General features: G+C 38.9%; 4 protein-coding genes, 1 non-coding gene and 1 pseudogene across 5 annotated transcripts in view; 5 read left to right on the forward strand and 1 right to left on the reverse strand.

Annotated features, from left to right (window-relative positions):
* LOC148873530 (Late embryogenesis abundant protein, group 2) overlaps nucleotides 1-3,292 on the forward strand; it is a 6,477-nt gene extending 3,185 nt beyond the window's left edge. Inside the window, exon 3 of the mRNA XM_088962662.1 lies at nucleotides 3,007-3,292. Within this exon, the coding sequence (XP_088818788.1) occupies nucleotides 3,007-3,012 (6 nt within the window). The 3' untranslated portion in view covers nucleotides 3,013-3,292. The remainder of the gene's footprint in view (nucleotides 1-3,006) is intronic.
* Nucleotides 3,293-28,085: 24,793 nt separating this feature from the next.
* LOC148873531 (cation/H(+) antiporter 15-like) lies at nucleotides 28,086-29,699 on the forward strand. Its single transcript, XM_088983878.1, has 3 exons — nucleotides 28,086-28,605; nucleotides 28,750-29,066; nucleotides 29,589-29,699. Exons 1-3 carry the CDS (start codon nucleotides 28,086-28,088, stop codon nucleotides 29,697-29,699), a joined length of 948 nt encoding a protein of 315 aa, XP_088840004.1.
* A 40-nt stretch (nucleotides 29,700-29,739) lies between these two features.
* LOC148873532 (cation/H(+) antiporter 15-like) lies at nucleotides 29,740-32,390 on the forward strand. The gene has a single exon (XM_088966097.1). It carries the CDS (start codon nucleotides 29,830-29,832, stop codon nucleotides 30,997-30,999), a length of 1,170 nt encoding a protein of 389 aa, XP_088822223.1. The 5' UTR covers nucleotides 29,740-29,829; the 3' UTR covers nucleotides 31,000-32,390.
* Nucleotides 32,391-46,296: 13,906 nt separating this feature from the next.
* Nucleotides 46,297-46,403, forward strand: LOC148873533 (small nucleolar RNA R71). Its single transcript, XR_016106356.1, has one exon. It is a non-coding gene; the product is annotated as a small nucleolar RNA R71 (small nucleolar RNA).
* Nucleotides 46,404-65,791: 19,388 nt separating this feature from the next.
* On the reverse strand, nucleotides 65,792-69,002 carry LOC148873534 (cation/H(+) antiporter 15-like). The gene is made up of 3 exons (XM_088942098.1): nucleotides 68,625-69,002; nucleotides 67,471-68,463; nucleotides 65,792-67,332 (listed from the first exon to the last, which is right to left on the reverse strand). Exons 1-3 carry the CDS (start codon nucleotides 68,862-68,864, stop codon nucleotides 66,094-66,096), a joined length of 2,472 nt encoding a protein of 823 aa, XP_088798224.1. The 5' UTR covers nucleotides 68,865-69,002; the 3' UTR covers nucleotides 65,792-66,093.
* A 769-nt stretch (nucleotides 69,003-69,771) lies between these two features.
* On the forward strand, nucleotides 69,772-86,128 carry LOC148873535 (RAP domain-containing protein, chloroplastic-like; annotated as a pseudogene).
* The last annotated feature ends 58,051 nt before the right edge of the window (nucleotides 86,129-144,179 follow it).

Raw genomic sequence — 144,179 nt, forward strand, 5'->3', positions numbered from 1 at the left:
CCATTTGTTTTGATTTGTCCCTTTCTTTGAATTAGCTAATGATATTTGTGTTGTGCTATCTCTTTTTACTAGTCCTATAATTACCCTCACATTCTCTCAAGAAAATTTTTGTGATGGTACTTGCTCAAATTGCTAATTCTTTGCAGGTTCTGGGTGTAGGAAATTCATGGTAGTGATGAACTTACATAAGCCACCATTTAAACTTCTAAGTTCTTTTGGAAATGGTTAAAGAGTAGTTGTAAATTGTAATTCATTTCCCATAATTCCCACCTTGACCATCATTTTATTGGATAATAGTGTTGTATTAAATTATAATGGAAAGAATATACAATATGTACAGACTTGAGGAATGAGCTTGGAAAAAAAATGAAATAGTCTAGAATCCAATGATCCCAAACCAAGTCAAAACTATATGCAAAGGAAACCCAACATTAAATCCTTTCCAAGCAAAGAAACCAATGCTCCAAGTGAGATGCGCCACAAACCCCATTATTCCATCTACCTCATGTCTGCCAAGGACACCTAAACCTCCTCTCACAGCATGGAACTTATTTCTATGGACTTGATGTGGTACTACTACCTGCATCAATCTTTCCCTTTCCCTCTCATAGCATCTCCTTTTCCTCTTCCTTTCCCCCTTTTCTTGTTGCCCTTTTCAATTGAATCATCCAATTTCTCCCATTTAAGAGCCACCAATAACACAGATACTCTTCGTCCAAAGATTGTGCTATGTATCCAGAGAGATGAAGGCATGCTTCATGGTCTCTATCCTCAAACATCTGAGATATTTGTCAGCCATCCATACTCCTAGTAAGAGAACTTCTAATCTTCTATCTAGAGCCATCCTCTAACCAATAATCTTAGCACGCTCCTCCACCAATACAACTCTTTTTCTTCTGTGTAACTCATTGAGCTCTTCATTCTGATATGGAATTGGATTTGACCACCATGGAAACCTCCGAGCATGAGGGCTAGAACTGTATCATCCTCAACCACCTTTTCCCACCTCCCTCACCCTCCTTTTCAATCACTTCATTCCCTTTGAGCACTACGCCTTGGGGTAAATCCTCATCCATGGAAGTCCCGTCATCAGAATCCACAGTGCATGAAGTCTCATTCATACCATACTATGGAGCAAAGTCTTTTATTATGGTTTATTTGAGTTAACATAAGAGGTTGTATTTAATATAATATAGTCAATCAATTGTTCATTGCAACTCAAGATTTTTTGAACAACTGAAGTCTAATGCCTATATTGTTTTTGGCATCAATTAATGCCTGTATGTCTGTGTGTCCATTGTAATAATGATTTAGTTTTATGTTCTGGTGAATTATCAATTGTCTTTAGTCTTTACACCTTAAGTTTCGTGCTCATAGTGTATCCTCCATAGAAGTGTACTTCTATGGCAAATAGAACTCATGTTAGGAGTTAACTGATAGAGGCATAGAGCGTGCTTTTTCCATTGTCTTAACTTTTTCCACTAAGCAGACATGGTAAGAAGTTATTTCAAGGTCATACTAAAAACACATGTTAAATTACGTATAAAATCAATATCATCAATGCGTTCAGGTGATGCTTAGTCATTTTGGCCTCTTTAGTCAATTCAATTACTAGTCAGTGCTTTGGTGTTGACTATTCAATCAAAAAAATATATTTTTAAATTTAATATATTAATGCAATCTCATGAAAAAGTTAATACAGACTGCAAATAAAGAAAAAGGGCAGCCAAGTGCACGGGGCTCCTTCCAATGTAGGGTCTGGGGAAGGATAGATGTACGCAGCCTTACCCCTGCACATGCAGAGAGGCTGTTTCCAAGATTTGAACCCTGGTCACCCAGGTCGCAATGGAGCAACCCATCCATTGCGCCAAGACCCACTTAATAAAGACTGCAAATAAGCAATAAAAAAAATGATATTAAACATTTACTTTACAATCCTTGTTTTGCAAACATAAAATGTCGGGCTGGATAGGCTAAAATAGAGGAATTACAACCTTTGTTTTCTAAAAAGAAGAATTAAACCTTAGCCATTCAATTTGCCCTTTATTTGTGGAAAGTCTGTATCAGCAAACCAGAAGCCTTAAGGGAACTCCTCGACTGCATTTATTTTATGCATTTTTTCTATTTTATATACCGTCAATCAATCATGTTCTTTCACAAATATTTAAAGCAATAGAATGAATATAATATATAACCAAAAAAATACATTCTGTGATTCATAAAAAAAAAATATACTCTGTGTCAAATAATAAGAGATGCATGCAAATACAAACAAAACTTTAAAATATACATTTGTGGTTGACTAGGCTTAGTAGTTGATAATCTGCTGGTCAACATAGTTGATGCTTACTCATCTTAAGCGGCCACATCATGAGTGTATCAACTGGCTAGTTGGTTATGCAGTCAGTCTGGCCCTCAGCTGACTAGTTGGTGTCTAGTTGGTACTTTGGTAACACTGTATAAAACTATAACATCTTTCTTGAAAATGTCAAATGTATACAAGTATTGTTGAATGTGGATATAAGCAGGAATCTGATAAATATTGACATTGAACATTATAAGACTTCATAAGATGTGGTTTGAACAGTGGTTCTAGTTCTTGATCTCTCGTCCATGGTTGAAAGCCTTAAAAGAGCTTCTAGAAGAGGAGCAATTTGTAGTTTGCTGCCTTTAATATTCTGGTGTGTTTGGTAGCTGAATGGAATTAAGGTTAATTTACTGATAACAACAATGTAAATGACAATGATAATAAAAATATAACCAAACCCTTATCCAGCTATTTGTCATTATATATTTGTAATTTGTGTGTTATTACCAAATCTGTTCTGTGGATTTATCCATGTCTCCATCTTATTGTATCCTTGGTATCATCTGAAGTAAATACCTACAATGATTTATTTATTCTTGTCATGAGCGATGAGCGTTAGAGCAATGCAAGTATTTCAGTTAAATGGGTTTTTTCTACTTGCACCCAAACTAACCTTTCCTTTTCCTTAAACCATGCAGGAATAGAGAAGGCTCTTGCCAGCATCTCATATTAGTAGCTGTTGTTTTGTGGTTTAACAGTTCTAGACTTATAGTATTAGAAAGCGCAGGGTATTTGTTTGCAGCTTCAACTCCGTAGTGCACTATTGTCTTTGTATTCCATGTAAGGAGAAAGTTTTATATGTCTATTATTGTCAACCTTAGCAACCGCAACTGAGCTTTGCCTGGAAGCACTGATCACCCACTTCAAACATTAAAAAACTGTACCAGTTTTCTTATAGAATGATGTGTTTGGACATAAAATAAATGTGTTCTACCTGAATATGCTGAAGGCTCCTCCATAAACTACTGCAATTTCTTATCAAATGTCTAAGTTTGACATGATCAGATATTGAATGTCCATATCAAAAGGTATTGGATGGAATTTATGGATCTTTCCTGAGGAAAACATTGTGTTTTCCAACGTGAATTGTTTTTCTTGTTGCCAGTTCTAAGAACAATTATAAACCATCTGATTTGAAAATAGATTCCTCAAAACAAAAACAAACAAACAAACACGTTCAATTTCTTTTTGTTTTAGAAAACATAATTTTGATGGTTATTGTGTTTTTGGAAACAAAACCATCTTTTTTTCACTTACAAAATCAGTGAACATGTTTCTGTTTCTTTGTTGATATGACAATTCTGAACAAGTGAAAATAAAAGCATTCATATTGTCGAACACCCCCTAACTGGACAGATTGAATTTTGAAAATCTAGATAAATTTTGAGGAACACTTCCAGATTATTCTTCTTGAGTAGCTTGTTATCTACTTGTTCTTGAAGGTATAATAAGCATCTATATTTTTTCTAATAATAGTAAGGAAAAATTATAGGTGCATTGTGCTTCGGGGGAGGGGGGTAGTGACACTTATGGGCCTCAACTTTTTTACTTGGCAACGAGGTGCCCATACTTTCAGAAATCTACACTTAAGTCCAAGTCCATTAACTGATGTTACTGTGAGTGGTAAATTCAGCAAAATGCCCATTCATGGTTTGCGTAGCTGAGAGAATAAGATTGCAGAATGATAGAAATGGATATGGTTAATGCATAAAGAAAATGGAAAATAAAGGGTTAAATGGTCTCATAAATATACAAAGGATATTTTGGAAAATTTCAAATATTTCAAATTGCACGAGATCAACCACTCGAGGTAATTGATGGAACGCTGATGACTAGACTTGAGTGTTTTGATTTTTTGAAAGTACAATATGCCTAATTAATAGTATTTTCCGTTATGCTTGGTTTGAAGGAAAATGTAAGGAAAGGAAGGGAAAGGTAGGGATACCTTTACAATCCTTGTATTGGTTTTCCTGTCTTTCCCTTCCTTTCCCTATCTTTTCCTTCAAACCAAACATAACCTAATAGTAAAGGGGAAGAGAAAAAGTTGTATTAAAGTCTAAACAGAGTGCAAGAAAAAGAGAAACAAGGATAAAAAGAATAGACTTTATACATCCGTTGTCATGATAAACCAAATCACCAAACACAGTCGAGTTAGGTCCAAGTGTCCCACTCCAGAAGCCATCAAACTAGGGTTATGATCAGAGATGTGGGCACTCTTTTGCAAGTCAGTCAGCTGGGGGGTGGCCTTCTTTGTTGTGTCAAAATGTATGTGAAGATCCCGCTAGGAAAAAGAGACTTGCATTCTTTAATTATATTTACTTTTCAGGGAGTTTCTTTTGAACAAGTGAGGACTAGTTTGAATCATTGTTGGAAGACTTTGACTCGATTGGACAGTCAAAATCGTGAAAGCTGGGTGATGGAGGTAGATTTGGCCCAACCCCTTGGCTGTGCGACACGTAGAAACAATCGGGTATGACCTGACAGGAGCGTCAGCTCAGCACAACGACATAGCCATATCCCAAAAAGAAGCCCGAGCTCCCCAAGGAGAGGCCCCAAGCTCCCCGAAAGGAACCCGTGCTTCCCAGGAGATGGAACCCGAGTTCTCCCTAGAAGTCCCGAGCCTTGCAAGGAACCCCGCAAAGGGCAAAGCCCAGACTAACCCACCTCGGGTCAGTCCGGGCCACACCCTAACACCTTGGAACAGTCCGGGCCACACTCCTATCCAGACTCAAGACTCATCTCGTGCACCACTCTGGAACCTCGGCTCCAGGTCGCGTGACTAAATAATCGTACCTGACAAAGAAGCTCGTACTCTGAGGCGGTGCGCCTGACTGATAAGGGATTTGACAAATGACAACTGCACTCCAACGACCACCTGCTACCGCCATCTCAGTTGTAGAGATGACCCTGACAGAGAAGACAGTGGTGGTTATGCCTGCCCCCCACAAAGGCGGTTATACTTGATCAGGCAGAGGCTTGGGAGTGAGTGCACCAGGGTGGTTATAAAAGGCCCTCTTCCCCCAAGGTAAAGGTAGGTGATATTTTGTGCCTTCTGGTCTCAGAGTCTCTCATTCTCCTTGCCTTCTCAAGAGTACTAACTTGAGCATTGGAGCATTCCCACTGGGTTCCTCCCCTAGAATCTCTTGTTTCCTCCCTGTTTCAGGCATCTCCTGCTCCGTCAGAGGCAAGGCTGCCGGCAGCTAGGACCAACCAGATCGTGCATCATCACTAGGAATCAGCAACCATTTTGGTTTTTAGAACCTTGTTTTTCAATTTTTTGAAAAACCAGTAGACCTGTCCAAAATTGTTGAGAACCGTTAAAAACTATTCAGGTTTCAATGACCTACCCTTTTTTCCCTTTTAGCTTCATAGGGCAACACAACAGGGGTAACCCGTCTCTCCCAGACTCACAATCCAACCTCCCCAACTCTGGTTACAACAGGATTTGATCCCATGTCTTCGTTACAACCAGTAACAGACCTTACCAACTGAGGGTCACTGATTTATAACACACTTCCATTAATTTGTTACACTATTTATGTTTCTTTTTTTTCTCTTAATATTTGTATGGGTAAATTGCATATTAATACCCTGTACTTTGAGATTAGTCTAACTTTAGTACCCAAACCAAAAAACTGCCAGTTTAGTCCATCTTAATAGTCTATCAGTTATCTGTATCACATGATGACATGTAAGACTAATTATTTTTAAATGCCAAAACTACTTTTCATAAGAAGAAGACACTGTTCACCATCTTCTTCTTTGAGACTGAAGCAGTGATCTTTTCCAGCTTTTTGGCATTTCAAAGAGTGACGATGAAGAAGGCGATGATAAAACAGGATGGTAAGTTGTAGATGGTGAGATGCATGAAATCAGAGAGAATCAAAACCTTCTTTGCATTCAAAATCATTCTGCTCTTGAAGTTCATGCCAAGAATTTGGTTCCTGCTTGTTAATAGCTTGCTTTCCATTCCTCTATCCTTGCAGGGACCAAACCAAATCATCCACTAACCTTATGGCTCAGTTTGAAAAGAGTACAAATGCAAATATATACAATGTAAATACATACAAAATAATATAAAATATAAGGTTTTGCACTCTACATATTTGCATTTCTACTCCTCCCAAACTAAGCCTATATGCCAAATGGAAGTATTGCTTCTCGATTAAGAGATCACATCCCTAGAAAGCTAGCTTTGGACTGGTCAAGCTGAAAGAGGATAGCACTAGGGACTGCAAGAGGGCTATTGCCTATTGTATTTGCATGAATAGTGTGACCCAAAAATTATTCACCGTGATGTAAAGGCAACTGTCATTCGGCTTGATGAAAACTTTGAAGCAATTGTTAGAGATCTTGGGTTGGTAAAGCTCTTGGATCACTAGGATTCTCACGTTACCACCTTAAATTGGACCCGTCCAGACCAAAATTAATTTGCTCGGATTGGATGGACCAACAAGACATTGAATTGGATCACTCTAGACTTAATGGTCCAAAGTATTTATTGGATTGGATTGGACCTGGTCTATCTGTAATAAATTTATATTGAATTGGGTTGGATTGAAGGAAGGGGAAATCCATCATATGGATAGCCAAACCATGCTAGATGGCTGGGCGACATTTCAAAAATTTCTTGCAACTTTCTGGGAATCGTATTCATAGTTTTAGAAAACTGCATTTTCTAGGATCGTTCTTACACTGAAACCAGGCCAGATTTGAAACCAAAAGAAAGGGAGAAGTATACCTGATACAGATTCCACAAATGTAGCTCTCAAAGTGGTAGTTCACGCCCAAAGAGAGTTCCAAAACCAGCTTCCACTGAAGATGGCGCAGATTGAACTGAAGCCGATTCAGCAACATAGTTTTCCACAAAATTGTGATCCAACACTTTGGATGGGAGGTGAGCATGAATTGGTTATGATATTTTCTTACAAAAATCAAAAGTCAGAACTGATCAAGGCCAATCCAAGAACTGGAGGTCGAATTAGGGTTTCTAGGGCAACAAGAACAGAGAGAGAATTGAGAGCAAAGTGATTTGGAGCATATTCGATCTCCTCTTTTTTTAGCCTTAAGGATCACCACTCCTAATCGAATTAGGAGGTTCCTAATCCAAATCTTTATTTGGATTTGGACTCTTAAAGTGGATGATCCAGACCCTTATCCAAACCCATATTCGCCCAAGTCACATGGCTATTAAATATGTAATGACACTTAATTAATCCAATTAATCATCGGCTTTAGGCCCATTAAGAAAGTGGCTCACATCCCTATATAGTTGTTAACCCATTTGGTTCACTTTGTATGGCGTGAGACCCCAACAATGACTCTAGATAAACCCATATGGGTTTGGTCTAACCTCTGTGAAAAGGCTTGGCCGAATTCACTATCAAGCACGGTGAACCCTTGAGTCCATCAGTATGGGTCTTAATGGGCCCAACATTTATGTTAAATGATCATTGACTCTAGTTATCCTATAAAGGCCCAAGGATAATGGACTTAAGTAAGTTATAACCCATCAGGTAAATAGCCCTAAATTGTCTCTTGTACTTAACCTCTCAGCCCATAATGATCAACCACTACCTGATAAGGAAGGACCTCTCCCCTGGCTGTAAGGTGTAGTGTTGCACTCTCTACTCAGATGGGTCTCGAGAATTATATCATATAAATATATTTTGCAAAACAAATCTCCAACACAGTTGAAATCGACTACCGACAATTTTGGTTTACATTAGAGAGAGTGCAATCCTGATCATTCACTTTGTCCGACAAAGAGGCTGATCCTGTCACTATGATCATCCACTTGAATGAATTCTCAGACTATCCCAAAATACCCAGGTTTTGACCCCCAAAGGATCTCACTGATTGGCATATCAAAGATAACCCAATCCGACATCCAATACAGTACCATAATCAAGTCTAGGGGTTATGTGTAACTTTTTAGTTTTGCCCACCAGTCTCCAAGGTATAGGATATAATAAAAAAATGGTTCGGGTTCAGTGTTTCAAACAAACACACACTACATGTGCTTTGGATCCAACCCTGACAGTTGAGATAAGCTGCCGCAACCTTCTTGATAGCATAGCAGTGTCAGCCTTGGTAGGATAAACTTTTCCAAGTCTATCCAATGGCTGAAAACATTCTACACTAACACAAGTCTCAAAGTGTCCATTTTAAGGGTAATTACACAAAAACACACCAATTATAACATGAAACAATTATGTATTTTTACTCATTACAATAAATGTATCAGTACATCAATTTGATTGGAGGTAAGGGCATACACTATCTAACAACTGCCACTTGCACTTAGGTCTAATCTGGAACAAGCCTCAGTCCCATAATGTCTATGTGTTTCTCAAACACTTTTTGTGTTAATGGCTTAGTCAATGGATCTGCCACATTCTCTACTAATGCTACCTTTTGAATCTAGACGTCCCCTCTACCAACAATCACTCGTAGATCCAGTGTTGTCACGCAACAATGGAATGGGTGATATGATAGGATTTCAAATTCCAAGATGAATAACTTTATTCATTAGGTAGCTTCACTTACGACAATGTGCTTGGCCTGGGTCGTGGACTATCTTTCTTACTACCTAGGACCCCATCGCGAATATGTAACCAGATGTAGACTTTCTATCATCTGAGTCTGATTGGAAGTCGGCATCAGTATACCCGACCATTTGTAGTGAACTACCATTGAAGACAAGGTAATGCTCTTTAGTCTTTTGAAGGTATTTGATTATGTTTTTCATGACAGTTCAGTGCTCTTGTCTTGGGTTTCACTGGCATCTACTTAGTATACTCACAACCTGAGAAATGTTTGGCCGAGTGCATAGCATGGCATAAATGATGCTCCCTACGGTAGAGGCATAGGGAACCTCTCTCATGCCCTCAATCTCTTGGGAGACATACCCTTGGAGAAAGTAATTTCATGTATGAATGGGACAAATCCTTTCTTGGAGTTCTCATGTTGTATCTATTGATAATCTTGTCAATGCAACTAGATTGGGATAATCCTATTATCCTCTTTTATTTATCTCTATAGAGTTAAAGTCCTAAGATGTAGGAGGCTTCTCCAAGATCTTTCATGGATAATTGCTGTGAAAGCCATACCTTCACCATTGTCAACATTCCTACATCATTCCCAATGAGCAGAATGTCGTCTACATACAAAATAAGGTATGCAACCTTATCTCCCACTGATTTCTTGTAAACACAACACAGGGTTCATCCGGGTTCTGCTCAAAGTCAAATTGTTTGACCATAAAGCCAAATTAGATCTTCTAACTTCTGAAAGCTTGGTTTAATCCATAAATAGATCTGTTTAGTTTACACACCATATATTCCTGACCAGATGCAATGAAGCCTTGCGGCTGCTCCATATAGATATTTTCAGTAAGATCTCCATTCAGGAACACAATTTTGACATTAATATGCTAAATCTCATAATCATAGTGTGTTGCTATAGCTAGTAGAATCCGTATGGATTTAAGCATGGCCACAGGTGAAAAGGTTTCCTCATAATCGACTCCCTCTTTCTGAGTGTACCATTTCGCTACAATATGAGATTTATAGGTCTCAACCTTTCTATCAAGGCCCTTCTTCCTCTTGTAGATTCATTTGCAACCAATTGCTTTCACCCCATGGGGTGGGTCTACGAGAGTCCAGACTCCTTTGGTTTTCATTGAGTCTATCTCGACTTTCATGGCATCTATCCACTTCAAGGAATCTATGTCCAACATAGCTTCCACATCAGTCATGGGATATTCCTCATTGATCATAGCTTCCATCAAGTAACTTTCTTGGTCATAGTTGTAACGAATTGGAGGCCTAGACACCTAGGTAGATCTGCTAAGTTGGGTATTATTTGGAACCTATGGTACATCTCCCACTACTCCTGATCTCTTCTCATCAAGAACAATTTCCTAACGATGATCATTCAATATATAATCTTCTTCAAAGAAATAGGCATTTCGACTACAAAACACTTTTTGCTCTCTTGGGTTATAGAAGATGTATCCTATAGAGCCTTTAAGGTAGCATACAAATAGGCAACAACTTGTCTTGGATTCTAATTTGTCAGCATTTATTCTTTTAACATGTGTTGGACAACCCCAAAGTGTCTTACACTTGGTTTCTTATCGGTTCATAGCTCATAAGGAGTCTTAGGAATAGATTTGGTTGGAATTCGGTCCAGCACGTATAAAGTAGTCTCCAATGCATGTCCCCAAAAGGATATAGATAGTTCTGAATGGACGAGAAGTGGTTGGACCATATCTAATAAAGTTTGGTTTCTCCTCTCCAACATACTGTTTAATTGTGGTGTAGCAGGAGGAGTCAATTTTGATACAATTCCATTATCTTTAGGGTAGTCTCTGAATTCGTCGGAGAGATATTCACCTCCTCAATTTGATCAAAGGGTTTTGATGTGTCTCCCCAACTGTTTCTTGGCTTCTTATCTAAACTCTTTAAACTTTTCAAAGGATTCATACTTATGCCTTATTAGGTACACGTAATCATACCAAGAATATTCATTGGTAAAAGTTATGAAATAACAATGTTGGTTTCATGTATAACATTCATGAGACCACATATATCAGTATGTATCAGGTCAAGTGTGCCCATAACTCTTTCAAGCTTTCTCGTAAATGGCCATTTAGTCATCTTACTCTAAAGGCAAGGCTCACAGTTGGAAGATCTTCTACAGTTAGAATATCCAAAGGACCATCATTTACCAATCTTGTGATACGTTCTATATTGGTATGGCCAAGTTGGTAATGCCATAGGCATGTGGGTTTAACCGTATCACGTGTTCTTTTCTTGGGGATAGGTTCCGATATAGTTTCAGTTATATTCATTTCCAATAAAAGACGGAGGACATAGAGACCAATCTCAAGTTCTCCATAGATAAGGAATTTTTTATTCAATTTAATAGTAATTTTATCACTAAATAAAAGAGAATAACCATCCTTACACAATTTTGAAACTGAAATCAAATGTCTTCTTAGTAAGGATAAAGACAATATTTAAGAGTTACAATTCATTGTCTGAAAATTAAATCTACAGTTCCTATAACTGTAGCTACAACTATTGCAAAAATCCCCAAATAAAGTATCATCTCGTCATCATTCAACTTTTTTTCTTTTTTTGAACCCTTATAATGTATTACATGCATGAGTAGAAGCCCCGGAGTCAATACACCAGGATGCAGAAGTGACCAATATATTGGTCTCTATGATAAGAGATTCGAAATTACCTTATTTATACTTGATTCCAGATATTGATGGCAGTTTCTCTTCTAGTGTTCAGTTTGCTTGATTTGCCACTTTCGACAAGCACGACTACTACATTGTCCTTCTTAATCAGTTCTTCAGCCCTCTACAACATATTGCTAAGTTCCTAAAGGCTAACCTTTAGCTTGTTCATGTTATAATTCATGACAAACTGATTGAAGGAAGACGACAGAGAATTTAGGATGACATCAGTCTTGGTGTCATCATCGAGCTGGGATCCAAGAGCCTCAAGTTCATTAATATACCCCATCATCCACATGACGTGGTCATGGACCGGCTGGCTCTCGATCATCCTTGAGGTCATCAATAACTTGATGACCTTCTGTTTAGCAGAACGGTTCTGCTCCTCATACATAGTCTTTAGATTATTGATAACTCTGCATTTTGATGCCTTAACGACATCAATTCAGGGATATTTTTGGCTTTAGAATAGTCAAGATGTGCCATTTTCCCAGTTAAATGCAATGTTGTGGTCTCTAAGGGTCTCTGTGCAAATTCTAGGGAAAACTGGGAAGTTTTCATGGTTGAAATGCAGATTTTGGGAAGCTGGTGTGAAGTTCAGCTGTGGGAGGGGGTGTTTTTATGAAAAACTGAAAGTAGGAGGGCACCTCCTAGCTACTAAACCCAGTTTGGCGCCCCTCCTACTGTATTAGCATGCTCCCCACACCTTAGCAAACCCTAGAGCGCCTTTTAACCCATTCTTTTCAATCATAACAAACCCTAGCCACCCCTAACTACTAAATCCTCACCTTCCATCTCTTCTAATCTCCACCATCCATTCTAGGGCACTATATTTTTAGCATTCTAACCCTAGGAGCCACCTAACCTCTAATCTTCACCATTCAGCCTTTAGCCATTAAATCTCAACCTTACATAATATTGGGTGCCTTCTCCTTTTATTCTTAGACTTAGGATCACCCTAGAACCATCCTAACCCTTCATTCTAAACCCTAGGGCAACACATATTTTTGCTAAAATCCAGCTGCCACCCCCTTTTTCTCTCTATTCCCAGTTGTGTCTTCCCTTCTCTATAAAAAGGACCCCATGGGCCCTATATAAGGGGTTGGTCAATTCACCCAGGTAAAAAGGAAGGTTGATCTTGAGAAGGATGCCCAGACAAGAGGAGGGGTTCCTACTTGCAGTTCGCCAACACCACTACTACCACCCCTGGATTTGAACCCCAACCATTTTTTTTTTCAGTTTTAGAATTACTTTTTGTTCTTTAATTTCAGTTTATTTTTCCTTCATGCAAATTTACTTTTATTAGATTTAATTTGTATTTTAATTCTCTTTTGCAGATCTTAAATCCAGCCAGGTAAGACGGAAGGCCTAGCTCGAGAAGTTCGAGTGTGGAAGGAGAGATCCGGAAACTACTACCTCTGTTCGGATTACATATTTTTATTTGTTTCATTCGTTTATTTATTTCTGTATTTATTTATGTTTATGCACATTTAACTTTTAGTACTATTCGAATTCTATATTTTCCTTTGTTTAATTGATTAATTTTTATATTTCTACAACTCACCTTTGTATTCTCTTGTCCGGATCTAAGAAAATATTAATTTTTCCCTCGCTTCCCTATGGATACGAACCATTCTCACCCAGTTACTACGTTAGTAGTCGTTTGAGAATCGGAATAAAATTATAAATGTTTAAACTGGTGTTCCGAATTGTTTAACGACCCACTTTCGAACACACCAAGTTTTTGGCGCCATTGTCGGGGAAGAACGGAGAAAAATTTTTAATTGCTTGGTCCGGATCTGTTTCATTATTTTTTCTTTTTTGTTTTATTACTTGATTCATTATCTCAGTTTAATTCTTGTTTCTCTTTGATTCTGCAGGACGGAATAGTGAAAGGTGGGGTATCGAAGCATTACGGGACTGCGAGACGAAAGAGAAGAGAAGAGAAATTGGATTGCGTTTCAGGTGTAGTCGTTCCCTTATTTTTATTTTCTAATTTTTTTATAGAATAGTTATTTTTGAATTTTTTAATTAATTTCTTTTTTTCAAGATCTGATTTATTTTTTAGTATTATTTTTCTTTGCTTTTGTTTCTAGATCTATTCTTCTTTCTTTATTTTAATTTCTTGTTCGATTTTTTTTTGCTTTATTAGGTTTATGTTTTTCTTTTATTTCAGATGTAAAAAAAAACAAAAAGAAATCATTTATTTTATTTTATTTCTTGTAACGTAATTTTCATTTGTTTATTTTATTTTATTTTTGGTTTAAATTTTAGATTCAATTTTTTCTTTTATTTCAGATAAAAAAACAATAAAAAACCAATAAAAAAAATAAAAAATTTCGTTTATTTTATTTCATTGTATTTTATTTTTGCAGCATATTTTTATTTTCATATTAATTTTTAGATTTGTGGTTTTCTTTTATTAAAAAAACTAAAAATATAAAAAAAAAAATTTCAGTATTTTTTTTTCTTTTGTTTATTTTATTTTCGGTTTAACTTTTTATTCTTTTTCTTTTATTTTATCTATTTCTTGGATAATTTTCTTTTTTATCGCTTTATTTTCAGTTTAATTTTTAGATTAGCAATTAGTTTGTTAGAATATATTTTTGGTAGTTGTTAATTCTGTTTAGCACAATTAATTGTTGTTTTATTTTCTGTTTGCAATTATTATTTGTTGTTTTATTTAATTTCTTTTCTTTTAGTTGTTTAATTGAATAATTAATTGCTAAATATGAAATTGTTGAAATTTTCGAATTTGAGTTTAAATTTCAAATCTGAATTTATATTTAAATTTTAATTCGAATCTGAATTTGAATTTGAATTTCAAATTTTGAAATTTAAATTTTAAAGTTTCGAATTTTAAAAATATTGAAAAAAATTCAAATTTAAATTTTAGAAATTTAAATCTCAAAATTTAATTTTGAATTTAAACTCCCAAAAATTTAAATTTTGAATTAAAGAAAAATCAAAAAGAATTTGAATATTTCTCTTGCATTTTCATTCCATTATTTAGGGTTTGATATTCTGGAGCATGCATCATATCGGTTTATTTAATTGCTAAAATTATCTTGTTAGTTGTGAATGTGTTAGGTTTTCTTTTTTTTATTATTTTAATTGCTTCTCTTGCTTAATTTATTTTATTCTTTTATGATTTTGTTGAATTGCATTTTAAAAATTGTTGTTCATGCATTGTAGTTAGTTGCATTTTGCCTTTCCGTTAATTCATTTTAGGGCATCCAACCTAAATAATATAAGGTGGGGATTTCATCACCCTTCATTGGCCCAAAAATCACCACCCTTCACGTGCGGTTCACCCTAACCTAATTTTAAATTTGGATAGAAAGATCCTTTAAGCCTCACATTTGGTTCAAAGGTGTGTTGAATTTTAAGAGAGCTTGAAATTATTTTCCATAACCGGCGGTTGGTGTGTAAGGAATGAGGTTAAACAGTTAAGCCTAAGCGGGTTTTGTGGTTATTTAATTAGGTCCTTGCGAGAGTAAGGGGAGCTTTCCACATCCCCACCTCTTACCTAACTAACCCAAGGAAGTGGTGTAATTCCATGTGAACCTAAAAGGATTCACATTGGTTGAACCACTACTTTGGGAAACCCTAGGTCATGTGGTTGATTTGCTTGCATTTTTTTAAATTTAAAAACTCAAATTTTAATTTAAATTAAAAAAATAAAAAATAATAATATAATAAAATAATAATAATAATAATAATTTAAATTTCGAATTAAAAAAAATTAAAAAATCAAATTTGAGTTTAAATTCCAAGATCTAAATTTGAAATTTAAATTCCAAGATCTAAATTTGAAATTTAAATTCAAAATTTAAATTTCAAATTCCAAAACAAAAAGAAAAACGGGGTTTGTGGAATGAGAAATTACTTCTAACCTGAGCCACAAATAGAGTGGAACCACGTGTCTCGACAACTGGACAAGATTAATGGTATGGCCCAAAGACTTGACGAAGTCCTTGCATGTTGTTAACAAAGTGGCCCATACCCAACCTTGTCATCATATCCATCATGTTCCATATGTGCAAGCCCGACCCATCATGTCAGCTAGTGCCCTGCGATGGGCCCATGTCAACCAGTTGTTCCAAGCCATGTACATGTGGTCAATAGATTTTTCTAACCCAATGCTAACCCATTATCTAGTCCATATAACCCTGGGTGGGAAAATCAACCCAACTTCAATTATAGGGCCCAAGTCCAAGAAAACCCCTTGCCAGATATGCACTCTCAATGGTCTGAAGCCCAGACTTGTTGGGAGTACAATGATTACCCTGGGATTTAAACAACTTAACCATGTCAAACCTATACACAGTCCCAACAACAATACCACCCATCTAATTCAATGGTCCAAAATTTTTAGAGGACGCAAGTACAAAGTTCATTCTAGTAGGTGTACCCTAGAAACCAACAGGTTCAACCGTATCAGGCTTACCCACAACCTCCTCAAACCCGTACCGTCAATGACCAATTCATGAAGGTTCAGCAGCTGATCCTAAATCAATAGCAGTCCATCGATAGATTAGAAAGTCGAATAGGACAGCTAGCCGGAGCCAAGAAGAGGAGAGGAGTAGGGCAATTACCAAGTCAACCGGTTGTGAGTCCTAGAAATTAGCCTTCCTCCACAACAAGTTCAACCACTTCCTAAGAACCCTCAACCTGAAAATACCAAGGCTATTACAACCTTAAGGAGTTAGAGGATTTTAGATAACCTGTGTGAGAAAAAGAAAGTTAGTGAAAAGGAGCAAGAAGACCCTAAGTTAGGGGGAAAAGAAGAAGAAAAGGAAACATTAGAAGAAGAGCCCATAGTGAACCAACCTGTAGTCACTTTTTCAACTGCACTCATAGTTGGGTTGGTGCAAAAGAAGAAAGAGACCCACAATGAGGAGAGCAAGGAGGTCCATATTAACTTCCCTCTCATTGACGCGATCCAACATATCCCGGCCTATGCCAAGTTCTTAAAAGAGTTGTGTACTCAAATGATGGAGCCACGATCGACCCCACATAAAATGATGCTCTCCTAAACCAACTTCCCCAAAAAATGAAAGATCCTGATGCTCCTCTCATAAGTTGTGTCATCTCTGGAATCACCTTCGATCGGGCTCTATTGGATCTTGGGTCAGTATAAATATGCTTTTGTCCATTGATGATAAGTTTAAGATCGACGAGTTAAAACCTACCCCGGTAATTCTACAACTCGCTGATTGGTCGGTCAAGACTCCTCGAAGTGTTATTGAGGATGTCATTGTTAGAGTAGAGGGTTGTCACTTCCCATTGGATTTCATCATCCCAGACATGACCCTAATCGAGGAGCTGAACCATATTCCGATAATCCTAAGATGTTCATTTCTAGCAATGGCCAATATAAACATCAATCGTAAATCGGGAGAAATGAACACTTCATTAGGGAAGCAGAAAGTCTAGTTAAACGTTTGTAGTGCCCCTAAGTATCCAAACCTAGGGGAAGATGAGTTCAAGGTAGATATAGTGGATAACTTTTTGAATGACCTATTTACCCCTTGGTTAGCCCAGTTTGAGCCCTATCTGTCAGAAGGTGAAAGTGAGTTGGGGAGTATAGATGGGAACAATGCGTGAATGTGTCCGGTTGAAGACGTTAAACTTAGCGTTGGTTGGGAGGCAACCCAACGTAATTTTTAGTTACTTTTAAGATTAGAGTTTTTTTTTTTTCTTGATTCAAGACTAGGTGGCATACCTTGAACCCCTCAAGAAAACCCTACTTGTTGTCCCCTTTGGCCCAAATCTTGTTTGCATCATTTTAGTCATGCCATTAGGGGCAATGGCATTTAAGTTGGGGAGTGAGGAAAGAGAGAAAAAAATTGAAAAAAAATTGATTGAAAAGCTAAGCCTTTAAATATGTACAATTAAAATTTCACTAAAAAATTTTTAATTCTTTTCCATTAAAAGAGATTTCCAAACAGAAAAAGTTAAGGAAACTAATAAAAGAATATTGAATTCTATAGAAATTGGAAGCAAGTGATAGGAGTCAAAATTGGTCTTGTTTGAATATTGTCAAAACTGTTTAAAAATTAGAAAATACTCCAAAGTTTGCCCCTGCCAAGATAAGAAGAGAAAGATTGAGAATTTAGGAAATAGTGGGCTACCCTGAACAATGTTTGCAAAATAAAAAAAAAAGAATAAAAAGTCAATGGACGCCCTAGACTTAGTAACTGAGTCTCTTCACCTAAGTCAAGTGTTGAGATTCACGTCAAATGGAGAAGGAAATGCCAAAGACACTCACCTAACACTTAGTAACTGGGTCTCTTCACCTAAGGCAACTGTCGATATTCGCGTCAAACGGTGGAAGGTAGCAATAAAAAAAAGTGTGCAAATCAAATTGAGGGGTAGAAATCCACTATCAAGAATGATAAGAATAATACATGTTTGATCAATCTCAACTTATCAAGATAGTTTGCAAATGGAAGGGTAAATAAGATTTTTAAGCCAAGTTTCTGTAATATTCAAAACAAGGTGATTTTACCCCTAAAACCCAATACCCATCTATACAGAGTTTGAGAATGTTGGAATCAGGATGCTTCTAAGGGAGGATCTTGAGATGAGAAAGATCTCTATGATCAATGTAATTTTAAGGCCGCATTGCTAAGGGACTAGCAATGTTTAGGTTGGGAGTGTGATAACTCTGCATTTTGATGCCTTAAGGTCATCAATTCATGAGTATTTTCAGCCTTAGAATAGTCAAGATGTGCCATTTTCCTAATTACATGCAATGTTTTGGTCTCTAAGGGTCTCTATGCAAATTCTAGGGTAAACTAAGAAGTTTTCATGGCTGAAATGCAGATTTTGGGAAGCTAGTGTGAAGTCTAGCTGAGAGAGGGGGCGTTTTTTGTGAAAAACTGAAAGCAAGAGGGCGTCTCCTAGCTGCTAAACCCAGTTCGGCGCCCCTCCTATTGTATTAGCATGCTCCCAACGCCTTAACAAACCTTAGGGTGCCTTTTAACCCATTCTTTTCACTCTTAACAAACTCTAACCACCCCTAACTGCTAAATCCTCACCTTCCATCCCTTCTAATCTCCACCATCCATTCTAGGGCACTCTCTTTTTAGCAATCTCAGCCTTACATAATATTGGGTGCTTTCTCCTTTTCTTCTCAGCCTTAGGATCACCCTAGAACCATCCTAACCCTTCATTCAAAACCCTAAGGCACTCATAATTTTGTTGAAACCCAGCTACCGCTCCCTCTTTCTCTCTATGCCCAATTATGTCCACCATTCTCTATAAAAATGACCCCAGGGGCCCTATAGAAGGGGTTGGTCAATTCACCCAGGTAAGAAGGAAGGCTGATCTTGAGAAGTTCAAGGGTAGAGGAAAAGGAGGATGCCCAGGCAAGAGGAGGGGTTCATACTTGCAGTTCGCCAACACCACTACTGCCACCTCTAGATTTGAACCCCAACCATTTTTTCTTCAGTTTTAGAATTGCTTTCTGTTCTTTAATTTTAGTTTATTTTTCCTTCATGCAAATTTACTTTTATTAGATTTAATTTGTGTTTTAATTCTCTTTTGCATATCTGAAATCCAGCCAAGTAAGACGGAAGGCCTAGCTCGAGAAGTTCTAGGGTGGAAGGAGAGATCTGGAAACTGCTACATTTGATCAGATTACAGATTTTTATTTGTTTCTTTCATTTATTTATTTCTATGTTTATTTATGTTTCTGCACATTTAACTTTCAGTGCTATTTGAATTCTATATTTTCCTTAGTTTAATTAATTAATTTTTATATTTTTGCAACTCCCCTTTGTGCTCTCTTGTCTGGATCTAAGAAAATTTTAATTTTTCCCTCGCTTCCCTATGTATATGGCACTTTCTCACCCAGTTACTACGTTAGTAGTTGTTTGAGAACCAGAATGAAATTATAAATGTTTAAACTGAAGTTCCAAAGTGTTTAACGATGCACTTCTAGATACACCAATTACCCAAAATGTCTTTGCGGACTTTGATCGTATCGAATTATCTTTGGATTGCATTGTCTAAAGATGCTACAATGTAACACCAGGCAAAAGAATTCTTCTCTTCCCATTCCTGATACTCTCCTCCATGCTTTAGAAGCCCTGCCACTCGGGCGTTCTAGAACTGGGTTCTTGGCAACCTTGCCAGCATAGTTAGGTCCCTTCAATTTGTTGTCATCCAACAATTTGGCCAATTGTCTGTGTGCCATTTCTGATAAAAGGCAACAAATATTAGTTTACAACCTAAAATTGTTTCATGTTATCTTAAATAGAATAGTCTTTTATCTATGTTCCATCTCTATTTATTCATCTCCGAGATTTCCCTCCTATCTCAGTGACGGGGACACGGTGCATGTCCCTGAAAATGTGGGAAATCATATAAGTGCATCTAGCCAACTATTTCAGCTGCAAAACCACACCACTTTCTATGAAGGATCAAGTATCTATCCATCCAATGAACTTTCCCTTTGGCTTCCATCAAACAAGGTTCATTGCAATTTTAGGTTAAACCTTTCTATCTAGTAAGTGCTGATCCGTCATATCGTGGACTCCAAGGTACCGTGAAAGAGTCTTCCATTTTAGGATAGGCCTCTCCCACCTCGGTCTATGACGTTCCTATCATCTCAATAAGCAATCCATTCAATTGGACTAGCAAAATGGATAACCCAATTTTCTAGTGCATCTCCACCCATTGATTCAACCTGTTTTCATGCTAATAACGGAAGGCCTTTAGAGAATTCAGTATATCATATTCCCTATTTCTTGCACTTGTATTAATCCAGAGGCAACAAACAAAACAATCCATAGGTCTGGTTTAGGTCATACCAAAGTGGCTCCCACTGACTTTCATAAAGTCATATTCGAATGGGCCTAAAACGGGCTAGGGTTCCATGTGGTTCCTCTTGGGGAGGAAGCTGATCAGGGGGCCCATTAAAAAGGGAGATCATCCAATGATCTGAGGGCATCATGACAATGATGTGCATTCAGCCATGATGTTTGTAGAGAGATACATACATCGAAACATGGGCCAAGCACTTATGGCCCATGAACGAATTACATTCAGTACATCATAAGCACAAGCATAATCACAAATTGATCCAATCAATCAAAAGGCTTGTAAAACCCTAATTTATTTAAGGTAACACAATCAATCCATTAAAGGCCCAAAAATTATCCAATAATTTCATCTTGGTATATGGGCTAAACTCCAAAAAGCAGTTCAACCCACATAGCAGGTATGCTGAAATGGGATGATGTTGCTTTCACTTAACATAAATTGGGTTTTCAAGGGAGGGCCGAATTGGTCCATGCGATGGGCCATCAAACCCTTGGCCCATAACTGATTTTGAGCCACAAAAAACGTGACCCATGGGGCTGTGATCAGACCCCATCGAACCAGTAGTTTGGTCAAACCTGTTTGGACCAAACTAGGTCAAATCAACCTAGGGTTTGGTGTCCAAAACATGCGACAATTCATGAAAATTTGATTTGAAATATTTAATAGCTAAATATTGATAATTAATCACAGAAAAAATAAATAATCTAGGGCTGCAAGTGTGATGGTCCAATCTGATCCGAACAAATTGCAAACCTGCAAAAAACTGTTGATCATAGATTGCAGATTTTCTGTAAAAATCTTCCTTCTCCACGCACTCCATCAAGTCTTCCAGTGTAAAAAAATAAGGAAAAAAAACATAATTTTCTATTAATTGCATCAGAATAAATCCTAATATATTTTTTTAAATAAAAAATTATTTACAAACCAATAATCAAATAAATAATTTCTCGGGTGCGCAGATCTTGGCGCTAGTAAAGAATTTAATCTCCATCACACAAACAACCCAAGAACCAAAGAAATAATAATAGAACAATTCTAAAATTATATCAGAATATAATAACATTAATTTCAGATCAAATCGCCCAAAATCTGAGAATCGATTTCTTAGAAAACTAGTAACTATTCAAATCGGTCAGAACGGTTCTACTGATTTTAGTTCTGTTTCAGATCTGGTTTATTTCAGTTCAATATTGAACCTGACTCTAATACCACTGAAGGAAGGGGAAATCCATCATATGGATGGCCGAACGATGTTAGATGATTGGGCAAAATTTCAAAAATTTCTTGCAACCTTCTAGGAATCATATTCCTAGTTTTAGAAAAACTACATTTTCTAGGACTGTTCTTGCACCAAAATCGGACCAGATTTGAAACCAAAAGAAAGAGAGAAGTATACTTGATACGGATTCCACAAATGCAGTTCCCAAAGTGGTAGTTCACGCCCAAAGAGAGTTCCAAAACCAGCTTCTTCTAAAGATGGTGCAACTTTAATTGAAGCCAGTTTAGCAATACTGTTTTTACCAAAATTGTGATCCAACATCTTGGATCAAACAAGGGAGGTGAGCATGAATTGGTTATGATATTTTCTTGCAAAAGTCAGAGGTTAGAACTGAACAAGATCAATCCAAGAACTAGAGATCGAATTAGGGTTTTTGGGGTGGCTAGAACAAAGAGAGAAAACTGAGAGCAAAGTGATCTGGAGTAGATTCGATCTCTTCTTTTCTTAGCCTTAAGGATCACCACTCCTAATCAAATTAGGAGGTTCCTAATCCAAATATTTATTTGGATTTGGACTCTCAAAGTTGATAAGACTTATCCTCTTATCTTAATGGCTGATTCAGACCCTTATCAAAACCCATATTCGCCCAACTCACATGGCTGCTTAAGCTATGATGTGACCACTTGATTAATCCGATTAATCATGGGCTTTAAGCCCATTGAGCAAGTGGGTCGCGTCCCTAGGTAATTGTTGTCCCATTTGGTTCACTTTGTATGGCGTGGGACCCCAACAATGACCCTACATAAGCCCATATGGGTTCGACCCATATTCTATGAATAGGCTTGGCCGAATTTACTGTCAAGCACACTGAACCCTTTAGTCCATCAATATGGGCTCTTAATGGGCCCAATATTTATATTAAATAATCATTGACTCCAACCATCCTATGAAGGCCCAAGGATAATCGATTTAAGTAAGATATAGCCCATCAAGTAAATAACTCTAAATGGTTTCTTACACTTAACCTCTCAACCCATAATAATCAACCAATGCCCGGTAGGGAATGACCTCTCCCCTAGCTGCAATGTCCAGTGTTGCACTCTCTACTCGAATGGGTTCTGGGAGTTAAAACCTTTTGCAAATATTTTTCTTAAAATATAATATATATTATCATATAATATATTTAGAAAACAAATCTCAAATACGGTTAAATCGACTGGCGGTAGTTTTGATTTACATTAGAGAGAGTGCAGTCCCGATCGTTCACTTTGTCTAACAAAGGGGCTGATTTTGTCACTATGGTCACCCACTCAAGTGAATTCTCTGACTTCCCCAACATACCCAAGTTTTGACCCTCAAAGGATCTCATTGGTTGGCATATCAAAGACAACCCAATTCGTCACCCAGTACAGTACCATAATCAAATCCAAGGGCTATGTGTAACTTCCTAGTTTTTCCCATCAGTCTCTAACGTCTAGGGCATAACTAGAAAATGGTTTGGGTTTAATGTTTCAAATAAATACACCTACATGTTCTTTAGGTCCAACCATGGCAGCTGAGACCAACTACCCCAACATCTAGGCCATAACTAGAAAATGGTTTGGGTTTAGTGTTTCAAACAAATACACACTACATGTTCTTTAGGTCCAATCGTGGCAGTTGAGACCAATTACCCCAACCTTCTTGGCAACATATCAGTGTTTGTATTGGCAAGATAAATTCCCCAAGTCTATCCAACGACTGAGAACATTGTAAACTAACACAAGTCTCATAAATGTCCAATTTAAAGGTAATTACACAAAAACACACCAATTATAACATGAAAAAATTATGTACTTTTACTCGTTTACAATAAATGTATTAGTACATCAATTTGATTCGACCTAAGGGCATACACTGTCTAATAGAATTGAGCCAATATCTAGTCAATTGATGGATTTGGATTGAAAACAATCTAAATTAAAATGAATTTGAACAGATAGGACGATCTAAACATTGAATTGGACCGGACCAAAATGGTCTAAAATATTCAGTGGATTGGTTTAGACCTGGTCCATTTGTAATGGATTCACATTAGACTGGAATTGACACCCCTATCAACAGGCCAGTCATAAAAAGAAAAAAAAAAAAAGAAAACCACCTGTATTGGGTTTTGGCATCTGGCTCCTTGAGCTTGTTACAAGTTAGAAGGCTTTGGATTTTGGATGGTTGGCAAACCAGAAAGGAGTAATGCTTGATTGGGTGAAGAATTTTCATCAAGAGGAAAGTCTTAATTAATCAAATGGTAGATAAGTGTCTAAATAACAATTTTGATAGAGTTAAATTAGAGGAGATGGTTCACATGAAATTCCATCCTTCACAACCTCCAAAAATGTGTGAAGTATCAAGGATCGAGATTCCGATCGTCTGAAACCATGCCTCATAGATACCAGACTTATAGAGGAATATCAATCCTCACAGTAGAAGCAATGGAGTGGGTCTGACGTGACAATGTCAATTTGTAATGAACTCACCCCTTGTGTATCACAAATTGAATTAAGAGTTATCCAAATGCAAATATATGATTGGTGTTCATACCTGTTCTCTATTTTTCTTCCACCTTCAGATTCTCATCCATAGTCTGCTAGATCCCATTTATACCCTCCAACAATTGCTTGTAATTTTGGCCATCTATCTAAGTGCTCTCTTCGATTCAAGAGTGAATGGGTTTTGAAGCACCACCTTTTTCAGAATTAAAAGAAAGAGGATTCAAGAGTGAAAAAAATAACAATAAAGAAAGGAAAACAAATAAAGAAGACAATAAGCCGCAGCAGCAGCAATGCAACTACATGAGAGATGGCCATGGATCAATTACCATAAATATCAATGACCATAAATCTAATTATCAGTAGGTTTTCAACTGACAACTGTGAGGAGGCATCTTGTGCACTAAAATTCGATCCACAAAGCTTGGTTTGAAAGAGAAGTAAACGAAAGGAAGGGAAATTAGGGTAGGGAATTTCCCTACCTTTAAGGCATCTTTTGCACTAAAACTCTCTTTCCCTACCTTTATTCTTTCAAACCAAACACAGTCTAAGAGAATTTCATATTTTCCTTGGCACTCTTCTTAGAAGGATGCAATATGCAAGTTATTCTACCAACAAGAGACTAGGAAAGTACAAAATCATGGCTTGGGGTAAGTTATTCTTAGAGGATCGATGCATGTAACAGCTTATTGAAAAAGTTTTTCAAATTATCTAACATGCATTCTATGATACCATGTTCAAACAAAAACTTGGATATAGTTAGCATTAAATTGATTAAAGTGATTACAAGAGATATAAATACAACATTCAACAAAATTAAAATAAGGATAATCTCACTTTATGATCTAATCCTAACCTTAACCTCCTAAGTTCCTAGCACTTTGATACTCTCCTAACAACTCATATTATTATGAGGGGTTGGACTATGATATGGGAAATATATGATATCTGAAAAACTTCTCATCTATCAACTAGAATCAATAAATATGATAGCCAATCAGGGGTTATTTATCAAAATACATGGGTGGATTTTGATTGGTCAAAACTCTTTCCATATCATGTCTTTCCGCACCTTAGGTTTTCCCTATTATGAGTTCAACAACACTAAAACAAGTGTATACTAACATCTCATATTTTTCGTCTGGGGAAATGTCTATTGACTACGATGTGTGACATACGTGCTAGCTTATTAATGTGGCCCAAGGAGTTTGGGCGATTTCAGGACACGGCAGCAATCACGTGGCAGCTTCGACAAGCCAGGGTCATGTGGCCCTAGCTAACAGGTATATACTTTAAGATGCCTTTGAGGGGTTAGAGACCTTGCTTTTAATCTCTACTTGAGCGTCAACTGGAGTTAATTTCCATCGCCATTGCTAATGCCTAGACAGTCATTGATCGGACGGTAATATTGGAGGGTGAATATCACTCCATGCTCAATGGTGAATGAACCCGACCCCACCATGGCTGGATTTGGCATTCCTAATTATTTTAAGGACTTATCTCTTTTTCACAGTTAAAAATTCAGTGTTCATAAGGATTTCCAAATGCAGCCTATATCTGCTATAAAATGAACTATAGAAGGTAAGATGGGAGGGGGGGCAGAGCAATGAGCTGGTTCTCCTCACTATGGTTTGAAGGAAAAGATAGGGAAAGGAAGGGAAAGAGAGGAAAACCTATTTAAAGTTTGTAAAGATTTTCCTACCTTTCCTTTCCTTACTTTTTTCCTTCAAACCAAATACACTATAAGGGAAGAAGAAGGCAAAGAGGAGAAGGGAGGATTCAGAGCTGTCAATGGTGGTGGTATTTTCGGTGATGGGTTGGTACCAACTATGGTGGTTTACTCTTTGTTGGTTACAGTGGTGATTGAGAGGAATGGTCAGAGCGCCCTCTCTCTCTCTCCTTGTTTACTCTGAGAATTCACGCACTGTACGAAATTGGGTATCTGAGAGGAAAAAGTGCAAATGCCAATGGCTAAGACTCCCAGTGTGTATTGGAAACATCTCTGGATGATAATATCAGAAATGATGATATCATTATTGGATTAAGATGTTCCCAATACACAGCGAGATGTACTGTGGGACGCTGTGGGGCGCCCCCTTATAGGGCGCAGATCTGAACTCCTGCTTATGTTCTGTTCAATTGGAAGACCTCATGGTTTCAGGTTCAGCACATGCAAGATTCTTTCTCCTGTGATGGCATAGGTGGTAAGCAATAGTGTTCAAGTGTTGTTGGGAGAATTCTTGGGAGCAGTCTTTTCAACCCGTCATTGACCTGCCGGTCCGACCATTCAACCCATGACACAGTCACGATTCCAGTCTGGCATCTGGATTAAATTAAAATCCAAAAAACAGATAAAAACCATCGACTTGATCAGCAGCCCATGATTGAACTCTGAGCCACTTGGCCCAGTCAACAGGAATTCACATCTCCACCCCACAAAGAGCTGTCCCACAACGCCCCACAGAACATCTCCGTTGTGTATTGAGAACATCTCCCATGATAACATCATGAGGACTGGTATATCGTCGGGGGTGATGTTCCCAATTTGACTTGGTGGAGAATATATCCGGACTCAATTTCCTAACTAATAAGCTTAATCTTAATCCAATATTTGGAGTCGATATTAGTGCCCTAGTTCCTACTAAAGAATATGACCAAGAACTTGATCCCATCACCGAAAGTATTGGCAGCTTGGTGGCTTTTTTCCTTAAAAAGAAAAGAAAAGTATTGGTGGAATACCACATTTGGTGCTCATAACTTATTATCCAATAAATATCGAAGCTTGTTTACATGTCATCTTCCTAAACCGGCAAAAGAAATCACATCCACAACTTGAAGAAAGATCTTAAATGCATTAATTCTCTCATCCATGCATTCTTTCTTCTTTCTCATTACGATTAATATGTTGTTAGAGAAGCGTGGAAGGAGAGGAGAGAGGAGAGAAAAGAAGAAAGAAAAAAAAAAAAAAAAACGAGGAGAAGAGGATTTAAAACTTCTGATAGTGATGGTAATTTTTTGGTTATGGTTATTGCCATTTGCCACCAACAGCTCTGATTCATTAATTTCTTTGTTAACTGGTGATCAAGAAGAATAGTCCGAGTTCTATCTCCCCTTATTTTCCCTGAGACTTCACCCTTTTCTTTGCATGTTTGAAGTTGGGTAATGGAGAAGAAAAGTGCAAATAACAATGGCCAAAGACTCCCTGTTTTGTTTTTTCCTTCTTTTCTGTTCAAAGACCTCATGGTTTCTCGTTCAGCACATGTGAGATTCTTTCACCTATAATGGGAGCTGTGGTGTTGTTGCGGCAGAGTTGTTGAGAGCAGATACGGATGACTCAAGTTCCTAATTTATCAACAAGTTTAACCTTCATCCAACACATCCAAATTGAATAAGTTGATATTATTACATTAGTTAGTTCCAACGTTGGAACTGGAACATCAAATTGGCCGGGTACTCAAATTTAACTCGGTTACATTTCATCTTCCCAAATTAAGCAGAAAAAAAAAAAAAAACAACTGAATGTATTCTGTCATCCATGGGAGAGGGAACGGAGACAAGTACTTCATATAGTGCAATAGTATGTCATTTCCAGCTCAAAGCAATCACCTCTAGAAGCATATGGTATGGAGATCATCCTCTGGAATGCAGCTTACCCATCTTGATGTTTCAAGTAATGTTGTTCACCATCTTGTCCCGCTCCCTTCAATCAATCCTAAGGCCTCTCAGACAACCCAAGTTTGTCTGTAACATCATTGTAAGTAATATTTAAGCTTTTAACTAACTTCAATTAATCAATTAAGATGCATGTTATATATATTCTAGTACATTTGATAATTAATCTTTTAGTTTGCTCTCTTTTTGATGATCACAAAGGGTGGTATAATCATGGGTCCCTCCGTTTTAGGACGCAACCAAATATTCATGGAAAAGGTATTTCCAAGGGGAGAAATGCTCATTGTGAATATACTTGCTACGTTGGCAGCAATCTACTTTATATTCCTGGTTCCTGTGAAAATGAACAGAAATCTACTACGATGGCCGTCCAAGAATGCAAGGAAAGTTGGTATCACAAGCTTCTTAATTCCTTTCATAGTCATCAATTCCATGGGTCTGTGTGTAGACAAGTTCAGGAGCAGGCATTGCCAAGGACCTTTCTTTGTGTTTGTGGCTGCATCTCTGTCCATCAATGTCTTCCCTGTTCTTGCTTATACCATAAGTGAATACAATCTACTGAATTCCGAGATGGGGAGGCTTGCATTATCGTCTGCAGTGGTTAATGACATGCTCGGATACTTCTTCATGGCACTCTACATCATTATACGTCAAACCACCATAAGGAACTCATTTCTCACACTCATGTTGTTGATTGTCGTGGGGATTTTTGTAGTCTACGTGTTACGGCCTGGCATATTGTGGATTAACAGGACAAAACCAAAGGGGAAACCAATAAATTAGATTTTCATCGTTCTTATATTGATTGGAGTCTTATTCTTTGCGACATTTGGAGAAATGCTTGGTGGGTCTTCTGTTGATTTTCCTCTTATGATAGGCTTAGCTATACCTGAAGGCTCACCCATTGCCATAGCCCTCGTTGAAACCATTGACACCATGCTCGAGGACTTTCTTCTTCCTTTCTTCTATATCCGACTTGGGCTGAGTATAGATGTTTGCCAAATCACTGACATGGGAAGCTTTTTGGCTCTTCAATCCACTATTATTGTTGGATATATAGCCAAGCTGGTATCCACTATTGTACAAGCGTATTTCTGTGATGTTAGCTTTATCAACTCTTTGTCCCTTGGACTTATGATGAATATCAGAGGTCTAGTTGAGACACTTACCTTCATAAATTGGAAGACAGTTGCGGTACGTAATACAACCTAACCTCTTATTTTAATTTTCTACAGTTTTTCAACAATTATTTCAGTGTTGGATCGACCGATCCTAGCTAGAGCTACATAAATTAAGGGTTTATAGCAGATCCCTTAATATATCATGTAATAAAAAATATTATTTTTATATAATAACTAAAATTGAATAGTTTTTTTGAAAAAGTATCAAGAAAGGCAGTGGACACTGTTGTTCGTCTTCCTCTATTCATGCGAATGGATCATAAGACTCCGGCCAAGTAATAATCGGAAATGCTCTTCACGTCCCAAAAAGCAAACCGGCGGTGGGGCGTCTCCGCCGTGACGTGGAGGAGTCGAATGATGATGAGTTGCTGCTGCAAGTACAACAAGGTAATGAAGATAATGATGGTGGTGGCTGTGAAGATGACCAATGGATGCTATTGCATAAATAGAGCTGTTGGTTTTTCCGGTTGTGTACGTGAGAAAAACCTGGCGAGCCCTCTGCTTATGATCCTCCTGAAAGTATTGCGGACTGCAGAGGTTCTATGTGTCCTTGGAGATGGATACTTGGACACGGCCGTCGGTTTGCTTTCTGGAATACAGAGGCACAGGGGGAAGACGAGCAACAGTGTCCACTGCCCTTTCTTGATATTTTTCCAAAGAAGCTATCCCATTTTAGTTATTATATAAAAATACAAAAAGTTGCCATTATCTAATACAAACCCATAAATTTATATTAATCCCTAGCTAGGTAGCTCAGCTACTATATATGTGTGTGCATGCAGATGATAGACGATCAAACCATGGCGGTTCTATCACTATCAACCATTGCCATTACAGCCATTATGACACCCTTGACAACAATTTTCTGCAAGTCTTCAAAATTCTTTGCTACAAAGACAAAGGGAACGATACACAATTCTAGAATGGATCCAGAATTCAGGATCCTTCCATGCATTCATGGCGATGAAGATGTTCCAGGCATCATCACCCTCCTTGAAGCTTCACACCCAACTAGAGATAACCCTATAAGCGCATATGTGCTGCACTTGGTTGAGCTGGTGGATCGAGTTGTCCCTGTGGTATATCATGCAAATATAAGCAAGCAAGCATCAGATGGAGACAAGTTTGGGCACATTGTGTCTGCCTTCAACAACTACTCAAACAACTCAGATGGGTGTTTCTTCTTTCAACCATGCACCGTGATTGCACCCTACAAGACCATGCACGAGGACATCTGCATGCTTGCACTTGAGAAAAGGGCAGCTCTCATTATCATTCCTTCCCAGAAGAAACACTCCATCACTGGTGAACGGGTGACTAATGCCTCATTGCATAAACTTAATTGGAATGTACTCATCAATGCACCCTGCTCAGTGGGGATCCTTGTCCATCGAAACAATAACAACCGTCGCTTCACAGTGTATGACCATTTCTCTTATAACGTACTTGTGATATTTTTAGGCGGAGCAGATGACCGTGAGGCGCTGGCCTATTGTAGCCGAATGGCAACACACCCTGGTGTGAGTGTCACCGTGGTAAGGTTTTTGTTATGGGAGAAGAACAGAGACAAGAACATTGATAACGAGAGGCGATTAGATGACTTGATTGTGCATGAATTCAAGCACAACAATGTTAAAAATCAACGTGTCATGTACTATGAGAAAGTGGTGGAAGACATGGAGCAAGTGTTTTATGGAATTCGAGCTCTGGACTATGAGAATTGCAACCTTGTGATGGGGGGGCGACAACATAGCACCAATTTGATGAATGACATGACCATGGAAGATTGGTTGGAGAATTCTGAGCTTGGGGTGATTGGTCATATGCTTGAGTCATTAGACATAGCTGCTGGTGTGGATTCTATTTTGGTGGTACAACGATGTATTATGGTAGATGGGGAGCATTTCAATTGTAAATTTGGGAACTCACCTTCTATCCGCTCATGAAGTACTAACCAACATAAGGTTTACATGCCAACAGATATCCAAACTTCAACTAGGTTGTATCTCATGCTTGCTCATACCAATATAACCATTAAAGTAATGTGGTCAGACTAGAGCATGCACCCCTGTTCAGACACATAGCTTCTAGCTTATTATTTCAAGAAATAGCATTTCAGAAGTGATTTTCTCCCATTTTTAAATAAAATTCAAAACACTCTAAAAGGTTGAGAGTGGTTAAGTACTCCACTTTCAAACCATTAATTCTTTCAAAAACAAGGGTAGTTAAATAAAAAACAACTAAATAACCGTCTTTCATCTCTATAAAAATAAAACATAATTTAAGCTGTTAAATTAAATAATAAAAAATGAGTGTTAAACAAAAATAATAAGCATACATGAGTAATAAAATATATCAGAATACTAGCCCGTACTTAGTAGGGGGTCATGCCTAATTAATGAAAATATATACAACAATTTACTCATCAATTGTCTCTTGGTCATGCTCATGGTATCAAAGCACCCTGGACTCACATCATAGTGGCCGAGATCCACAGTGAGAAGTCCTAATCCCAACCGCCTTACATGGAGTTAATATGGTAGGCGATTGAGACTTGAAATCTCCCACTTAATTAGAAGGAGGTTTATGGTTACAAGGGTTTTGATTTTTGAATGGGAATTCAAATTTATAACCAACCCTATATTCGGTTGTGATGATGGGAAGGGTGAGGGAGAGAAAACAGGGGAATAAACCCTACCCATTATGAATCCGGTACTATCATTCAAACAGCCTTGGAAATATCTCTGTATTTGTGTGTTATTCATGGAGAGATATTTCCAATGCAAGGTTGCAAGAGGCTATTCGAATAGTGTGAGCACAGGCTTGTACTGATCGAGGCCAAACTCCCCCATTATGAGTAGTTAGTTCCTTGATAAGAGGAAACCACCCATAACTAAAGTCTATTAGCGGAGGGGCCCTGCATTGCAGCAGGGCCTTGGAGAACTTAAATTATTGTATAGAAAAAAAAAGTTGAGAAGGTATATCTTTAGTGAAAGTATCTTAGAAAAAAATTTACTTAAAATAAATTAAAATTTATATCTAATAATAGTGGTGAGAAACTCATCGAAATGGTTGCAGAAATAGGTTTTTAATTATTTTTTGAGTAAGTTATTTCTGAAATTAAGGTAGAGAGAGAGTTGGCTATAAAAAAATGTCTGTATTTCAGGAAATTAAGGTAAGTTCTTTTTTTTTTCTGAAAATTAAGGTAGAGAGAGAGTAGCTTATAAAAGGGATAAATAGACTGTGTTGCTCTTCAGAAATTTGAATTTATAGCCCCCTCCTAGTCTACTGATAGCCCCCCTGTAAACCACATCCTGCCTGTGGATTCGGCATCTGTGCACCTACAACAAAAGACAGATTGGTTAAATGTCATGGCAAAATACATGCAATAACATGTATTAGTAAATGCACCCTAAATTTTAAATTTTCTTGTCATATTTATTGGCATCTCAATTGTTCACTGTACTGTTTCACCCTTAGAAATGCTCTTCTTTTTCCATTTTTGATATATAAATACACATATAGATGTATATGTAAAAATTTTTCATAGATCCATATTTAATTTAATTCAAAAAAAAAAAGACGTTAGTTGGATTGCACTCCATTTTTAATTCGGCTAAACAGTGAGTTGAATCGACTAACTTCTATAGGACTTTTTTTATTATAATTAATGAATAATTTAATTTGCTCATAAATGCCGGCATTTACAAGAACAAGATATTAACAACCAAAGTTTTTTTTTTAATTTTCCACTGAATTTTAAATTTATAAATAAAGAAGATTCAGAACATCATTAATGAGAATCAGAAAAAAATTATAAAAAAAAAAGAAAAAGAGATGACATTTATTCAGTACGTACCTCTCCACGTTTTCTTCTGTCTGTCTTCTTCATCCAGTCTCCACTGCGTGTGGCTGCAAGTGTTTTACCTTGACCCATCCATCATCCATGCTTACTCTTCTCCTTTTACTGTTTGTAATGCCATTTACTTCTCTTTCTTCTCTCTCTCTCTCTCTGTCTTTGTCTGTCTGTCTTTTGGTTGTTTTGCTCTGGTTTCAAGGAAGAAGAGCAGCGGTGTGTGTGATGTCAGCTACCATCTGCACCCACATCGATCATTCAATAAGGTTCAGATATGGAACTGAAAGTATATTAAAAAAGGCAAATAGTTTGTTGTTCATCAAGTCTCCCACGATCATACAACTTTGAACACAAAATGCCTGCTGCCTGACGAGGAAGTATGCAGTCTCATCTCTCAAGCCTCAACCACCCACCAAATCAGAAGACCCTTTTGGATTCGAAAGAACCCCAGTTCAAATTCGATCCATGAGTTGGTGCTACGAGCTCTTATGGTATTTAATATGGTGACTGGTTGAGCTACCAAATCAACTCACAAAGAGTTGTCCGAAAGAGGCCTGATTTGGTAGATCGAGACTCAGTTCATTAATTGCATTCCAGTCTCCAGTCTACTGATGTTTTAACAATCTCGCGGGTTGAGACTTGAGATTCTTTAAATGGTTGTTCTGAAAGCAGAAAGGAACCCACGGAATCCAAAGTGGAGTAGCCGGTTGGGAGTTGTTTTATTAGTGTTTCTCCTCAGATTCATTCAGAGATGACACAGATGGTGACTACGAAAATGAAGATGATAATGAATTAATGATGATGATGATGATACATGGATGAATGGAAAAACTTACAAAGTGACCAACCTCAAGTATTCAATAAAAATGCAGATTCTTGTATGACCCGGTAAACCCTTTTGTAGTTTGATGGTCCTTCCCTCAATAAAGTTGGGTCCTGTCCAAGCTCAAGAACTGTTTCAGCCCACTCCACCTGATTTAAGATCAATAATTTTAATAAATTGAGAGAGAGAGAGAGAGAGAGAGAGTACTTGAGTTTCTGGACCCATGCTTCAGCTCCTTTGGTTGCACATATGAGATTAAGCTACAATAATCCCATCGAAATGAAGAAAAAACAATGTGAGCAGGAAATTCAAACTATATTAAAATTTGACACCCACAATCCAGTCATGATGTGATTGTAATTAGAAGGTGTTAACTTATCCTATGCATGTTTGAACATTGGTTCACATTGGGGGGTGGGGGTGGGAGGTAAGTGCCAAGTGCCAACTATCGATACAAAGTTTTATGGCTAGAAATACAAATGGGTGGTCCAAAACCCCCTTTCCAAAACTTATCCAACTGAGTAGACACTTAGGTGATGAGAGAGCATACAATACCACGGCGGACCCAAATCGTCGTCGTCCATTGGAACCATTGGACTTACCTGAGAGAGCATACAATACCCAAATTCATCAAAACTCAAAAAGAGAGACCAGAGAATGAATAAGAAGAAGAAGAACCGAATATCCAACAACGCACCATGACTTTCTTTTGCTTGGTCTTTACAACCCCGATAGCGTGTTGTTGATTCTCGATATCCAGCTTGTCCGGTTATAGAAGAACAGAGCATAAAACCCTAGTGTGACCAAAGCTGGGGGAAAAGTAAGCTTAAAATTCCTGAAGTTTTAAAGATTTTCCCAACCTAAGTGCATGTAGAACACATCCAGAAATTCCACCCCTATTAGAGTCCCCATGGCTAATGGGATTCAAGAACCAAAGCAATTACATTCTCATCATGGTCCCTAAAAACTCCTCCAACATCTGAAGCTCCTCATTATTTAATAAATTTCAAGATCTTACCTTCTTGAGGTAAATTTGCTTCCTTTTAATTATTTATTTTCTACCAATTTTTTCACATATATAGGATATTTAAATATGCATTGAATATATAATTTCCATGCATAGAAATGCAGTACATGAGGCCAAGGTCTTAAACTGGACCTTAATTCCTCATGGAAGTGGAACAAATTCATGGATGTTTTTGGATGGAACATTATGCTACTTCTAGCCAATAAACTTTTCCTTTGGCTTCCAAAAGCATCCATGAATTTGTTCCATACCTCTTATTTAGTAGACAGGGATAGATAGCCAAGTCAAGTCCATAGGCAATTCTTTAAAATATGCTGCCTATTGCATGTATACAAAAAAGACATGAGGCATGTATAAGGGGAAGTGCAAATAACTATTGCAAGACAAAATAGTTGGAGACAGATACTTTTAATGTACAATCAATAGCAAGAAACATTTTAATCTCAAGTATATAACTAATAAGAAATGCAGAAGCATAAGCGACTCCACTTACTCAAATGAAAAGAAAATAGAAACAAAAGCCTGCCATGTCTGTATCAAATGTTTCAAATAACTGTACAAGAAGAGACTATCCAAGATAAGAAGGAACCCCATGAAAGACACAATCCGGATATGAGACAACATGGGAACAGATGGAGTCGTTCAAACTCACAATGTACTCAACCCTCTTCTGAGCCAACCGATCCGGTACTACCGTTCCAACAGCCTTGCATTAGAAATATCTCCGTACTTACGTGTTTTATTCATGGGGAGATATTGCTGTTCTAACAGTGTGAGCACAGGCTTGTACTGATCGAAGCCAAACTCACCCATTATGGGTAGTTAGTTCCTTGATAAGAGGAAACCACCCATAACAAAAGTCTATGAGGACCCTTTTTCTCCCAGTACTGACTACCATTCTCTCATTCACCGAACCTCCGATAGCTCGTGTTACTAATACTGTGTAGAGAGAAAAACTGTTGCGACTAAGGGAGAAAAATCAATCCTTTGCTCCACTATACAGTCATCTTGCTAGAGGCCTACATCAAGCCAACAATGATCAATCTGAGAGATGCAAGGAGACTTTCATGCATTGCTGGTATTTGCGGGGAGAATATTGGCGATAAGGACTCCATCAAGAATTGCAATCCTACTGAAACTCACAAAGAGATAAGGGATCTAGAAGATAAGACCTAACAGTCCTAATTTATCTACAAAACTAATTTGTACTAATCTCTAACTCCAATGGTTGTATCCTAATAGAACTAAGACCACTCGTGTATCTATAAATAAGCAAGATTGTTATTGTTTCATTAATGAAAATCAATTCAGAACCTATTCGAGTACTGTTCACGTCCAGCCTTCTTCTTCTCTCCTTCTACTCTTCTGTTCTTCTATTCTAGCAAAACCTTTCATGGTATCAGAGCCATAACATGGCCGATAGCAGTGCTATTGGCGTGAGCTGTAAATGAGGAGAGTATCCCTTAATTCTGGGATAACTCTTATCATAATAATTTGTATGTAACTAGGAAAGGAAGAACAAGACAGTTTGGGTGTAACTAGGAGAGGTGTGTATATAACTTATTCGTTGCAAAGGAAAAAATAAGAAAGAAGAAGAGCTTTTCTTCTTCTACTCGAGTTATCATGGTATCAGAGCGTCACGGTCCGTGACAAACTCGCCTTCTTGATCGTTGCGAAGTCTTGGTCACCGGTGGGTGACCGCTGCTACTACCACTGCAAGTCCGGCGATTGCTCCAACATGTGGTTTGCTTTTCCTCTACCCAGAACTATCAACTCCACCACGGTCGCCGATGGTTGCCCGCTGATATCGCCGCTGCAAATTCTTGCTGAGTGCAACCCGCCTCGTTCTCCTGATCGCTGTGAAATCTTGGACTCGCCTACATCTTCGCAATTTGCAACGACCGAACCGAACATCGCTCTCTAACACTCAGCGTTAGGTGCGATTGTTGACACCCTTCTCGCCATCTCACCGTGGTCGCCGGTGGTTGGCTGTTGCTACTACCGCTGCAAGTCCGGTGGTTGCTCTGCCAGATCTCTCCGTCTCACCGTGGTCGTCGATGGTTGGCCGTTGATATCGCCGCTGCAAATTCTTGCTGAGTGGCAACCCGCCTCGTCCTCCTGATCGCTGCGAAGTTTTAGACTCGCCTGCTTCTTCGCAATCTGCAACGACCGAACCAAACATCACTCTCTAACACTCAGCGTTAGGTGTGATTGTTGACTCCCTTCTACTCCGAGACACCATCGGCAAGAACACCCTTTGGCAGACACAACCATGTCTGATTCGGAAACCTCAGATCCGTTTGGAGAACAACGGCCCAATCCTATCCTCACTAAACCTACCCTCACTGAATTGACCACCAAAATGTCTGAGCTCCTGCACAGACCGACCCCGACTACAAAAACCTCCGCCGCTCTGATCGGCATTAAGTTGGATGGCACCAACTATGCTCTTTGGTCCCAAGTTGTTGAAATGTATATCTCTGGTAGAGACAAATTGGGATATATTAATGGCAAACTTCCTTAGCCTCCACAGACTGACCCAAGCTTTCGAAGGCGGCACACCGACAACGCTATTGTCAAGGGATGGTTAATTAACTCCATGGACGTATCCTTGATTGGTAACTTTATTCGATTCCCTACAACAAAGATGGTGTGAGATTCTGTTGCTACTACGTACTTTGATGGCAGTGATACCTTGCAAGTATACGATCTCCGACGTTGTGTGACCCGCTTGCGCCAGTCTGGAGGGTCTCTTGAAAAGTATTATAATGATCTCCAAGGTTTGTGGCGAGAAATTGATTTTCGCCATCCAAATCCGATGGAGTGTGTGGTGGATATTCAACGGTACAATACTCTTCTTCAAGAAGAGAGAGTGTACATCTTCTTGGATGGCCTTGATGACAGACTAGACAAGATTCGGGCAGATGTACTCCAAATGCATCTGTTTCCCACTATTGAACAAGCATACGCACATGTTCAGAGAGAAGCTATCTGACAAAGGGTTATGATCACCAGTAACAATATGGAAACTTCGGGAGCTGTTTTGGCCTCTAGAGGTGTTCAAACTGGGCAACTTACGCCCTCCTCAACGGGTTCTTTGCCTTCAAGCAACGAAAAATCTGGTACGTCCTCTAAATCTTGAACATCTTCTAGTGGAATGAAGTGTTCCCATTGTGGTAACTCAAAGCATACCCGGGAGAATTGCTTCAAGCTACATGGCTATCCCGACTAGTGGCATGAACTCCAAGCCCGGAAACATCAAGACAAGGCCGAAACTAGTGGTAAAGCTGCAACAGTTACAATAGAATCTCAACTCTCACCACAGGGAGACGTACACCTCTTGGATTCAGGTAACAATCTTCCCAACAAAACTATTGATGCATGGATACTTGACTCAGGGGCTACTGATCACATGACCTATGATGCTACTGATTTTCAAAGACTTCACCACCAAGATGGACTACAATTGCTAATGCCAATGGGGCTATCTCTGAAGTCACAAGAGCAGACACTGTGACCTTGTCACCTACAATATCCTTGAAGAACACCTTGCTTGTTCCCTCTCTCTCCCATAAATTATTGTCTGTTAGCCAAATATCCTCTAATCTAAATTGTGTTGTGCTCATTTATCCTACTTTTTGTCTTCTTCAGGATATTCTCACCAAGGAGATAATTGGGCGTGGTACTAGGAGGGGGGCTCTACTACATGGATGATCTCGGCACGGGTGAAGCACATCATGCACAACATCAAAGTAACACCAGAGAACAACAGATTTGGATGTGGCATCGCCGGTTAGGACATCCATCATTTGGTTACATGAAACACTTATTTCCAAAGTTATTTACAGATATACAGCCTCATGATTTTTAGTCTAACACTTGCATCTTAGCTAAGAGTCATAGAACTATTTATCCCTTAAGTATGAATAAGAGTAGAGTTCCATTTGCTTTGATCCACTCGGATGTGTGGGGGCCATCCCTGGTAACTACAGTGTCTGGATTTCGCTGGTTTGTAATCTTTGTTGATGATTGCACTCGCATGACATGGTTATATCTGCTGAAACATATAAATGAAGTGTTGACCGTATTTCAATCTTTCCATATGATGGTAAGACTCAGTTCACATCATAGATCCAGGTACTTGATGTGTGGCTCATTGTGACACTAGCAAGTGCACTAGCCGTTCAAGTAATAAAGTAGTGAGTGACACAAGGATTTAGGAAACAAGTATCAATACTAAACTGAGTACTTCTTATCTGATTAACAAATAAATCAAAACTTTTAATGAAAGCTAAAAATCCTAAATTAAAATCTATCTAAATCATTGGTCCAATTGCCTTCAAATCAGGTTAGAAGAGTAAACAGTAAATTTCAATCTCAGAATTCAGCAATCTATCAATTTGGATCATTCGAATAAATCGTAATTGAGCCTTGGTTTGGTGAAAACCCCAAGGTCATGAACAGCCTCTCTCAAGCACATGCTCATCCTATGCATGAGTGACAATTCTTCTATCTCTAACAAGAATCTAATCCCCATGCATGCATTTCTTCAAACACTTCTAAGGCATCAATTCAAAACTGAATTGATCACCAACTGAATAGTGCAAGTTATCTCTAATCTCTTATCCATTTCAGTTCTTGAATAGTAGATCTGAATTCCTAGAGTCTCTCTCAAGCACTTTAGGAATTCCAAGCTTTAGATCCATTCGGCCAATCTGAAAATTGCAGATCTGAATTCTCTTTCAAGCAATTCAGATCTTGCAATCTTAGATCTGAGTCAGATCTGAGTTTTGAAGGTTAGTTGGCCGAATTAATCTACAAAAACACCCTTATTCAAGAAACTCCAAGTACAATTCATGACCATTCGAATGAATAAAAAAGAATTAGATTGCTGAACTGAAATTTTACAAGCTGAAATACATCAAGGAAGAATGAAAGAAGGAGAAAGAATAAAGAAAATATAACAAAGAAACATAATTCAAATTAAAGGAGAATGAAACTACAATTGAGTTATTACAAATGATCTTTGAATCACAAACCCCCAATTTCGAACTCACCTTCTCTTCTAGCTTGCTTGTCTTGAACTTCCTTCAGCCCTTCTTCTTCTTCTTCCTTGCGCCTAACCTTCTTCTCTTCTCTTCTCTCAAGGTGGCCGAACCTCTAAGAGTGGGAGAGCCTTCCTCTCAAGCAATTGAACACCCCTCCCCCCTCCTAGAGGCCTCCTTATATAGTTTTTCAAGGGGGCTCTTACCCCTTCTTGAAGCCTCTAGAATGGGGTGTATTACACCCCTTTCTTGAGCTTTCTAGAGCTCTCTTGAAAGTTTCCTAAGGGTTGCTATTTGGGCTGCACTTAGGCTCTCTCTTAGCACATGATAGCTATACATTGAGCTACTCTTTTGGGCTGAGAATGGGCCTTCCTTGCTAGGCCGAATTCTACTCTTATATAGGCTTTCTTTTCTTGGGTTTTCTCAAGGAATCCACTTACTCTTCTTGGGCCGAAGTGCTCTTTTTTGCTTCCACAACCGGGCTAGGCTGGATTTGGTCTTTTTGAACCTTCTTTTCTTGCCTTTTTCCTTCATTTTCTTGGATTAATTACCCCTGAAACTTATTCTTAGAATTAAGCTAAATTAAGGCAAAAATTAATAAAACCGGCATAAAAATCCATGCTAAAGTCCTAAAAAATTATAGATAAATTGTAGGTTCATCAAATACCCCCACACTTAAGCTTTTGCTTGTCCTCAAGCAAAGACATCAGCCATAAACTGAACATCCCCCCCCTTTTGTTCTTACCATTTACCTGGTGAACTTTTTAAGATAGAAATGCATTGAGTAGTCGGGGAACTTTTGTAAGTGCTCAGCTCTTATTCTTGTAAATTACCATTTAACATAAGTATAATATCCAAGAAAAGGAGAATATGAATTTCATCATAGTTTAGCCTTCACTCCTAATTCATATATAAATCAGCTCCTTAATTGTCAAGGTTAATAATCAAATTTCACTATGTTTCACATCTGTAACTAAATCTCAATGAGAGTTCAACTTTAGAGTGCCCCTTTGAACCTCAATTGTCACCACAATTACTTATTTCTAAGGGTGAGTGCATCTTATGCTCCATCTCACCATTTTCTTCTTCTTTTTTCCAGTGTGGGTGCATTTTATGCTCCATCTCACACACTTTTCTCTCTTTTTTTTTTTTTGGTGTGAGTGCATCTTATGCTCCATCTCACACTGGTCACTTACTTGAGGTAGGTAAATAGGACTCATGTTCTGAGCTGCTAGTTTTACTATTCAGCTCAAAATAGCGGAGTCAATTTGGGCTTTTGTCCTTCTTTGCAATTATTGAACCTCAAGAATCAGCACTTCAGATGTGCACTAGCTCTCTTGATCATTAACCATGAAATCAAGTGCTTCCATACACATGAAGATAGTTAGGGCTAGTCATACTGAAAGGCATATTCGGCTCCCCTTTTCTCATGCATATATTAAATTGGGTCATTCACAAGAATAAAAACTTAACAAGTATGACAGTCACCCTCAACTTATTGAAATCCTTCTTAAAAATCATCAAATGGATAGTAATGAACTTGAGGAGTTCCAATCTTTTTTTTTGGTTATGTCATTGCCTACATATGTGTGTTGGGTTGAATGAGGTGCATGGTTTCAGCCCCCATACCCTAGCCTCGGGCTCACTCCCCCACACTTAAGATGAACATTGTCCTCAATGTTCGTAGTGTTAGGGAATCACACTTGCTAGAAAAAACTGAAGAAAATAAATGGATGAACTGAGTCCTTAAAGAATTGGAATTTTGAGAAAAAGAACTTTATTTTACTAACTAATATTCTAAAAAGATAAATGACAAAAAGATGCCTTAACCTGTTCATGAGAAAGCATAAAATATTATTGGTTATCAAGATAAACAGTGGATGGAGGGGGTACAGTACCTCCCATTAAATATGGTTTCAGGCGCTGACCATTTACTTTAAACGTGCCCTGAACCGGGTGGGTGAGTTCTATAGCCCCATGGGGAAAAACCCGTGAAATGGTAAAGGGTCCAGACCACCTGGATTTCAGCTTACCTGGAAACAAGCGGAGACGGGAATTATATAACAATACATGTTGGCCTACATAAAAGTCTCGTCTCAGCAAGTTCTTATCATGCCAGTTTTTTATTCTTTCTTTATAAACTTTGGCATTCTCATAGGCGGCAAGTCTGAATTCATTCAGTTCATTCAATTGCAACCACCTTTTAGCCCCTGTGGCCTGAATGTCAAAATTTAAGAATTTAAGAGCCCAATAGGCCTTGTGTTCTAATTCAACTGGTAAATGGCATGCTTTACCAAAGACCAATCTGTAGGGGGACATGCCAATGGGTGTCTTAAATGCAGTTCTGTATGCCCATAATGCATCATCTAATTTGATGGACCAATCTTTTCTAGCAGATGCTACGGTCTTTTCCAGAATTCTTTTGAGTTCCCTATTAGCCAACTCCACTTGGCCACTAGTTTGAGGGTGATAATGGGTAGCTAATTTATGTGTAATTCCATATTTCTGCATTAACCTTTCAAATTGGCTATTGCAGAAGTGAGTTCCCCTATCACTAATTATAGCTCACGGAGTGCCAAATCGGGAGAATAGCTTCTTTAGGAAGTTTACCACCATTCTTGAGTCATTTGTGGGTAAAGCCATGGCTTCTACCCATTTGGATACATAGTCAACTACAACGAGGATGTATTTATTCCCAAAAGAATTCGGGAAAGGTCCCATCAAATTTATACCCCAAACATCAAAGATTTCACATATCAAAATATTGGAAATGGGCATTTCATTCCGTTGGAAAATGTTTCCCGATCTTTGGCATTTGTCACATGTGGACACATACCTATGGGCATCTTTGAAAAGTGTGGGCCAATAAAAACCTGATTGCAAAACCTTGGCTGCAGTGCGACTAGCTCCAAAATGACCTCCTGCTTCTTTATCATGGAAAAATTGGAGTACCGACTCCATATCCTCCTCAGGGACACATCTCCTTATGATCTGATCTGCACACAATTTATACAAAAAGGGTTCCTCCCACAGATAGTATTTTACATCAGAAAGGAATTTCTTTTTCTGTTGATATGAAAGGTTAGGAGGAAGGACTTGTGCAGCTAGATAATTAGCAAAATCAGCATACCAAGGATATGAGTATTTCTGTATTGAGTACAGCTGCTCATCCAAAAATTCTTCTTGAATGTTGTTGGTTATCTCCTCTTTTGAGCTTACCTTGTCCAACCGGGAGAGATGGTCAGCAGCCAGGTTTGCAGCACCCTTCATGTCTCTAGTCTCAATGTCAAACTCTTGCAATAAAAGGATCCACCTGATCAGTCTTGGTTTTGAGTTTTGCTTGGTAAGAAAGTGCCTTAATGCCGAGTGATCTGTGTAGACAACAACCTTGGATAATATCAGATATGAACAAAACTTGTCAAGTGCAAATATTACTGCTAGCAGCTCCTTTTTTGTGGTGGTGTAATTGAGTTGGGGTCCAGTCAAGGTTCTGCTAGCATAGTAAATTGGCTGAAAATGTTTGTTCATTCTTTGTCCTAAAATAGCTCCTATAGCAGAATCACTCGCATCACACATTAATTCAAATGGGAGGGTCCAATCTGGTGCTACCATGATAGGTGCATGGATCAATTTGTCTTTCAAGATGTTGAAAGCATGAAGGCATTCAGTTGAAAATTCAAAAGTCACTTCTTTTTGAAGCAAGGTAGATAATGGCTTGGCAATTTTTGAGAAATCCTTAATAAACCTCCTATAGAATCCGACATGTCCTAAGAAACTTCTCAAAGAACAAACAGATGTTGGGGGTGGCAGTTTTTCAATTGCCTCCACCTTGGCCTTGTCGACTTCTATACCTCTTTGAGAGATCTTGTGTCCAAGCACTATGCCTTCTTGCACCATAAAATGAAATTTCTCCCAATTCAACACAAGATGTGTTTCTTTGCATCTAGTAAGCACCTGTTCCAGATTATTCAAACATGCATCAAACGAAGAGCCAAAAACTGAAAAATCATCCATAAAGATCTCAATAAAATTTTCAACCATATCAGAAAATATAGACATCATACATCGCTGAAAGGTAGATGGGGCATTGCATAACCCAAAGGGCATCCTTCGGTATGCAAAGGTTCCATATGGGCAAGTAAAAGTGGTCTTTTCTTGATCTTCTGGTGCAATTGGTATCTGGTTATACCCTGAATATCCATCCAAGAAACAATAATACTTATGCCCAGCTAGCCTCTCCAACATTTGGTCCATAAATGGGAGAGGGAAATGATCCTTCTGGGTGGCTTCATTTAATTTTCTATAGTCAATACACACACGCCATCCGGTGACGGTTCTAGTAGGGATGAGTTTATTTTTCTCATTTGATACAACAGTCATACCCCCTTTCTTGGGCACAACTCGCACAGGGCTTACCCAAGAACTATCAGAAATAGGATAAATGATCCCAACATCTAACAACTTAATTATTTCAGCCTTTACCACTTCTTTCATGTTGGGGTTCAGGCGCCTTTGGGGCTGAACGGAAGGCTTGCTGTCCTCTTTCATCAAAATTCTGTGAGTGCAGATTGATGGATTAATGCCTTTGATATCTTCTACCTTCCAAGCTATAGCATTTTTGTGTTCCCGCATCACTCTTAATAATTTTTCTCTTTGTAAGGGATTCAGTGCTGCGGAAATTATCACGGGGAGATCTGATGGTTCCTCAAGGAAAGCATACTCTAAATGGGATGGTAATTGCTTCAGTTCAAGGGTGGGGGATTCTTGGGGTGATGGCTTACTTGATGGTCCAGGCAATTTGCCTAAGTTCTTTAATTTAAGAAACCCCTTTCCCTTGAATTGAGGCTTATCATTCAGGTATGCTATCATGAGGTTTATTTCTTCATTTTCTCCTTCTTCAAGTTCTCCCTGCTGGAGAAAGAGTTCGAGAGGATCAGTTATTCTACTTACCTGGAAGCATTCATCAATTGTCAATTCAATGGCATCAATCATAAAACAAGAATCATCACTAGAGGATGCATGTTTCATAGCATCAGACATTTTAAAAATTATCTCCTCATCTTGTATCCTAAGGCTGAGTTGTCCTTATTGGACATCAATCATTGCTTTCCCAATAGCCAGGAAAGGTCTCCCTAGGATAAGCGGGACCTCCACATCTTCTTGCATGTCTAACACAATGAAATCAACTAGGAAAATGAATTTGTCAACTTTAACTAACACATCTTCTATGATCCCCCTAGGATGTCTAATGGATCTATCAGCCAATTGTAATGCCACTCTAGTGGGTTGGGGTTCATTCAACCCCAATTTCTTGAAGATAGAATATGGCATTAAATTGATGCTAGCTCCCAGGTCACATAAAGCTTTTTCAATTTTTAAACTGCCAATGGTACAAGGAATAGTGAAACTCCCTGGATCTTTGAGTTTATGAGGCAGCTTGTTCAGAAGGATAGCAGAACATTCCTCATTTAAAGCAACTGTAGCCACATCTCCCAGTTTCCTTTTGTTTGCCAATAATTCCTTCAAAAACCTTGCATAGTGTGGCATCTGGGCTAAAGCATCAGTAAAAGGAATATTAATATGTAAACTTTTTAATATTTCAAGAAACTTACCAAATCCCTTTTCCAATTTTTGTTGCTTCAGCCTGTTAGGGAATGGAACTTGTGGCTGCTGGTGCATCCCTTGTTGTACTTCTGGTTGTTTCGTCTTCTGTTGTCCAGTCCCAAGGCTTGTTTCTGCCTTGGGTTCAGCCCAATTCTTCTTTTCTACCTTGGGCAACTCTTTCCCATTCCTTAAGGTAATAGCTTGCACCTGCTCTCGTGGATTCACTTCAGTGTTGCTTGGAAGAGTTCCCGGCAGTCTGGAAGAGATTAATTGTGCCAATTGCCCCACTTGGTTTTCCAGGTTTTTTGTTGAGGCTTCCTGGTTTCTGCACCTGTTATAAATTTTGTCATCAGTTCCTCCAAATTGGACTTTGGTTCAGGCTGATGATAAGTCTGGTGAAACGGCTTGGAAGTATGCTGATTCGGCCAGGACTGGTTTGAATGTCCCCTCCATCTTGGATGAAAAGTATGGTGACTCTGATAACCCTGCTGTCTTGACGATTTGCTGACATAGTCAACTTGTTCAGTAGATGGCCTGAACTGATTGCCAACTTGGCAGTCAGTGCTGATGTGGCCTCCCCCACACAATTCACAATTAAGAGGTTGCACATGCATGGCAGCTATCTGCATTTCATCTATTTTCTTATTGAGTGCTCCTATTTGTGTAGATAGTGTCGTATAAGTATCAACATTATGCAAGCCATGCTGCTTCCTAGTTTGAGTTCTTTCAGAATTCCATTGATAGTTGTTGGCTGCCATTTCCTCAATAAGTGCATGGACAACCTCAGGAGTTTTATTATTTATGGACCCTCCGGCTGTAGCATCTAATATGGTCTTATTTGAGTCAGTAAGACCATTATAGAAAGTCTGCACTTGCAGCCAAATGGGGAGGCCATGGTGAGGAACTCTCCTTAACAGCTCCTTGTATTGTTCCCATGACTTGTATAAAGATTCCCCCTCTTGCTGGAAAAAAGTAGTGATGTCATTCCTCATTTTAGTAGTTTTAGAAGGGGGAAAATATTTAGAGAGAAAACAGCTGGCCATTTCATCCCACGTAGCTATTGATCTTGCCGATAATGAATTCAGCCATGCTTTGGCTTTATCCTTCAAAGAAAATGGGAATAACCTCAACCTAATGGCATCATCACTTACCCCATTGTGTTTGAAGGTGTCACAAATTTCTAAAAAGTTAAAAATGTGTGCATTGGGATCTTCGTGGGCCAATCCACAGAATTGCACCATGTTTTGAATCATTTGTATGATGGCAGGTTTTATCTCAAAGTTGTTAGCAGCAATATTGGGCCTGATAATGCTGGAGGTAGCTCCAGTGAGAGTGGGTTTGGCATAGTCTATCATAGTTCTCTGCTCAACCATTTCTTGAGTCTCTTGAGCTTCTTGAGCTTTCTTGTTGGACTTGTTTGGCTGCTCTTAGTCGGACACGGAGAGTTCTTTCAATCTTCGGGTCGTAGAGGATTTCCTCCAGCTCGACTCTGCTTGTCAGAAACTGCGAAAGTCAAGGCAATAAACAAGCCAATATTCACAAAATAACTAACCTTATTACAACTAAAAATGTATAGTGAAGTATTGGAATATACAAACCTACATCCTAAAACAAATAAATGTAGCTAACTAAAAGCAGATCAACATCTTATTCAAGGTTCCTTTATCTACATCCATCGATTGCAACATTTGAATTTAGATCCAATTTAGTTGAGTTCAGATCTGCAAGTCTTTGGTATTGTTAGTCCAGAGAAAATTAATAAATAATAATTCAGATCTGAGTTGTATATCTCATACACACTCATTGGTATACACTGCAATATACATCCATTAAGGTTGGAATCAAATCTGTGATGCTTTAGGGCTGATATCAGATCTGATCTGAAAAATATATTAAAAGGACCTGAAATAAACTAAAACCAGTCTTGAGTTAGGCTTGGGTTAAAGATTTTAAGCTCTACAATTGAAGCCCAAACCTGTATAGATGATGCATATCAAACACTTGCTAAGACCTGAAAATTGGGTCTGCAATGTTTGGTATTGTTAATTGCTGCAATTCAGATATGATGTTAGCAGTTTTACTGAACAAAACTCAGTCCAAAGATATTTCAAATTAGATCTCATATCAAACCACCTGCACTTCATATCTGTAACTTTATTAGAAAATAGAGTTGGCCAACAAAAACTTTAAATTTAGAAATGGACATCCAAGCCTGAGTGGCTCATGTTCAGTGATTGCAGAAACTTGAAATCAGGTATGCAATGTTTATACTGTAAGCAGCCTGGATTCAGATCTGAATGCCAGTATATTACAATCTAAAATATGAAGCTCTTTTTGGACCTTTCAGGCCTTACAAACATCAGTCCTAATCTAATCCAAACATCAATTCAGATCAGGTGCAAGAGATTTAAATGATAATAAAATATCAAGTTCAAAGAAATTTCAGATCATGTACTCATACTGCCTCAGATTCTCATGCATTTCAGATCTGATTTTACCATTCATGGCTTATATTTTCATCAATGAGGCAAGTCTGATGCATCAAATTGTGAATTGGGTGTTGTTACTACCCGAATTCACATCAGAATAGAGTGGGTTCAGGTCTGAGTTCATTGAACTCAGATCTGAACCCAAATACATTCAGACCTGCAACCAGTTGAGCTCAGATTTGAGTTCAAATCAGAGGTTCAGATCTGAAGGCTCACATGTCATTCTTTCAAATATTTTTCATTCCTTGCTACCCTTTGATTCTTGAAGCAAATATGATATCTCACAATGTGAATGGGGTGCCAAATTCACATCAGAATTGAGTTCAGGTCTGAGTGAGTTCAGATGAACTCAGATCTGAACCTAGCAGATTTACAACCAACTGAACTCAGATCTGACCCCAAGTCTAAGTTCACATCAAATTTCTTTCATTCTTTGCTACAATTTCAGCCATGAGACAAGTCTGAACTTCAGATTTGAGTTTCAGATTTGAAAGTCAGATTTGAAGTTCAGATCTGAAAGCTCTCATGCTATTCTTTCATTGTTTTTTTTTCTTTTCTTTTTCTATATATATATGTATTTTTTTTCTTTTTAGAAAGGAAGAAAGCTAAAACAAAATACAACAATGCAACCAAAATCTTTTTGGATGAGTGTAGCTCTGATTGCTGAATGCAATTCAGGTCTGAACTCATTTTGATATTTATAATTTTTTTTTCTTTTTGGAGGTAATAGAATAACAAATAAGAGAAATCAGATCTACTTCAGCTACACTAAAACTAAAACAAAGGATGGAACAATCAAATATCAATAGAAGAACCATGGCTCCATGAATGCAGCCTTGCATTCAAGGCTAAAATGTAAGATGAAAATTTTAAAACCAGCCATGAATGCAATGCTAAAACCAGATTAAGAATGATCAATCGTTCCTAATGTTGCTTCTATAAATCCCTGGCAACGGCGCCAAAAACTTGATGTGTGGCTCATTGTGACACTAGCAAGTGCACTAGCCGTTCAAGTAATAAAGTAGTGAGTGAAGTATCATTTCCACGAGGATTTAGGAAACAAGTATCAATACTAAACTGAGTACTTCTTATCTGATTAACAAATAAATCAAAACTTTTAATGAAAGCTAAAAATCCTAAATTAAAATTTATCTAAATCATTGGTCCAATTGCCTTCAAATCAGGCTAGAAGAGTAAACAGTAAATTTCAATCTCAGAATTCAGTAATCTATCAATTTGGATCATTCGAATAAATCGTAATTGAGCCTTGGTTTGGTGAAAACCCCAAGGTCATGAACAGCCTCTCTCAAGCACATGTTCATCCTATGCATGAGTGACAATTCTTCTATCTCTAACAAGAATCTAATCCCCATGCATGCATTTCTTCAAACACTTTTAAGGCATCAATTCAAAACTGAATTGATCACCAACTGAATTGTGCAAGTTATCTCTAATCTTGCATCCAATTCAGTTCTTGAATAGTAGATCTGAATTCCTAGAGTCTCTCTCAAGCACTCTAGGAATTCCAAGCTTTAGATCCATTCGGCCAATCTGAAAATTGCAGATCTGAATTGTCTTTCAAGCAATTCAGATCTTGCAATCTCAGATCTGAGAATTCGGATATGAGTTTTGAAGGTTAGTTGGCCGAATTAATCTACAAAAACACACTTATTCAAGAAACTCCAAGTACAATTCATGACCATTCGAATGAATCAAAAAGAATTAGATTGCTGAACTAAAATTTTACAAGCTGAAATACATCAAGGAAGAATGGAAGGAGAAAGAATAAAGAAAATATAACAAAGAAACATAATTCAAATTAAAGGAGAATGAAACTACAATTGAGTTATTACAAATGATCTTTGAATCACAAACCCCTAATTTCGAACTCACCTTCTCTTCTAGATTGCTTGTCTTGAACTTCCTTCAGCCCTTCTTCTTCTTCTTCCTTGCGCCTAACCTTCTTCTCTTCTCTTCTCTCAAGGTGGCCGAACCTCTAAGAGTGGGAGAGCCTTCCTCTCAAGCAATTGAACACCCCTCCCCCCTCCTAGAGGCCTCCTTATATAGTTTTTCAAGGGGGCTCTTGCCCCTTCTTGAAGCCTCTAGAATGGGGTGTATTACACCCCTTTCTTGAGCTTTCTAGAGCTCCTTTGAAAGCTTCCTAAGGGCTGCTATTTGGGCTGCACTTAGGCTCTCTCTTAGCACATGATAGCTATACATTGAGCTACTCTTTTGGGTTGAGAATGGGCCTTCCTTGCTGGACCGAATTCTACTCTTAGCTAGGTTTTCTTTTCTTGGGTTTTCTCAAGGAATCCACTTGCTCTTCTTGGGCCGCAGTGCTCTTTCTTGCTTCCACAACCGGACTGGGCTGGATTTGGTCTTTTTAAACCTTCTTTTCTTGCCTTTTTCCTTCATTTTCTTGGATTAATTATCCCTGAAACTTATTCTTAGCATTAAGCTAAATTAAGGCAAAAATTAATAAAACCGGCATAAAAATCCATGCTAAAGTCCTCAAAAATTATAAATAAATTGTAGGTTCATCAGTACTCAGGTCTGATAATGGTGGGGAATACATGAATCAACTGTTCCAAGATTATTTCCGGATTCATGGGTTACTTCATGAGACTTCATGCCCACAAACTCTACAGCAAAATGGCATTGCTGAGACGAAGAACCGGCACATACTCAAAACTGCCCGCGCTATGTTGCTTGGAGCACATGTACCTAACCGACATTGGGCTGATGTTGTTGCTACCGCCGTGCACCTCCTTAACCGAATGCCATCACGGGTCTTATAGTTTAAAACACCATTAAAAGTTCTTTCATCACATGTCTCCTTGCCATCCGTTTTGATGATTCCACCTTGAGTTTTTGGCTGTGTAGCGTTCGTGCATCTACATAAAAATCAACGCACAAAACTGAATCCACGAGCAGCTAGATGCTTATTTTTGGGGTATGCGCTACACCAGAAGGGGTACTGATGATATGACCCAGTCACCCACCGCACCTATGTTACCATGGATGTTACCTTTCGAGAATCAGAAACATTCTACTCTCCTTCCAAAACCAATTCTTCTCTTCACGGGGAGAGTCAGAGTGAAGAACAAAACTGGTTTTTTCCCGACTGGCTAAATACGAGTGCTTCAATAGAGATGGTGGTCAATGAAGCAACTGGGGCACACCTTCAGGCCCATCTCCCAGCAGAAGACATAGAGACCCCAACCTCCCCAGTACCGGAAGGCCCATCTCCTGAGGATATCCCAGAAGCCATCCCTGAGGTAATCTCTCCTACCACACCTTCAGGCCCTAATGATATGAATACTTCGGCTAGTTACACTTTACCTTTCAGGCATAATCGTGGCAAACCACCAAATAGATATTCTCCAAATGTCGAGGATCGGAGGTCAAAGTATCCAATTGCCAATTATCTATCAACAAGGAGACTCTCCAAACCTCTAAAAACATTTATGCAAGAATTGTTCTCAAAACATATCCCCGCCAGTATTCAAGAAGCGTTGACAAGCCAGAAATGGACTTAGGCCATACAAGAAGAGATGGAGGCACTATTGAAGAACAAAACATGGACTCTGGTTACCTTGCCTGAAGGGAAAAGACCTGTAGGGTGTAAGTGGGTATTTTCCATTAAAGACAAGGCGGACGGGACAATTGAGAGATATAAAGCGAGGCTAGTCGCAAAAGGTTATACCCAGACCCAGGGCGTAGATTATCAAGAGACCTTCTCACCAGTGGCCAAGTTGAATACGGTCAAAGTTTTATTATCTCTTGCAGCAAACCTTGATTGGCCACTATACCAGTTCGATGTAAAAAACGCCTTCCTCCATGGTGATCTTGAAGAGGAGGTATACATGGACATCCCACCTGGTTATACACCAAATTCTAAGAACCAAGTTGTGTGTAAGCTACAGCGAGCACTATATGGACTGAAACAATCACCGCGGGAATGGTTTGGGCGGTTTAGTCTCGCGATGAGGAAATATGGCTTCCAAAAAAGCAATTTAGACCATACACTATTTCTGAAGCACAACGAGGGAGGGTGACAGCTCTAATCATATACGTGGATGATATGATTATCATAGGGAATGATTTAGGAGAAATAGCAACACTATAAAAGCAATTGGAAATTGAGTTTGAAATGAAGAACTTAGGCGGGCTCAAGTATTTTCTAAGAATTGAAGTTTCTAGATCAAGGGAAGGTATATTTCTGTCACAACGGAAATACACATTGGATTTGCTCTCCAAAGTGGGACTGTTAGAGTGCAAGCCGACAGACACACCAATTGTTCAAAAGCATAAACTTGGAGAATACCCAAACCAAGTACCTACCAATAAGGAGAGATATCAAAGGCTGGTTGGTAAATTTATTTACCTTTCACACACTCGTCCAGACATCACCTACGCTGTCAGCATAGTAAGTCAGTTCATGCATTGCCCAAGCAAATATCACATGGATGCTGTAATGCGAATTCTGCGATACTTGAAGTCCTCTCCTGGAAAAGGACTTATGTTCTCAAAAATAATCATCTAAAGATAGAAGGCTATACAGATGCAGATTGGGCCGGAAATATCTCAGATAGAAAATCCACCTCGGGGTACTTTACATTTGTTGGTGGGAACCTGGTCACGTGGAGGAGTAAAAAACAAAAGGTGGTGGCCCTATCAAGTGCTAAAGCTGAGTTTTGAGGAATGGCTAAAGGACTTTGCGAGCTACTCTAGCTTAGAAGCTTGATGATTGAAATTGGTTTCCCCCCAACCTCTTAGATAGACCTATTCTGTGATAACAAGGCTGCCATAGACATTTCTCAGAATCCTATCCAACATGATCGAACAAAGCATGTGGAAGTGGACCAGCATTTTATCAAACAAAATATCGAAGACAGAATCATTCGATTTCCCTTTGTCAAGTCTGAAGACCAGCTGGCAGATATACTTACAAAAGTTGTATCCAGTAAAAACTTCTACAGCTCACTTGGAAAGTTGGGCATCCAAGATTTGTACGCGCCAACGTGAGGGGGAGTATTGGCGTGAGCTGTAAACGAGGAGAGTATCCCTTAATTCTAGGATAACTCTTATCATAATAATTTGTATGTAACTAGGAAAGGAAGAACAAGACAGTTTGGGTGTAACTAGGAGAGGTGTGTATATAACTCATTCATTGCAAAGGAAAAAATAAGAAAGAAGAAGAGTTTTTCTCCTTCTACTTGAGCTATCAAGTGCATGTTCTTTTTCTTCGCCATCTACATCCTCCCATGCCTTAACCACCCTTTCTTCCACCATCAATGTCTCCAACATCACACATTTTCTCCCCATTAAACAGGGACAATAATGTTGCTTGGAAAGCCCAATTTCTACCCATCTTCAGAGCCCACGATATTGATGACATTGTGGATGGACCTTTGCCATGTCTGACTAGAGAGATCACAATCAATGGACAACAAGTGCCAAATCTAGAATTCTTAGCATGGATATGACTTGATCAACTCATTATGAGTTGGATCATCTCCTCCCTCACCGAAAGTGTTATCAGCCAAGTAGTTGGGCTCAACACCTCACGAGAAGTTTGGAAAGCTTTGGAAGAAGCCTATGCCTCTCCCTCACCAGCCCGACTATTTCAGTTCTGTATGCAACTCATGTCATTGAAAAAGGGGAGTTCAACTATCACTGAGTATATCCAAAAAGTAAAGATTCTAGTGGAACAACTGGCGGCTACTTCTGAACAGGTGAACAACAGAGATCTTCTTCTCAGCATCCTCAACGGTTTAGGTTCGGATTATGACTCTTTTATTACTTCCTTTACTACTAAGTCAAATTTTGCAACTGTCACATTGTCTGATTTATATGGTCAACTGTTGAATCATGAGTCATGGCTTTCACAAAGACATTCTATAACTGACTTGACCAGTTTAAGTGCTAATGTTGCTAATAAGCAACAACAATTCAATAATAAACCCCAGCACCCGTCCTCCAATAGCCTCCTTCCATAAAATACCTTTCAGTCCAATTCTCGAGGAAGGGGATGTGGTGGTGGTGGTAGTGGTTATCCTCATCAACAGAATGGTCAACAGAACCCGGGTGTTGTCAACTATGCAACAAGGCCAATCATATGGCCTTATCTTGTTATAGGCGATTTGATATCTCTTTCACCGAAGAGCAGCCTTCCCCGGCACAATCCACTCCATATCATGCTAGCACTACACAATCACAAGTTGATCCCAATTGGTACCCGAACTCTGGTGCTTCTCATCAATTAACTCCATGTCTAAACAACTTACAAGCTCGATCTGAATATTCTAGGATTGATCAGATCCCTACTGGTAATGGAACAAGTTTGGATATTTCTCATATTGGCCATTCTTCTTTTCATCTAAATAGTCGTCTATTTCATCTTTGTGATATTCTTCATGTTCCTGATATTACCAAAAACCTTCTTTTTTGTTAGCCAATTTGCTCGGGATAACAATTATTTCTTTGAATTTCACCAATCTTATTTTCTTGTGAAAGGATCGATCCTCGGGGAAGCCCCTTTTGCAAGGTCTCAATAAAAATGGACTCTATCAACTTTTGCCTATGGATGTACCATCTCCTTCAGCTTTTATTACCAATGCCTCTACTAAGTCATTCGTATAAGACTTCTGGCATTAAAGATCATAAAGCAAGTCCTTGATTCTATTGGGTTCCCCTCTGTTAATGATAATTTTCAGTTTTGTCATCATTGTCAAGTAGCTAAAAGTCATCGTCTCCCATATACTAGTAGTCATCATCGTTCTTCAGCACCCTTGGAGTTTTTACTCAGATATTTGGGAACCCTCCCCTATTAGCTCACATAATGGGCTTAAATACTATATTTTATTTATGGATGATTTTAGTCATTTTTGTTGAGTATTTCCATTAACAAATAAATCTGATGCATTATCTACTTTTCTTAAGTTCAAGAATCAAGTTGAAAATCTATTTTCTACTAAAATCAAATATTTTCAATCTGACTACTGCTACTTATCTTGAAAATTTTGGGATAGTTCATCGTATTTCATGCCTGCATGCTCACTCTCAAAATGGTGCTCCTGAGCGAAAGCATAGGCATATTACTGAGGCTGCACTTGCATTACTTTCTCATGCATCTTTACCTCTTTCCTTCTAGGATGAGGTTGCTCTCACTGCTACCTTCTTGATAAATCGCATGCCTACTCCACTCCTGCAGGTTCTTTCTCCTCATGAGAAACTATTTGCAAAACCCCCAGACTACAACATTCTCAAAGTTTTTGGGTATTCTTGTTATCCCTTCCTAAGACCCTTTAATCAACATAAAATGGATTTTCGCTCCTCCCTTCACATTATCTTGGGCTACAACACTTCACACAAAGGTTATTGTTGCTTCAACCCAATTATTGGGAAAGTTATTATTAGCCGTGATGTGGTTTTTAATGAAGTAGTTTTCCCTTACCCTACCATTACAGCCCCTCCTTCCTTCGACTCTTCAAATTCGGTCACTTTTATTACAGCTCCCCCACTCACTACTTCTTCCCCTTCCAATGAGACATCATCCCCACACTCCCCCCCTTCTTCCTCTTCACCACCACAATTACCATCTTCACTACCACCTAGGATGAGAAGTATCGAATCCATGGTGGCTAGGTCCTAAGCTCAAGGATCGTCTTTACTAGCTACTAAACATCCTCTACTAGAAGCATTACTCTCTCAATATTCTCTTGAACCATCATCTTACTCACAGGCTAAGAAAGATGCTGAATGGCATAATGCCATGAGTGAAGAATTTGACGCTCTTATGGAAAATGGAACATGGACATTGGTTCCCTACACTAATGATATGAATGCTATTGATTGCAAATGGATATATAAAATCAAACAAAATGCCAATGGTAGCCTTCAACATTATAATGCCCACCTTGTAACTTGAGGCTTTACTCAGCACCCTGGTATTGAGTAAACCTTCAGCCCCATGGTTAAACCCACTACCATAAGGATTATCCTTAGCATTGCAGCTTCTCATAAATGGCCCATTCGCTAACTCGATGTGAATAATGCATTCTTACATGGTGAACTCTCTGAAGATGTGTATATGAGACAACCTCAAGTTTTTGAGGACCCTCAATTCCCTAACCATGTCTACAAACTCAATAAGGCATTATATGGTCTCAAATAAGCCCTTCGTGCTTGGTTTTCTAAACTTAGTTCGTCTCTTCACAACGTGGGTTTTAAGGCTATGAACTATGACCGGTGCTTCCTTATTCATTTATCATATTGACAACATTATCTTGTATATCCTCATCTATGTGGATGACTTGGTAGTTATAGGAAACAATGCAGATTCTATTTTTCACATTATTTCACAACTAGCCGCCACATTTGCTATCAAGGACCTTGGCACCCTTCACTATGTTTTAGGCATGAAGCTGAGTTTACCTCTAGCGAACTTCAGCTTTCTCAATAGAAATATATTCTAGACATTCTCCACCGTTGCAAGATGGAAGGCTGTAAGCCGGTTTCCACTCCCATTCCATCAAATTTCTCTCTCTCCAAGTATGATGGCACTCCTCTTGAAGATACAACTGAGTTTTGCAACATTGTTGGTTCTCTTCAATATGCTACTATTACTAGACCAGACATTGCCTTTAGTGTCAACAAGGCATGCTAGTTCCTCCAAAACCCAACTGATGCACACTAGTAGTTTGTCAAACGCATATTAAGGTAAGGGTACGATTACTAATTCATTGAATTTTTATGTCACCTCCTCCCCCACTATCCATTGCTACTGTGGTGCCGATTGGGTAGGGTGCCAAGATGATAGGCGCTCAACTAGGGGTATTACAATTTTTCTTGGACCTAATTTGGTCTCTTGGCGAGCTGGTAAGCAGTCCACAATTGCTCATTCAAGTATAGAAGCCGAGTTTAGAGCTCTTGCTAATCTCATTGCCGAAGTCATCTAGGGCTACATACTTGGCTGCCAACCCGGTCTACCATGCTCGCACCAAACACATTGAAGTGGATTATCACTTCATCTCCTCCTATGACCAAATCACTGATATCTTCACCAAAGGCCAAACTCAACGTTTATGAATGGTCGTTGAGTTTGAAGGGGCGTATTGGCGATAAGGACTCCATCAAGAATTGCAATCCTATTGAAACTCACAAAGAGATAAGGGATATAGAAGATAAGACCTAACAGTCCTAGTTTATCTACAAAACTAACTTGTACTGATGTATCTATAAATAAGCAAGATTGTTATTGTTTCATTAATGAAAATCAATTCAGAATCTGTTTGAGTACTGTTCACGTCCAACCTTCTTCTCTCCTTCTACTCTTCTGTTCTTCTATTCTAGCAAAATCTTTCGGAGAAGAACCAGATCACAAGAGGAGATTTTGATGGCAATGGTGTTATTTGTGTTATGTTTGTCATTGATTTGATTTCTTAGTGTTATATGGCCGACCTTCAGTGGCATTAAAGTTGGTCCTCTGACCATTTCTCTACTTCAGTTAAACTTCTTCAGGCTTAGCATGATTCATTCCATGTCTACCATTAGGATTATCTTATTTGCCATCTGTAATTTAATTAGATGGTTGTATGTAGCTTTGTACCTACGTTAATGGGTTTTGAGTTGTATTTCATGCACATAGTATTAATTAGATTCAAGAAGGTTTATTTTATTTTATTTTTCTTCTCTCTTTTTTTTCAATTTGATCATTGGGTTGAATTGTAACAAGCCAAGTTTTTGGAGGCAGTTAATCCCACCATTAACAGAGTTGATTTTCGTAAATTAGTTGATACGTGAGATCACTGTAACGTGCCCATTCATGCCCATGTTTATCTTTTTGGTCAAAAGAAAATAGGTGGCAATTAGTATTTTAACTCATTCTCATGGTAACGTGGCATTCCCAAGAATGCTCTCAACAGCATAGCGACAGCCAAAGTTTTTCCATGGTGAAACTAAAATCCTCCACTTGCATTTTCCATGGATGGCGCTAATGTTGATGGATTTTTTTTATATGAATTTGTTGCTTGAACACCGTCAATTCAAATTGACAAATTTAACACTGTGTTACAGAATTTGTTTGACCAAACAAATCACATACAATTCTACTATTGACCATTAGTAAAAATGGGAATGGTAATCGTCCCATTCGTCAATACTTCCTGATTTTAATTTCCAAAATTACCTCTCAAACATTATTTCTATTTGCTTTACCGTTGCCTAAAAGTCCATTAGTTTTTGTCTTGGATACTCTGATTTTTATTTCCAAAATTATTCTCACTATTTATTATATCATTTATATGCTTTACTCCTGTAATTATATTTATTAATTTATTTTTTTTAAAAACCAATAATAAAGAGTGATTATAGAGGTGTAAATCGTGCCATGTTGCTTGCGGCCCAGCACGATATTGAGCTGGCTCGGCCTGGCACGGCAGAACCGAGCGGGCCATGCCACCTATAGCCCATGTACCGGCACAGCCTAGCACGACTCATATATATTTATATATATATAATATATAATATGTATATAATAATATAATAATTATATAATATATTAATATGTATAATTTTATTTTCAATTTTATTATAGTATTTCATTTTATTATTGCATATATAAACAATTGTATACGTCAAAATTCATATAAAATAAAAATTTAAGATCTTTTTTTTTTTAATTTATTGTATATATTTTTAATTTATGTTAAAAATTTTATTATTTTTTAAAAATTTTAAAAAACATGACTTGGCCTGGCCTGGCCCAAGGCTCGGACCACGGCACAGCACGGTACGGGCCAACCCCCAAAATATCCCAGGGGAGGGAAGCACGGATCGCAGGCTGACACAGAATGGCATGCACTTTGCACTAGCCGCATGCGGGTCATGCCTTGCCGGCCCACCGTAGCCCGATTTACACCTTTAGGTGATTGATTGGAAAAATATGTGAACAGAAATAATGTAGGTTTTTAGACACTTGGAGCTAATGGAGCTCCAAGTATTTTTTTTCTCTTCATTTTCAATCATATTCAGTCTTTTGCCTTTCATCTCAAGAAGTTTCAACAGTTATATATGCCAAAACCGTACTCAATATCATCTTTATCACAATTGCAAAGTTCTATTATCTCTTTCATTCTTTTAAGTTGTGAAAATGCAATAGGAGTTTTGGTTTCACATCATGCTTTAGTTTAAAATTAAGTTTCTTTGAGTGTTTAATCCTATGTCTTTAGAAGGCTTACATTTGCCCAAATCAAGTTTGTATTTGTAATTTTTAATAAGCACTTTTCTGGTGTTTTGTAATTTGTATGTTCTCAAACACCTAATTCTCTTAACCATCAGGGAAAGACACCATAAAAATACCCAAACTTAATGTTTGTTCTACATGAATATCCAAGTTGTTTGCTTTAAACATCCTGCACTTGCAAGCTAAGAGCAAAACCTTTGTGCTTGTTTGCTTTTGGCATCCTCTAGGTTTGGTTTCAACATCCTACACTGGAAAGTTGAGAGCAAACCCCCTTACTGCTAGGCTCTTTAATTGAACTGAATCTATGCCACACCGTTTCAACTAGGATCAGTCCATGGATTTTAATTTATGACTGGCACAAAGTATTATGGTTGGTTCCACAACCCTCTGAGGCATTGTACTAATGTTGCAACATGGAGCTTTTTGCGTACTTATATACACACACATTACGTTATATGTCAAATGGAATCCTTGATCATGTTTTAAGTCATTTTTTTTTTCTTAACATTACCATTCACACTCAAGTAAGATGAAGTAATTGAAGTATGATTTCATTCTGGAACAATCAAACAGATTGTCACTAACACAAGCAATTAAGAATCAAACAAGTGGCTACACCCAACTTTGTTAATATCTATATCTGATTGCGATATCATTCATTGGTTCAAATATAAACACCATTACATTTTATTTAAGTGGGAGAGTGACCAATGCTGACTTAAGTTGAGCTTGCTCCTCGAGAAATTTCCTCTTCATAAAAAAAAAACTCACTGAAAGCTTCCAATAGACCATCTTTTAATATTTCCCATTACTCCTAATAAAAAGACATGGAAAATCCATCTAGCCTCGAGGCTTTAAATCTTTCCATAAAAAACACTATCTCTTTCTTCTCCTCAAGTGTAAACATTTTTTCTATATTTGCAACAATGTCTTCTAGCACTCTATACTTGGTCAATTCTGGGAAATTTATCTCCTCACCCCTAAGGTGGAAAAGAAGCCCTTAAAGTGGTCCAAAAAATTTTATCTATTTCCTCCTCCACTGTTTCCTCCTAATTATCCACTTCAATGCTAGTTATTTGATTCTTTCTCTCCTATTGTTTCCATCACTTTCCACAAGGCATCTACATCTCAACTTTTATCTCAAGGAAATTTCCTCTTTTCTTAACAAACCTCCCAATTCAAACTTTAGCTTCTATTTTTCCTCCCCACTAATGTCTCTCATAGCTTCCTTACTATCCAACTCCACAATACTTGAGAAGATTCTTTTATTTGTTTCCTCCACCCTCCCAAATTTCTCTTTGTTCTAACTCTTAGTTTTCTCTTTCAACATTTTAAGGACCTAGGAGAACCTTAACACCTTTGTGCCACTACCACTGGCTTCTACCCACAAACTCTTAACGTTTTCTACAAAAGTGGGGTCCTCCAATCACATCTTTCCAAATCTAAAAGGCAAAGGACCATTATAGGACAACTCCTGAATTAAGCTAATAGAACAAATCAGAAGTTACACTAGCAAGGCTCGTGAGGATACTCACCTTGTAGCATTAGAAGCTCCTTCAGTTCAAAGATGTCTACAAAATCTTTGAATTTCTTCATGCTTCTTGTTATCCTCTGATTAGGTTTATTGATCTCTGAAGTGAACCTTATGACGTTAAAACCTCTTAACTGCCCCCTAATTCCTCCTAAAAAAAATCCTTGTCCCAAAAGGAATTTAGCCAATAAACATTTGTCAAAACCCATTCCCTATCATCATTTGATCTCCTTAATTTTATTGAAACAAAAAATTGTCCCACTAATTCTTCCAAACATTCCAACTCCTCAATTTTTTTAAATGGTAAGGATTCCTCCAAATGCACCCCATGAAGGTGCAAATGACCTACTTAAGTACCTAATTCCCAAAATTTTTCTAATCCATCTCATGTAGACCTCTAAGATCTTTGTTTCTTGAATCAAAACCAACTCTAGCTTCTCCTTCCTAAGAGTATCCCTTATTAGTCTCCTTTTCATGGCACCTTAATCCCCTCACATTCCAATTTGACCAGTTTAGAGCAAGTGGAGGGCTCCTAAAAATTTGACCAGGTATACTCGCCATGTAGCATTAGGAGCTCCTTCAGTTCAAAGATTTCCACAAAATCTTTGAATTTCCACATACTTCTTGTTATCATCTGATTAGGTTTACTGGTCTCTGAAGTGAACCTTATGACGTTAAAACCTCTTAACTGCCCCCTAATTCCTCCTAGAAAAAATCCTTGTCCCAAAAGGAATTTAGCCAATAAACATTTGTCAAAGCCCATTCCCTATCATCATTTGATCTCCTTAATTTTATTGAAACAAAAAATTGTCCCACTAATTCTTCCAAACATTCCAACTCCTCAATTTTTTTAAATGGTAAGGGTTCCTCCAAATGCACCCCATGAAGGTGCAAATGACCTACTTAAGTACCTAATTCCCAAAATTTTTCTAATCCATCTCATGTAGACCTCTAAGATCTTTGTTTCTTGAATCAAAACCAACTCTAGCTTCTCCTTCCTAAGAGTATCCCTTATTAATCTCCTTTTCATGGCACCTTAATCCCCTCACATTCCAACTGATTAACTTCATTGTTAAAATAGACGTAACCGAAACCCCTAGTCCTTAGGCTAATGTCCCTCACCTCTTTCTTTTCTCCTGTTTTCTTCCCTATCATAAACTATCTTGCTCATCAAGCTCTCCACTTTAGGCCGAGTTTGGAAGGAGTACAAATGCAAATATGTAGAGTGCAAAACCTTATATTTTGTATTATTTTGTATGTATTTACACTGTATATATTTGCATTTGTACTGCTTCCAAACTAAGCGTTACTCTTTTTCATTTTCCTTATCATCTCCAGACCTTTATCCTTCCTTGAATACACCTTCACCCCTCTCAAGCTTATAGCAATAGCCTTCCTTTTCTTCTTGCTTAAATTAGCCTCTTTTATGAGGTCCTTTGCCCCTTCATTGTTGTTTCTATCTGAATTTCCAATACCTCCACCTCCCGGTTCCTATAGGTCTTTTTCTATATTCTCATTTTCTATGATTCCCTTTCCATCCTCTAGCACTAGAATTTTTAAGTTATCCAACACCATTCCAAAAATCTCTTCTGCTTCAATCGAGTGAATGGGCATAGTAGATGTTTGAACCTTAGCAATTGCAAGACCTTGAATAGAAGATGAAGCTGCAAAAACAGGGAGGACACATAAGGGGGAGCATAATTAGTAATGGCATTAACAACATGAAAAAAATAATAATAGAAGAAGGAACAACTAAGGGGTTTGAATTTCCATATTTTAATCTTTCACAAGGAAACCCATTAAAAGACTTTGGTTGGTAAAACGACTTGTCAAGTAAACTCTTTCAGTTTCTTGGTCATCGCTCTTGAGCTTTGAAGTTTTCAGGAATTCAAGTACTCCGGTTGTGCCATGTCAGCATGGCTCTCATTTCTCCCTTACCATTTATCTATTTTGTGGTTTCTTAAATCTTTATTTTTATAATTGAAAAAAATTACTCAAGTAGCCAATCAAGTTTCAGTCTTTACGACTTTTATCTTTCCTCATTAACTCTCTCTTTCTCATTTCAAGGCCAACGTGAGCCCAACCCAACCTATAAACAAATAATAGTTTAAAAATTAGTTAATATAAATATCATAAATAGTCAAATCACCTAAAAATAATGAGAGGGAGAGTGTGTGTGTGTGTGAGAGAGAGAGGGAGAATTCAAAGAAATAGTTTCCACCCCTTCCATCATTAACATATTTTATCATATTTCTATAGGCCCCTTCCATTATTAGCCTATTGCATTCCAAAGAGAGAGAATTTCACTCTTATCCAAATTCCATTTATTTGTTTCATATTCAAATTCTATTTAATTGGTTAATTGTCAAAAAAATTATTATTTGAAACCTAATAACTAAAATTAATAAAAAAATTAAAAATTGAGTAATTAATAAAATTATTACTTCATAAATTAAAGATTAAAAATTAAAATACATTTGAGTTCTATTTTAAAATAATCAATACTAATAGGATAACTAAAATTAATAATAAAAGTAAAAAAAAAAAAACATATGCGTTCCATAAAAAGTTATAAAAAATAATTAAAATAATAAAACTAATGTTGGAACATTCAAATTATAAAAGTTATACAAATTAGCAAGTTTTCATTAAAAGTAATAAAATACACCATTTGCATTGCATATAAAAATTATAAAAATTATTTAAAATAATAAAACTACTCATAGCCCAATTAGAAATGTCATAAGACTCCTACTTAGGGATGATCATTTTTAGCCCAACCTACCTAGACTTACAAATTTCTAGCCTCAAGAAACTATTTTCTTTTGAGCTAGATCTACCTTAAATCTACACTAAGCCCACACATAATGCAGGCAATAGGGCTGTAAACAAATCGGATTGATATCGGCCCTAGTTGCATCCATTTCTGCATTAAATTATGGCACTAATTATTGAATGCAGATTTAATCTAAAACCATCTTATTGTGTTTAAAATGACCAAAAAGTTAAAGAAGTTAAAAAAAAAACTAATTATATTTTGAAGTGTATATGTATAATAAATGTATATAAATAAAAATATTAAAATTATCCATTATAAAGTTATATACTTATGCAAAATATCTATATGTATAGATAGTTGTACTACATATATACATAAAATAATAATTTTTTATTTGAATTGGATTTTAGTCGAATCAGATGGGGTTCAATCCACATCTATTGGAATATTAATCGGATGTTAGTTGTAACATTTAAATCCAGGATATTCAGATTTGGAGTCAAATCGGGTGTTAGACTTTCAAAGTTCATTAACAACCCTAGCAAGTAGGGCCCAAGCTAAACAACTCCTAAGCTCGACTTGGAAGTTATATACATATATATTTAGATAACAAATTTTATATTAATATATAGATAAAAGTTTTTATATATTTCTATAATAGGCTAAAAATAAATAAAAAATTAATTTATGAAAAAATCATAGTTTTATAATTAATACATGCAATTCTATCCCTATCCTAGGCCTAGATAAATATTATTATGCTTGGGGTGTAGGCCAAATCAGGCCATGTAATAACCTTAAAAATTGTTAATACACTATCACAATTAGGCAAAAGATCTTTTATTTTTTATTTTTTGGTTCATTAGGATACACAATGGGGTAGCCCATCCCCCATAGCTACTTCGGTTTCAATATTAATAATTTTATCTAAAAATAGTTAAAAGCCCAGAAATAAAGCATGCACGACTGGTATTTGGTTTGGTTCAGTCTAATTACAAATGTCACATTGCTCTTAAGTGTGCAAAACTTGGGGAGGTTGGTCAAGTTAAGGATCAACCAAAGCCCAACCCAAAGTCTTAAACCTCAAGCTCTGGCTTAGATTAATTTAATTATGACTAAAAAAGTTAATCTATGGATTATTTTAATTATGACTACAACCTAATTTTATATATTTACTAAATTTAATTATTTTAAATATTTAAGTAATATTTATATAAAATGTAACATTTAATCATTAATAAAGTAAAATAAATAAAAAACACTAACAAATAATATGGAAAATTTTATTATTTTATTAAGTAATTAGTAATAATTTATTATTTTTATTAAAATTTATTAATATTATTAATCCAAATTACTAATTATTTTTGTAACAAATTAGTAAAATAAGGATTAATTATTTAAAACAACGTCACTTTCCTTTCTTATAATAGTTATCAATTTCAATTGTTTCACCTCCCCTTGACAAATCTCATGCATCGCCAGGTCTCCGCTAGCACAATATACAAGGTGTATATGACCAAGAGCAAAACAAGAAGCTCCAGAAACAACACTTCCTAAAACCCCAAAAATAGGCTTAGATACTAGCCCTAAAGCTAAGCTACTCTCTAGGCCTTAAAGACAACAATAGACAAGGCCAAGTAAGATAAAGAAAGCCTACCAACTCACCTACGAGTGAATGGTCCAGACTAAACCCAACAACAAACAATATAGATGAAAGAATTAAAGAAAGCCCACAACCCACCGAGCCAAACCATACAATACAAGACACCAATAGTCCACCAAGGCATAAGGGAGAAAACACCCCTGATGGGGAGAGTACGTAGCAGGGTCTTGACACTTTCTTCTACCCATGGGCCGATGACCTGCCTCTACCTCTTATGCCCCTCCCTCTAGGGCACGTATGAACTGATCATATTTTCAGAACCCATTCGATTCAATTCTGTCTAAACAGATTAAATGAATGAGATTAAAACTAATCCATTTGCACCCCTATTCAAAATGGGGAGGATATGAAACCAAAAGAAAAGAAAAATGGAGAGGAATTTAAGCTAGGAAAAGGCAGCCCAATTAGGGATGTCAATAGGGCAGGTTTAAGGAGGATTTTGTAAATTCTAAATTGTACCCGTCTCTTTAAACCTCCCAATCTGTACCTGCCCCAAAACCAATAACAGGTTGGATTTTGAGAATCCAAACCCTTTCTCCACATATGAAAATGTAAAACTCTTCCTTAGCCCTCCCATTATTCAAGGGTAGGGTCGGTTGGGTTTCGAATCCACATCAAAATTTCTATTATTTCTTATAATATACAACCGATAAATAAGTAAAATAATAGGAACAAACAACAAAAATTCCAATTATAATTGATTAAGACATAAGAAAAACATATAAATTACCAATTATCCATCACATAAAATTTAAAACATTATTAAATTTAACACCTAATACATACAGTTCACATGCTTTCCAACAATATGTGAATTAAAGAGGATTGGATTTAGCCTAATTGTATACCCCACCCATACCGATACAGGTTGTAGAATCCCAAAACCATCCTCCCCCCAAGATCCATCCTTCAACGGATAGGGTAGAAATTTAAGTGGCATCCCAAAGCCCAACGCCCCAATTCATCACCAACTCAAAAACCAATATTCCAAGGCTTTAATTTGGCTATTGAAGAGGGAAAATTAGGCTTTAATTTGGCTATTGAAGAGGGCAAGTTAGGCTTTAAATTGGCTATTGAAGAGGGCAAATTAGGCCTACGATTCCCATCTATATGTAGTCCACATCTTTGCACTACCAAAATATAGGACCAGCCCCTATCGAAGTCCTCCCGAAGCATATGGCTAACCAGCGGACCCAGCTCCGGATGCTCTCTCCCATCCATCCCATCTCCATTTGTCCAATCTCCTCGTCCCACAATCAAAAGATCATAACCAATGTCGTTCTGTAGAGCAGACATTGCAGTGAGCAACTTCTCTATATCCTCCACCTCCACCTCCACCTCCTGGTACGTGACACGCTCATTGTTCATGTTCTTGAGTCTGAACTCCCGTACAATCGAGTCATCCAGCTGCTTCTCATCCCGATCCCCATTGATTTTATGCGACAATTGGAACCTAATCACAGTAATTCTCAGCTTGGGGCTCTCAGACATGCGGTTGACATACGCCAGTGCCTCACGATCATCTGCTCCTCCTATGAAGATCAGAGCTACATTCAGATAAATATCGGAATGCAGAGACGAATGGTGGACGCCATGATTGCGGTGTACAAGAATCCCCACAGAGCAAGGCGCAGCAGCTATTAGATTATGGTTAAGGCTGGATAAGGCACCGACTTTTCCACCCATGATGGCGTCGTTGTTGTGGAAAGGCATGATGATGAGAGTTGCAGACTTCTGATGAGCTAGACTGCAGATATCCTCGTGCATGTTTTTGTATGGGGCAATCACAGTGAAAGACTGGACATTGACTAGCCCATCGGAGTTGTCTGCGTAGTTCCTGAAGGCGCCTTCGATATGCTGTTTGCTGCCGGTTGGCTGGTGGCACGCCGTTTCCTTTTCAGAGGGGCCGGATACCACAGCCAGAGATCGGCCGACTAGCTCGATCAGGTTGAGCACGTAGACGGACAAGGGGCTGTCCTTGTTGGGATGGGAAGCTTCGAGGAGGGTGATCATGGGGTGGACGTCTTGATCGTTGTGGACGCAGGAAAGAATTTGGAATTCGGAATAGGGTCGAGCGTCTTGGATCGATCCCCTGGTTCTTTCTGCGAAATATCTCGGAGGTTTGTAGAACATTGTCAGCAATGGCGTCACAACTGCCGTCGACAGGACCGCCGTGAGAACCAGCACAGTAAAGGCTTGCTCGTTCACCATCTGCAAATAATCAACCCAACAGAGAATTAAATTAATCAAGCCCCAGAAATCAAGATTTCAAGCATGGATATATATATATATATATATGCATTAATGGAACTGATCAGTTGAGTATGTGCATGATGCGATGATCATCACCGTGTTTTCTTTCCAACGTATGAAGGTGGCTATATCTATGATGCCTCTGATGTTCATGATAAGCCCAAGGAACCATGCATTTTGAAGGCTGAAGTTGCAGAAGACTGAGATTGAGATCGTTGCCATCATCTTCCCCACAAATCCCGTGAAGAGGAAGAACAGGAATTCTGCAAAGGAACTCATGCTTTGGATCTTGAACACATCGGTGGAGATCCCACAGTGTATGACCAGAAAAGGAAGAAGGAACAATTCGACCATGATCTCGAACTTTTCAACAATGGCGACGCCGAGGGACGACCCTTCCGGTACAATCAGCCCCAACAGAAGAGCTCCGTGGGTGGGCATTATGCCCACCATGTCGCAGAGGAATACCAGGACGAGCACCCCCACCAGTAGAGCTACCACGTATACCTGATCAACCGACCGCCCCTCCGGCGTTCTCCGATTAATCCGTAACACGGCAGGCCGCAAGATTAAAAGCAAGAAACCGAACACTGCAATCAAGGACGCTGCAAATCGAAGCGAGTCAAAAAAGGTTTCCTTACAAAAAACATGGTAGAGTGTCACGATGTTATACACCACCACATCGCCCACAACTGCGCTGGACATGGCAAGCTTGCCCAACTCAGAGGTCAGGAGATTGAACTCATTCATGGTGTAAGCCAGATTGGGCAAGGGAGTGGTGGATATCAGCATTGACACAGAGAAAAGAAAGTGTTCAGGGCCTAGCTCCCAGAAGAGTTTCCTGATTTTGAGGTTGACAAACATCATGATTCCGAAAGGAATCAGGAAGCATGCGAAGCCAATTTTGAATGCCTTCACACTGGGCCTTACGATCGAATTCGTGTCCATCTTGACGCCGGCCAGGAAGAAGAAATAGATTGATGCCAGTGACGATAATATATTCATCAGCATCTTCTCTTCCATCGGAAATACCGTCTCCATGAATTTCTTGCTGCGGCCTAGGACGGAGGGACCCAAGATTATACCACCCTTTTGTAATCAAATGAAACCCAGAAAAGAAGAAAGATTATTAATCCAAACTGTTGCCAAGATTTCATGCACAGGGAGCTAGGCTAGAGCTAGCTAGGGAATGAAGACGACATTAAAGGGTGCAATGGAATGGAGATATAATAAGAATGATTATTACTTACAATGATTTCGGAGACGAACTTGGATTGTCTGAGAGGCCTGAGGAAGAAGTGGATGGAATAAGTGATGGAAGTAATCAGGACGATTTGGACAAGCACGAAAGGTAGGCTGCATTTGAGAGGATTGTCTCCGAACCAGAAGCCTCTGGAGTGGATTCTGTAAGATTCTTGACACATCGGTTCTGGTTGAACCCACGAACCATTTCCGAAGCCGTAGACGCTGGTCTCTGCAATTTCCGTCATTTTCTCCCTGTACTCCTCCCTCTTCCGTCCACGGCCGGTCCTGGCATCGGCCGTTGTGGGGAGGAAGAGGAGAGGGGAAGCGGGGGAAAGAGAGAGAGAGAGAGGAGAGAGGGTCGTTGACAGTTATTAATGGTGAACAGAATTTGCTCTGTCCGAATAAGTTTTCAACCAAGAATCTTTCGCCACGTCAGAAATGCACGTGTAAAGCACGTGCTTTTGAATTCCAAATAAAAATCCAGAAGACAGAAAACCGAGCCATTCGATGAATGATTTTGATCCCTCCGTCACTCCTCTGTTACTCCGGCCTCCGCTCCGTTCTTTTCTCCATTAAACCGGTTGCCGGAGAGAAGAGCAGACCACCGGCTCAACATTTGGTTCTTGGTATAGCGGAGAATGAGAGGGAGAGATCTCAGTTTCGTTTCATTTGTCATGCAACGGCTACAAATTCAATAGGAAGGGGCAGACAGTCTTGGAATTTTACTTTCTTTCTCTTATTTTTAAACTCTCTGTTTCTTCTGGTTCGTTCATAGTTGTGGTTTTGAGTTCTCCAAGTTGTTTATTTCTTCTTTCCTTGCAGAAAACTTAAGGGGTTATTTAACATATTTGTGCCTCAGAGTCTCAGAGATGCTTGCAACCATTGAATTTTGTTCCAAAAACATCTCAGAAGCTTCCAATTATGAAACTAGGAGCTGGGTTTTCTAGTAGAAAACTTGAGATGGGTTTCTAAGTTGCAGACACATAGGGTGGGTATTTCGGTTGGTGTTAAAAGAGTTGAGGAGGATCGACAAGAATCTGACATGGAATGGATTGGTGTGTGGGCAAGGAAGTTGCATTGAAATCTGTCGAGGCACGGGACTTCATTTCGTGTAAGATTTGAATACCATTAGTAAGAAAAAAGAAGAAGAGCATGCATAGCAACGAGGTTATAGATGATGATAGTGGTGGCGATGAAGAATTTGGTAGAGGTTATCGATGCTACAGATGGCACCTGCCTGAAGGGATAGGAAATCCATCATATGGACGCCCAACGATTGCGGAATAAGGGAGCGAATTTTAAAAAAAAAATTTCTCTCCCTTCAACTGGGAATTGAATTCCCCATTTAGATAATCATATTTTCAATGATCATTTTTGAACTATAAACTAAACCAGATCTGAACCAAAAGGAGTGGGGAGAGATAATACCTGATACAGAGAAATAGTATCTCCCAACGGAGGTGTTCACGCCCAAAGAAGGATCCAAAATCTGTTCCCACTGAAGATGGCACAGTGTAGGGTGGAACAGAATCAGCAGTGTTCTTCCAAAAGAACTTGACCCTTCTCAAGAATCAACTGGACGGGTTGTGAATACAACTCCCACCAATCTTTTCTCCAAAAGATTGGTATCAATATCCAATCTTGATATCTCCCAAGAACTGGAGATCGAACTGCTGTAGGCGGTGGCTACAGGAAGGAGGCGGCAAGAGAGTATTTGCAGGGTGCAGATTCTCTATTCTATGATTTCAGCTCTAAAGACAAGACTATGAATTGCTTGCTTGTGATGTTTAAAGGCTGCCGCCCCCTCTTTCTTTTATAGACTTAAAGGGATCAGCTTCTAATCCCATTAGGAGTTGCTAACCCAAATCATATTTGGATTAGAAGTCCCTTTAAGTGATAAGGGATAACCCTTATCTTATCTGTAGATTATATCAGCCATCTCCTAATCTAATTAAGAAGTTTCCAGATCTAAATCTTATTTAGATCTTGGACTCTCTAAGTGGATAGGGTGTGGGCCCAATCCTATTAGCTGATCCATCTCAGAATTCGCCCCTTAAGTGACTAATCAAATTAGCCCAGTTCGAAATGGCCTTAAGGCCTATTTAAGGTTATGTATTCATTTAGCCTTCCAAATTGCTGCCCAGTTGGGCTTCCTTGTATGGCGTGAGACCTAAACATTGATCTACACATCAGCCACATGGGTTCAGCCCAGCCTTTGTTACAAGGCCTGGCCGAATACACTGTTATGGACAGTGCACCCAGTGAAACCCATCAGATGGGCTCTATGGGCCCAACACTTACCCTAAGTGGTCCCTGGGCCAAGCCACTTTGTAACACCTAGGGACTGTGGGCAGATGCAAGATTAGCCCATCAGGTATTATCCTCAATGGTCTTACACTTAACCTCTCAGCCCATAATGATCATACACTGCCCGACAAGAGAGGACCTCTCCCTCAGCTACAAGGAACAGTGTTGCACTCTCTCTTCCTATTTGCAAACATTTCGAAACCATAATATATATACTTTTATATCTCATATAAAATATATTTTGCAAAACAAATCTCAATGATTGAAATCGGTTGCCGACAGTCTTGGTTTCCATTAGTAAGAGTGCATCCCCGATCATTAACTTGGTCCGACAAAGGGGCTGGTCCTGTCACTATGATCACTCACTGAGATGAATTCTCAAACTGTCCCAACATACCCAGGTTTTGACCCCCGCTAAGGATCTCACAGATTGGTACATCAAAGATAGCCCAATCCGACACCTAGTGCAGTATCATAATCGAGTCTAGGGGTCGGGTGTAACTTTCCAGATTTGCCCATCAATCTCCAATGTCCAGGGCAATACTGAAAATCTGGTCCAATTCAAAGATTCAATTAATCCCACACTGTATGTGCCTAGGGTCTCACCCCGGTGGCTGAGACAAGTCACCCCAACTGGCTTGGTGGCGCCACAGTGTCAGCCTTGTCAGGATAGGTCTCCCCAGACCGACCCACTGGCTGTGAACATTCTAAACTAACATTAGTCTCATTAAGTGTCCAGTTTAAGGGTATTACACAGAAACATACCAAGGGAACATGAATCAAATATGCACTTTTATTCATTTACAATAATCTCATAAAGTACATCATTTTGATTGAAGCTAAGGGCATACAAAACTGTCTAACAGCTCCCACTTGCATTTAGGTCCAATCAGGTACTAGTTGGAGTCCCATGTTTTCAACGTGTTTCTCAAACACTTTCTGTGATAGTGGCTTTGTCAATGGGTCTGCTACATTTTCCGCTGACGCTACCTTCTAAATCAGGACGTCCCCTTTACCAACAATCTCCCTTAGTACATGGTACTTCATCTCGATGTGCTTCGACTTCAAGTGGGCTCGTGGCTCCTTAGCCTGAGCAATAGCTCCATTGTTGTCACACAACAATGGGATGGGTGATGTGCTTGATGGAACTACTCCCAACTCGTGAATGAACTTCTTCATCCACACGGCTTCTTTGGCAGCCTCACTTGCGGCAATGTACTCAGCCTCGGTCGTGGAGTCTGCAGTGGGCCCCTGTTTGCTGCTTTTCTAGCAAACAGCACACGATCCTATCGTGAAAACATATCCAGATGTAGACTTTCTATCATCTGGATCCGATTGGAAATCGGCATCTGTATACCCTTGGATCTATAGTGAGCTACCATCGAATACTAGACAAAACTCTTTTGTCCTTCGAAGGTACTTAAGTATGTTTTTCACAGCAGTCTAGTGCCCCTGCCCTATGTTGGCTTGAAATCTGCTTACTACACTCACCGCCTGAGCAATGTCAGGACGAGTGCACAACATGGCATACATGATGCTCCATACGACAGAGGCATAGGAAATGTCTTTCATGCCATCAATCTCCTCAGATGTCTTGGGAGACATCTTCTTGGAGAGAGTGACTCTGTGCCTGAAAGGAACATTTCCTTTCTTTAAGTTTTTCATGCTATATCTTTTGACTATTTTGTCAATGTAGGCAGATTGGGATAATCCTATTATCCGCTTCGATCTATCTCTATAGAGTCGAAGACCCAGTATATAGGAGGCTTCTCCAAGATCTTTCATGGAGAATTGCTGTCAAAGCCATACTTTCACTGTAGTCAACATTCTTACATCATTCCCAATGAGTAGAATGTCATCTACATACAGAACCAAGAAGGTAACCTTATCTCCACTGTACTTCCTGTAAACACAGGGTTCATTCGGATTCTTCTCGAAGTCAAACCATTTGACAGCAGAGTCAAAATGGATGTTCCAACTTCTAGAAGCTTGCTTAAGTCCATAAATGGATCTGTTGAGTTTACATACCATGTTTTCCTGACCCGCAACTATGATGCCTTGCGGCTACTGCATATAAATATCTTCTGTAAGATCTCCATTCAGGAATGCAGTTTTGACATCCATTTTCCAAATCTCATAATCATTGTATGCTGCTACAGCTAGCAGGATCCTAATGGATTTAAGCATTGCCACAGGCGAAAAGGTTTCCTCATAATCGATGCCCTCTTTTTGAGTGTACCCTTTCGCTACCAGACGAGCTTTGAAGGTCTCAACCCTACCATCGGGGCCTTTCTTCCTCTTGTAAATCCATTTGCATCCGATTGCTTTTACCCCGGAGGGCAGATCTACTAGAGTCCAGACTCCATTGGCCTCCATTGAGTCCATCTCTGCTCTCATGGCCTCCACCCACTTCTGAGAATCTATGTCCAACATAGCTTCCGTGTAAGTCGCGGGATCCTCCTCACTAGTCAAGGTTTCCACCAGGTAACTATCCTAGTCATAACCATAACGAACTGGTGGCCTAGATACCCGAGTGGATCTTCTAGGTTGGTCACTACCTGGAACTTGTGGGACATCTCCCACTGCTCCTGAGCTCTCCTCATCAAGAACAATTTCCTGACGATGGGTATCCAGGATGTAATCGGTCTCCAAGAATTGGGCATTTCGACTGTAAAACACTTTCTGCTCACTTGGGTCATAGAATAAGTAACCTACAGAGCCTTTTGGGTAGCCTACAAATAGGCAACGACTGGTCTTGGATTCCAACTTGTCTGCACTCGTTCTTTTAACGTGTGCTAGACAACCCCAAATCTTCAAGTGTCTGACACTTGGTTTCTTTCCGGTCCAAAGTTCATATGGAGTGTTCGGAACCAATTTTGTTGGAACCCGATTCAGCACGTAAATCGCAGTCTCTAATGCGTAACCCCAAAAGGATGTGCGTAACTCTGAGTGTATGAGAAGTGACCGGACCATATCCAATAAGGTCCTATTCCTCCTCTCTGAAACACCGTTAAGTTGTGGTGTAGCAGGAAGAGCTAATTGTTATACTATACCATTGACCTTTAAGTAATCCCTGAATTCGTCAGAGAGATACTCGCCACCTCGATCAGATCGAATGGCTTTAATTTCTCTCCCCAACTGTTTCTTGTCTAAACTCTTTGAACTTTTCAAAGGATTCAGACTTGTCTCATTAGGTACACGTAACCATATCGTGATAAATCATCTGTGAAGGTGATAAAATACACGTGTTGATTTCGTGTCCTAACACTCAGGGGACCACATACATCAGTATGTATTAAGTCAAGTGTGATTGTACATCTTTCAGGCTTACCGTTAAATGGCTGTTTCGTCATCTTGCCTTGTAGGCAAGGCTCACAGGTGGGAAGATCTTCTACAGTTAGAAAATCCAAAGGACCATCCTTTACCAACCTTGTGATTCGGTCAACACCGATGTGGCCACGTCGGTAATGCCACAGACACGTGAGATTAACTGTATCACGGGCTCTCTTCTTGGGGATTTCAGTCGACATAGTTTCTGTTATGTTAGCTTCTAGAGAAGGATGTAGAACATAGAGACCGTTCTCCAGTTCCCCGTATGCGACGAATCTGTTATTTCTTTTAATAGTAATCGTATTACTAAAGAAGTCAGATTAACCATCTGCACACAGTTTTGAAACAAAAATCAAATTTCTCCTTAAATTTTGTACATAAAGACAATCTTTGAGAACAATTATTCCTTCTCTAAAAATTAACTCCACGGTTCCTATCGCCGCGGTTGCAACAGTTGTAGTAGTCTCCAAGTAGAGTGTAACTTCTCCTTCACTCAGCCTTCTGCTTCCCTTGAACCCCTGCAGTGAGTTACACGCATGAGTTGAAGCCCCAAAGTCAATACACCAAGACGCAGAAGCTACCAATAAATTGGTTTCTATAACACAAGATTCGAAATTATCTTTCTTGGATTCCAGGTAGGCAGGACAGTTCCTTTTCCAGTGGCCGGTCTTCTTGCAGAAGTGTCAGGCATCTGATGCTTTGTCTTTCTTTTGTTTCTTACCCTTAGTGGCTTTCTTCTGAGGCTTCTTTGCCTTCCTCTTTCTCTTGCCCATCTTGCTAGCTTCAACAAGCATAGCTACAGACTCATCCTTTCTAATAAGTTCTTCGGCTCTTTGCAACATATTGCTGAGCTCTTGTAAGCTGACATTCAGCTTGTTCATGTTATAGTTCATGATGAACGGATTAAAGGAAGGAGGCAAAGAATTAAGGATATCATCTATCTGGGTTGCAAGGTCCAGCCCAGATCCAAGAGCCTCCAATTCGTTGATGTATCCCATCATCCAAAGATAATGGTCGTGAACTTGTTGGCCCTTGGACATTTATGTGGTCATGAACTGTTTCAAGACCTTTTGTCAAGTAGAACGATTATGCTTTTCATACATCGTTCTGAGACTATCCAATATGTCATTGGCAATTTCGATCTGATCAAACTGCCTCTGTATTGGGTTGTCCAAGGAGGCAATGATGTAACACCGGGCAAGGGAGTTTTTCTCCTCCCATTCCTGATAGTCTCTACTTCGGGCCTCAGAAGCCCTGTCACCCGAACGCTCCGGGGCAGGATTCTTTGCCACTTTATCCAGCTTTTAAGAAGCTAGGACTAGCATAAGGTTCTTGTACTAGTCGGCATAGATTGGGTCCTTAAGCTTGTTGTCATCAAGAAGCTTTGCAAAAGATCCGTTTGCCATTTTCTGATAAAAGAACAAACATCAGTCCACAACCTAATTTGATTCATGTTCATTTCATAGATATGTATTTTAATCTACGATCCATTTCCATTTATTCATCTCTGAGATTTCCCTCCTTTCTCAGTTATGGAGACTACGGGTTGTCTCTGGAAATGTGGGAAATCACATAGGGCGCATGGAGCTAACTGTTTCAACTGTATAACCCCACCACCTTTCTGTGAAGAATCACATCCACTCATCATATGAGTTTTCCCTTTGGCCTCTATCAGACAAGGTTCAGAGCCATTTTCAGGTAAACCTTTCTGTCCAGTGAGTGCTTACCCATCATATTCGTGAATGCCAAGGTACCATGAGAGAGTTCCCATTTTCTGGTGAAGCCCCTCCCACATCAGTCTATGATGCCCCTATCATCTTATGAAACACTCAGACAAGCCCAACAGCAAATGGATAGCCCATTTTCTGGTGCGTTTCCTCATTACTGAAGGACCCATCCTCATGCTAATGATGGAAGGCCTTTAGAGAGTTCATCATATGAATCTCCCTATCACTTGCACTCATATTAGTTGGAGGGAACTATTAATTATGCCCTAGTTTGATTTAGGTCAAACCAAAGTGGCTCTCACTGACTTTCATAAAGTCAGATTTCGGTGGGCCTTTAATCGGCTAGGGTTCCACACATAACCTCTCGATGAGGTGTTGGGCCCACCACTGAGGGAGGTCATCCAATTACCAAAAGGGACACCATGGCGATGATGTGCATTCAGCCATGGTGTGCTTAAGAGCCACTGTCGAATGAGCATGGGCCAAGCACTTATGGCCCATGCACGCAGCACATCATACATCCATACATCTCATGCAGGGATAAATTGATCCAATCAATTAATTATCTGAAAGGCCCATTGGAAGCCCGCTGAAAATCCATAATACCATTAATATTATCCAGGTATATGGGCTGAATTAGGGTTACCCAGTTCGGCCCATATAGCTTTATCCTTTGAAGTGGGCTTTTAGCAGTTTTAACTATTTAAAACTGGACCTTTACAGGTTGGGCCGAATTAACCATTTAATTAAATATCAATCCTCAGGCCCATTAGTGGGAAAATTATGGCTAACTTTCAGCCTTGATTAAACCCTAGATTTGGTCCAAACAGTTTTGAACCAATCTTGGTTCGAATGGGTCTAGGGTTTGATATTTAATTAAATCCTTAATTCAATAAAATAATCTGAAATTAAATAACTGACAAAAGAAAATCAAGAATCAGTTAATCAGGGTTGTTCACACACTCCATCCTATAAAACAGAGGTTAGATCACAGATTGCAATTTCACAAACTGTAAATCGCAGATAGCGAATGTCCCATCTGCGAAATCTCCTTCTCTATGCCGCTATCTTCGATCCAAAATTAAAATTAAATAGAAATCCTATTTCTATTAATAATTACATCAGATCGAATGCTTATACATTGAGTCTAAAAATTTTTAAAAAAAATTATTTACAGGCCAAATGTAGTAAATAAATTCAAGAAACTGCAAATCTTGCAGTTCTCCCTACGCAAACCAAGAATTCGATCTCCTCTTGTAAGAACAGCCCATAAATAAAGAAAATCATATAGAACTATTCTAAATAATAATCAGATTTATATAAAATTAATTTCAGATTATTTTCCCATCAATTTTGGGAACAAATTTCCCAAAACCCATATCTGTGCAAATTGGGTAGAACGCCTTCTCCCTATTTGCGCAGGTTCAGATCTGAAACAGAATGGTTCAAGATTTGAACCATGGCTCTGATACAACTGAAGGGATAGGAAATCCATCATATAGACGCCCAACGATTGTGGAATGAGGGGGTGAATTTCAAAAATTTTTTCTCTCCCTTCAACTGGGAATCGAATTCCCCATTTAGAAAATCATATTTTCAATGATCATTCTTGAACCATAAGCTGAAACAGATCTGAACCAAAAGGAGTAGGGAGAGATAATAATACAGAGAAATAGTATCTCTCAATGGAGGTGTTCACACCCAAGGAAGGATCCAAAATCTGCTCCCACTGAAGATGGAGCAGTGCAGGGTGGAGCAGAATCAGCAGTGTTCTTCCAAAAGAACATGACCCTTCTCAAGAATCAACTGGACGGGTTGTGAATACAACTCCCACCAATCTTTTCTCCAAAAGATTGGTATCAAGATCCAATCTTGATATCTCCCAAGAACTGGAGATCGAACTGCTATAGGCGGCGGCTGCAGGAAGGAGGCAGCAAGAGAGTATTTGCAGGGTGCAGATTCTCTCTTCTGTGATTTCAGCTCTGAAAACAAGACTATGTATTGCTTGCTTGTGATGTCTAAAGGCTTCCGCCCCCTCTTCCTTTTATAGACTTAAAGGGATCAGCTCCTAATCCCATTAGGAGTTGCTAACCCAAATCATATTTGGATTAGAAGTCCCTTTAAGTGATAAGGGATAACCCTTATCTTATCTGCAGATTAGATCAGCCATCTCCTAATCTAATTAGGAAGTTTCCAGATTTAAATCTTATTTAGATCTTGGACTCTCTAAGTGGATAGGGTGTGGGCCCAATCCTATCAGCTGATCCATCTCAGAATTCACCCCTTAAGTGACTAATCAAATTAACCTAGTTCGAAATGGACTTAAGGCCCATTTAAGTTTATGTATTCATTTTGCCTTCCAAACTGCTGCCCAATTAGGCTTCCTTGTATGGTGTGGGACCCAAACATTGATCTACACATCAGCCACATGGGTTCAGCCCAGCCTTTGTTACAAGCCCTGGCCGAATACACTGTTATGGACAGTGCACCCAGTGAAACCCATCAGATGGGCTCTATGGGCCCAACACTTACCCTAAGTGGTCCCTGGGCCAAGCCACATTGTAACACCCAGGGACTGTGGGCAAATGCAAGATTAGCCCATCAGGTATTATCCTCAATGGTCTTACACTTAACCTTTCAGCCCATAATGATCATACACTACCCGACAAGAGAGGACCTCTCCTCCCTCGGCTACAAGGAACAGTGTTGTACTCTCTCTTGCATGGATCCCGGGAATTAAAACCTATTTTCAAACATTTTGAAACCATAATATATATACTTTTATATCTCATATAAAATATATTTTGCAAAACAAATATCAACGATTGAAATCGGCTGCCGGCAGTCTTGGTTTCCATCAGTGAGAGTGCATCCCCGATCATTACCTTTGTCTGACAAAGGGGCTGATCCTATCACTATGATCACTCAATGAGATGAATTCTCAGACTGTCCCAACATACCCAGGTTTTGACCCCCGCTAAGGATCTCACTGATTGGTCCAGTTCAAAGATTCAATTAATCCTACATTGTATGTGCCTAGGGTCTCACCCCGGTGGCTGAGACAAGTCACCCCAACCGACTTGGTGGCGCCACAGTGTCAGCCTTGTCAGGATAGGTCTCCTCAGACCGACCCACTGGCTGTGAATATTCTAAACTAACATTAGTCTCATTAAGTGTCCAGTTTAAGGGTATTACACAGAAACATACCAAGGGAACATGAATCAAATATGCACTTTTATTCATTTACAATAAACTCATAAAGTACATCATTTTGATTGAAGCTAAGGGCATACAAAACTGTCTAACACTGCCATCTCAGAGGGGCAGACAGTATTCTTGCACGCAGTATGTTTGATGAAAGTAAGTAGAAAACAAGGGAAACCTTTGTGCAGATGCTCTTCCAGTTCGCTGGACCTTCTGACTGGAAGAAAGAAATAACCTAGAACAAAGCAATTGTAGATGTTTATATTGAAGAAGTAGTAGAAGTAGCTGCTGAGACGATCTTGGCTGCATGGGAAGGTGTTGAATGCATCCCTTCTCACCCCTTTTGAACATTGCAAATGCTCTTCACCGAATTGCCAAAAATATGGAGAATGTGACCGATGAAATCCCATAGGTTGGCATTTGCTTGTCAAAGATAGGAGCATCCTGGCTATTGTCAGAGTTAGGAGGTGAGCTATTTTATTTATCAGAAATGGCTATAATTGCATAGGTGACAGTCACCAAGGTTGAGGAAGTTAATTTACAGAATATGGCTAACGTAGCAAGTGCTTCTGCTTAAATGTAGCACTCTGCCCCATCTCTTTTCAGAATTATCGCAAAGGGAATTAAATACGATTGACACTTTTCATGAGTAAGAACTTGCTCAAGTGTTGTGGGCCTTGGCTTCTCTTTATGAGCCTGCAGACCCTTTGCTAAACCCTTGACCAAGTTTTAGAGAATGCAGACAGTTCCAAATGCAAATGTTTCTTAGAAGAAGAAAAGTCATCTTCCAAAGAAGAAAGAAGCCTGGAAAGTTCAAACAGGGATCAGATATGAAATTTAGCATGGCCTTTAGACTTTTATGTGCTCAATTTTAATAGGTATCAGCTTGGAAATATAGCATGGTCTTATGCTGTTCATGGAAAAATGACTCAAGACTTTCTTTTCTAATGTGAGGAGCAAAAGATTTCATAGTATAGGGAGGATCATGTTTTTTTCTCAGGTTGATCTTGTGAATCAGTGCTTGAAGCATAGAACACCCAGATCTTCAAATATCTTTTAGGCAATAATTAGAGGAGAAAATTGCACAGGCTGGAAAAACTAAAAGGTTTAATCAAAAAATAACTTCTTCGTTCCAAAAGGAGGTATGGCACCTTCTTGTCAGCTTGGCTCTTGATTAGGTTAGAGAACATTCTATGGATGAATATGCCAGGATGCAGTATTAGTAGACCAAAAGGTTGCTTTGGAGATTCTTGGACCAATTAACTTCTCAAGGAATTATGGTGAGCTGATTCTATGTATACATTTTTGTTGCTTATTCAACTTGTTGAATTCACTGAGCACCCTTATCATCTTTTTATCTTTTGACTTGGCAGGGACCCCTTTAGGCCACACCATGCTGAAGCACCCCTTTTGGAAACCAGTGTCATTGTCTTACCAAGAGGCGAGTTCCAAATTGCCAAATATTTTGATGTCTTCTATATTTTTAGGGAAAATTCTTAAAACTCCCCTGTGCTTTCTGAAAAAAAAAATAATAAATAAATAAATAAATAACCTTAAACTTCCCCTCCATTTTGACCTCTGCAAAAACTTCCCTTCATGTTTCAACAAAGTATGCAAACACACCCTTTCCATTAATTGTCTTCACATAAAGCATTGACATAATGCTTTATAATTTTTAGAATCCTGTTTTTTTTTTCCATTGGAAAACTTTATTTGGATGAAGATTTATGAATTACCTCCAAAAAGTGATTATATGTTTTATTTAAGTAGATTCCATCATTCACTTCATTGAGTAAACAAGAAAGGCCAAGTTGGAGTTGAATTTAAACCTCCACTAATAGCAAAAATGCCATACTCAGGCAATCTTAAGAGAGAAAATGGTGTTCAAGGTGATTAGGTGAACATTCATAACAAGGGAATGGTCATGATTTTAACATCTCCATTACAGGATAATTAACAAGGAGGGTGCATTTACATATTGATTTGAAACATGAAGGGAGGTTATTGCAAAGATCAAAGTGCAGGGGAATATTAAGTATTTGTTAGAAAACACAAGGGAGGTTTAAGTAATTTTCCCTATCTTTTAAGATGCCCAAGATACAGATGCAAACATTTTCTTTTGAGAGAAAAGGTAAGTATTTCATTCATTCATTGAACTATCCGAGAAAGAATGCAACCTTGCATGGATATGAATATAGGACTAATTACCATTTCTGGAGATCCAGGGCATGGATATGGATACAATTCTCCATTTAACATGTTATATTTAGTTTATATGGTATTTGAATACATGTATGTTCAAAAGGTTTTATAGTACGATTTGTTAAAATGTGCCATCTATACATTCTATACATGTTCATTCTGTAAATTATACTCCAGAAGTGCCACAAAGCATCTGAAGTCATATCAGAATATAAGGTATTGTCCTATCCAACATGAAATGGATGTTGCATTTAGTGTACATCACATACATGGTTTCAACTTGCTGCTAGAGGTGAAATGGATGTTGCATTTAGTGTACATCACATACATGGTTTCAACTTGCTGCTAGAGGTGAAATGGATGTTGCATTTAGTGTACTATTAAATGATAATGAATACAAGGAAAGTCAGAATTAGATATTTGATACTTCATTTGTGCTGGAGTGGGAAAGAATACAAATTAAATTTAGAAGCATAACTTGTTAGACAGTCTTGTATGCCCTTAGCTTCAATCGGATTTGATGTACTTTTGTTATTTAGTGGAAATAAATTAAAGTGCATGTTTGATTCATGTTGTTTGGTATATATTTCTGTGTAAGGCCCTAAAACTGGACACTTATAGAAACTTGTGTTAGTTTTAAATGTTCACAACCATTGGATAAGTCTGGGGAGATTTATCCTGCCAAGGCTGATACTGGTGTGCCACCAAGTGTTGGGATGGCTTGTTTCGGCCATCAGGGTAAGACCCAAGGCACATGCAGTATGGGATTGCTTGAAGCCTTAAACTGGACCAGATTTCCAATATTGCCCTAGACCTTAGAGATAGATGGGCAAAACTGGAAAGTTACACTTAACCCCTAGACTCGATTATGACACATCACTATGTGTCGGATCGGGCTGTCTTTGATGTGTCAATCAGTGAGATCCTTAGTGGGGGTCAAAACCTGGACATGTTGGGACAGTCTGAGAATTCATCTGAGTAAGTGGTCATAGTGACAGGATCAGCCCCTTTGTCGGACAATGGTAATGATCGGTAATGCACTCTCTCTGATGGAAACCAAACTGCCGGCAGTTGATTTCAATCGTTGGAATTTTGTTTTGCAAAATAAGATATATATATATATATATATATATATATGTACGGTTTCAAAAGATTTGCAAAAGGTTTTAATTCCCGGGATCCATGTGAGTAGAGAGTGCGGCATTGTTCCTTGCAGCCGAGAGAGAGATCTTCTCTTGTCGGGCAGTGCTTGATCATTAAGGGCTGAGAGGTTAAGTGTAAGACCATTTAGGATAATACCTAATGGGATAATCTTGCACCTACCCACAGTCCCTGGGTTTTTATAAGATGGCTTGGCCCAGGGACCACTTAATGTAAGTGTTGGGCCCATAGGGTCCATGTGATGGTTTCAAGGGGGTCACTGAGTCTTTCAGTGAATTCGGCTAGGCCTTGTAATAAAGGCTGGGCCGAATCCATGTGGATGGTGTGTAGATCAATGCTTGGGTCCCATGCCATACAAAGAAGCTCAACTGGGCAGCAGGTTGGAAACTAGTTAAACACTGAACACTTAATGGGCCAAAAGCCCATTTCGAACTGGGCTGATATGATCACCAGTTCATAGGGCGAATCTGAGATTAGTGTTAGTAAAAGGATTGGGTCTTTGACCTTATCCACTCTAAGAGACCAAATTCAAATTAGATTTGAATCTGGCAACCTCCTGATAAGATCAGGAGTTAACTAACTTAATCTGCAGATAGGATTAAGATTAACCTCTATCCAAATACTGATTTGGATTGGGATAACTCCCAAAATATTGGGAGGTTTCTTAATCAAGAAGAAAGAGGAGAAAACCTTAGCAAAAAAATATCAGATTTCGAACTAGGGGGTTTGAGTAAGCAAGAAACACATCCTGCAATATGAGATTTGATCCCTCACAGACTCCAGAGAGAAGAGACAATTCTGCCCTCTTCGTCCCTGGACTTCTCCTCCTTCAGCCGCCGCCACTACCTGTTGGAAGATTGGATCTTTGCAGCAACAGGAAGTCAAGAAAGAAGTTCTTGACAATAGTCTTGCAAGAAAGACACTAGGATTCGGTGTTCAAGGTTTCTAGAGGGTTCTTGTGAAGAATCAAGTGTGTAGGATGCACCCTACTGGTTTCGTTCGATCCGCGGCTGTGTCATCTTCAGCAGGAGCGGATCTTGGTTACTTCTTTGGACGTGAACACCAACTTTGGGAGATATTATTTCTCCGGATCAGGTATAATCCTTCTTGTTTCCTTTTGGTTTAGATCTGGTTTGTTTATGGTTCAAGTAGGATCCTTGAATAATGTATTCTAAATTTAGGGAATATGATTCCCAGTTGGAAGAAGGTAGGAAATTTTTTGAAATTCGCCCCCATTTCGCACCTTTCTTGGCGTCCATTAGATGGATCCTACCATTCTTTCATAACTAAATACAATAACACTAAACAATCAAAATAATATATAATTGATTATATTAAACCAGGCAAGCCTTAGTGCATTGCAGATTGACAATTGATGTCTAAATTTTTCCCTAGGACTACAAAGCTCTTTAGTAGCATATTATGGAATCGCCAAGGAGAAGAGTCCCCTCAAATGTTATGGTGATGCCAGTGGTCACACATATCAAACATGGGTATGGTGCCCATTTTGAATTTTCAATGAAACTTTAATATCAAAAACACAAGTTGATCATTTTGGAAGCCTAAGAACTCAATGCCCCTCATCATAATCTCTTAAGTATCCAACGTCAATCCATGAATTTTCCTCCACCATCACACACTCTACACTAGTAGAAACTATTAGCCTAAGGCCATGAAGTGGAACCTTCATTTCATCTCAGATTAAATTACTGTTGTAAGGCTTATTTAATTGTTACTTTATAGCTGTTGTTAGTAGGCTGACTTCTTAGGATACTATCAGTTAGTTACTTGTTTTTTTTTCTTCTTATTTTTGGTTCTAGGGTGTGCCGCTAGGGGCATACTTGTAATTTCTATTCCTTTATTAAGTTAATATAAATAGAAGACTGGCGGCAGCCAGTAGCATCTTTCTTCTCTCAATTGCACCTCTCTTTTTCTTCTCTCTCTCTCTTTCTCTCTCTCTCTCTCTCTCTCTCTCTCTCTCTCTCTCTCTCTCCCACTCTCCATAAATCATTACATGGTATCAGAGCAGGTTTTCTGGGCTGTAAAAGACCTATGATCCCTCCTGTTTTGAGCAAGGTTTCCTTCTTTAAAATTTTTGGACGTGGAAGGCAGGGAAACCCTAGTAGTTTTCTGGCAGTAGTCTCTATGGAAACCCTAGCAGTTTTCTGGTGGCAGTTTCTGTGGTTTTTTCCTTGGTCATAATACAAAGAAAATCCTAGTCGGAGAAGGGCGATACTGGTACAGACTCCCTTCCTCCTCTGTTCGATGTTGTGAAGTCAAGTTCAGGTTAGCACCTTCATACAAGTGCTGAACAGGTGTGTTTTTTGTTTTAGTCTTCTTTGGTCGATGGTGTGTAGGGCTGATTCCTTTGTTATATAGGTATTTGTTTGGATGTTGGATGGTTAGACTGTATGAACTACAGTCAGACTAATAGTAATGTATGTCTTGGTGGTGTTGAATTGATTACCGGGCTGGTTTAATGACTGGTTGTGTTGACTAAACCTTCTCAGAGTTGTTTTCAGCAGTGTTTTTTGGTCTCTTGCTCACGTCCAGAAGTAAATTCCTTGAGGGTTGGTATTTTGATTGTGTCTGCTGTGTAGTTGGGTGGTGTTTGGATTGTTTTTCAATAGTATTCGATGGAAAATTATGAATCAACTTCATCGGGGGCTACACCAACCCATAGCACAGCGGGTATGGGAGGTGAAAACATGGTTTTTCCCATGCCAATTACCCCTTTAAACGGTTTGAACCATTTGGAGTGGGCTAAGAGCGTAAAACTCTATGTAACGGCAAGGGGTAAAGCTGGTTACATTAATGGAAGGGTGAAAGAACCGAAGGGTGAGACGCTTGAACATGATAGGTGGGACCAAGAAAACAGTATGGTGATGTCTTGGCTCCTCGCAGCCATGGAACCTGATGTGAAGAAGAACTTTATGTGGGCAGACACCGCTAGTGAGATCTGGGAATAGGCCAGAACTACCTATTCTGAGCAAAGGCATTATGCCAAGGTTTACCAGTTACATGCTGAATCTTCAACATGTAAACAGGGAAACCATAGTTTGTCTTCATATTATTCAGCCCTTACCTCCATATGGAAAGAATTGGATCATTATCAAGCTATAAAGTGGAAACATGATGATGATGCTAAGGCCTACAGGAAGCTGGTCTCTTAGCAACGTGTATTTGCTTTCTTGTTGGGATTGAACCCTGCATATGAACCGTTGAGGGTACAGATCCTAGGAAGCAAAGAATTGCCTACGGTTCATGAGGTATACTCACTTGTTCAATCAGAAGAAAGCAAGCAGAATGTAATGATTACAACTGAGGGGAAGCAACAAGTTGCTTTGGCTGCAATGAATAATAATTCCACGGAAAAGAAAAGTGACACTAAGAAGAATGATGATAAAGATAAGTTGTTCTGTACCCACTGTCAGCGTTCACGACATACACGTGACACTTGTTGGGACATCCACGGGAAACCCAAGTGGACAGTAAAGAATCAAGAGCAGGGTAAAGGCCAAGGTCAAAAGAAAATGAACACAACACGTGGCAACCCAAGATACTCAGGTTGCCGGTAGTACCCAGGACCACCCTAATAAGTCTGACCCCAAGGAAGATATAATGAATTCCTTCAGAGATCACCTAGAATCTTATGGTAGGGCTTTGCGACAAATGGGCAGATCAGTCACTGGTACTCCCTCTACTTCATTTGCATCTATTTCAGGTAATATGGCTTCTACATTCCATGTCACTCCCACGGATTTCCCTTGGATCATTGACTCAGGGGCCTCCAACCATATGACCGGTAAGCCAAACTTGTTTTAATCTTATAGCCTTTTGTCAGGAAGGGATAGAGTGAGACTTGCAAATGGTATTTTTTCCTCCATTGCAGGCCAAGAATCAATATCTATTCCCCATGGACTTAACCTGAATTGTGTATTGCATGTCCCTCAACTACATATAAATTTGCTTTCAATTAGTAGCATTACAAGCTCCTTGGACTATAGTGTAACCTTTTTTGCTGACTCATGTGTTTTTCAGAACCTAACTTCTGGGAGAACGATTGGTAGAGGAAGCCTAGTGGATGGTTTCTACATTCTCACAACAAAGTTGGTCTCTCGGTGCCATCCTCAGAGTCACATAGCCAGTCAAATAAGAGTCAAATTTTTTTGTGGCATAGTCACTTAGGTCATACTTCTTTCGAAATAATAAAGTCTTTGTTTCCAGTTTTATTTAAGTCATGTTCAGTGTCAGAGTTCATGTGTCAAACGTGTTAGTTGAGCAAACAATGTAGAACAACTTTTCACTCAAGTAATAAAAGATCAAATGTTCCTTTTCTTGTTGTATATCCTGGTGTATGGAGGCCTACCAATGTAATCTCTGAGGGTGGATATAAGTACTTTATCACATTGATCAATGATTACTCTCACTATACATGGGTAATTCCTATGCGTAGTAGAGATGAAGTTCCAAAGATAGTGAAAGACTTCCAGAGGATGGTGTTTAAGCAGTTTCATGTTGAAATACAGATCTTCCAATCCAATAATGTAAAGGAATACTTCCATGGGGAGCTCAAAGAGTTCTTTGCCTCCCATGGATATATTCATAGGAGCTCATGCGCTAGAACACCATAACAAAATGGTGTTGCAGAAAGGAAAAACAGACACCTCCTTGAGGTAGTTCACTAGATGATGTTACATATGAATGCTCCAAAAAGGTTTTGGGTGGATGCTATACTTGCAGCTGCTTATGCCATCAATTGTGTGCCCTTCAAAGTGCTGAACTATATGGCCCCTCATCAGTTATTGTACCCTCTGTCTCCTTTATTTTCCATCCCCATGAGAGTCTTTGGTTGTTATGCCTTTGTCCATGATTTGTCTCCATCCCGAGGTAAGTTAGACCCTCGGTCCATTCCTTGTGTCTTTCTAGGGTATCCCCCCCTCTCAAAAAGGGTATCGGTGCTTTGATCCAGTTAGTCATAAGTTTTTTGTGTCTATGGATGTGTCCTTTGAGTCTGAGCCATTCTTCCCTTCTTCTCCTCAGAGGGAGAGTAGTAGTGTGGAAGAGGAGAAGCAGGTTCAAGTATCTCTTCTTTTTATTTCGGACCTTACTCCCTTTCGTTTCTTCCAACATACACATCATAGAGATTAGCGGTGTGATAGAGATATGGAGTAGCCAAACACTAAGCAACTGACACCATTAGACTCCTAGGAGGTAAGTCCACCCCCTAACCTTACTCCTAGTGTGGATGACCATGACATTCCTATTGCCCAACGAAAGGGAGTCCGGTCATGCACTACCAAACACCCCATTGCCCATTTTGTCTCCTATGATCACATTTCCCCCTCATACCGTGCCTTCCTATCTGCAGTTGATTGCACCCTTGTTCCCAAAAATGATGCAGAAGCCTTAAAATGCCCTGAATGGACAGATGTCATGAAGGAGGAGATTAATGCTCTTCACAAAAATTAGACTTGGGAATTGGTGGATCTTCCAAAGGGGAAAAACCCTGTGGGGTGTAAATGGGTGTTGACAATTAAGCATAAGGCAGATGGAACAGTTAAAAGGTACAAAGCAAGATTAGTAGCCAAAGGGTACACACAAGTATACGGGGTTGACTATGATGAGACTTTTGCCCCAGTGGCTAAGATGAACTCAATTAGGGTTCTTCTGTCCTTAGCCGCTAATCTTGATTGGCAATTGTATCAACCGGACATAAAGAATGCTTTTTTGAATGGTGACTTAGAGGATGAAGTATACATGGTTCAACCCCCTGGATTTTGTTTCAAGGGGAGTGAAAATAAGGTGTGCAAGCTGTAAAAGTTTCTTTATGGCTTAAAACAATCTCCCAGAGCCTGGTTCAATAAGTTTCACATGGTAGTTCAATAGATGGGCTTTGAACAATGTTAGCCTGATCATACACTCTTTGTGAAGAGATGTCAGGAATAGGTTGTTGTATTGATAGTATATATGGATGATATCATCATTATAGGAAGTTGGAGCTTAGAGATACAGAACTTGAAACAACCCCACTCTCAAAAAGAGAAAAGGCCTCAAGAACAGTTCGTACAGGCCCCAAAAAACAGCCAAATATAAGTAACAATCCACAGCCTTGTTACAAGGATGTTTCAGCAGTTTTGACAGTCCAAGGAGTGAAAAACAGCCCAAAAATTTCTAGGTTAAACCAGATTCAATGGCAGCCTAAGGTAGTACAGAACAACCAGAGTTTTTGGACACTTCAACAGTCCAAACACAGCCGAGAGTAATACAGAACAACCAGAGATTTTTCGGACACTTCAACAGTCCAAACATAGTTGAAAGTAATACATAACAACCAGAAAACTGAGCACAACTTACAGTTCGAGCTTCAAAACAGAACCGAGTTGTTCCCCTTCCTTTCCTTTTTCTTTGATTCTTCCTAGCCACCGAACCACTTCTCCAAGAGATTCTAGTCTTGGGCACTTCCAATGACCTCCAAGAATTAGGTAATATGAGCCTAAGCTTCCAGCCCTAGAATATTGAAGTTGGGATGTGCTCTGATACCATGAAGAAAACTGAAGAAATGAGAGCTTGAGAGTTCGGCAATGAGGGTCTGAGAATGAGAGTTTTGAACCTACACTCACTCAGCACCCTAACACTATTTTATTAAGATATATTTGAATAATTACAAGGAGGCCCTTAGTTGGGCAAGAATTTACAAAGAACTTAATATAGACAGAATGGGCCCAGAATAAGGCTCATTACAGAAAAACATAAATAACAAGAAGGAATAAACAACCTATGGGCCATTCGGCCCATCATCTCTACAGCTTGGAAGGATGATCAGTTACCTAGAGGGTGTGGCCTCTTCTTCCAACCCTCCAAGAAATTCAACCTTGTAGAGAAGATGGGCCGAATGGCCCATAGGCTGTTATTCTATGTTATATTTATGTTCTTCTCTATAATGGGCCTTATTTTGGACCCATACTCTTCTATGCTCTATTTTTGTAATTTCTTGTCCAACCAAGGGCCTCTCTTGTTATTACTCAAATATTAAGTTAATAAAAATGTATTAGAGTGTTAGAGGGAGGTTGAGTTCGAACCTCTCATCCTCTAACCCTCCTTGCTGCAGCTCTCTCTCTCTTAGCGTCTCTAATCTTCTCTTGATTGTTCTTTCTAGTTTTCTTGTATAGTCCCATACTTCTAGGGCTGTTTTTCATCTTGGTATTAGAGCAGGCCTGAGCTTGGCATGGCTCTCATGTGGTTATAGTCCAGCCGACTGCATGAAGGTGTTCTAGGGCTGGAAGTTTAGACTCATTTGCTTGATTCTTGGAGGTCATTGGAGGGTGCCCAAGACTCTATTCGCTTGGAGAATAGCTCGGTGACCAGGAAGAATCAGAGAGAATGATTGTTCGGCCTGATTTGAAGCTCAAATCAGAGATTCATACAACTGTAAGTTGCTTTAGTGATTACTAGGTTATTTTTTCTGATTTGGGGAGCTGCTAAAGTACTCGAAACCCCTCTATATTTGCTCAATTGTTCGGTTATTGCTGGCCTGATTTAACTCAGAGATTTTTGGGTTAATTTCTTATCTTGTTGGACTGCCAAGTGGCCAAAACTTGTTTAGACTCAGTGGTGCAAGTCTCTACTTTAGTTCAGTTACTTCTTGGACCTATACAGAGTGCTCTTGAAGTGATTCCTACTAGTTAACAGTGGGGTATTGACTGCTGCATACATAGTGTTTGTATAAAGGCCTCTTAAGTACTATGGACTGTAGTTTGCTCTCTTTGGGGCAATTATTGTTGGGAACCTAGAATCCCTAACTAGAAAGGAACTCCAATCGGATATATAGTGTTTGGAGTGAAGGGATAGGATATCCATCACATGGATGCCCAAAGATTGTGGAATAAGGGGGCGAATTTCAAAAATTTTTCTCTCCCTTCAACTGGGAATCGAATTCCCTATTTAGAAAATCATATTTTCAATGATCATTCTTGAACCATAAAGTAAACCAGATCTGAACCAAAAGGAGTAAGGAGGGATAATACCTGATACGGAGAAGCGGTATCTCCCAATGGAGGTGTTCACGCCCAAGGAAAGATTCAAAATCTGCTCCCACTGAAGATTGCGCAGTGCAGGGTGGAGCAGAATCAACAGTGTTCTTCCAAAAGAACTTGACCCTTCGCAAGAATCAACTGGATGGCTTGTGAATACAACTCCAACCAATCTTTTCTCCAAAAGATTGGTATCAAGATCAAATCTTGATTTCTCCTAAGAACTAGAGATTCAACTGCTGGAAGCGGCGGCTGCAGGAAGGAGGCGACAAGAGAGTATTTGTAGGGTGCAGAATTCTCTCTTCTAGTAATCTCAGCTTTGAAGACAAGGATCTCTAGATTGCATGTCTAGAGGGTACCGCCCCCTCCTCCTTTTATAGACTCAAAGGGATCAGCTCCTAATCTCATTAGGAGTTGCTAACCTAAATCATATTTGGATTAGAAGTCCCTTTAAGTAATAAGGGATAACCCTTATCTTATCTGCAGATTAGATCAGCCATCTCCTAATCTAATTAGGAGGCTTCAAGACTCTCTAAGTTGATAGGGTCTGAGCCCAATCCTATCAGCTGATCCATCCCAGAATTCATCCCTTAAGTGAATAATCAAATTAGCCCAGTTCGAAATGGGCTTAAAACCCATTTAAGGTCATGTATTCATTTAGCCTTCCAAACTGCTACCCATTTGGGCTTCCTGGTATGGTGTGGGACCCAAACATTGATCTACTCATCAGCCACTTGGGTTCAGCCTAGCCTTTGTTACAAGGCCTGGCCGAATACACTGTTATGGACAATGCACCCCCTGAAAACCATCTCATGGTCTCTATGGGCCCAACACTTACCCTAAGTGGTCCCTGGGCCAAGCCACCTTGTAACACCCAGGGACTATGGACAGATGCAAGATTAGCCTATCAGGTATTATCCTCAATGGTCTTACACTTAACCTCTCAGCCCATAATGATCATACAATGCCCGATAAGAGAGGACCTCTCCCTCGGCTACAAGGAACAGTGTTGCACTCTCTCTTATATGAATCCCGAGAATTAAAACCTTTTGTAAATCATTTCGAAACCATAATATATATATACTTTAATATCCCATATAAAATATATTTTGCAAAAACAAATCTCAACAATTGAAATCGGTTGCCGGCAGTCTTGGTTTCCATCAGTGAGAGTGCATCCCCGATCATTACCCTTGTCCGACAAAGGGGCTGATCTGGTCACTATGATCACCCACTTAGATGAATTCTCAGGCTATCCCAACATACCCAGGTTTTGACCCCCACTAAGGATCTCACTAATTGGTACATCAAAGACAGCCCAATCCAACACCTAGTGCAATATCATAATCGAGTCTAGGGGTCGGGTGTAACTTTTCAGTTTTGCCCATCAATCTCCAAGGTCCAGGGCAATACTGGAAATCTAGTCCAATTCAAAGATTCAATCAATCCTACATTGTATGTGCCTAGGGTCTCACCCTGGAAGCTAAGACAGGCCACCCCAATCGACTTTGTAGCACCACAGTGTCAGCCTTGTTAGGATAGGTCTCCCCAGACTGACCCACTGGCTGTGAACGTTCTAAACTAACACGAGTTTCATTAAGTGTCCAGTTTAAGGGTATTACATAGTGGGTCTCTGAAAGACCACTTTGTCTACCAAGGAAGTATCTCAACTCCCCCAGATCCTTAATCTCAAATTTTGTATGAAGGAAAGACTTAAGAGCACAAATTCCTGAGGCATCATTACCAGTCACAACAATGTCATCAACATACACAATGAGATATACTGCCAAAGATTCACTTCTCTTCACAAAAAGAGTATGATCTGACTGTATCTGAGTATAGCCAAATTTAACAAGTGTTGTTCTAAATTTCTCAAACCATGCTCTAGGAGACTGTTTGAGGTTATAAAGAGATTTTTCAATTCGCATACCTTTCCTTGCATATCACTTCCATACATTCCTGGAGGGAGAGACATATAGACCTCCTCATTGAAGTCACCATTCAGAAATGCATTCTTTACATCCAACTGATAAAGGGGCCAATCAAAGTGCGCTACCAGAGATAAGAGAACCCTCACAGATGTCATCTTAGCAACTGGTTTAAAGGTTTCCAAATAATTAATCCCATACGTCTGTGTGTAGGCTTTTGCAACCAGTCTGGCATTGTACCTCTCAATAGTTCCATCAACCCGGTATTTAATGGTAAAGACCCACTTGCAACCAATCGGATCCTTCCCTTCAGGAAAATCCACCACTTCCCAAGTATCATTCTTGTATAGGGCATCCATTTCAGATTTCATGGCATCATTCCATTTTGGACTCTTAGGAGCTTCTGACACAGACCTAGGAATAGGATTAGAAGCAAGTGAAGAGAGATAGGCAAAGTATGAAGGAGAAAGTAGATAATAAGAATGGTGTTTGGAAATGTAATGTGCAGTATCAAACTGAGTCTAAACTCTTCTCAAAATACTCTTTTGCATTGCCAGATCTGAAAATCTTAATCTTAGTATCAAACTGAGTCTAAACAAATTCTTGAAATTGCCTTACAAGTCTTGGAACTTCATCACGAGATTTCATTAGGAATATCCAAGTGAATCGAGAAAAATCATCAATAAATAGGATGAAGTATCTATAGCCCCCCATAGAAGATAAGTGGTAAGGCCCCCACACATCAGAGTGCACAATATTAAAAGGAAAAGATCTTTTATTGCTCAAAGGGTAATTGTTTCTACAATGCTTTGATAACTGACACGATTCACAATTAAGACTGGACACACTGATTCCCTTAAACAATTTAGGGAATAGATGACTTAAAGTAGAAAAAGGCAAATGACCCAAACGACAATGATTCAACATAATTCGACTGACAGACTCTGAAGAGGTAGAACCAAAAGCAGCATTCTTAGGATGATCAAAGCATTGTCCAGGAGTGTCAAGCAAGTATATTCCATTCACTTCATGGCCACTCCCAATCACCTTCCAAGACTCCAGATCCTGAAAAACACAATGGGAAGGAAAGAAGGTTATACAACAATTTAATGACTTGGTTAAGATACTTACAGATTACAAATTGGTATTTAATCTAGGTACATGAAGAGTGGAAGATAGGTGTAAGGAGTCTGTAGCTTTGACAGTTCCCTTGCCAGAAATAGTGGCAAGAGAGCCATCTGCTAAGGTGCTTTTGTCATGATTAGGAAGTAAATCATATGAAACAAACAAAGTGGAAAGGTTGGTCATGTGATCAGAAGCAATTGAGTCTATGATCCAAGGGGTCTTAGGATTACCTGAGGTGGTTGCATGGTTAGCAGAAGCTCTTATACCTAAGTGAGCAAATGCAGAGGTGGCTGAACTTCCTGAAGGGTTGGATGATGAAGTTACACCTTCATGATGACTAATCATCTTCCCAAACTTTTCATACTCAACTTTTTTTTTTATCAATAACATCAACTTCATTAAATTAAGAGAATAGAGGAAAAAAAATAAGTAGAAGATCAAGACTGTAATCAATCTTGAATCCTAATAGGTTTTAGGTTTGCAAAACATAAGAAAAAGAGGGAGAAAGGAGAGAGAATAGAAGAGAAACAAGAGAACACAAGTTGTTGAAAGGAGGGACAGATTCTTACAGATCTGCCGCTGCCACTCTCTTAATATTTATAGGTTATGTTTAGTACATAATGGAAAGGACACATCCGCCCTTGGTACTTACATAATAAATAAAGTAAATAAAAGCTGAAATAAATAACAACTGAATTAACAAACTGACTCAAAGTGACACTACTATAATTGAAACAAATAACTACACTGTTGTCCTACGAACACAGTGGGGCCCACATCAGTGTTCTCTACACTCCCCCTCAAGTTGGGAGTAGATATCTATCATGCCCAACTTGGATAGGTCTGTCTCTAACTTCTTCCTTGGTACAGCCTTGGTGAGGATATCCACGAGCTACATATTAGATGTGATGTACGAAAGACACACTTCTTGTGATGTGACCCTTTCTCGCACATAATGTCGACCAACTTCGATATGTTTAGTTCTGTTATACTGCACTAGGTTGTGAGCTATATTAATAGCTACCTGATTATCACAATACAACATTAAGGGCTTTTCATAGTCAATACCTCTTCAAGTAGTGACCTCAGCCATAAGATTTCAGCCACTCCATTAGCCATTGACCTGTATTCTGCTTCTGCACTGGAGCGGGAAACAACACTCTGCTTCTTACTCCTCCAAGAGACAAGGTTACCTCCCACCAGGGCACAATATCCAGAGGTAGACCTTCTGTCATCAACACTTCTAGCCCAATCGGCATCTGTATAGACTTCCACCCTCATGTGATTATTGTTCTTGAGCAATATACCTCTACCCGGGCATTTCTTCAAGTATGCTAATATTCTCTCTACCGCAAGAAGATGAAAAGTTATAGGGGAGTGCATGTACTGGCTAACAACACTAACTGCATAATTGATATCCGGCCGAGTGAGGCAGAGATATAGAAGCTTTCCAACCAGCCGTTGGAACATAACTTTGTCTTCAAGAGGCTCCCCACCATCTGCACTAATCTTGTGATTTTGTTCGATGGGTGTATCAGCCGGCTTAACACCCAACTTTCTAGTTTCCGCCAACAAATCTAGAACATATTTTCTCTGAGAGATAAAAATCCCCTACTTGGATCTAGCAACATCAATACCCAAAAAGTACCATAGTGCACCAAGATCTTTCACCTCAAACTCTTGATGAAGGAGCTATTTGAGGGACTCAATCTCATGACTGTCATTTCTTGTCACCCCAATATCATCAACATATACTGCTACTAGTGTCAGAGAGGACTCCACCCTCTTGATGAATAGTGTATGATCTGACTGGGCCTGTACATAACCAAACCTTCCAAGGGCTAATCTGAACCTATCAAACTAGGCTCTAGGTGACTGCTTCAAACCATACAATGCCTTGTTCAGTTGGCAAACCTTCTTACCTGTCTCTGTATCATAGAATCCAGGAGGCAACTGCATGTAAACCTCTTCTTGTAAGTCTCCATTCAGAAAGGCATTTTTAACATCCATTTGAAACAGGGGCCAAGAATGATTTGCTGCAAGGGATAACAAAACTCGAATGGTGGTCATCTTGGCTACTGGGGAAAAGGTCTCCAAGTAGTCTATACCATAAGTCTGAATTAACCCTTTGCAACCAGCCAGGCTTTGTACCTTTCAATAGAGCCATCAGCATTATGTTTCACAGTGAACACCCATCTGCATCCCACCGATTTCTTTCCTTTTGGTGGGTCAACCAGTGCCCAAGTATTATTCTTCAATAGGGCATCCATTTTCACTTGCATTGCATCTTTCCATTCTGGAACTGATAAGGCTTCTTGCACTGTTCTTGGAATAGGGACATCGGCAATGGAAGTGAGATAGGACCGGTAAGATGGTGATAGATGATCATAGGATAAGAACTGTGAGATGCTGTGAGTTGTAGAAGTGGTGCAATGTCGTTTTCCTTTGCGAATGGCAATAGGGAGATCAAGGTCATCCACAGGAGGGGAAGTGGCAACAGTGAGAGGTATCTCTGTAGGCTCTGGATCAGGAGCCGTAGAAGGAACTAGAGCTAGCCGGAACTGCCGAAGACTAGGATCAATCTGCCTGCATCGCCTATGATAGACTCTCAACTCTAGCTCCCTCTAACCACCCTCACCACTACAACCTTCATTATCCAGTGGAATAGGTAAAGGAACTCCTCGTCTAGGTATAGAAGGGAAAAGGGGGTTCTCATATCAAGGACCCGGGAAGGAACTCGATTAATGAGATAAACTACCATGAGGATAGCATCACCCCAGAAGTGAATAGGTACATTGGAGGTAAACATAATGCTTCTAGCCACCTCCAAGATATGCCTATTCTTCCTTTCGGCAATGACGTTCTGTTATGGTGTATAAGGGCAAGTGCTCTGGTGAATAACTCCATGGCTAAGAAGGTAGGAGGTCAATGGCTAAGCAAAGTATTCCTTTGCATTATCAGATCTAAGGACTTTGATGTTGGTCCCAAACTGAGTGAGAACCATCTGATGGAAGTTTTGGGTCAGAGCAGGAACCTCATCCCGAGAATGCATAAGATAGACCGGGTATGGTCATCAACAAACAGTAGAAAATATCTGTACCCACCCATAGAAGAGATATGATATGGCCCCCAAACGTCAATATGCACAATATCAAAAGAGGAATTACTCCTTTTATTACTTAAAGAATAAGAGGTTCTACAATGTTTGGCAAACTCACAACTCTCACACCTCAACTTTGATAACTCAATAGACTCAAGCAGGAAACAGACTCTTCAAAGACTTAAAAGACAAATGACCTAATCGGTTATGCCAAAGCAAATCAAACCCACAGACTAGGAAACAAAAGACTTCTTGTCCACTGATTCCTCCCAATGAGAACTCTCCAAGTAGATAGATCCCGTTCGTCTCACGGCCAGTCCCAATCACCTTCCTCGTCTCCAAATCCTATAAAACACATCGGTCCAGGAAAAAGGTTATTGAATAGTTCATGTGTTTGGTAATACTACTAACTGAAAGCAGGTTAGTATCAAGCTTAGGAACATGCAAGACAGAAGATAAAGAGATAGTATCCGATAGCTTGATGTCCCCCTTGCCCGAAATGGGAACAAGAGAGCCATCAGCAATGGATACTCTATCTCGGCCAGAGGACAAGTGATAAGAAGTGAACAAAGATGGCAAGCTAGTCATATGGTCAGATGCACCTGAATCTATTACCTAGTAGTGATCAGTATTACCTGGAGCTGAAGCATGATAAGCTGAGGCTCGAGTACCTGAATGTGCAAATGCAGATGTGGCAGGAGCTGATGGTGACTGAGATGGCTGAGCTGAACTCCCAACTTCCTTTTCCAATTGTATGAGGGCAGCCTGAACAGCAGCTAAATTCTCTAGGGATGTGCCTGATGAAGATGTTGAATCAGTGCTCACTGCCATATGAGCATTACCCTTCTTATTTCTTAGTTTTGCTGGGACCAAGTGAGGATGTAGCTTCCAACAAGTATCTTTTGTGTGCTTGGTTTTCTTGCAATGTTCACATACCAGATGTGTGCTTGGTTTTCTTGCCATGTTCCTTTTCTTGAAATTACCAATCTCAAGACCTCCTTGTGTTTTACACCTAGAGACCGCCTCCCAACTCACCCTATGATCTCTCTTCTCCTCTCTAGGCTCCCAGAGAAAGTTCCTTATTAATTTTTCCAAAAGATTTAAAACCTTTGAGGGGATCTTAAACACTAACAGAAAGTAAACATGAAGGTTGGCTAGGGTAGATCTAATGAGAGAGACTCTTCCACGTAAAGAAAGATAACTCCTCTTCCAGGCCACTAGCCTCTTCTCAAACCTCTCCACTACCGGAGCCCAAAAGCTAACACTCTTAGGATTATCTCCTAAAGGAAGGCCCAAATAAGTCAAGGGCCAAACCATAATAGCACAACCTAGTTCGTCTGCAGATTCCCTTAGATCTCTTTCGTTCACATTCACTCCCGCCACACAACTCTTGTCAAAGTTTACCTTTAGGTTAGGTATCTACTCAGAAATTTGTATTGTCAGCTTTAGATTCCAGATCCAACTGTGGTTCCCTCCTTCATGGAAAGGGATAATATCGTCTGCAAATTGTAGAAGAGTCAAGGAAACCTCCTCCCTTCCTACTCTCCACCCTCTTATCAGATTCCTCAAGTTTGCTCTATGGATTAATCGCCCAAACACATCAACAATAAAGGTGAAAAGAAAAGGGGAAGAGGATCTTCTTGTCTTAGACCTCTCAACGCCGAAAATAAGTCAACTACAATCCCATTCACCAAGATAGGCTGGATCTCAAAGTGACAGAAAGTCTACTAGTGGCTACTACACCATTATAGGAGGGAACCTTGTTACATGGAGGAGTGAAAAGCAAAATGTGGTCGCTAGATCCAGTGCTGAAGCTGAATATCATGCAATGGCTAACGGAGTAGCTGAAGGTATGTGGATAAAGAATCTATTGAGTGAGTTGGGTTTCCTAGTGGACAAGCCTATGACTCTATTCTATGATAACAAATCAGCTATAAACATTGCTGCTAACCCAATGCTACATGATAGAACAAAACACATCGAAGTTGACAAGCATTTTATCAGAGAGAAGGTCATCACAAGTGAAGTATGTACTCCCTATGTCAGCTCTGAGAACCAACTTGCAGACATCTTTACAAAAGGGCTACACCATTCCAAGCATCATGATCTCTGTGACAAGTTGGGCATGATTGATATCTATGCTCAAACTTGATGGGGAGTGTTGACAGATGTTGTTGTACACATGTTTAGTACCGCAAGTGTACTTTTGTAATTTCTTCATACTTTATGTTGTACGACTATCCTAGTATAAATAATAACCTACTACACACGCTTGCAGTATTCTTTTGGGCTCTCAGTCCACTCGCCTCTCCTCTCTTTCTCTTCTCTTCTCTTGCTCAACAATAGACATATGGGTTGATTATCTAGCGACTCTTGACAGTATGACCGGCCATAAATAAGAGGAAGAGAAGAGAAGAGAAGAGGAGAAGAAGAGAAGAGAAGAGAGGAGAGAAGAGAGAAGGGTTTTGCAATGTAACAGTACTGGCGGCGCCATCCTTTATTTTAATATATATAGGGCGGCAGAAATAACAAGGGAAAAGACCCTTGTGCCTCTGAGTACAATAATAGACATAACAAAAAGAAAAAACAAAATAAAAAACACTTTAACTAGCCAAGCAGACCATAACATCAGCAACTAAATTAATATAACACTCCCCCTCAAGTTGGAGCATAGATGTCAATCATGCCCAACTTGTCACACAAATCTTTGTGCCGCACATGATGAAGACCTTTGGTGAAGATATCTACAAGTTGTTCTTCTGAGCTGACATACGGTGTACACACTTCTCCACTTTCAAATCTCTCTAATAAAATGCTTATCCAATTCAATGTGTTTCGTCCTATCATGCAGAACTGGATTAGCAGCAATATTGATGGTAGTTTTATTGTCACAGCAGAGTGACATAGGATTGCCCACTACGAAACCCAGTTCACCTAATAGATTTTTTATCCACGTGATTTCTGCAACCCCATGAGCCATCGCTCTATACTCTACTTCAGCACTAGATCTAGCTACCACACTTTATTTTTTGCTTCTCCATGTGACAAGGTTTCCTCTTACAAAGGCACAATACCCACTGGTAGACTTTCGGTCATTAACTGCTTCTGCCCAATCTGTATCAGTATATACTTCCACTTTTAAGTGACTATGTTTCTAGAACAATAACCCAGCTCCAGAAAACTTCTTGAGATATCTCAAGATCCTCTCTGTAGCCTCAAAGTGAGTTGTCCTAGGGCTATGCATGAACTGACTAAGGACACCCACTGCATACGCAATATCAGGCCTGGTCATAGACAAATACAAAAGTCTCCCCACGAGTCTCTGGAACATCTTTACATCTTTCAAAAACTCTCCCTGACTGTCTCCCAGATGGTGATTAGGTTCAATAGGTGAATCAAATGGTTTTACCCCCAACTTGCCTGTATTTTCTAGTAGATCTAGTACATATTTCCGTTGGGAAATAACAATGCTCTTGTGAGAGCGGGCAACTTCAATTCCAAGGAAGTAACGTAAGGGGCCTAGATCCTTCACCTCAAATTTAGTGGCTAAGAATTTTTTCAGTCTCCGGATTTCAGCCTCCTAATCTCTTGTGATCACTATGTCATCCGCATACACAATAAGAGTTGCAATTTTACCTTCACTCCTTTTCACAAATAGAGTATGATCTGACTGACATTGTTTGAACCCCGTCTGTTGAACTGCTAAATGAAACTTACTGAACCAAGCCCGAGGTGATTGTTTCAACCCATATAGAGATTTTTTTAACCTGCACACCTTTTGTTCACTACCTTTGGCACAGAACCCTGGAAGTTGGGTCATGTACACTTCCTCTTCCAAGGCACCATTCAACACGGTATTTTTTATGTCCAATTGGTGAAGGTCCCAGTCAAGATTTGCTACCAAGGAAAGAAGAATCCTGATAGAGTTCATCTTGGCTACTGGAGCAAAAGTCTCTGCATAATCCACTCCATATACCTGTGTAAAGCCTCTTGCTACCAGTCTAGCCTTGTACCTTTCAACAGTTCCATTAGCCTTGTGTTTCACTGTGAACACCCACTTGCACCCCACTGGTTCCTTCCCTTCAGGAAGGTCTACCAACTCCCAAGTGCCATTTTTGTGTAAAGCATCAATTTCTTCCTACATTGCAGCTGTCCATTCAGGTTTAGACAAAGCTTCTGCCACAGTCTTAGGAATGGGGACACTGTCCACAGAAGATAGAAAGGCACGGTATGAAGGCGAAACATGCTCATAGGACACAAAATTAGAGATAGGATGATTAGTGGTACAAGACCTAACACCCTTCTTCTTAGCAATAGGAATATTAAGATCATTGGTGATAGGTGAATCAACATTTAGAGGAAAAGACATATCAATGGAAGCAAGTGTACCTGGCTGATGAGACGGATTTGCCTCGGGTGAATCCGATGATGTTGGTTGCATAGTGTCAGGCTCCACGGCTCTTGAACTCTACTGGCTCTTATGGCGACAATGAAAAACCCAGAATGGAGGAGGATCAGGTAAATGAGGTAATTGAATTTGAGTCTATAGGTTTTCAAGACTGCTATTCAGTCTTGACCACTAAGAGATTTCAGGTCCGATGAGAAAAGAAAGTGAAGAAGAAGTAGAAGAAAGTGTGGTGAAAGAGCAATAGAACACAGTTTTTGAGGAGAAGAATAGAATGTCAATATTCTACCGCTGCCACTTTAGGTTAATATATATAGGTTATGCTAGTTACATGAAAGGACATTTCTACCCTTGGTGTTTACATCATAACTGCTAACAAATAATGAACAATATAGAACTGAAACAAGAAATAACAGAATAGCAAAATAACCACAGTTGTGAATAGATACATTCTACCCTACGGACAGAGTGTGACCACAGCTGTGGGGCCCACATCAATGTTCTCTACACTCCCCCTCAAGTTGGGAGTATATGTTCATCATTCCCAACTTGGATAGATCTGCCTCTAGCTTCTTTCTTGATACGGCTTTAGTGAGGATGTCTGCTAGTTGCATACTAGATGTGATGTAAGGGAGGCATACTTCTTGAGATGAGACCCTCTCTCGCACAAAATGGCGGTCAAATTCAATGTGTTTGGTTCTGTCATGCTATACTGGATTATGTGCTATATTAATAGTGGCTTGATTATCATAGTACAACATCAGGGGCTTCACATACTCAATACCCAACTCCTCAAGTAGAGATCTTAGCCATAGGATTTCAGCCACTCCATCGGCCATTGACCTGTATTCTGCTTCAGCACTTGACCGGGAGACAACACTTTGTTTCTTATTTATTCAGGAGATAAAGTTTCCTCCCACAAGGGCACAATATCCCGATGTAGACCTTTTGTCATCAACACTCCCAGCCCAATCTGCATCAATATAGACCTCCACCTTCATGTGATTGTTGTTCTTGAAAAGTATACCCCTACCTAGGCATCTCTTCAAGTAGGCAAAGATTCTTCCTACCACAAAAGATGTGTGGTTCTAGTAGAATGCATGTAATGGCTGACAACACTAACAGCATAAGTAATATATGGCCGAGTGAGGCAGAGATATAGGAGCTTTCCTACCAGTTGCTGGAACATAACTTTGTCTTCATGAAACTCCCCACTCTCGGCACTAATCCTGTGATTCTGTTCAATTGGTGTATCTGCAGGCTTGACACCTAACTTTTCAGTTTTTGCCAACAAGTCTAAGACATATTTCCTCTGAGTTATAAAGATCTCTAGTTTGGATCTAGCAAGCTGAATACCCAAAAAATACCGGAGTACACCAAGGTCCCGTTAGACAGTTTTGTATGCCCTTAGCTTCAATCCATTCTAGTGTACTTTTGACATTTAGTGTAAATAAATAAAGTACATGTTTGATTCATGTTGTTTGGTATATTTCTGTGTAAGACCCTAAAACTGGACACTTATAGAGACTAGTGTTAGTTTTAAATGTTCACAGTCATTGGATAAGTCTGGGGAGATTTATCCTACTAAGGCTGATACTAATGTGCCACCAAGTGTTGGGATGACTTGTCTCGGCCATCAGGGTAATGCCCAAGGGACATGCAGTATGGGATTGCTTGAACCCTTGAACCGGACCAGATTTCTAGTATTGCCCTAGACCTTGGAGACAGATGGGCAAAACTGGAAAGTTACACCTGACCCCTGCACTCGATTATGACACTTCACTAGGTGTCGGATCGGGTTGTCTTTGATATGTCAATAGTGCGGTCCTTAGTGGGGGTCAAAACCTGGACATGTTGGGGTAGTTTGAAAATTCATCTGAGTGAGTGATCATAGTGACAGGATCAGCCCCTTTGTCGGACAATGGTAATGATTGGGAATGCACTCTCTCTGATGGAAACCAAACTACCGGCAGTTGATTTCAATCGTTGGAATTTTGTTTTTGCAAAATTAATATATATATATATAAACCAAACTACCGGCAATTGATTTCAATCGTTGGAATTTTGTTTTTGCAAAATTAATATATATATATATATATATATATATATATATATATATATATATATGTATGTATGTATATGTACGATTTCAAAAGATTTGCAAAAGGTTTTAATTCCCGGGATCCATGTGAGTAGAGAGTGCGGCACTGTTCCTTGCAGTCGAGGGAGAGGTCTTCTCTTATCGGGCAGTGCTTGATCAATAAAGGCTGAGAGGTTAAGTGTAAGACCATTTAGGATAATACCTGATGGGCTAATCTTGCACCTGCCCACAGTCCCTAGGTTTTATAAGATGGCTTGGCCGAGGGACCACTTAATGTAAGTGTTGGGCCCATAGGGTCCATGTGATGGGCTCAAGGGGGTCACTGAGTTTTTTAGTGAATTCAGCTGGGCCTTGTAATAAAGGCTGGGCTGAACCCATGTGGCTGGGGTGTAGATCAATGCTTGGGTCTCACACCATACAAAGAAGCCCAATTGGGTAGCAGATTGGAAAACTAGATAAACACTAAACACTTAATGGGCCCAAAGCCCATTACGAACTGAGCTGATATGATCACCCATCCAAGGGGTGAATCTAAGATTGATGTTAGTAAGAGGATTAGGCTTTTAACCCTATCCACTCTTGGAGACCAAATTCAAATTAGATTTCAATCCGGTAACCTCCTGATAAGATCAGGAGTAGACTAACTTAATCTGCAGATAGGATTAAGATTATTCCCTATACAGATATTGATTTGGATTAGGATAACTCCTAATTAGGAGGATTTCTTAATCAAGAAGAAAGGAGGGGAAAATAAGATTCGAACATACCAGATTTTGAACCAAGTTTTTTCAAGAGAGAAGAAAGACTACTGCAACAGAGATTAGATCTCAAAACTCTAGAGAGAAGAAAAGTTGTTTAGTCATCTTTGTCCTAGGAGTTTTTTCCTCTGGCCGCCGCCAACCGCTCTTGCAAGATTCGATCATTGTAGGAGAAAGAAGTCAAGAAATCAGTTCTTGACATCAGTTTTGCAGAAAAGACTGAGAAAGAATTCAGTGTTCAGAGTTTCCAATGGGGATCTTGCGAAGGATCCAGTGTGTAGGATGCACCCTACTGGTTTCGTTCCATCCACAACTGTGTCATCTTCAGCAGGAGTGGTTCTTGTATCTTCTTTGGGCATGAACACCAACTTTGGGAGATATTGTTTCTCTGGATCAGGTATAATCCTTCCTGTTTCCTTTTGGTTCAGATCTGGTTTTATTATGGTTCAAGTAGAATCCTTGAATATTGTATTCTAAATTTAGGGAATATGATTCCCAGTTGGTAGAAGGTAGGAAATTTTTGAAATTCGCCCATCCATTATGCACCCTTTATGGTGTCCATTAGATGAATCCTACCAAACTTTCAGTGGTATCAAAGCCACAGGTTCGAATCTTAAACCAAAAGAAAATCAGATCTGAACCTGCGCAGATGGACAGTAGTGGAAAGTGGGTTTTCTGTGATGGATCATATCCACTGAAGGAAAAAAAAAACTCCTACGATGAAGATGGCTGAATAGCTTTTCTTCTCTCTAGAGTTTTGAGATCTAATCTCTGTTGTAGAAGACTTTCTTCTCTCTTGAAAAAACTTGGTTCAAAATCTGGTATGCTCAAATCTTATTTTCTCCTCCTTTCTTCTTGATTAAGAAATCCTCCTAATTAGGACTTTTCTCAATCCAAACCAATATCTAGATAGGGGATAATCTTAATCCTATCTACAGATTAAGTTAGTCTACTCCTGATCTTATCAGGAGGTTACCAAATTCAAATCTAACTTGAATTTGGTCTCCCAGAGTGGATAGGGTCAAAAGCCCAATCCTTTTACTAACATCAATCTCAATTCGCCCCTTGGATGGGTGACCATATCAGCTCAGTTCGTAATGGGCTTTTGGGCCATTAAGTGTTTAGTGTTTAACTAGTTTCCAATCTGCTGCCCAGTTGGGCTTCTTGGTATGGCGTAGGACCCAAGCATTGATCTACATACCAGCCACATGGGTTCGGCCCAGCCTTTATTACATGGCCCAATCGAATTCACTGAAAAACTCAGTGACCCCCTTGAGCCCATCACATAGACCCTATGGGCCCAACACTTATATTAAGTGGTCCCTGAGCCAAGTCATCTTATAAAAACCCTGGGACTATGGGCAGGTGCAAGATTAACCCATCAGGTATTATCCTAAATGGTCTTACACTTAACCTCTCAGCCCTTAATGATCAATCACTACCCGACAAGAGAAGACCTCTCCCTCGGCTGCAAGGAACAGTGCCGCACTCTCTACTCACATGGATCCTGGGAATTAAAACCTTTTGCAAATCTTTTTTAAACTGTACATATATATATATATATATATATATATATATATATATATATATATATTAATTTTGCAAAACAAAATTCCAACGATTGAAATCAATTGCCAGTAGTTTGGTTTCCATCAGAGAGAGTGCATTCAGAATCATTACCATTGTCCGACAAAAGGGTTGATCCTGTCACTATGATCACTCACTTAGATGAATTCTCAGACTGCCCCAACATGTCCAGGTTTTGACCCCCACTACGAATCTCACTGATTTACATTTCAAAGACAGCCCGATCCAACACCTAGTGAAATGTCATAATCGAGTCTAGGGCCGAGACAAGTCTAGGGCAATACTGGAAATCTAGTCTGGTTCAAGGGTTCAAGCAATCCCATGCTACATGTGCCTTGGGTCTTACCCTGATGGCCGAGACAAGTCATCCCAACACTTGGTGGCACATCAGTATCAGCCTTGGCAGGATAAATCTCCCTTGACTTATCCAATGGCTGTGAACATTTAAAACTAACACTAGTCTCTATAAGTGTCCAATTTTAGGGTCTTACACAGAAATATATACCAAACAACATGAATCAAACATGTACTTTATTTATTTATACTAAATGTCAAAAATACATCAGAATGGATTGAAGCTAAGGGCATACAAAACTGTCTAACAGCTCCCACTTGCACTTAGGTCCAATCCAGTACAAGCTAGAGTCCCATACTTTCCACGTGTTTCTCAAACACCTTCTGTTTCAATGGCTTAGTCAATGGGTCTGCCACATTATCCGCTGATGCTACCTTCTAAATTAGGACATCCCCTCTACCAACGATCTTCCGTAGTACATAGTACTTCCTCTCGATGTGCTTTGACTTCGAGTGAGCCCGAGGCTCTTTAGCTTGGGCGATCGCTCCATTGTTGTCACACAACAACGGGATGGATGATGTGCTAGATGAAATAACTCCCAATTTGTGAATGAATTTCTTCATCCACACGACTTCCTTGGCAGTTTCACTTGCGGCAATGTACTCGGCCTTGGTTGTGGAGTCTGCAGTGGACCCCTGTTTGCTGCTTTTCCAGCAAATAGCACACGATCCTATCATGAAAACATACCCAGATGTAGACTTTCTATAATCTAGATCCGACTGGAAATCGGCATCGCTATACCCTAGAACTTGTAGTGAACTACCATCGAATACCAGACAAAACTCTTTTGTCCTTCGAAGGTATTTAAGTATGTTCTTCACAGTAGTCCAATGCTCCTGCCCTGGGTTGGCCTAGAATCTGCTTACTACACTCACCGCTTGTGCTATGTCCCAGCGAGTGCACAGCATGGCATACATGATGCTCCCTATGGTTGAGGCATAGGGAACGTCTCTCATGCCCTCAATCTCCTCAGAAGTCTTAGGAGACATCTTCTTGGAGAGAGTGGCTCCATGCCTGAAAGGAACATTTCCTTTCTTGGAGTTCTCCATGTTGTATCTTTTGACAATTTTGTCAATGTAAGCAGCCTGGGATAATCCAATTATCCACTTCGATCTATCTCTATAGAGTCGAAGACCTAGTATATAAGAAGCTTCTCCAAGATCTTTCATGGAGAACTGCTGTGATAGCCATACCTTGATCGAAGTCAACATTCGTACATCATTCCCAATGAGTAGGATATTGTCCACGTACAACACCAAAAGGGTGATCTTATCCCCACTGGATTTCCTGTAAACACGGGGCTCATCCGGATTCTACACAAAGTCAAACGTTTTGACAGCAAAATCGAAACGGATGTTCTAACTCCTAAAAGTCTGCTTAAGTCCATATATGGATCTATTAAGTTTACATACCATGTGTTCCTGACCAGCAGCAATGAAGCCTTGCGGCTGCTGCATGTAGATATCTTCATTAAGATCTCCATTCAGGAACGTGGTTTTGACATCCATCTGCCAAATCTCATAGTCATGGTATGCTGCTACAGCTAGCAGGATCCTAATGGATTTGAGCATGGCCACGGACAAAAAGGGTTCCTCATAATCGATGCCTTCTTTCTGAGTGTACCCTTTCGCCACCAAACGAGCTTTGTAGGTCTCAATCCTACCATCGGGGCCCTTCTTCCTCTTGTAGATCCATTTGCAACCAATTGCTTTTACCCCAAAGGGCGGATCTACTAGAGTCCAGACTCCATTGGTCTCCATCGAGCCCATCTCAACTCTCATGGCCTCCACCTACTTCTGGGAATCTATGTCTAACATAGCTTCCGCGTAAGTTACGGGATCCTCTTCACTAGTCAAGGCTTTCACCAGGTAACTATCCTAGTCATAACCATATCGGACTGGTGGCCTGGATACCCAAGTGAATCTTCTAGGTTGGTCACTACCTGGAGCTTGTGGGACATATCCCACTGCACCTGAGCTCTCCTCATCAAGAACTATTTCTTGACGATGGGTGTCCAGGATGTAATCGATTTGTAAGAATTGGGCGTTTCGACTATAGAACACTTTCTGCTCACTTGGGTCATAGAATAGATATCCCACTGAATCTTTTGGGTAGCCTATAAATAAGCAACGACTGGTTTTGGATTCCAACTTGTCCACACTTGTTCTTTTAATGTGTGCAGGACAACCCCAAACCTTTAAGTGTCTTAAACTTGGCTTCCTTCTAGTCCATAGTTCATATGGAGTCTTTGGAATCGATTTAGTTGAAACTCGATTCAGTACGTAGATAGTAGTCTCTAACGCAAATCCAAAGGACCTTCCTTTACAAGCCTTGTGATTCGATGAACACCGATGTCGCCAAGCTGGTAATGCCAGAGGCACATGGGATTTACTGTATCACAATTTCTTTTCTTGGGATTTTTGACTGACATAGTTTCGATTAAGTTAGTTTCCATAGAAGGATGTAGAACATAGAGACCGTTCTCCAGTTCTCTGCATGCGATGAATTTGTTATTCTGTTTAACAGTAATCATATTACTAAAATAAATAGTATATCCATCAGCACACAGTTTGGAAACAGAAATCAAATTTCTTCTCAAGTTCTGTACATAAAGACAATCTTTAAGTACAAGCACTCCTTCTCTAAAAACTAATTCTATGGTTCCTATTGCCATAGCTGCAACACTTGCATTCGTTCCTAAGAATAGTGTCACTTCACCTTCACTCAATCTTCTGCTAACTTTGAACCCCTGTAGTGAGTTACACGCATGAGTTGAAGCCCCGGAGTCAACACACCAGGACACAGAAGTAACTAACATATTAGTTTCTATGACACAAATTTCGTCGTTACCTTTCTTAGATTCCAGGTAGGCAGGACAGTTCCTCTTCCAGTGGCCGGTCTGCTTGCAGAAGTGACAGACATCAGATGCCTAGTTTTTCTTCTACTTCTTAGGTTTGGTAGTTTTCTTCTATGGCTTTTTTTGCCTTTTTCTTTTTTCTTGAGTAGATCCTCGGCCTCTACAACATATTGCTGAGTTCCTAGATGCTAACATTCAGCTTATTCATGTTATATTTCATTGTGAATCCATTGAAGGAAGAGGGCAAAGAATTCAGAATGGCATCCACTTGCGTGCCAAGATCTAGCCCGGATCCAAGGGCTTCAAGTTCGTTAATGTAGCCCACCATCCGAAGACAATGGTCATGAACTTTCTGCCCCTTGAACATCTGCGTGGTCATGAACAGTTTCAGGACCTTCTGTTGAGTAGAACGGTTCTGCTCTTCATACATTGTCTTTAGACTATCCAATATGTCCTTGGCTATTCGATCTGATCGAACTGCCTCTGTATTGAGTTGTCTAGGGAGGCAATGACAAAGCAGCGGGCTAGGGAGTACTTATCCTCCCAATCTTGGTAGTCCCTCCTACGGGCCTCAGAAGCCTTATCACCCGGACACTCCGGGGCAGGATTTTTCATCACCTTATCTAACTTTTCAGAAGTTAGGCTAGCATAGTTTGGGCCCTTAAGCTTGTTATCATCTAGAAGCTTTGTGAATTGACCGTTTGCCAATTTCTGATAAAACAGCAAAATCATTAGTCCACAACCTTAGTTTGATTCAAGTTACCTACATAGATATAGCTTTCAATCTATGTTCCATTCCCATTTATTCATCTCTGAGATTTCCCTCCTTTCTCAGTGACGGAGACGATGGAATGTCCTTGGAAATGTGGAAAATCACATGGGGTGCGTGAAGCCAACTGTTTCAGCTGCATAACCCTACCACCTTTCTGTGACGGATCATATCCACTCATCAGATGAGTTTCCCTTTGGCCTCTGTCAGACAAGGTTCAGAGCTATTTTCAGATAAACCTTTCTGTCCAGTGAATGCACACCCATCAAATTCAGGTTACACCAAGGTACTGTGAGAGAGTTCGCATTTTCTGGTGAAGCCCTTCCCACATCGGTTTATGATGCCCCTATCATCTTATGAAACACTCTAACAGATCTAACAGCAAATGGATAGCCCAATTTTATGGTGTGTTTTCTCATTACTGATGGACCCATCATTGTGCTAATGACAAAAGGCCTTCAGAGAGTCCATCATATGGATCTCCCTATCACATGCATTCATATTTTCTGGAGGGAACAAAATTACCCCCTAGTTCTAATTTAGGTCAAACCAAATTGGCTCCCACTGACTTTCACAAAGTCAGATTTCTAGTGGGCCTTAATCGGCTAGAGGTTCCCGTACGCATCCCTTTTCAGGGTTATGGGGCCCACCCAAAAAGGAAGGAAAGGTCATCCAATGACCTTAAGGGACACCATGGTAATGATGTGAATTCAGCCATGCTATGCGCAAGAGCCACTAACGAATCATTATGGGTCAAGTGCTTATGGCCCATGGTTGTAGCACATCAAACATCCAATCATCACATGAAAAAGGAGGAATTGATCCAATCAATCAACTATTGTAAAGCCCATTAAACGGCCCATTTAAAATCCATAACATTAATAACTAATGTCTACTATGTGTATGGGCTGAATCACAGTTAGCAGTTCGGCCCATACAACTTTTCTCACAAGTGTGGGCTTTTGTAGTTTTAACCTTTTAAAACTGGGCTTTACAGGCAGGCCGAATTAATCCCTGTAATTGAACAACAGATCTGGAACAAAAGTGTGAGAAAAGTTGACTGAAAAAAACAGTCCCATTTTTGAACCCCCAGATTCGGTTCAAACAGTTTTGGTCCAATCTGGTCCGAAATGGTCCAGAACTGATTTTCAATTCAAGAATTAATTTATGAAAGATCTGAAATTAATGATTTTGATTTTACACAAACGCGAATCAACTTTGGACTGTTCGCACCACCTACAAAACAGAGGTTAATCACAAGGGTTGTAGTTTCACAAACTGCAAATCACAGAGAACGATGTCTCCATCTGCAATTCTCCAGCGCCACCTTCTTCTTCCTTCTTCTTTAATCAAGAAAAAATCAGAAATCCTATTTCTATTAATTAATTACATTCTTGATCAAGTCCTACACATTCAGTCTTGAAAAATAAAAAATATATTTACAGACCGAATTGAATAGAAAAGGAAAAAGGGTGTGCAGACCATCTGCGCCAAATCTGCATTGCGATCTCCAGGTTTGAACAGTCCATTAAATCAAAAAAAAATAAAGAACAATTCTAAATAAATTTTGGATTTAACAGAAATTAATTCCAGATCAATCACCCTTAACAAGAAATAATTTCTTGAAATAAAGGAAACAATCTGCGCAAATCTTGGCGGAACATCTTCTGTCCATCTGCGCAGGTTCAGATCTGATTTTCTTTTGGTTCAAGATTCGAACCTGTGGCTCTGATACCACTGAAAGATTGGTAGGATCCATCTAATGGATGCCATGAAGGGTGCGGAATGGGTGGGCGAATTTCAAAAAAATTTCCTACCTTCTCCCAACTTGGAATCATATTCCCTAAATTTAGAATACAATATTCAAGGATTCTACTTGAACCATAATCAAACCAGATCTGAACCAAAAGGAAACATGAAGGATTATACCCGATTCAGAGAAACAATATCTCCCAAAGTTGTTCACGCCCAAAGAAGATACCATGAACCACTCCTACTGAAGATGACACAGCTGTGGATGGAACAGAACCAGCAGGGTGCGTCCTACACACTAAATCCTTCGCAAGAACCCACTGGAAACTCTGAACACTGAATTCTTTCTCAATCTCTTCTATAAGACTGGTGTCAAGAACTTATTTCTTGACTTCTTTCTCCTACAAAGATCGAATCTTGCAAGAGGGGTTGGCGGCGGCTGGAGGAAAAAAAAAACTCCTGGGACGAAGATGGCTGAATAGCTTTTCTTCTCTCTGGAGTTTTGAGATCTAATCTCTATTGTAGAAGACTTTCTTCTCTCTTGAAAAAACTTGGTTCAAAATTTGGTATGTTCGAATCTTATTTTCTCCACCTTTCTTCTTGATTAAGAAATCCTCTTAATTAGGAGTTATCCCAATCCAAATCAATATCTAGATAGGGGATAATCATAATCCTATCTGCAGATTAAGTTAGTCTACTCCTGATCTTATCAGGAGGTTACCGGATTCAAATCTAATTTGAATTTGATCTCCCAGAGTGGATAGGGTCAAAAGCCCAATCCTCTTACTAACATCAATCTCAGATTCACCCCTTGGATGGGTGATCATATCAGCTCAGTTTGTAATGGGCTTTTGGCCCATTAAGTGTTCAGTGTTTAACTAGTTTCCAATCTGCTGCCTAGTTGGGCTTCTTTGTATGGTGTGGGACCCAAGCATTGATCTACACCCCAGCCACATGGGTTCGGCCCAGCCTTTATTACAAGGCCCAGCCGAATTCACTGAAAAACTCAGTGACCCCCTTGAGCCCATCACATGGACCCTATGGGCCAAACACTTACATTAAGTGGTCCTTGGGCCAAGCCATCTTATAAAAACCCAGGGACTATGGGTAGGTGCAAGATTAGCCTATCAGGTATTATCCTAAATGGTCTTACACTTAACCTCTTAGCCCCTAATGATCAAGCACTACCCGACAAGAGAAGACCCCTCCCTCAACTGCAAGGAACAGTGCCGCACTCTCTACTCACATGGATCCCGGGAATTAAAACCTTTTGCAAATCTTTTGAAACCGTATATATACATATATATATATATATATATATATATATATATATATATATATTAATTTTGCAAAACAAAATTCCAACGATTGAAATCAATTGCCGACAGTTTGGTTTCCATTAGAGAGAGTGCATTCCCGATCATTATCAATGTCCAACAAAGGGGCTGATCCTGTCACTATGATCACTCACTCAGATGAATTCTCAGACTGCCCCAACATGTCCAGGTTTTGACCCCCACTAAGGATCTCAATGATTGACATATCAATGAGAGCCCAATCTGACACCTAGTGAAGTGTCATAATCGAGTCCAGGGGTCAGGTGTAACTTTTCAATTTTGCCCATCTATCTCCAAGGTCTAGAGCAATACTGGAAATCCGGTCTAGTTCAAGGGTTCAAGCAATCCCATACTACATGTGCCTATGTTCTTACCCTGATGGCTGAGACAAGCCATCCCAACACTTGGTGGCACATCAGTATCAGCCTTGGCAGGATAAATCTCCCCAGACTTATCCAATGGCTATGAACATTTAAAACTAACACTAGTCTCTATAAGTGTCTAATTTTAGGGTCTTACACAGAAATATACCAAACAAAATGAATCAAACATGTACTTTATTTATTTACACTAAATGTCAAAAGTACATCAGAATGGATTGAAGCTAAGGGCATACAAAACTGTCTAACAGTTTTGATTGTTGAATCCGCTATAGGGTCTTCATACAAAACTATCTAACAGTTTTAGGGTCTTCACACAACAGTCTGTAGACAGATCCCCAAAGTGAGCTATTTCATATTCAATCCAAAGATTTACAAATCCTACATAGTATTCCTGAATCCGCTTCTCCCCTTGAACATAGGAGAAAATATCAATTTCAATATGATATTGCCTAGAAATATTTAATTGCTGATATACCTTTTCAAGGTATTCGAACATGTCATGGTCAGATTTGAGACCTCTCAACGGAATACTGACATCCATTGAGATAGATCCAAATATCCATGAAGTAACCTGAGTATTCTCAATTCTCCACTATTTCAGCCCTTTGACATCACTGGCGTTAGGCATGGAAGATGAACCATCAATATAACCCCACATGCCTTTCCCTTCAACAAAATACTGAAAATGTAACTTCCAAAGAGCTTAGTTGCTCCCATCGAACTTAACAAAAATAAATTCATTCTTTTCCAAAGCCATGATGAAAAGGAAACACAGTAAAGACTGATCAAATCAAGCAATATAGCAGTAATCAAACTATGAGAGTCAAAGAAACTGATAATAGAAACCTCTTACAATCACCAGAAATTGTCCAAGTTCCAGCAAATGGAGAAAACTTGATACACAATCCATAAAAGAAAAGTTTGGATGCAGCCGCCCAGAGAAGATGTATAGATCTCTCTTAAAACTTCTCGGTCTCGATGAAAAATTCAGAATATGATGAGAGAGCCTAGGTGGCACTTCCTTTCAATTCTTACTGCAAACTGATTTCATACGAGAATGATCTAGTGAAATCTCTCTCCCTAGATGGACAAAACACAAGAAACAGGTCTCCGGAGATATCGAAACAATCCAGTGTCAAACAGCAATGATTAAAGTTCTCAAACTGATCAAAAGGGAAAAGGATCAAAGAGCAGCTTGCTCTGATACCATGTCAATTCATGAGAAGGCAAAAGAGAAAGAGATGTGACAGAGGTTCAGATCTGTTAGGGTTGATCAATCTGATGGAACCAATCCAGAAAAGAGATATTTATATTAATCTTATGTAAATGGACAAGATTGTCCTTACAAAGATAATTAAAGAGTTGTACGCTAAAGTACATGCCTAATATAGTACAAGAAAGAATAATAAAATATAGTAGAATTACAAAACTACCCTTCAATTCTTCAACATTTAGGTCGTAGCTTGGTCACTTAGAGTTCCAAGAAACAACCTACCATTGCACAGTCCAGTATAGTGTCGGAGTTCCTTTTTTGTGCCAAAGTTGCTACTGAGGTTTGGTGGCAGTCTTGTCTTCTCAAAGATTTGGGACACCCTCCCTCAACCCCCTCTTATCTAGTGTAACAACATTGGTGCAACCTACTTGGTGATTCATCCCATTTTTCATGCACACACCCATCATGTAGAAGTGGATTTTCACTTCCTTCATGACTTGGTTCTTCACAAATCTCTCTGTGCTCAGTACATCTCTTCGGGAGACTAGATTGCTGATGTGATGACCACACCTCTCAGTGGATCTTGATTTATGCATCTTCAAACCAAGCTTCATGTCCCTCCTAGACCTTTTGATTGAGGGGGCATATTGGAGCTTATGTAGAATGCAGCAACTCTATCAACTTATCTCTTGTAAACTGTTTTAGTTATATTGTATCTCTATCACCTTATCACTAAGTTATTGTATCCTACTCAACTTCACCATCCCACTATTGTAACTTATCAAGACTCTCATTGTATATATTGCAAGTGTCTCAACCACCCTAAGTATCAAGACTTTCCCTTCATTTTGAATCTTATTTCTACCAAAAACTTTATCCTTCTTGATTGGGTTTTCCTTGATACTAGTTAACAAGACAATAGACTTTGGATTCGTCCATCTGGGTTTTCCAATTGTGCTTACTTCTTTATGTTGAGACACAAATAAAGAGAATACAAGTGTACAAGAAAAGGCCGCGCCAGCCTTTAAAGAATGTAACTAACAGCCAACCACTAGAACAAACTAACTAACAAACTAGACAAGTGGACCGGACAAGTGCAGAGGCTGGTATAACAGAATTCTAACAGCAGTATATAAATAAGGAAAGGAAGTTAGGAGAGGATTATTGATTTGGGAATACAATCTCTCTCTCTCTCTCTCTCTCTCTCTCTCTCTCTCTCTCTCTCTCTCTCTCTCTCTCTCTCATTCAGGAGGCAGGCTCCCTCAAAAGACTCCTTGAGTTAGGCAGTACCTAACAAGTTGGTATCAAAGCCAAGATGCCAAGCACATGGTCATCCGCAATGGAGAACAGAGTCGACAACATGGAAGGAGAAATGCAAAGAATATCGGCTGACGTCAAAGAAATCAAAGAAAGCTTTGCATCCTTGCTTGAACGACTGGCATAGGCACCACCTGCGTTGAATCAAGAAGAGCGCAGTGACACCAGTCATCGAAGTGGATCAAGAATAGCAAGAATCGAGTTTCCCATCTTCATAGGGGGAGATCCCACATCCTGGCTTCAGCAAACAGAAAGATACTTCGATTACCACGACACACAAGGACCTGATGTGTTCCATTAGCTTCTGCACACCTAGAAGGAGAGGCAAACGTCTGGTACCATTGGTACCAGTGATGGCACCCAAGAGCCACATGGGCAGACTTCACTTATGCGATTTGGAGTCTTGGCATTTGAGAACTATGATGAAAGCCTTGCTAAGCTATGACAGACCAGCTCCATCCAAGAATATCATATGGCGTTCAAAAGATTAGTTGTTAGTGTGCAAGGCTGGCCAGAAAATGAGCTTGTCGGCAGTTTTGTTGGTGGACTTAGGGAAGAATTGCAGCTAGAGGTAAAAGCCATGCAGCCAACCACTGTTCCTGAAGCAGCAGCAGTAGCTCGACTACATGAAGACAAACTAAATCGAGCAAGAAGGATTAATCGACCTCTGGAAGCTGCGATCAGACCAGGTATACCGAACCCAGAACCAGGTATCTTGGGTAAATCGGAGCCCAGATCAGGAGTAGGAATCACAGGCAAGGACGCCAACTCTGGTTCAGGCCCCGGCTCAGCCAAGAGGTTAACCTGGGCTGAGATGCAAGCCCGACATGAAAAGGGCTTTTGTTATGCATGTGGAGACAAATTCGGGTCGGGCCATCGCTAAGATCCCTCAAGTTTTCTTCCTTCAACCTGAAACCAAAAATGTCGAGCAATCAATAGATACTGAAGAGCCAATGGACAACCAAGAATGGGGGCAATGGACAAAGGAATACCTAGAAATATCCCTGCAAGCCTTGACTGGCCTTGCTTCTTCTCAAACTATGAGAGTAACCGGACAGGTACTAGGGGGCAATGGACAACCAACATGTTCCATCATGGATCAGCTAATGGAAGAAGCTGAAAGGCACCCACAACTGAGCAAGCTGCGTTCATAGGTCCAAGAGGACCCTACTAGCCACTCAGGGTACACAGTGGAGAATAACTTGCTACTGTATAAATGTCGAATGTTGATACCACAGGATCTAGCCCATATTCAACAGCTTCTACGAGTGTTCCACTCATCACCAGCAGGAGGACACTCAGGGATCCTACGCACTTACAAGAGACTAGCCACCCAATTCCACTGGAAAGGCATGCAAAATTTGGTCCAAAAATTCATAACCGAATGCGTCATTTGCTAGAAAAATAAGGTCGATACCCAGTTTCCAGTAGGACTGCTACAACCACTCCCAATTCCTACACAAGTGTGGGCAGATATATCCATGGACTTCATAACGGGGCTCCCCCTTTCCTATGGCAAGTCCGTCATTCTCGTAGTGGTTGATAGATTCAACAAATACTACCATTTTCTCCCTCTGTCCCACCCCTTTACAGCCTCAATGGTGGCTAAGAATTTTACTAAGGAGTTGGCACGACTGCATGGTACCCCTAACTGAGTTACAGCCTCAATGGTGGCTAAGAATTTTCTCCCTCTGTCTCACCCCTTTACAGCCTCAAACCGCGACCCTATTTTCATGAGTCATTTCTGGGCAGAATTTTTTGACTACAGGGAGTGAAACTCTTCAAATCTACCAGCTACCACCCTCAAATAGATGGGCAGACTGAGGTGGTCAACTGGAGTTTGGAAACCTATCTAAGGTGCTATGCAGGGGAAAGGCCACGTCAATGGCTCAAGTGGCTTCATTGGACAGAATGGTGGTACAATACTATGTATCATAGTGCAGCAGAAATGACTCCCTTCCAGGCTCTATATGGACGGGACCCACCTCCCCTACTCCCATATGAGAAAGGGTCTACAGCAGTAGCAGTAGTAGAAGACCAACTCCTCCAATGAGATAGGGTGTTACAAGATCTCAAATCCCACCTCCATCGAGCCCAACAACGGATGGCAGACTCCTACAACAGAAGGCATAGGCTTGTCCAACACCAGATTGGGGAGCAAGTCTTCCTTAAATTACAACCATACAAGCAAGTTTCAGTAGTAGGCCATAGGTGGAACAAACTGAGCCCTAGGTACTTCGGCCCACTTTGGATTGTGGAACGCATTGGGTCGGTGGCATACAGGCTTGACCTCCCAGCAACATCAAAATTGCACCCTGTATTCCATGTATCCCTATTGAAGAAATGGCCAAAAAAAGGAGCAATAACAACAACCACCCTCCCATCATTCTTAAAAGATGGCCAAGTTCAAACAGAGCCCACTCAGATAACAGATTTAAGGTGCATACGCAAAGGGAATCACATCGAACCAGAGGCATTGGTGGTATGGTCAAGTCTCCCAATTGAGGATGCAACTTGGGAACCTTACTTGGATTTACATAATAGATTCCCACATCTTGACCTTGAGGGCAAGGTCGCTTTCAATGGAGGAGGGACTGTTGAGACACAAACAAAGGGAATACAAGTGTACAAGAAAAGGCCACACTAGCCTTTAAAGAATGTAACTAACAGCCAACTACTAGAAGTTTGGTGCTATTCTATCACTTTAAGTCCCTGAGTTAGGCAGTACCTAACACTTTAAGTCCCTGTCTTCTTCTACTCAATCTGTTGTGCCATTCTCAGTCAAAGAAGTTTGGTGCTATTCTATCACCCCCAAAGTGGGTGCTTTTTGTTGGGAGGTTCTCCATGGTGAAATTAATACTTATGACTTATTGCAGAGGAAGAGACCTATCTGATGCCTATCCCAAATCAGTGCTCTTATTTTAATGAGGAAAAACAAAAGAGATAAGAGACAGGAGAAGAAGAAGAGAGAATAAATTGTAAAAGGCCAAAAAGTTTTGGCTGGCGGCACCAACAATATTATTCATATTTAGGGTGGAAATTACAAAAAGAAGAAAAAAGACTACACTGCCTTGTGGCACATAAACCAAGAATTACATCAAGTGTTTTTTGTGTGAGTCTAATTGTAAATCCGATTATCATATTCTCATTTCCTACCCTTTTTCTTGTTGTATTTGAGAGTGGTTTTCTCTCTCTTTGGATGCAAGTTGAACACCCCTAACAGCTTGGATAGGTTCTTTGACACTTCTACTTTTAGGTGGCCAAAAAGAAGGGGGAGAATACTATGGAGGTGCACGAGGCCATCAATGATTTGGAAAATATGGGAAGTAAGAAACTTGAAAATCTTCGAGGGGAAGAAAAGAAGGAAGTTTTGATAGAAGGGATTATGGTAAAGGTGAAACATTGGGTAAAGTCTTTGAGTTTGTTCTCAGACTACTTTTAATGATGTAATTAGGAATTGGGGAACAGTCACAACCTCATTCTCTTCCGAGAAGAAAATATTAAGGGCTTGGAATCCTCTTGAGAATGGCTTTCTTAAATTAAATTTTTATGGAAGCAGCTTTGGTAATCCAGGACCTTCTAGAGTAGGAGGGATGATAAGAAATGAAAATGGAATAATTGAATAGTTTGGCTCAAGTAATTAGGCTTAGTTTGAGTTCAATTCTAATCGAGTTTGAATCTCAAGGTAAGCTCAATTAATTATTTGAATCTCAAGCTCGACCAATAAAATGTGTTGAGCAGGAGAAGAAGAAAGGAAAGAAGGAAGAAGAAGAAGAAGAAGAAGAAGAAGAAGAGGCTACTGAGTTAAGGCCTTAAAAGAACTGCTTCAGTCGAGTAAAGCATTTGTATTTATACTATATTGGTCGTACAACACAAGAGGTCTACAAATTTACAAAAATACCCCTACGGGCACTAAACCTGTGTATAGTACATATAATACACCTATCAACACTCCCCCTCAAGTTGGGGCACAGATATCAATCATGCCCAACTTGTCACAGAGACCTTGGTGTTTGGAATGGTTTAGCCCTTTTGTAAAGATGTCTGCTAGTTGGTCTTCAGAGCTGATGTATGGAGTGCATACTTCGCTGGTGATGATTTTCTCTCTGATAAAGTGCTTGTCAACTTCAATGTGCTTTGTACTATCATGTAGTACCAGGTTGGCAACGATACTTATAGCTGCCTTGTTGTCATAGAGTAGAGTCATGGGTTTATCAACTGGAAAACCCAACTCTCCCAATAGATTCTTTATCCACATACCTTCGGCTACTCTGTGTGCCATTGCGCGGTACTCATCTTCAGCACTGGATCTAGCTACCACGGTTTGCTTCTTACTCCTCCAAGTAACAACGTTCCCTCCTACAAAGGTGCAGTAGCCACTAGTCGACCTTCTGTCACTTTGAGATCCAGCCCAATCCGCACCTGTGTAAATTTCAACTCTTAAATGTCCATGTTTCTAGAATAATAAGCCAGCACTCGGGAACTTCTTAAGATACCCCAATATTCTCTCCGCTGCTTCAAGATGAGTGGACCTAGGTGCATGCATGAACTGGCTGAGGACACCAACAGCATATGCTATTTCTGGACGAGTCATAAAGAGGTACAACAATCTCCCTACAAGCCTCTGAAATTGCTTCACATCCTTAAGAGGTTCACCTTGGCTGTCACTTAACTTATGGTTGGGGTCAATGGGAGAGTCAACTGGTTTAACCCCAATCTTTCCAGTGTCCTTAAGAAAATCTGACATATTTCCTTTGAGAGATGAAGATACCCTTTTTTGATCGGGCAACCTCAATTCCAATGAAGTATTTGGTGGGTCCTAGATCTTTCACTTCAAACTGAGTGGCAAGGAAGCCCTTCAAACTTTGAATTTCATCCTTCCAGTCACTAGTAACAATTATATCATCCACATATACTATTAGGGCAGCCATTTTACCTTCTACTCCTTTTACAAATAGTGTGTGATCTGATTGGCATTGCTTGTATCCCCTCTGCTGAACTGCAATATGAAATCTGTTGAACCAAGTTCTTGGTGATTGCTTCAGCCCGTATGAAGAGTTCTTTAACTTGCACACTTTCTATTCAGTTCCTTGAGCCAAAAAACTGGGGGGTTGAACCATATAAACTTCCTCTTCAAGGTCACCATTCAAGAAGGCATTCTTGATGTCGAGCTGATGTAGATCCCAATTCAGATGGGCAGCAAGAGAGAAAAGGACTCTAATAGAGTTCATTTTGGCAACAGGGGCAAAGGTTTATGCATAGTCAACTCCATATACTTGAGTAAAACCCCTTGCCACTAAACGAGCTTTATACCTCTCCACGGTTCCATCAACCCCATGCTTAACTGTGAACACCCATTTACATCCAACTGGATCCTTTCCCTTGGGGAGATCAACAAGTTCCCACGTGTCATTCTTATGAATGGCATCAATTTCTTCCTTCATGGCCTTTGTCCATTCTGATACTAAGAGAGTTTTTGCCACATTCTTGGGAATAGGGATACTGTCAATGGAGGTAAGAAAAGCAAGAAATGAATGTGAGATGTTCTCATAGGAAACAAAGTTGGAAATGGGGTGTTTAGTGGTGCACGACCTAATACCTTTCCTATGGGCAATGAGAAGGTCAAGATCATTAGCAACAGGGAGGTTGGGAGTCAAGTTACCTGAGTGAGTATGATCTTCCCCCAAGGAATTTGATGGCACTTGAGGTATGGCTTTTGGATTCTCCACAGCACTTGAACCTAGTTGGCCTTTATGACGACGAGAAAAAACACGGAAAGGTGGAGGATCATAATGAGAAGGGGGAGAAGGAGAAGTAGTAGGAAGAGGAGGAAGTTGAACCAGTTTCAATTCATGCCTACACTCCCCCTGAGGAAAAACAAGAAAGAAGGGCTCATCTTCAAAGAATGTAACATCCATGGAGACCTAGAATTTCCAAGAAACAAGATCAAAGCAACGATACCCTTTCTGAGAGAATGAGTAGCCAAGAAATATGCACGGGATAGCACAAAAGTCCAATTTCCCCCAGGTGGGAGATAGGTTTTGGACAAAGCACTGACAACCAAAAACATGAGGAGGAATAGAAAGAATAGGGGCCTTTAGAAAGAGAATCCGATGTGGGGCTTTGTACTCTAACCAACGAGAGGGCATTCGGTTAATGAGGTATGTAGAACAAAGGACGACCTCAAGCCAAAATCATTTGGGAACATTCATGTGGAGTAGTAAACCTCGTGCCACATCAAGAAAGTGACGGTTCTTCCATTCAACCACACCATTTTGTTGTGGTGTGCGAGCACAAGAGCTCCGGTGAAGTGAGCCATGTGAAGCAAAGAACTCCATGCACCCTATGTGATTTCCCACATTTCCAAAGACAACCCGTAGTCTCCGTCACTAAGAAATGAGGGAAATCTCAAAGATGAATAAATGGAAATGGATCGTAGATTAAAATCCATATCCATGAAATGAACATGAATCAAATTAGGTTGTGAACTGATGTTTGCTCTTTTATTAGAAAATGGCAAACGGATCTTTTGCAAAGCTTATTGACGACAACAAAGTTAAGGGCCCGAACTATGCCGACTGGTACAGGAACCTTATGTTGGTCCTAGCTTCTAAAAAGCTGGACAAAGTGGCAAAGAATCCTACCCCAGAGCATCCGGATGATAGGGCTTCTGAGGCCCGAAGGAGAGACTATCAGGAATGAGAGGAGAAAAACTCCTTTGCCCGATGTTACATCATTGCCTCCTTGGACAACCCAATACAGAGGTTGTTCGATCAAATCAAAGTCGCCAAGGACATATTGGACAGTCTCAGGACGATGTATGAAGAGCATAATCGTTCTACTCGACAAAAGGTCTTGAAACAGTTCATGACCACACAAATGTCCAAGGGCCAACAAGTTTACGACCATTCTCTTCGAATGATGGGATACATCAACGAACTGGAGGCTCTTGGATCCGAGCTGGACCTTGTGACCCAGATAGATGCTATCCTTAATTCTTTGCCTCCTTCCTTTAATCCGTTCATCATGAACTATAACATGAACAAGTTGAATGTTAGCTTGCAAGAGCTCAGCAATATGTTGCAAAGAGCCGAAGAACTTATTTAGAAAGGATGAGCCTGTAGCTATGCTTGTTGAAACTAGCAAGAAGGAAGGCAAAGAAGCCTTAGAAGAAAGCCACTAAGGGTAAGAAGCAGAAGAAAGACAAAGCATCGGATGCCTGTAACTTCTGCAAGAAGGCTGGCCACTAGAAAAGGAACTGTCCTGCCTACCTGGAATCCAAGAAAGGTAATTCCGAATCTTGTGTTATAGAAACCAATTTATTGGTAGCTTCTGCGTCCTGGTGTATTGACTCTAGGGCTTCAACTCATGCGTGTAACTCACTGCAGGGGTTCAAGGAAAGCAGAAGGTTGAGTGAAGAAGTTACACTCTACTTGGGAACTACTGCAACTATTGCAGTCGCGGCAATAGGAACCGTGGAGTTAATTTTTAGATAAGGAATAATTGTACTGAAAGATTGTCTTTATGTACAAAATTTAAGGAGAAATTTGATTTCTGTTCAAAACTGTGTGCAGATGGTTATTCTGACTTCTTTAGTAATACGATTACTATTAAAAGAAATAATAGATTCATTGCATACGGAGAACTGGAGAACAGTCTCAATATTTTACATCCTTCTCTAGAAACTAACATAACCGAAACTGCGTCGGCTGAAATACCCAAGAAGAGAACCCGTGATATAGTTAATCCCATGTGTTTGTGGCATTACCGACTTGGTCACATCAGTGTTGACTAAATCACAAGGTCACTTCTCATACACTCAGAGTTACCCACATCCTTTTGGGTTACGCATTAGAGACTGCGATTTACGTGCTGAACCGGATTCCAACCAAATCGGTTTCGAACACTCCATATGAACTTTGGACCGGAAAGAAACCAAGTGTCAGACACTTGAAGATTTAGGGTTGTCCAGCACATGTTAAAAGAACGAGTGCAGACAAGTTGGAATCCAAGACCAGTCGTTACCTATTTGTAGGCTACCCAAAAGGCTCTGTAGGTTACCTTTTCTATGACCCAAGTGAGCAGAAAGTGTTCCACAGTCGAAATGCCCAATTCTTTGGAGACCGATTACATCCTGGACACCCATCGTCAAGAAATTGTTCATGATGAGGAGAGCTCAGGAGTAGTGGCAGATGTCCCACAAGTTTCAAGTAGTTTCCAACCTAGAAGATCCACTCAGGTATCTAGGCCACCAGTCCATTATGGTTATGACCAGGATAGTTACCTGGTAGAAACCTTGACTAGTGAGGAGGATCCCGTGACTTACGCAGAAGCTATGTTGGACATAGGTTCCCAAAAGTGGGTGGAGGCCATGAGAGTAGAGATGGACTCAATGAAGACCAATGGAGTTTGGATTCTAGTAGATTCACCCTCTGGGGTAAAAGCAATCAGTTGCAAATGGATTTACAAGAGGAAGAAAGGCCCCGATAGTAGGGTTGAGACCTTCAAAGCTCGTCTGGTGGCAAAAGGGTACACTTAGAAAGAGGGCATCGATTATGAGGAAATCTTTTCGCCTGTGGCCATGCTTAAATCCATTAGGATCCTGCTAGCTGTAGCAGCATACCATGATTATGAGATTTGGCAGATGGATGTCAAAACTGCGTTCCTGAATGGAGATCTTACTAAAGATATCTATATGCAGCAACCGCAAGGCTTCATAGCTGCAGGTCAGGAAAACATGGTATGTAAACTCAATAGATCCATTTATGGACTTAAGCAAGCTTCTAGAAGTTGGAACATCCGTTTTGACTCTACTGTCAAATCGTTTGACTTCGAATAGAATCCGGATGAACCCTGTGTCTACAGGAAGTACAGTGGAGATAAGGTTACCTTCTTGGTTCTGTATGTAGATGACATTCTACTCATTGGGAATGATGTAGGAATGTTGACTACAGTGAAAGTATGGCTTTGACAGCAATTCTCCATGAAAGATCTTGGAGAAGCCTCCTATATACTGGGTCTTCGACTCTATAGAGATAGATCGAAGCGGATAATAGGATTATCCCAATCTACCTACATTGACAAAATAGTCAAAAGATACAGCATGCAAAACTCCAAGAAAGGAAATGTTCCTTTCAGGCACGGGGTCACTCTCTCCAAGAAGATGTCTCCCAGGACTTCTGAAGAGATTGATGGCATGAAAGATGTTCCCTATGCCTCTGTCGTAGGGAGCATCATGTATGCTATGCTGTGCACTCGTCCTAACATTACTCAGGCAGTGAGTGTAGTAAACAGATTTCAGGCCAACCCAGGGCAGGAGCACTGGACTGCTGTGAAAAACATACTTAAGTACCTTCGAAGGACAAAAGAGTTTTGTCTAGTATTCGATGGTAGCTCACTACAAATCCAAGGGTATACAGATGCCGATTTCCAGTCGGATCCAGATGATAGAAAGTCTACATCTAGATATGTTTTCACGATAGGATCATGTGCTGTTTGCTGGAAAAGCAGCAAACAGGGGTCCACTACAGACTCCACGACCGAGGCCGAGTACATTGCCGCAAGTGAGGCTACCAAAGAAGCCATGTGGATGAAGAAGTTCGTTCACGAGTTGGGAGTAGTTCCATCCAACACATCACCCATCCCATTGTTGTGTGACAACAATGGAGCTATTGCTCAGGCTAAGGAGACACGAGCCCACTCGAAGTCGAAGCACATCAAGAGGAAGTACCATGTACTAAGGGAGATTGTTGGTAGAGGGGACGTCCTGATTCAAAAGGTAACGTCAGCGGAAAATATAGCAAACCCATTGACAAAGCCACTATCACAGAAAATGTTTGAGAAACACGTGGAAAGCATGGGACTCCGGCTAGTACCTGATTGGACCTAAGTGCAAGTGGGAGCTGTTAGACAGTTTTGTATGCCCTTAGCTTCAATCAAAATGATATACTTTATGAGTTTATTGTAAATGAATAAAAGTGCATATTTGATTCATGTTCCCTTGGTATGTTTCTGCGTAATACCCTTAAACTGGATACTTAATGAGACTTGTGTTAGTTTAGAATGTTCACAGCTAGAGGGTCGGTCTGGGGAGACCTATCCTGACAAGGCTGACACTGTGGTGCCACCAAGTCGGTTGGGGTGGCTTGTCTCACCTACCGGGGTGAGACCCTAGACACATATAGTGTGGGATTAATTGAATCTTTGAACTGGTCTAGATTTCCAGTATAGCCCTGGACCTTGGAAATTGATGGGCCAAACTGGAAAATTACACTCGACCCATAGACTCGATTATGATACTGCACTAGGTGTCGGATTGGGCTGTCTTTGATGTATCAATCAGTGAGATCCTTAGCGGGGGTCAAAACCTGGGTATGTTGGGACAGTTTGAGAATTCATCTTAGTGGGTGATCATAGTCACAGGATTAGCCCCTTTGTTTGACAAAGGTAATGATCGGGGATGCACTCTCACTGATGGAAACCAAGACTACCGGCAGCCAATTTCAATTGTTGAGATTTGTTTTTGCAAAATATATTTTATATGAGATATAAAAGTATATATATTATGGTTTTGAAATGATTTGCAAAAGGTTTTAATTCCCGGGATCCATATAAGCAAAGAGTGCAACACTGTTCCTTGCAGATGAGGGAGAGGTCCTCTCATGTCGGGTAGTGTATGATCATTATGGGCTGAGAGGCTAAGTGTAAGACCATTGAGGATAATACCTGATGGGCTAATCTTGCATCTGCCCATAGTCCCTAGGTGTTACAAGGTGGCTTGGCCTAGGGACCACTTAGGGTAAGTGTTGGGCCCATAGAGCCCATCTGATGGGTTTCAGGGGGTGCACTGTCCATAACAGTGTATTCGGCCAGGCCTTGTAACAAAGGCTGGGCTGAACCCATGTGGCTGATGTGTAGATCAATCTTTGGGTCCCACGCCATACAAGGAAGCCCAACTGGGCAGCAGTTTGGAAGGCTAAATGAATACATAACCTTAAATGGGCCTTAAGCCCATTTTGAACTGGGCTAATTTGATTAGTCCCTTAAGGGGCGAATTCTGAGATGGATCAGCTGATAGGATTGGGCCCAGACCCTATCCACTTAGAGAGTCCAAGATATAAATGAGATTTAGATCTGGAAACCTCCTAATTAGATTAGGAGATGGCTATCCTAATCTGCAGATAAGATAAGGGTTATCCCTTATCACTTAAAGGGACTTCCAATCCAAATATGATTTGGGCTAGCAACTCCTAATGGGATTAGGAGCTGATCCCTTTAAGTCTATAAAAGAAAGAGGGGGTAGCAGCCTTTAGACATGCAATGCAATGTAGAGATCCTTGTCTTTAGAGTTGAGATTACTAGAAGAGAGAATTCTGCACCCTACAAATACTCTCTTGCCGCCTCCTTCCTATATCCGCTATCTACAGCAGTTCGATCTCCAGTTCTTGGGAAAAATCAAGATTTGATATTGATACCAATCTTTTGGAGAAAAGATTGGTAGGAGTTATATTCACAAGCCGTCCTGTTGATTCTTGCGAAGGGTCAAGCTCTTTTAAAAGAGCACAGTTCATTCTGCTCCACCCTGCACTGCGCCATCTTTAGTGGGAGCAGATTTTGGATCCTTCCTTGGGCGTGAACACCTCCATTGGGAGATACTGCTTCTCTGTATCAGGTATTATCCCTCCCTACTCCTTTTGGTTTAGATCTGGTTTAGTTTATGGTTCAAGAATGATCCTTGAAAATATGATTTTCTAAATGGGGAATTTGATTCCCAGTTGAAGGGAGAGAAAAAATTTTGAAATTCGCCCCCTTATTCCGCAATCTTTGGGCGTCCATGTGATGGATTTCCTATCCCTTCAATGGGATGGTTTTCTACAGGCTTCTTAGCCGAGTAACTCGAGTTACCAGCACCTTGGGCTGAAGGATGAAGGATGAAGAAGAAAAAACTTGCAGCAAAACCTTTTTCTGTGCTAGGAAGTTGAACAGTCAACTTTCTTGTAGCAGAACCCTACTCGGCAGTGGAGACGAATCGCAGCACTAGAGAAAGCTTCTTCTTCCTTCTCTTCGAGCATCAGGACTATAGCTTCTACATAGCCATGGAGAGAGACCTCAGCTAGTTGTTTTCCAGGCCTGGACGGTCCTGCTCTGATAGCATGTTGAGCAAGAGAAGAAAGGAAAGAATGAAGAAGAAGAAGAAGAAGAAGAAGAAGAAGAGGCTACTGAGTTAAGGCCTCAAAAGAACTGCTTCAGTCGAGTGAAGCATTTGTATTTATATTATATTGGCCGTACAACACAAGAGGTCTACAAAATTACAAAAATACCCCTATGGGCCCTAAACCTATGTGTAGTACATATAATACACCTATCAACAAAATGTTTGGCTCAAAAGCTTGCAAGCCTAGCTCAATTAACATATACATATGTACATAGACTATAGAATATAAAAATATATTTTATAATATATTATGAAAACATTTTTATATTCTATATATAATATAAGAATATACTATATATTATAAAAAATATACCATATATATTATAAAATATAAAAGTATTCATTTTCGAGCTTTTGTGCCAAACTCGAGCTCATATTTATTCAAATCAAACTCAAGCCTAATAGTATTTTAGTCAAACCAACGCTAGACATGCAAAAGTTTGGCTCGGCTCAGCTCAACTGCACCCTTGTAGTCAGGCCGGCCCTATTGGAATGGGAGATTCCACAACAGATGAATTGAGTGCAATGTTTTTGGGATGCAGAAATCTTTGGAGATGGGGGGGTGAGAAAGTTGGTAATTAAAGGAGATTCCAAAGTAGCCATAAGTTGGTTGAAACAGAACGAAAAGACTCCTTGATACTTCAGAAATGAAATCAAAAAGTTTAGAAGACTCTCAAGGACATGCAATTGTTTATTCAGTGGATTCCAAGGTCAGCCAATAGTCTAGCAGATCAGTTAGCGAAGGAAGGGGTTAATAGGGAACAGTGCTTTGGGGCTCAGTTGTAAGATTAAAAAGCCAATGTTTTCCTGGGTTTTCTAAGGTTTAAGTTACAGCAGGGGGTAGCTGAGGATACCCATGAGTTGTAATTGTTCTTTTTCTTCTCATCAATTAATGAAATTTATTCCTGTTACTGATAAAAAATGCACTTAAATATAAAGGGATAAGGGATGGAGCAGTATTTCATAAATTCGAAAAATTGATAATGGGTCTTCATAACAAAATATAAGATTGGTAGAAGGGGCAGCAAGGAGGTGCTTTTTTTCTGTGAAGATGATGTATTGACAGGAAGATGGAGTTCAATTTGTGTTCTTTGGGATATGTTGGTGATGCCTCATCACCGGAGATTGTATCGTTCTCCATGTTCCTTTGAATGAATTTTCTTTTTACCATCAAAAATAAATAAAATATGGATCTCGTTTAGGAAGGTTGAAGCTAGGTGTTGTTTAACAATAGCAGTTAATGAATAGTAAATGGAAGGAAGCCAAGCAATGTTTAATGAGCATTTGGGTAATTTCATCATTAAAAAGAAGAGATAGAGACATTTAATGAAATTGGCTAGAAGGATGAGAAAAATTAGCAATATTTTATTTAACAAAAAGTCTTAAAATGAAAACACAGAGTTGTCTCAGATCACCCTGTTAAACTACAAAATGAAGTTCTGACAGTGGATCAAATGGTTAAACTCAATCTTGAGAGAAAGGGAGGTAAGGGAAGGCTTGGACCAATCTTGACCTAACCAAAGCTGTTTATGAAGTTATTCCCATTGCCAAAAGCATGCTAAATGTGGACATCCTAGTCTCTCTTTGGAGAAATTCATTGCGGGAGTGGAGTATTGTAGCAAACAGTTTGTCCATTGATAATAATTTGAGACCCTTTATCTTGTGTACCCAAGTTTATGATGAAAAATCAGACACCTATAGTATTGGGCAACAATCAAACACCATCTGCGCATCCTCAGTCACATATACAGCAAATGCTTTCAGTAATGGGTATAAGCTAGATTGCAAGCAGCCCAATTCTGTCATAGAGACCCATGGGCAGGCTTATGTTCAGCCCAGCTTCTATCATGGCATTTCCACTAGTTCTGAAAAAAAAGAGTTTGGGTCTAAGCAAGCACATTATTAGATATGAGAATGAGTAGATGTCTTGCATCCCAAGCGATCTGTTACTAGCAAAATGAGTTTTAAGGGGTTCTGGGAGCAGAAATATGGGTAATTTTAGGGGTTCTGCCTATATATATATTCTCAGTTGGAATTGAACTAAGAGAATGTAGGACAACCTAATTTGGTGATAAACCAACTTGTGTACTTGGATTGTAATTCTTCAATTGGAAAGAGTGAAATTTCACAAGGGTTCATTCGTGGTTGTAGGCACAAATTTTTTAATCATAATAAATTTTTGTGCATTCTTTTTGTGTTTATTTTTTATTTATTTCATGATTTATCGTTTTTTGTCACAATAATATGGTAGAAAAGTGCAATCCAAAGTCATAATAAAGTTGCATGATTGGTGCAATTTCTACACTATACCATGACTGCACAAATGTGAATGTGAGCTAGACCATTGGACTTCTTTGCTGAGCTGTTCTTGTTGGAAAGCTAGGTACAAGTCTGGTCCATACGTATTGTCTCCCGCAGAAAAACCATCCTTGAAGTATCAGCCTTGGATTCAAGCTATCCTTGGCCCAGTTGAACTCCTTGATGTGATTGTTCTTGTCTTTACTTTCCTGCTTATGCTAAGGTCGCTGCCAGCTTCTTTGGTTGTAAGCTCTTGGTAAAAGTATGCTTCTTTGGTTGTAGGCTCTGGGTAAAAGTATGATTTTATGTTTTGGTTCCTTATTGGAAAAAAATCATGTAAAACACTGTTGTGTATGCTCACCTTGTCAGCATCAAAGAGAACACACCTTGATGGATCAGCTTCAGTGATCACTGACTATGTTGTGTGAAAGGGAAAGGGAAGTTTCGGGACTCATATAAGAAGAGAAAATGTAAGAGGAATTATAATTGAATTCAAATTTTTTGTTAAAACTGTATATATGTGTTATACCATATTATAAATCTATATACAACACTGGTAGTTATTTACATCCTCATGTTCATCATCATCATCCAAGCCTTGGTGATTGGATTTTCTAAATTTGGAGTTTCTAAATAATTCTGTTTTGCCATTCGGTTCTGTTTAATGTCATATCCATTGTTAAATTATGGGACACTAAAATCATTTATTTACTATTTCAATCCTTCTCCTTTTTGGTCTACTCCTAGCCCTTCTAGCCCCTCCAACTTGCAACAAATCACTTTTTACATGTGTTGTTGATGTTCTTCATGTTCCATCTTTCACTCTCTCATCAGATTTTAGATACATGCAACTTCAAAGTTCAAATATTTAAGCTTTTTTCTAGAAGTTTTAAACATAAAGCATGATTAAGCAAATTATCTTTCACAGTTTTCGGATCAAGGGTCACTACTCAATTCTGGTTCCAGCTAACCAGAGTCTTGGGACGGGTAGACTGGATACCAATTTATGCATGAGGTGGCCACTGTCAGACAACCAACATGTACATTCATGTCAACCCCAATGATTTCACCATTGCACTAGGCAATAGTTCTTTTCACTGAAATCTCCCCAAAAAAAAATTGGTTGACAAGATGCATGTATTAGCAGCTTCACAATTCCAACTAGGATAAGATTGGTGGAGGTTTGGCTTTTGAGCTGATGAATGGGAAATCAAGATCATGTGAAGTTGGGCAGACAATGTCCACACCCTATGTTGACGAAATGATGGAGGTGGCATGGACAACAAGTTGTTTCGGTGGTTTTGATTCTTCTTCCGTGACTTCTGGAGTTTGGAATTAGGCAAGAGTATTTTGTTTTTCTTCTTTTTCTAAGACATTTCCCCTCTTCTTATTGAAGCTGATTGGCTTATTTGATGTTCCAATATCTATTATTTTCTTGGCTGGATTTCGGTTGCCTTACTTCAATGTAGGCCAACAACCAAAAGACTGCATCTAATGCACGTTTTTCTCCTTAATGCAAGGATTTGCACAAAACTAGGACCCACGCCAGTCAGTGATCTCTTTGAATAAAATTTTAGTGATGATGATCAGTGTGACATAAATAAGACGTGATAAGTTACTAAAATAGATTCAAAGAAACCAATAAGGCTCTGTTTGTTTTTCGGCGGGTAAATGTATTTACCTAGGTAACTGTGTCCTATGAAAGATTTATTCGAGTAAGTGCATTTATCCATGTTCTTTTATTTCTCATGTAAATAAGGCAATGACCATTTTAGCAATAAAAATCCAATATTAAAAAGATCATTTTTGTCCCGTTCAAGTGTTGGCAACTTCTCTTTCTCCCCCCGCCCCCCCCCCCCCAAAGTGGGAAAGTTATTTACCCACCTAAGAGATGGGTATCGTGATACCCAAAAAAATAAACTTTCCCTGGTCCCCACATAAATCTAAAAAAAGAACATGAGTTTCTTGGTCAATGGGAATCAAAATCTCATTGACCAACTTTTCCCCTCTCAAAATCCAGAAAAAGAACGCCCCCTAAGACCTTGATGCTTTATTCCAGATCTATTTGGCAAATTTTTTAGAAAGATCTTTTGGGCTTTTCGAAGACTATTAGACCAAATGATGAAAATGAAAATTTTCATATTTTTACCCCTTAATATTCAGTCTTTTATACTTATTTAATACTAATTAGACTCATTATTCTTGTGTTTTGATTTAGAACACAAAATGAGGCGTTAGGAGAAAAATAAGGTTAATCGGGTAATTTTGCACAGTTTCAGTGCTACGTGGTAATTTGGGAATAACTCTCACATCCGGACTCCAATTGAGATGATTCAAGATGCATTGAAAAGATAAGAAAAAACTCTACAACTTTCATGTTTTGAGTTTTGATAGATTCGAACTGTATCGATACCAAAATTGGGCCCGAATTCTAAGCAAACTCGTAGCAAAAGTCCAATTCGCAGAAAAACCTGTGGCCCAAATCATTGAGAAAGCCCAATACAAATTTAGCATGCAAGAATAAGAATTCGGCTGAATCATCAAAGAGTCCTATCAAATTCAAATTCCTGTTGTATTTCTAAAAAAAAAGGAAAGAAAGAGTTAGAGTCTATCTTAGTTAAAATTTCTAGTTAAAGATAATGATAAGATTAGACCTGAATTAATCATTTTCCCATTAGGAAATAGGACTTTCTATTTTTGAGAAATAACTCGTAAGAGGAGCATGAGACAGCTCCCTCCCAAAGCTATATAAAGGGGGGTGGACTAGCACCCAGAGGGCATCAAATCCTCGAAGAGAGCAATCAGCAACTAAGGAGGAAGAAGCAGAGTTCGTCCCCTCTCATCTAGAAGCTATGATTTCATTATGAAGTGTATGTAATGTTTTTATTTCTTGTTGAAGGTTTAAGGAAGCTTTGATTCTATAACATTATGATATCTAATTGATTTCTATTTCAATTCATTGTTTATGGATATTCATATGTTTTCTGCGATGTTAAGATTATTTGTATTGATTAAACAAAAAGGGCCACTTGCTCATTCAATTAGAATAATCTATGGCCGATTGAACCTCCAATTTCGTATATGAGTGGTAGGTTTAATCAGGATGGCAACTAACATAAATTGATTGCAAAAAAGTTTTTGATCTATGTTAGGGAAATATATGATCTGGTTTAAACGGTCCGAGCTTGTGAGATCATTGACCAGAATTGGGTCTCTCCCCTCTTAATACTATTAATAGATTAAATCCTAAGAGCTTGTTTAGAACTATCTATTAATAAGACAAGCGATCAAAGAGTTTGTTTTGGTTGTCGAATAATACGAGTAGAGGCTGGCTGTTAGAGCTTGTTAATGGTTATAACCAATTCATTCGTAAACATACAAATTTATCCTTGCATCGATGATCAATGATAAGAATCAAAGCTAAACTTGTCCCTTCAACTAGAAGCCATCGTCCATCGATTTGATCTTTGCTTTCTGTTATTTTCTTTTATTTCATCTTATTTTCCTTATCTTCACAACCCCTACTTCATTTACTTGGAAATAAGTCCACCCAATTCCTGTGGAGACGACCTTGCTCATCACTATATACAAATTATTCACTTCGAGCAAGACTTTTTATCTTTGATTGAATTCGACACCCACCACCAAATAACTATATTTTATCTGTTTGGAAATGATAGGTGGGAAATTGGAAAGATCCGCGTGTGAAATAGCCCAAAATCAAGAAGCTTTCAATGATGCTTTCCATTTTTTCTGCACCTAAAATATTTCATTTAATAGCCCAGTAGACCAGAATACTTACCAAACGTCTTTTGGCCATGCGGACTATCGGAAAATGTTCCTAAAAAAGCTTTGCCAAATGGCACTTCAATTCTTGGCTTTACATTAAACACCAAGAAAAAAATATAATCCTTCTCTTGTTTTGGACTGCAACTTGGGTGGGCCCAAACCAAACCCAACCTGAGCTTTTGCAATGTTGGACTTAAGTTTTCAGGCTCTGGATTGGGCCTGGGCCAGAATACTCCGACCTGCCTAACATTTCTATGATATACAGATCTATGTAGATGTGCATATTGTGTATTTATGATATGTGTATATGTATGAATATTAAACACTCATACTATCATATTTAGACTAGAATATTTTTAATTATTTATAATATGTATATGATTAGCCTACACTCACACCCATGCACAAATATATACAAATGCACACTTATTTTGCATTTTATTTATTTTGACTTTATGGGGGCATTTATTTTTACAAAACAGCTTTTTCTAAGGATATATATGCATCCATATATGTAGAAATTATGTATATACACATTTAAAAACACTTTCAAACCCAATCAACTTGCCAGCCCCAACTAAGCCAGAACAAGTCAGAGCCCGAACCAGGCCAAATTTTCTTGGCTTGACCTTGGGTTGGGCTTGGATTGACTCTCAACCTAAGCCAAGCAGCTCAAATTGCACATGCAATGATCTCTCTCACATTGCAAAAGATTAAAAATTCCCCAACTCCAATTCTGTCTTATAAAGGAGGATTTCATGGTCGGTAGGAGAAGGCCCACCAAATTCATTCACCAATACATCATTCCAATTTGGCTAACTTACCAAAAAAAGGTTTGGCTATATACTTAGATGGTTTTTGGTTTGAGGAATTAATTTTTCCGATTCTTCAGGAATCCATTGATACATTTGAGGAATGACTGATTTTGTCATCTCCACTAAATACCGAAAAAAAAAAAAAACAAGAGAAACCATTTTTATACTGAATTTTGAGGAATAAACTAATGAAACACGATTTCAAAGTGATTTTCTGAACCATAGATGGTTCCTAAAATGATTATGTGAATATGGGTGTCTGTCTGGCACAAGATCTTCTGACTCTATATACACCTCCTTATTGTTGTTATTTTAGCAATTATTACAAAATATATATAGGGCAATGATTCTTCCTTCTTTTAAATACAAACTCTATTTTATTGGTTTCTCTCTCTAATCCACATTTAACTCCACGTCATCCTTTATATTTAACATTTTCCCTATAAATTAATAATGTTCATTGATTTTTTGTTTTCTTTCTCTTTCTTGAATTTTAACGGATAAACTAAGGTTAAGGATTACCATAAAGTTCACTAATTAAGATTTGATAGGTGTAGAAAACTCTGAGCTTGTTTTCAAAGTAATCTTGAAGGATTACAGAGAGAAGAATAAAAGAAAAGGGGACAAATTTTGAGATTAGCCCTTCTAATAATTATTAATCTTTATTTGTCTTCTTTTCATTTTTTTTTTTTTTTATTTTGTTGCAGAGAAGGGAGGGAGGTATGAGGTATCCATAAATCGTTTAGGTAATCAGTTTCATTTTATCCTAAATTCAGTTTTTGGTCAATAACTGTTGAATCGGTTAATAATCTATTGATTCAGATGGTTGAATCGTCAATCTGTTCAATGATTTTTAATCATTTTTTCTTATTTTTTTCTTTTATTTTTATTGTCAGAACAGACTGTCCATTTGAATTAGATGATCGAACTATCAACCTAGAAACCGATAACCAGAACAATATCATTTTCGGATCGTAGTTTTTTAGAATCATAATTTTGCTTGCTTCTGAATCTTTTTCCTTTTATGTATCTCTCTCTCTAGTTGACCCTCTCATGAAACGACCTTGTCAAGATTCAATGCATACAAACAGTCAATTGTCAGAGGAAATCAGAGAGGAATCACCCATAGAGGGTCAGCCATGGAAATTGGTGTCTGGTTGTAAAATGCACACGTGTACTAGGTTATGGTAAGCCACTTCCCTCGGTTCCCTTGTTTCTAGAATTGCCCAACATCTCTGGACCCTCTTTATTATGGTTATGGTCTTCTTTCTCTTTTGATTATTGCCCAACATCTGGACCCTCTTTCTTATGGCTATGGTTTTAGAAAGCAGAAAAAATACAAAATTAAAGTTGATGCTTTGATTAATAATGGAGTTTAGGAATTTAATTAAACACCAAAATCCTTTCTTGTGTTTGTGTTTTGCGTATCCCAAAAGTTAGGAGGTGCTTGCGTGTAGCATTTCTCTTTATAAAATAAAATATAATTTTTTTTTTCAGTTTACAGTCATAATCAAGGATCAAAATATCGGTATTGGATATCTTATTGGATAAGTTGAATACAGATACGGATACATTTTGAAAACGCATAGATATGAACGAAAGATATAAAAATACTTAGATACGTTAGGGAAATGCATACAAATCACATAAGTATATCAATAATACTAAACCAAAAGCTGAATTATTTATGAATAAAATATAAACACATGAAGAATGCATATTTCAATAGGTTATATGAAGAGAAATATTACAATAAACAATACCGTGACTTTAGAACATTCAAACATCATACAATAATTATCACTCTTTCAATTTTTATAATTATAATTTTCAATTGTTGTTAATTTTTGAGAATGTTTATTAATTAGTATTTTTATTTAAATAATAAATATGTTTTCATTTTAACATATAATGCTTTTATTTTACATATAATTATAAAATAAACAAAATAAATTATTTAAGATAGATAAAATAAATTATTTATAATTTTCAATTTATATTAATTTTTTTAGGGCAATTAAATCTTAAATCATTCATTTCAGTTTTTGTAATTATAATTTTCTATTTTCCATTAATTTTTTGGGAAAATTTATTTATTTAGTACTTTTATATAATAATTCTATTTTTTTAAATAATAACTATTTTTCATTTTCTAATATATAATTTTGTGTAAAATAAAATATATAAATCATCCAAGGTAGATGAAATATATTATTTTTATAATTTTTAGTTTTTATTAAATTTATTGAAAATTTTAAATCTTAAATTATTTATTTTAGTTTTCATATTACTATTTTCTAATTTTTATTAAAGATGAAAAACAATCCAAAAGTAGTCAATATACAATTCTGTCAAACTAGGCATAGATACACCTCCACATTGGTGTATACCGGACCGTATCCATCGATATAGTGCAATATAGCTTGATACAAAGACGTATCGTGCCAATATGCACAACTCGTGGGATATGTATCTAATCGTAGCATATCTTGTATCCATGACCATAAATATGGATACGATACACCCTACAAAGGATATTGTATCAATACCTTAATCCTTGCCCATAATTAAAGAAACTTGCCTCTCTTTCACAACAGGTCATCATCATCATTTAAGCCTTGTTAACGTAAATGGAATCAGCTACGTCAATCTTTTTTTCACTATTTTGTTCCATTTAGTGTCACAATCCATCGTTAAATTATTAAATTATAAACACTTAAATCATTTTTTATTATTTTAATCCAAGTTTTCTTGGCGGCCTGTTCCTAAATCTTTTTATATTAGTAGCATTATCATTGTTTTCAACCCATCGTTGGTTTGGATCAACTTCTAACCTTACAAAAACTCATTGATTAGGCCAACAATTCATTGACGTGGATGAGTGAATAATTGATCGATTAAGTGGGTTATTAGTTTTTTGGTTTTTTTTTTTTTTTATATTAGTAGCATTATGAATTGATCCATTAACCCACACAGTTGAACCGATAATCCATTGCTCCAACCCTTGATGTATATGACTATCATATCACACTGTCAGCATATTGCCATTAGACCTCCATATGGAAGTCCTTTTCTCTTACCTTTCTAGTAGAATAAAGTATAGGAAGAGTACTCTAACACATTATGAAGGCCTTCAACCCTTTACCTACAAGGCTCAATTTGGAAGGAGTATAAATACAAATATATAAAATGTAAATACATATTTATTTTAAAGCAAATACTTTGCACCAAGGTACAAAGTATCGATACACCCGTGCCGATACATAGGGTGTATCGGTATAAAAAAAATGACCGTTTAATGTTTTTTTGTTTTTTCTCAAAACTTGATTTTTGGAAATGTTTTTTAAGTCCTTTTTTATTGAAATTAATGGGGGTCCCAAAACACTTGCAAATAGGCGTATCGAGATCAAAAGATACGATATGATAGGCCCGATACGGGGAATATCATATCGATACTTTGAACCTTGTTTTGCACTCTACATATCTGCATTTGTACTCCTTCCAAACTGAGCCTAAGGCAGTGTTTGGAAACAATGTAAATAAGTATGAATGCAAATATGTAGAGTGTAAAACAATTCATATAAATTGCAAACTTGGGTTAGTTTTGCATTGATAAATTTACCTTCTTACAAACAACTTTTAGTTGTAATGGATGCAAACATTAATTCCTATAAAACATGTGTTTTTAGTTTTTAATCAAAAGCCCACTTGAATGCAAATTTACTTCTTTTTTATTGATGTACTTTTACATCTTATTATCAATATAAAAATGCATTAATCTATTATTTGTCAATACATAAATGTAATGTTGCCAAACACATACAAAAATGAATCAGAGTACAAATTTATCCTGAACTGAGATTTACACTCCATTTGCATTGTTTCCAAACACAACTAATCCAAGATTCAAAATATTACAATATATACACGTGTATCACCAAATGAATCAAATACACAGAATTGGGCCTATTTAACAGATCCAAATGTTAAAATGCTTGATATGCATCAATAATTTGAACGATGGACGTATTAATTTTACAAGAATTATGAACCACATGAACTAAATGAAAGTGATATCGTACGTCCCAACTTGTAAAGTCATGAACCATCACTAGATGGGTCTTATCAGTGAAATTAACTGTTATTTTGAGACATGATATATATGACTTTAAGCCATCAGATTTGTAATATTATTGTTGGAGTTCCAGCAAAATCCGTCTCACCCATTAAGTGAGTACACTTTATATTACATAATTGTGATCTTTATCATCTTGACTTTTTTAGTGCGTCCATAGCCAGTATCTTAAGAAAGGGACCCATTTAATTGTGAATCACGTAATTTAATTACTCGGTTCTCATCTTCTCTACATGAGATATGTGGTGACTGAGAAATCTCTTGTCTCTTTTGATAAGAGCTGCATTTTTATATCTTAAAAAAAAAAAAGATATTATTGTTGTTAACAAAATATATAAATTCCAAAATAAATGCTGGAAGTGGTGGAGTTTGTATTCAATTCCTTTTCTCCACCAGCTAGTAGAGTAGGCAGTGTTCTATCCTTTTTCTTTGATAAAGTGATTATAATGTTTACCAAAACAAAAAGTAATTTTAATTGCAACTAATGTACCAAAAGAAATAAAAGTTGATATTTTATAGGCCACAAGTTTTATTTTATGCTCCATATATAGAGAAAGAATTGGCTAGGGCCGCACTACTTAATCAAAGCATTTCCATCCTCTCTTAATTGATGTTTTCAACCTTATTTCTCTGGTGGTTGCTTGTGGCTTGTCTACTTCAATAAAATGGAACCCACCCCATTAGCAATAACTTGTCAAAACTAAACAATTAAAACCAAAATGGAGTAGGTTCATTGAATGTTTATGCATCATTAACTGTCTTGAATATGATAGCTGAAATCTAAATCTTCAAACTCAAGTAGAAGGTTGCTGATCAGATGACCTATTCATCCAGTAAGCTAAATCCTAAGAAGAGTTGTTCAAGAGGATGATAGGGATGTTGTTGTTCGTGAGTACCGTAAGAAATTGGCACAGTATAGAGACAAATCATGTTGAGAAAAGCTTCATAGAAAAGATAAAAAACCAAAATAAATATAAGGAAGAAGAATTCTTCACTGAATAATTATGAAAAATCAACATCAAAACTCCTAACTTTGCCTTAATTACTTTTTATATAAACTTACACTCTTATGCCTCCTACAAAGAAGCTTCCTAATCTAATAAAACACTCTTCATTTTAATCCTACTAAATTTCTTCAAAAAAGAAAAAAGTCCTAATTGGATACAAATTCGAAAATCTTGCCCTAACTCTAACTTGGTAAATATGAAATAAGATAGAAATTCCACAATGATGCTAACTTGGTAACTATTTACTAAGTTGGGTCGGTGCCATCATTTCCACTTCTTACATGTCTTGTAGCGGTCTCAACTTGCATAAAACCTATTAACTTCCTTATATATTCAAAAACCAATTTTATAAATGTTTACTCAATTGATGCGAATACCACATCAAAAACCAAGACATACGAAGGAAAAATGTTATAAGTTGAATGGCTTTACTCCATTGGAAGGGCAAACAAGTAGACATGGTGCAGCAAGTCCGAAGTCCCAATTCAATAACTTATTACAATCTAAATCTGATTGCAAACTTGGTCCAAGTTTAAAAAGTAAAAAACGAATACGTATATTAAGCAAAACCATAACTACCCCAGATTTTAATAAAATAATGACAGCAAGATCTTCCACCCCATCTAAGCTTTCAAGGCTTCAAACCAAAATAAACTTTCGAAATAATTAATAGTACCCTCACCTTATTGGTATGTGAGACATAGACAGGAAATCTAAGATTGTCCACACACACAAAAAAAAAAAAAAAAAAAAGAATCCAATGTATATGGAATGGAGTTGGTTGTTTTTCCTCTTTTAAATATCTAGGTTGATGGTATTTGGATTCTTTTTGTTAGAAACCTTGCTTTTGTTGCTCAAGCTTCAATTATTTGTTTTAGAAGGTTTCGACATTGCATGAGCTGCTTCGGAGAAGTTAACCGAAAAGTCGATTTTGCAACTTCTGTAAGTCTATTTTTGAATTTCCGGGTTTTTAATTACTTTTGTAGCATTCCGGGTTTCTCAACTCGTGTAACGCCAAAAGCCACTGTGTGAAAGCCCCCTCCCAAATGGACACTTAGGTTTATTTTCAGTGGCTGAAATTATTTTCACAACGAAAAGATAGGGCTATACCTTTGCCCACCTTTGCCCACCAAGCATTTTAAGTAAATGATAGGTTGGTCTGATCAGTTGAACTTGAATAAAGGCGAAGTACATTGGTATATAAGAATACAAGACTATACTAGCATCCAAAATCAAAACCTCATTACTACAGATTTGAATGTAGTAGGCACATTAGGTAAGCACAATAAGTGAGCAAGTAATAGTTGTGTGACACATGTTCCAATTAATGTGCCTTTCATCCGAACGTTTTTGCTTCATTAGATAGAAATTATCCATTATTTTATTATTTTTGTCAAAATAATTAAAAATAAAAAATAAAAAAAAAAACAAAACGTAAAAGAGTTCTAATTCCCAACACGTTTAGGTTTTCCTTTTTTATTGTTTTTATTTTTAATTATTTTGACAAAAATAATAAAATAATCGATAATTTCTGTCTAATGGAGTAAAAATGTTTGGATGAAACACATTAACTGGGACATGTGTCACATAGCTATTACGTGTTCATTCATTGCGCTTACCTAACGTGCCTACTACATTCAGACCCTAAACTGCTGCCAATGGTGTCTGCAACTCAGAGGCAATAATTTACAAAGATAATGTGGATTTGGGCAGCAAACATTTAGACTATGTTTAGTTTGAAGGAAAAGGAATGGAAAGACAGGGAAACCAATACAAGATTTGTAAAAGTTTCCCCACCTTTTCCTTCAAACCAAACATAACCTTAGATAAATCCAAAAGCACCCCCTACCAAGTGAATATCATGGACAGATATCTGAGCTCCCAAGTGAATTAATAGGCCTGTTAATGGGCTGGGGGTCAACCCAAGAGACCCATACTAGTCCAACCTTTTTGGTTTTGGGTCCAATTTTTCAGATCCAATAAGAATTGGGCCGGCACGAGCACTAGCTTCTACAGGCCAAGACCTTCCCCTATGTGATCACAGCCATTAAACTTCCATTCTTTTTTCATCAGGTAATCATGTGGTGATTATTTTTTAAATTGTAAACCCATTAATTAAACATGTGGTGATTGTTTTTAAATTGTAATAATATTCCTGTCATGACAATCAAATGTGTCCGACTACGTACCTCTTGATTTACAACTAAAAGTAGTATTCCTATCATGTGGTGATTGTTCATTTGGTGATAAGTTTGGTTGGCGAAATTTGATCAACTTTCTCCTAGGTAAATTGTTTTTTTTTTTCTTGCAATTTACTTAGGAAAGTTTTTCCCATCTCCCGTAGGTGGGGTAGGTTATTTATCCATGAAGGGAGAAATTTGGTCATACTATTTAGGCTCCATTTGTTTTTTGGTAAGTTATTTATCCGAGTAAATACAATTACCTGTGTAAGTTTTTCATGAGAAATACTTACCCAGGTAAGTGCATTTATCCATATTCTTTTATTTCCTAGGTAACAAGGTAATGACCATTTTAACCATAAAAAACTATTATTAAAAGGGGTATTTTTGTCCCATTCAAGTGTTGGCAACTTTCCTTCTAGCCACCTAAGAGATGGATATACCTAGGAAAATAAACTTTCCCCAATTCCCACATAAATATGAAAAAAGAATATGGGATTCTTGGTCAATAAAAACCAAAATCCCATTGACCAACTTTCCCCCTCTCAAAATCCAAAAAAAAAAATGCCTCTTTAATATTAAAATGTTTTGCCATCAAATAAAAATTAAGGATATTTTAGAAAATTCTCTTATTCACCTAATTAACATTTCTCTGTAAAAATATACTGATAAATATATTTATTCGGATAGATACATTTACTCGTGTAAGTAATTTATTGTCAGTGGGGTTTAAATACATTTGATTGGATGAATGTAAGAGCCAAATAGTTTTGTCTTTTTAGGCTAAAAGAAATGATATTGACTGTTTTACACTCAACGGCCTGTACTATCCACAATACTCTATCTATGTGAACATTAGTCCCTACGAACCCCATGAAATGGTGAAAGTGCTAGAGGGATAGATGTCCACAGAGCTCTCGGCCACTAGTTGGTTGTGTTTGATTGATAGAAAATAATAAAAACCAAAAAAGAAAATTGAGGAGAAGTTCTTAAAATAACCCTATTAAGATTGAATGGTTATAAGTTTCTATGTACTAATTCTAACTTACTAATAGATGTATTAAGAAATGACATAACAATAAACTGATAAGAAAGGAGTTCTATTAAACATATTATAATTAAGCACGATTCATTCCACAAAGGTAGCCAAAAGGGATACGAGGACTCCTTTTCTTCTTCTAATTTAAGTGTTTTTACCTTTTACTCTCGAGTAACCGTTCAACCTAATTTACACACCCCCTCACACAAAAGCCTATTGGGTTTAAACCTAATTTAATGAATTATAATGGAAGCGATGAGAGAATCAAACACTAAATCACTTAGTCAAATAGGTAGGGTGAGCAAAAAAACTGAATTGAAAATTCGGTTAAATAAATCAATCGGTTCGGTTTCGGTTCAGTATTTTAAAAAAATCAAAGGTACTGGTTCGGTTTTGGTTAACCAAAATAGAAAACTGATGGTTAATCGAATCGACCGGTATACATATATTTATATATATTTTATGTATATATATATATATATATATATATTATTTTATTTTTTCTATACATTATAAATTAATAAATATGTATTATATTTATAATATACAATATATTATTTATTATTTAAAATATAATATTATATATATTTCTAGTATTTTATTATATATTTATATATTTTTCTATAATAAATATTGCAAATAATAAAAATCCAAAAAACTGATGAACCGGACTGGTCAACCGATTAACCAATCAGTTTCGGTTACTAGTTTTCCAAAAACTGGTAACCCCGGTTCAGTTTCAAAAATTAGCCCAACCGAACTGTGAGCACCCCTACAAATATTTTTTTATTGGGCTTGAAGCATAAACAAGCACAGGCCCACCCACATCTTGTACTGAAATTTAATTAATTATTATGGGTCAATGAGAATCAAATGCTAAACCACTTGATCAAATTGGCTGTGATACCATCTCGAAAAACCATCCAACCTAAATGCTTAATCTATTACTGAGGTCCCCTAATATGTTTTTATTTTCTAACATATACTACACTCTTAGATGATTCCTATAAGATTGATTGGTAGGTTTTTAATCAATAAGGAAATGGCAATAATCAATCAGTGGAGAATAAGTGACATTAATCACATGCTAAGTACTTTTTAGCTAGATGTAATTTATTCTGTAAACAAAGGA

This window comes from Nelumbo lutea, chromosome 1 (assembly GCF_056320005.1).
Source record: "Nelumbo lutea isolate HS-2025 chromosome 1, American lotus-T2T, whole genome shotgun sequence".
Taxonomy (NCBI): domain Eukaryota; kingdom Viridiplantae; phylum Streptophyta; class Magnoliopsida; order Proteales; family Nelumbonaceae; genus Nelumbo; species Nelumbo lutea.

Excerpts from the sequence above, each read along its gene's own strand:
- LOC148873534 (XM_088942098.1), bottom strand. The coding sequence starts at position 68,864 with ATGACGGAAATTGCAGAGACCAGCGTCTACGGCTTCGGAAATGGTTCG. Across the intron at positions 68,464-68,624 it reads AGTTCGTCTCCGAAATCATT|GGTGGTATAATCTTGGGTCC; the intron begins GTAAGTAATAAT and ends TGATTACAAAAG. Across the intron at positions 67,333-67,470 it reads TACGTTGGAAAGAAAACACG|ATGGTGAACGAGCAAGCCTT; the intron begins GTGATGATCATC and ends GATTATTTGCAG.
- LOC148873531 (XM_088983878.1), top strand. The coding sequence starts at position 28,086 with ATGGGTCCCTCCGTTTTAGGACGCAACCAAATATTCATGGAAAAGGTA. Across the intron at positions 28,606-28,749 it reads AGTCTACGTGTTACGGCCTG|GCTTAGCTATACCTGAAGGC; the intron begins GCATATTGTGGA and ends CTCTTATGATAG. Across the intron at positions 29,067-29,588 it reads TAAATTGGAAGACAGTTGCG|AGGTTCTATGTGTCCTTGGA; the intron begins GTACGTAATACA and ends TGCGGACTGCAG.
- LOC148873532 (XM_088966097.1), top strand. The coding sequence starts at position 29,830 with ATGCAGATGATAGACGATCAAACCATGGCGGTTCTATCACTATCAACC.